The sequence below is a fragment of the Carcharodon carcharias genome, chromosome 16, assembly GCF_017639515.1.
Source record: "Carcharodon carcharias isolate sCarCar2 chromosome 16, sCarCar2.pri, whole genome shotgun sequence".
NCBI classification, from domain to species: Eukaryota; Metazoa; Chordata; class Chondrichthyes; order Lamniformes; family Lamnidae; genus Carcharodon; species Carcharodon carcharias.
The window spans coordinates 55,715,908-55,860,086 of record NC_054482.1 but is presented as its reverse complement, the minus strand read 5'-3'; the positions used below and the strand labels follow the sequence as shown (position 1 = coordinate 55,860,086).

General features: G+C 43.4%; 1 protein-coding gene across 1 annotated transcript; it reads right to left on the bottom strand.

Annotated features, from left to right (window-relative positions):
• Positions 1-49,255: 49,255 nt before the first annotated feature.
• LOC121288946 (leptin receptor-like) lies at positions 49,256-140,120 on the bottom strand. The gene is made up of 15 exons (XM_041207813.1): positions 140,018-140,120; positions 138,403-138,518; positions 132,796-132,903; positions 117,698-117,983; positions 116,725-116,842; positions 116,307-116,503; positions 114,298-114,446; positions 95,358-95,511; positions 92,397-92,479; positions 84,007-84,223; positions 83,623-83,814; positions 74,196-74,297; positions 68,537-68,642; positions 53,030-53,105; positions 49,256-50,782 (listed from the first exon to the last, which is right to left on the bottom strand). Exons 1-15 carry the CDS (start codon positions 140,118-140,120, stop codon positions 49,910-49,912), a joined length of 2,880 nt encoding a protein of 959 aa, XP_041063747.1. The 3' UTR covers positions 49,256-49,909.
• Between the last annotated feature and the right edge of the window lie 4,059 nt (positions 140,121-144,179).

Below are 144,179 nucleotides of genomic sequence, written 5' to 3'. Positions count from 1 at the left end.
TGGGCTTGTTTTCACTGGAGTTTAGAAGAGTGAGGGGTGATTTGATTGATGTATACAAGATCCTGAATGACCTTGACAGGGTGGACATTGAAAGGATGTTTCCTCTTGTGGGTGAGTCCAGAACTAGGGGGCACTATTTTAAAATTAGGGGTTGCCCTTTTAGGACAGAGATGAGGAGAATGTTTTTTCTCTCAGAGGGTTATGCAATTTTGGAATTCTCTGCCTCAGGAGGTGATGGAGGCAGGGTCATTAATTATTTTTGAAGCAGAGGTAGATAGATTCTTGTTAGGCAACTGAATCAAAGGTTATCGGGGTTAGATGGGAATGTGGAAATTGAAACACAAGACGATCAGCCATGATCTTATTGAATGGTGGAGCAGACTCGAATGGCTGAATGGTCTACTCCTGTTCCTATTTCTTATGTTCTTATGTTTTTATCCTCAATGATGGGGAAGCTCAGCACATCAGTACAAAAGATAGGCTGAAGTATTTGCAACAATCTCCACACGGAAGTGCTGAGTGGATGATCCAACTCAGTCTCCTCTGGAGGTTCCTCACATCACAGATACCAGTCTTCAGCCAATCAATTCAGTCCACATGATATTAAGGAATGGCTGAAGGTACTGGATATTGCAAAGGCTACGAGCCCTGACAATATTCCAGCAATAGTGCTGCAGTCTTATGCTCCAGAACTTGCTGTGCCCCTAGCCAAGCTGTTCCAGTACAGCTACAACAATTGTATCTACCCGGCAATGTGGAAAATTGCCCAGATACGTCTTGTATACAAAAAGCAGGACAAATCCAACTCGGCCAATTACTACCCATCAGTCTCCTCTTGATCATCAATAAAGTGATGAAAGGGGTCACCAACAGTGAGATCAAACAGCGCTTGCTTGGCAATAACCTGCTCACTGCTGCTCAATTTGGGTTCCACCAGGATCACTCAGCTTCTGGCCTCATTACAGCTTCAAACATGACCAAAAGAGCTGAACTCCAGTGATGAGGTGAGAGTGACTGCCCTTGACATCCAGCCTGTCCATCAAGGCAGCATTTGACCAAGTATGGCATCAATGAGCCCTTGCAAAACTGGGGTCAATGGGAGTCAGGGGGAAAACACTCCTGTGGTTGGAATCATATATCTAGCACAAAGGAAGTTGATGTGGTTGTTGGAGGTCAATCATCTCAGTTCAAGGACACGACTGCAGGAGTTCCTCAGGATAGTGTCCTAGGCCCAACCACCTTCAGCTACTTCATCAATGACCTTCCTTTCATCATAAGGTCAGAAGTGGGGATGTTTGCTGATGATTGCACAATTGCATCATTCATGACTCCTCAGATACTGAAGCAGTCTATGACCAAATGCAGCAAGACCTGGACAATATCCAGGCTTAGGTGACAAGTGGTAAGTAACATTCACGCCACACAAGTGCCTGGCAATGACCATCTCCAACAACAGAAAATCTAACCGTCACCCCTTGACATTCAATGGCATTACCATCACTGAATCCCCCACTATCAACATCCTGGGGTTTACCATTGACCAGAAACTGAACTGGACTAGCCATATAAATACTGTGACAACAAGAACAGGTCAGAGGCTAGGAAACCTGTGACGAGTAAATCACCCCCTGACTCCACAAAGTCTGGCCACCATCTGCAGGGCATAATTCAAGACTGTGAGGGCACTTGCCTGGATCAGGGCAGCCCCAACAACACTAAAGAAGCTTGGCACAATCCAGAACAAAGCAGCCCGCTTGATTGGCACTGCATCCACAAACATTCACTCTCTCTGCCACGGACACACAGTAGCAGCAGTGTGTACCACCTACAAGATGCACTGCAGAAACTCACCAAGGCTCCTTAGACAGCAGCTACCAAATCCATGACCACTACCATCTAGAAGTACAAGGGCAGCCATTACATGGAAACATCACCACCATGAAGTTCGCCTCCAAGCCACTCACTATCCTGACTCAGAAATATATCGCCATTCCTTCACTGTCGCTGGGTCAAAATCCTGGAACTCCCTCCCTAACAGCACTTTGGGTGTACCTCCACCACATGGACTGCAGCAGTTCAAGAAGGCAGCTCACCAACACCTTCTCAAGGGCAATTAAGGTTGGGCAATAAATGCTGGCTTAGCCGGCGATGCCCACATCCCATGTATGAATTAAGAAAAAAACATCTGCAGTTGCCTCTGTGAACCACGGATCCGCACATTAAAACCTGTCCCATTCCCTCCCGTCCCTGTGAAAATGGCAAAGGCCGAGTTTGTGGGTGGGGCTTCTGGACCCAGGCCTCTGCTGCCAATTTCACAAAGATGGATAGCCTCTCCAAGTACGCAAATGTTCTGGCCTTGGCCTTGTCAGTCTTGAAAATGAAAGGAATTTTTTTGAGTATTAAGTAGAATGGAAAAGTTTAGTACTGAGCATTATTCCTGCCCACAGCAGGAGGTCTTGATAGAAAGAGTTCAATGACAAGTTAAAGACTGATCAGTCACAAAGCAATTCTTTGCATGAAGAGTGATGAAATACCTGGAATGGTCTTCAGCATAGTACAGTAGAGGCAACTACGTTGGCGTCAAACAGGAATTAATAAGCTACTACATTGAGGACGGCAGATTAAGGAATTCTGCAGAAGCATGAGCTAGATGCATTGATTTGGTCTTCTCATGTGGGGTTCTTACCCTTTGATGATTTAAAAAAAAATATGGTGAATATGTGCTGATCTTGTCAAGAGATATTAATACTTCCAAATAGATTGGCTGAAACAGGAAAACACAGTATCTGCACCAAGTATTTCTAGGGCTTGTACAGTACAGTGAGCTACAGTTCAACATTTCTTAGAATTTTCCCCAACAGTTGCACTAGATGAATCATAAATCTCAGAGCAACAGCCCTACTTCACTACCAATGCATACACACAAACCATCTGTGCAAAAGTTCTACTAAAATTACAATTTCATTTCGAAACTATCGGAACATGCTCCACATGGATCATTATAGCCTGCGGAAAAAGTAGACCTTCACCCAACTAATAGTGAAATGGAAGGTCAGTATTGGAACCCATTGCACCACCAATTCTCACAGTATTTTGTATGGTTCCATCTTATTCTAAAGTGATTCAACAGACATTAGACTAAACTGTAGTAACTGTGTATTCTACTGGGTGTTCCTGTTTTATCATTAGACAGACATTTTCATATGGATAAACCTGAACTTAGATTCTGATCTTTAATAAAAGTAGAAGTGATGCTACCATATTAAGTAACACAGATGTCTCCCACACATATACATTTCTGCCATCATGTTCAATTTACCTACTAATTTTTCTTGCTCAAATACAGACACAGGGAAAACCAATTTATACATTCATAAGTAATAAATTCTCAGCAGAGGCCAAGAGTTGTTTTAGAGCAATAACCATAGTACAGATGTGCAGGAGATCAATTTCTTGGTGTACAACTTTTCAGAAAGTCATACCATAATTTTAAAATCAATATCATTTTTTGATTCTAAATTATCTGAATTTTACCAATTTCTTAAAATAGAAGGAAAAGCTACAGAATAAGTTTTCCCCCTGGATTGCAAGTGCACAGCACACCTAAGGATCAATTTCCTGATGTTGTGCTGGGACAGCAGTCCCCTGTAGACAATTTTTGCATAGTGAATAATTAGGCAGTGTAAGCCTGAGCACTGAGGCAATGAACTGCACATTCAGTAGGCCAGGTAATTTAAAGGCAACAATCTGTCACTTTTTCCATGGAAAGAAAGTGACAGCATGAGGGCCCTTTGTACTGAATAGACCATGCACTTGGAACAGATAGACTGGGGCAAGAGGTGGAGTGAAGGAGAATGGCTGATCGCCAAAGCAACAGTCGCACACTGGGGTACAGCTGTTTCCAACATTCACCAGGGACTACACTTCAAAACTACTTGCTTCACTGTAAAGTGCCTGGGGAGATCCTGTGATAATGAAAGGCACCATATAAATGCAAATCATTCTTTTTGTATCTGGATGGTGGCAAAGTTTGGTGCTTGCCAGTTGTGATTTTCCGAATTTTTGAGGTTGTCCCAGGAAACTGAAAGGATGTTGTGAGGAGGAAGGTGTCTTACTTTCAAATAGAACCCTGAAGCTAATGCTCAGGGAAGTAAAGGAGAGTTACAAAATTTAGGTTGGAGAAGAACCCTCCTTAGAAGTCAACTATCTGGGTTGATAAAAAGAGGTTAAAGAATAGGTAAACATTCTGTCTGCAGTTGTTCTTCATAGGTATGCAAATGTTGTATCATCTTTATAAATTTACTCAAATTAGGGCTTGCTAAATGTACCTCTTTTTGTACTGTGGTATGGCACGACAGTAACCATACACTTCAGATCCACCAGTTAAATCCTCATAAGAACTCTGGCCTGCTGTGCAATATCACATGGCAATCATTTTAATCAACAACATGTCTTTCACATGCAGTGGAAGATTTTCAACGACGGTTGGTAGAATCATAAAAGGCTTCACCAATGCTAATTTGTTTGCTACATTTTTTGAGAGACATAATTGGCAGAATTTTCCCTGAATTACACTAAGTGCGGTGGTAGGTGTGAAAAAAGCCATTTTTTCCGCTGGCCGTGACGGTGGATTTTTGCGCCATATTGTCCGTTTACTGGCACCTCATTAATAATGCATACATGGGAAACACGCCAGATCGCTGGTGGGCAGGCTTGGATTTGCCTGCCAAACCATGACCTCAGTGCTTCCTCACTCCATGCAACATGTTTAAAGCGCACCAGTATGCGGCCTACTTTGTGTCTACAGATCAAAGGACTGCTCCAAGTGAAAGATAGCCCAAAAGCAAAGAAGATGGCAATATCCAAATTTAGTGACACCTCTCTGGGGCACCTGATAGACTCAGTGGATGCCCACTGTGAACTCCTCTGCCCCCACTTTGGGCAAAGACCAGCCAGCAAGTGCACCAATCTGACATGGGAGGCAGTGGTGGTGGGTGGTGAGTGCCAACGCCCTTCAAAAGAGGACAACCACCCAGTGCTGCAAAAGGATGAATGATTTCCTCCATTCTGCCAGGGCAAGTCACTCTTCTCATCACTCTCAACTCACACATTCACAAACCACACATCCACAGGGATCTCACTCACTGCAGCTCAAGGGACATTACCACTCATTCTCTCACACTCACTGTCATCTCCCCTGCCCATCGTGTCCTTGGCACCACTAACATTCCACACATGCCAGGCATCCTTCTCATCAGTGAGGCATCTTGCTTACACTCTCTCCATCTGTTTCCATGAAGGATAAGCTAGCCTACAACAGGGAGACGGCCTAGACTGGTGGAGGAATGCCTGACATCAAGGTCCTCACGGACATTAAAAATAGAGCCATCTAGCTGGCTGGCGAGGATGTGAACCGTTCCTGTACAAACAGTGAGGTCGGCGACACTCAACTGAGGATGCTGCACTGCAACATCCATCAGGCACTTATAACATGAGTGATGTCTCCTATTTCACAACCCCCTACTATGCACTAATTATCTCTCTTTTCTCTCACAGGCATATCCGGGAAGCAGCCGAGAGCAGCCACTAGCCAGTTCATTGACACCAGCCCTGAGCACCCCTCAGAAGAGGAATCCACAGACACATCAACGGAAGATGGTCACAGTGCTCACCCACACCAGCCACCAGCACAGGGACACACACCTCGGCGAGATCTAGTTCTAGATTAGTCTTGGGGGTCCAATCTGGTGTGCACACTGCGCTTTCTGATCCACAGCAGGCGGAAGCAGAGAAATCCAAGGGTTCCGGCACTCGGAGGACTGCTGGAGGCCAGGAATCTCCTGAGCCCAAGTCAGATGAGGAGCTTCTGGACTTGGTTCTATCTCAGTTGCTGGAGCTGCAAAGATAAACTCGGGAACATCTGGAAAGTGTGTCCGCTGCACTCCTCAGATTGCAAAGCATGATGGAGGAGTCTGTCTGCCTTCAGCCTGAGGTGTTAGCACCAGCATACCAATGCACCAGGGTCAACACTGCTGGGTTAGCAGTCGCCTTGCAGACCTTGGTCCTCCATGCAGCAGGAGCTGCACTCTATTGCTGAGGCACTTTCTGGCATTCATCAGTGTCAACGCAAGAGGTGGGCAGGGCATCTCAAACTCATGCCAGCTCCCAATTCCTCTCAAGGAGTCAGCCAGGGGCTTTCGGGCGCCCATAGAGAGGAGGATCAGCAGGTGCACAGCTGGGGGTCATCCCCCAAGTGACTCTGAGGGTGTCTGGCCCATCCGATTCCCCTCCTACAGTGAGCCCCGCAGCTCTAGCTTTGCAGGCCAAGGAGGGTGCCACTGCCACACTGCAGTCCCCCGAAAGCAGGACAGGGCCCTCCAGATTTCAGCCCCCCAGAGGATGCCCACCCAAGTTCATCACAGACAGGGCATAGCAGTCAGCAGGCTGCCTCCATCTTCACTGTGGATGTCCAAGGAGCACCAAGACATAGCAGCAGTATTAGGAAGGTTAAGGAGATGTAGTTCCACGGTGTGGGCACAGGTGTTAATCACTTGTACATAATGTTCATGATTGTAAATAAACTTCTAAGAATGTCTCCTTTCCTATGGCTCCTTGTTATGATGTGCATTATTCGTGTCACTCATATGTGGGACCTTGGTTTCTGCATAAGATAAAGGCAGGTGTCTCAGTCCAGGGCCTCTTCTCTGTGCAGTGCGTAACATTCAGACTAAAGTGATGGTCCGGCTTCACACTCACTGGACATGTTAGTGATGCCTGCACCTCGATGATGCTTGTCATTGCTGCCAGAATGTTGTGGGCGGGCATCACAGAGTCATTTTCACCATATGCTCTCAGCACCTTTGAGGTTGGGATGGCACAGCATCTGTGTCTGATGACAGTGTGTTCCGGAAGGGGTCAGGTAATGAAGGCTGACAAAGGAACAGGTGCTCTTAAATTATCAGTGCTGCGTCTCCATGATATGACCCTGTTCACAGAATGCAAGCGAGCTGCCCTCAGCTAGACAGGGATCAGACATTCACAGAGGCAATGTAAAGATCTATGGAATGTCTTCTTTGCATGTCATCATCATCCTCTTGGAATCTTGCCACTATTCAGGCCTCCACTGCATCTCCATGACATGAGCTTGATCATAGAGGGTATGTGCACTGCCATCAGCCAGGCAGGAGTCAAATGTTCACAAATGCAATGTGAGGATGTTGGGACTGTCCTCACTGCATGTTGACATCATCCCCCATGATTTGTGCGGCTATGAGGGCCTCCCAAGTGTGCCTGCCTTGTCTGGCCACTGTGATGGCCTCTTTACCAGCATCCTCACCTTCCAGGGGCTCATCACCATCATCCCTTTCGGTGACTTCCTCATCAGAGGAGGCATGCAGCACTTCCACCTCCTCCTCAACCAGGTCTTCCCCCTCTGTTGCAGCACCAGGTTGTGTAGCGCGTAGCAAGCAATGATGATGCGTGACACCCCTGGGTACTGTACTGCAGTGCTCCACCAGACCTGTCGAGACACTGGAATCTCAATTTCAAGATGCCAGTCATGTGCTATACTGAAGTCTGGGTTGTGGCGTGAGCCTCGTTGTACCATCTCTCTGTCGCAGTCTGAGGCCACGCCCTCTGTGGGTAGCCCTTGTTCCCGAGGAGCCAACCCTGCAGCCTCTGTGGACCCTGGGCCTGAGACCTGCTGTGGACGATACCGGGGTATTGTGCGCAGACCTGCATGATGCATTTGTTGTGGCTGCAAGCCAGCTGAGCATTCAGCAAGTGGAAGCCCTTGTGGTTGACAGTCGACTGCTTGCTGCCATAGAGGTCTAAGTATCACATGAGTGCAGTCAATGGCATCCTGCACCTGTGGAAAACCATAGATTGCCACAAATCCCGGTGCTCTTTCTTCCTAGCTTTCCTGATCCCGGTCTAAATGCACAAAGTTCTGTGCCTTCGCAAAGATGGAGACCTCCTGGATGCACATGTGGTTGGAGGCTTGCAAGACCCGCATAGGTCACCTGTGGAACCCTGGAAGGAGTCACAGGCATAAAAATTGAGCATCGGAATCACTTTCAATGCCACAGGCAGTGGATGCCCACTAAGTCGCCATGGTGCCAAGTCCTGCAGAAGGTGGCATATGTAAGTGACCAGTTCCCTAGACATGCACAGTCTTTGGCAAGACTGATGCACGCTCATCTGCAGGAATGACAAGCACCATCTATAGACCCTGGGCCTAACAAGGTACCTACAAGAAACAGTTCGCTGTGGGTCTTCAGTTTCATCTGGAGGAGGCCCTTGAGGATGGTGCTCCTCCCTCGAGCCAGCCACCTCCATCGCAATCCTCTTCTTTTCTGCTCCCTGTAAGCCATGAGGCATACAGCTGGATCACCAGGCTCCATGCTCCTGATGCTCTTCTCCTGCAGGATCAAAGAGATAGGCGCGAGGGTTAGCATATGTCTCCTAAGGACCTCTCTTGGTTAAGTCTCCTGCTCTGGCTGCGTCTCAAGCCCCTTCACACATGCAGCAGAGTGCTGGCCACCACTTGGATGGACAGTGTGTAGTGTACTTCATGACTGTCCAAAACCCCATCAACCACCACTCCACTCCACCTGATTGGGACAGCTTTGGCCATTGGACTGCGTGCTATGCTCCCAGCTTAGGTGCAGGCATTATCCTAACCTACACTGCAAGGCTGTGCTGTTAGCTTGAATCATGAGGGTTACTGGTCCAAATCTGAATAAGTACATTGCATGGGGCTCTGAGCACCTTCATCAATGACTGTCCCATGGCCACCTTTCGCAACGGGATTCTACAACTTGCCCAGTTGGCCAATTGCTCTGCTCCCCTCTAAAATGCACATTAATTTACAGTCTTTGCCCAAGGGGTGAAAAGCTTTGAAGCGTTTGGTGGCACTTTAAGTTTCTGTGTTGCTTGAGTGGGCAGAAATGCTTCAGAGGCCCAACTCCAAGTATGTCAATGGAGCTGCTGGTGAACGAACTCAGCTGAAGAATGCTCATTTTTGAGAAGCTTTTCCAAATGTGTGGCAGTTTCCCTGACCCTCCCACTCCCATCTCTGACATGTGCTTGCGTACTTCCATCAGTCTGTACTGCCTTGCCCCCCACCTGGCCCCATAGGCATTGGAACCCTTGCCCCAGCACTGCACTGAAAGTCAGCTGGGAAAAAGCGAGTTGCCTGCTCCCCTCTGAATGTGCGGCGCCTCTCCCTTGACGTCCTACAGGCAATCTTCGCGATCGCTGCACAAAGTTGTGTGCACTCACCTCCAAGTTCCCCTCGAAATTCAGTTCACCAGGTGCAGGCCTTTTAAAGGCAGTCGTAAATCACATTGTTCTGAAGTCACGCCAATGTGGGAATTAAATTTGATGTGGAGGGACAATTCTGGTGTGCGGGCACAACAATGAGATGCAAATGCATTAAAAGTAAGTTCCCAACATTGGATGGCAGGAAACAACCCACCATAGATGAGGGGAGCGGCCAATTGTGTCCTGGGTTTACGTCACCTGAAAAATTGATGAGGACCATCTCGTGATATTTTCCGCTCATGCTGCCAAACATGCTCGCCACACATAGGAGCAGAAAATTCCGGCTAATGTCTAATTTCATAACAATAACATCACTACTTGACCAGTTTTTACTATTGCAAGGAAGTACAATCCCATTGCTTGTAAGGGGTGCCTTGGTGCTCATGTAATTTGCCTGCTCTACACATTGGATGGTTTAAAGGGTCACAAAAGAATAATTGGCAGGGTGGGTGGGATAAATGGGCATTTGGAGATGAGGCACTACCTCAGAAAGAAAGGCCACAGTATGCTTACCTGTGTTATAATACATAATTCCCAGCTAGTAAAAGAGCCTTCAACTGGGCGAGGGAATTGCCAGCTCTGGCTGATAAATTGTGTGAAGTAAATATGTTACATGAGAATTGGATTTTCATCTAACTTCTGAAAAATCTGGGAGACCAAGGCAAACTTGTGCTATTATGATAACAAATAGCAGTCATGAGACATGAGTGCAATCATTTTTATTCAATATTTTGTAGCATTCTTATTCCAGTTGATAAACTTTGTATGTGGTGAAGATGCATGCTGGAAATGATAGCTCTCCTGTGAAACTACAATGTCTAGATTGCACTGTAATAACCCATGTCACCTGGTAACAAGGGAGATCATTTACAAATTATAATCCTAAGGCAAATGTAGTGGAACATACAATTGCAAATATCTAGTTTCAGAATTCATGTGTTTAGAGGTATAAGTTTGAGTTTGCGGAATTAAAGTGTCAAATGTAAGATAAGTGGAAAACCTCGGTTTGATAAATTGGTAAACACCCCTAAAACAATTACCATTCAAAGGATAGTCTATGTTTACATAAAGAGGTCAGAGGTGGAAGTGTGAAAACTAAACAATGGTCTATTTTTCCTGAGTTTCTTGGTAGAGATATCTACTACAGTTGTCTTCATATGTAGTTCCCAGACCAATGAAGCTAAAAGTACCTTTGTAAACAAGAGGGTTTCATGGGGAGAACCATCAAGTCTGGAGAGAGGGTTATTAACTCATTAGATCTATGAATTATTCAGGTGGGTCCCTGAATCAAAACTTTTGGTTTTGAAGGTAATAGACAATTGGTTTGCATTTCTGTTTGGAATATCCCAAGTATACTATGTTGCCACGGAGATGGGTTGTGGGGGTTAGGGAGGTTTCCTTTAATACTTTGTGCGTCTTCAATGGTGCTGCCCTCAGGGTCCTCATTCGAAGTGCTCTTGGCACTGGGGTCGGGGTTACAGTTACCTGAGGGCAACAGATGTGCCTAGGAAAGTGGGGACTATTAGCACTTGGAAGCCACATTGAACACAGAACATTGCTGCCAGAATGTTGTGCGCAGGGTTCCGTCATTTGCTCTGTGTGCTCTCAGCACTCCATCTCTTCAGCATATGTGATCAGTGACAGTGTGTTCCTGAAGGGGTCAGGTGCTGAAGGATAAAAAAGGATCAGGTACATTTAAAGTTTCACGGCTGCGTCTCCATGATGACCCTGATCACAGAGCGCAAGCGAGCTGCCCTCAGCCAGACAGGAATCATTCACAGAAACAATGTGAAGATCTATGGAGTGTCCTCACTGCATATCGTCATCATCCTCCTGGAATCTAGCGACTATTAGGGTCTCTGCTGTGTCTCCATGACCTGAGCCTAAGCACTGAGGGTATGTGCGCTGCTATCAGCCACAAAGGAGACAAGTGTTCACAGATGCAATGTGAGGATGTCAGGACAGTCCTCACTGCTCTCATCATCATCCTACATGATTCTTGTGGCTATGAGGGCTTCCCGAGTATGGCTGGCTTGTCTGGCCAGTCCAATGGCCTCATCGCCGGCATCCTCGCCTTCGAGGACCTCATCACCGTCATCACCTTTGACATGCTCCTCATTTGAGGAAATGTGCGCCTCTTGTAACTCCTCCTCAGCCAGTTTTAGCCAGTTCTGCCTCTGTTGTGGCACCAGGTTGTGGAGTGGGCAGCAAGCAATGATGATGCGCGATACCCTTGGTGGACAACGTTGCAGTGCTGCACCAGACCTGCTGAAGCACCAAAACCTCTTTTTTCAAGATGTCAATTGTTTGCTCCACCAACATCTGGATCACAACATGAGCCTCGTTATACCGTCACTCTGCTGCAGCCTGAGGCTGCCGTCAGCCACGTTCTCAGTGGGTAGCCCTTGTCCCCGAGGAGCGAACCCTGCAGCCTCTGTGGACCTGGAAGATGTCAGGGATCACAATTTAGGACAAAGTATACAAGAAGAAACACTGGGTGCTTGTGATAAAGGGACGGCAATAATCATGGGTGACTTTAATCTACATATAAACTGGAAAACTCAGATTGGCAGTAGTAGCCTGGATGACGAGTTCATAGAATGCTTTCAAGATAGTTTCTTAGAGCAGCATGTTACGGAATGAACCAGACAGCAGGTTATATTAGACTTGGTATTGTGTAACGTGACAGGATTAATGAATGACTTCAAAGTGAAGGTACTCCTAGGTAGCAGCAACCACAATATGATTCAATTTTACATCTGGTTTGAAAGGGAAAAGAGTGGGTCTAAGACTAGTATTTTAAACTTAAATAAGGGCAACTATGTGGGGATGAAAGCTGAGCTAGCTGAAGTGAACTGTGATACTAGATGAGAGGATAGATCAACAGAGAAGCAGCAGCAGACATTTAATGGGATATTTCACAATACTCAGAACAAGTACATTCCTACTATAAAGAAAAATTCTAAAGGGAGGACGCAACATCTGTGATTAACTAAATAGGTTAAGGAAAGCATCAAACTTAAGAAAAGAGCATATAACTGTCCAAAGATGAGTGGCAGGTCAGATGACTGGACAGAATATAAAGAGCAGCAGACAATGACTAAAAAGTTAATTAGGAACAAGAAATTAGAGTATGGGAGGAAGCTAGCTAGAAATGTAAAAACAGATAATAAGAGTTTTTACAGATATTTAAAAAAGGAAAAGAGTGAGTGAGTGTCGTTTCTTTAGAGAGTGAGAATGGGGAGTTAATAGTGGGTAATAAGGAAATGGCGGATGAAATGAACAAATATTTTGCTTCTGTCTTCACTATGGAGAATACAAAAAAATTCCAGTAATACCTGTAAATCAGGAGGTGGAAATGAAAGAGGAACTTGGTGAAATTACAATCACTAGGGAAGCGGTACTGAGCAAACTGACTGAGCTGCGGGCTGACAAGCCTCCGGGTCCTGATGGACTTCATCCCAGGGTCTTAAAAGAGGTGGCTAATGAGGTAGTAGCTACGTTAATTTTAATTTTCCAAAATTCGCTAGATTCTGGAAAGGTTCGATCAGACATAAAGCAGCAAATATAACATCTCTATTTAAGAAGGGAGGGAGATAGAAAACAGAAAACCATAGGCCAGTTAGCTTGATATCTGTTGTGGGGAAGGTGTTAGAATTGATCATTAAGGAGGTTATAGCTGGGCACTTAGAGAAACTCAAGGTAGTCAGAAGAGTCAGCATGGCTTTGTGAAAGGGAAATCATATTCAACCAATTTATTGGTGTTCTTTGAAGAAATAACATGCATTATGGATAAAGGGGAGCCTGTAGACATGCTGTATTTGGATTTCCAGAAGGCATTTGACAAGGTGAAACATCAAAGATTATTGCGGAAAATAAAAGCTCATGGTTTAGGGGTAATGTATTAGCATGGATAGAAGATTGATTGGCTGGCAGAAAACAGACAGTATGCATAAATGGGTCTTTTTCTGATTGGCAGGACGTGACGAGTAGCGTCGTGAAGGGGTCTGTGCTGGGGCCTCAACTTTTTACAACTTATCTCAATGACTTAGATGAGGGGAGTGAAGGCATGATAGCTAAATTTGCAGATGACCCAAAGGTAGGTAAGAAAGTATGTTATGAAGAGCACAGAAGGAGGTTGCAGACAGATACGGATAAGTTGAGTGAATTGGAAAAAATATGAAAGATGGAGTATAATGTGGGAAAATCAGAGTTGTTCACTCTGGCAGGGAGAATAAAAAAGCAGAGTGTTACTTACAGTGAGAATGGCCACAGCATTCTGAGCTGCAGAGGGATCTAGGTGTTCTAGTGCATGACTCACAAAAAGGTAGTATGTGGGTACAGCAAGTAATTAAGAAGGTTAATGGAATGTTCTCCTTTATTATGAGAGGATTAAACATAAAAGGATGTTATGCTTCAGTTATACAGGGCATTGGTGAGACATCTTGAATATTGTGTGAAGTTTTGGTCTACTTATTTAAGGAAGCATGTAAATGCATTGGAAGTGATTCAAAGAAGGTTTACTAGATTGATACCTGGAACAAGTGGTTGTCTTATAAGGAAAAGGTTAGACAGACTGGGCTTGTTTCCTCTAGAGTTTGGAAGATGAGGAGTGACTTAATTGAAGTATATTAAATCCTGAACAGCATTGACAAGATGAATGTGGAAGGGATATTTGGATAAAAGCAAAATACTGCGGATGCTGTAAATCTGAAACAAAAACAAAAATTGCTGGAAAAACTCAACAGGTCTTACAGCATCTGTGGAAAGAAAGACAGAGTTAACGTTTCGAGTCTGTATGACTCTTCTTCAGAACTAAAGAGAAGTAAAAATGTGGTGAAATATGTATTGTTTGGGGGGGGGGGGGGGTGCGGTGGGACAGGTGAAGCTGGATTGAAGGCCAGCGATAGGTGGAGGCAAAGGAGAGATTGTGAAAGATGTCATAAACTAAAGGTCGAAGGGATGTTGGTGGTGGTGATACTGGCTAGAGGAGCTAATGGTGACATTAAGAGTAGAAAGCAGGATGAGCAAGTGACAGATGGCCCTAGTGGGGGTGGGGTTGGGGGGAGGGGGTGGTGTTGGAGAAAAGATCGAAATAGGCTAAAACGTGGGGATAAAACAATGACTGGAAATAATTTTTTTTTAAATAATAAAAATAGGTGGGAAAAAATTATAATTAAAAAATTAAATAAATGAAAAAAGGGGATCAAAAAGGGGTGAGGATGGGAGAGAGAGTTCATGGTCTGAAGTTGTTGAACTCAGTGTTAAGTCCGGAAGGCTATAAGGTGTCTAATCAGAAGATGAGGTGCTGTTCCTCCATTTGGATGTTTCCTCTTGCGGGTGAGTGGGTCCAAAACTAGGGTTTGGGGGGGCACTGTTTAAAATTTTAGCACAGAGATGAGGATTTTTTTTTTCTCTCAGACGGTTGTGCGAATTTGGAACTCTTTGCCTCAGAAGATGGTGGAGGCAGTGTCATTGGATATTTTTAAGCTGGAGGTAAATAGATTCTTGTTAGGCAAGGATTATCGGGGTTAGATGGGAATGTGGAACTCAGAACACAAACAGATCAGCTATGACCTGAATGAATGGTGCAGCAGGATCAAGGGGCCAAATGACCTCCTTCTACTTCAATTTTGTATGTTTGCATGTTCATATCTGACACCTGCTGAGGATGTAGGAATCGTGGGGATCGTGTGCAGACCTGTAGGATGCCTTTGTGTTTGTCGCACACCAGATGAACATTCAGCAAGTGGAAGCCCTTACAGTTGATGTAGTTGACTGCCTATTGCCACGCAGGTCTAAGTGCCACTTGAGTGCAGTCGATGGCACCCTGAACCTGTGGAAAGTCAGAGCTCAGTGCAAGTCCCAGCAGTCCTCTGCTTCGTGGCTTTTCTGATCCTGGATGATATGCACAAATTTCACTGCCTTCGCGAAGATGTGTCTATGACCTCCTGGATACACTTGTGGGTGCAGGTTTGTGAGATCCTTCACAGGTCACCTCTGGAGCCCTGGAAGGAGCCACTGGTGTAACAATTGAGCGGCAAAGTCACTTTCATGGCCACTGGCAGTGGATGCCCTCCATGACCCAGTGGCGCCAAATCCTGCAGCAGGTGGCAGGTGTGACCGACTGGTTCCCTACACCTGCAGAGTCTTCAGCAACACTGGTTCTAGCTCATTTGCAGGAATGACAAGCACCATCTATGGACCCTGCATCTAGCAAAGCACCTACAAGCAATGGCTCTTTGTGGATCTTAGCTGTGTGCACAGCAGGCCCTGCCACCCCTTCAGCTTGAGGGAGGTGCTCCTCCTTTTGTGGGCCGGCTGCCTCCACTGCTCTCTTCTTCTCCTTCTTCTTCTCAACTCCCTGTAAGCTATGAGGCATTGCTATAAATCACAAGGCTCCATGATCCTGATGTTCTCCTCCTGCAGGTTCAAAGAGAGAGACGCATGGGTTAGCATATGTATCCTAAGAACCTCTCTTGGTTAAGTCTGAAGGCCCCTTCACAAATGCAGGAGAGTGCTGGCCACCACTTCAATGGCCAGTGTGTAGTGCACTCATTGGTTGTTCAAAACCCCACTCACCTCTGCCCCAATCCACTTGAACGATTGGCAGCTGTTTCAGCCATTGGACTGCATGCTGTGCTCTCAGCTCTGGCACAGGCATTCTCCTAAACTGCACTGCAAGGCTGCGCTGTTAGCTTGAACCATGAGGGATACTGGTCCAAACCTGAATAAAGACATTGCAAAGGGCTCTGAGCACCTCCACCAGTGACTATGCCATGGCCACCTTATACAAGGGGATTCTACAACTTGCCCAGTCAGCCAATTGCTCTGCTTCCTCCTAAAACGCACATTCATTTGCAGCCTGTGCCTGAAGGGTGAAAAGTTCTGGAGTATTTGGTGGCACTTTCATGCTTTTGCATAGCTTGAGTGGACAGAAAAGCTTCAGAGGCCCGACTCCAAGTGTGTCAACAGAGTTGCTGCTTAACGGTCTCAACTGCCGAAGAATGCTCACTTTTGACAAGCTTTTCAAAGTGCATGCCCCTTACCACCCCTCCCCAACTCCACCCCCCACCCCACCCCACAGCATGTGCTCGTGTACTTCCTTCAGTATGTGCTGCCTTCCCCTGCCCCCACCGGCCTCATCCACACTGAAGCCCTTAGCCCTACACCACAATGAAAGCCAGTTGGGAAAAAGCAGCTTGCTTGTGCACCGTCCCCCCCACCCCCGCCCAAATTGCATGGCGCCTCATGTCCTACAGGCAGTGCTTGTGAATGCTGCGCAAGGTTGTGTGCACTCACCTCTGAGTTTCCCTCGTAGTGCAGATCACCAGGTGTAGGCCTTTCAAAGGCAGTAGTGAAGTACACCGTTCTGAAGTCACGCTGACATGGGCGGTAAACTTGACTTTGGGGATGATTCCGGAGAGCAGGGCTGATAATGAGATGCTAAGGTATTGAAGTGAGGTTCCCGTGTGGCAGCGGGAAATATAGCCCGCCATTGCTGGGTGGAGCGGAAGATCACAAACAGGTTACACGACGGCATGAAACTGATTTTTGGCCGTCTCACCATATTGTCCACTCGGATCTGCTACCAACAAGACCGGACGATTCTGCCCTTAGTCTGCTGGAAGTCCAAAGGACTCTCAAAACTGAGTCAAAGCCACATGCAAGTCGCCAGCTTTCAATGGGCGGTTTACTGAAGGCATGAGAGACACCTAATGGTTTCACTAAATTGGGGAAGCAGGAGGAAAGCATGCTGAATTGCATTTAAATTATATACTAATGGGCTATTTAGCATCTCAATGAGCCTCCCACAGCTAACGTGTGCCTTCCTGCCACTGACTTAATCGCCTATAGTTTTCCCACTGTCGGGAGTCAAATTTGTGGCCTCCTGCGCAATTCTCCAAGCCCGCTCACCATCTTGCCCACTCCCACGGGCTTAATAAAATCCAGCCCTATATCTATAAGCAGTGTTTGCTGTGTGTGTAATATATTTAACTTGTGTTAAATAAATGATATACTACTGAATTAATTTTACTCCATCAAAGCTGGAGGAAACGACTGTCACATTTAAGTTGCTGCAGGATTAAGATAAGAACCAGAAACTAACTACGAGCAAAACCACAGGCAATCAACCCTTATAAATTAAACAAAATACAATAAAAAGTATGATTCATTATAGTTATCTAAAGATCGCTTGTGTGGATATAAAATGCAACATTTTTGTTATTTGTGAATTTCTATCGGTTTACTTTTACTTTTTATATAGGTTCTTTACATAACATGAATTAACAACTTTAAAAACAACTAATACCAAATAATTGTCCTTAACTACATGTCAAGTACATGTTTCACTGTCTCAGGCAACACAATTAAAAGTGGTGGTAAGATCATAATAAAAGCCCCCAGTATATCTTGGTACAAAATTTCACAAAGAAACCTAATTATTGCACCAAATTTCCCCATATTAGGATCTAATTGCATTTGAAGTGCAAGACAAGCCTAAAATTAGAGAGGGAACAAAATGGTGCATTAGTGTTAATAGGCAATATCAACCTTTACTCAGAAGTACTTTTTAAAAATTCAATTCCGAGCTTATTCCAGAATAACCTGTAAAAGCAATCTCCAATTCTCTTTAACAATAGGCAATTGCAAAAACAACAGAGTCTGTTGTGCTTACTGTGGTCAGTCACCCACAGCCCTATGAGATAAATAACAGAAATGCCATTTTTAGAAAATTGCTATTTGGGGTCCTATACTGGTCGTGGGATGGTGATGTAATATTCAAATACCAAAGGACAATCACACTGCCAGCTAGTACTGAATACGGAATGTCTAACCAGTGGTCCTTAAAGGAAATTCAGGAAACAACACATGTAAATGTTGTAAATTATTTTTGGGGTGCTTGGAAGCACATGGATTATCTTCTTGGCCCCACAAAAAAATTATGTTCTGTTGACGGCCCTTCTGAGCTTCCATACCCTTTTTTAAGCATGCTCTTTTGGCAAGATGATCAACAGATTTATGTTACGTAAGCATATCAAGAGACATGGACCTAAGGCAGGTATATTAAGTGGAAATGCAGATCAGCCTTGGCCTATTTGAATGGTGAGATAGGCTGGAAGGGCTGAATGGCCTACCTGTTCCTTATGTTCCTTTACGAAGAAGTGTCATATTGAACTCGAAACGTTAACTCTGTTTCTCTCTCCACAGGTGCTGCCAGATCTGCTGAGCTTTGCCAGCACTTTCTGTTTTTATTCTGTTCCTTCCTGATACTTGTTTCAAAGTTTTTCAGAATTTATTTGGAGGACATTTTTGGGCCTTAGATTTTTCATGGATTATATGTTGGCATTTAATAACTACTTTCAATGTAGGGAGTACATTCAGAAAGTTATGAAATTTATTAGATTACTCTCCATAATTTTTAATCTAATATCCTCAATGTTGTTAATGATATTTAAAAGTGTGTTTTGAGTCTATGATTCATTGTTCATTCAATGTTCACAAACATACAATACTGGATATGGACCAGGAGTGGGAAATATGGGTGGAATTTAATCCAGTTCACAGTGGTGGGAAACATGGCGGCCAGATCGACTTAATTGTGGGTCAGGCTGCGCATCAGTCTGCTGGCAAAAACTTCCCATGATTAAGCTGGAGGTGGGAAGGGGAAGAAACTTGCCCACCCACATGAATTAGGCTCATTATCCCTGAGTATTCCAGAATTTATTGTTGGCTCAGGGATTAAATGGGAGTCACACGGCTTCCCCGTGCCTCCCGAAGGCTGCCCAACAAACCCTGTTGTCGGGGAGGTGTCCTTTGTTGTCAGGCACTCAGTGTCCAATTGAGGGAACTGGCATTAGGAAGGGGAGCTGCTGAAAGCTATTCTCCCTTCCATTGCCTTTGACCCCCCTGCACTCTCCCTCCTGCAACACCCTCCCCGTGGCCCAAAACCCACAATCATTCCCAGTGGCGCTGCTGGCAATGGAGAGCTGCTGGCCTCTGATTGGCTGCAGTTCTTAGCAGGCAGTATTTCAGTCTTTGTGGTTCTAAATCCTGGGGAAGGCCCAATTCTGGCCAGTTAAGTGCTTGACACCAATTTAAGTTGGTCGGGTTGCCCCCACAGAAGTGTCATGGGGATCCCACCAGTTCTTTAACCTGTGGGCAAGACCCCTGTCGTCAACATTAAAGTAGCCTCAGTTTATTTGTTCCCTTCCTAACCTAGGGACTATTGAAGTGAATTGTAATGCCTGCCCTGGCTAACATTAGCCAACTCAACAAAGACCAAATATCAAACCTAGGATCTTTTTCATATCTAGGTGAGCCTTATCAAGCAATGCATTTACCAACTACACTACTAAGGAATTGAGGATAGATTTTCATCTTTTCACTAATTTTGGCCAAAAGATAAGCATGAATGCTACTTAGCTCTTATGGCTATCTTTTTACTTAAACTAGCGAATGAAAAAACTGTACCCCAAGATAATAATTTCAAATGAATAGTTGGATTACAGTGGTATGTTGCAATACTAATCTTCTGTGCCATGGCAGGTGCTACAGATTGATCCATTGTGCCTCAAAGTGCTAAACCTGAAGCTAGTGTTGTGTGAACAAAAAATGCTGTTAAAACTCAGCAGGTTAAGCAGCACCTGTGGAGAGAAACAGAGTTAAAGTTTCAGGTCGATGACAGTTCTGATCTCAATTTGTTTTCTAAAGCTACCAGCCAAACTCAGCAACTGCCTGATAATGAAAAATCATTGGCCCAGAAATTCCTTGGAGCATCAACCCTGATAGAATTGTGGCCACTGGTGACTACTGTTGTTGGTTTAACTGAAGTATGTGGGAGGTGACGCCACACCTTCCACTCAGACTTCAATTGTAACTTACGCTTCAAAACACCCAGCACCACGATAATTTCAAACTGAGCCAAAAGTATTCAGCAACTAACCTGCAAGTTGTTGATGATCCCTTTAGAAAGTGCTAGTGGGGAGGGGTTTAGTGGGGCAGGGACATCCTTCCTGCTGCTGTGCATGTTTAAGAGTGGGCATTATCTGGAGTGGTAAGATCCAAATTTTTCAGTGCTGTCATCAAATCAGCTGACTGACACCATATTCTGCCGTCATTGCACATCTCCAGCACACTCTCATAACACCTGCACAACTTCATCAAAATGGCACGAGTACCACAATGGAAGTGAGCAGAAGTGGGTTGGACACCATTTTGGTACTAAAACAGCATCTGTAACATAAAAACTACTAGCACAATGGAGAATAATTTTATGATTGGGAACCCGGATCCTGTTTCTACTTCCGTGGTGAAAACTCAGCCCTTTATCTTAACCACTGGCAGAACCTTGTCAAACAATTTCGCATCCAAATAATGAATACCAATTGCATTTTCCTGAACATATGGGAAATTATATTCAAAAACAACCACACTAACGCAATGTCATCCTCCGTTTTATTAAGTAATATTGACTTTCTTCAACAGTTACCCTTTTATAGCTGTCAACCCGTTTTATTTATCTGCGTATATATAAGGCAGCTGTGCACAATTTTCTGGAGATGCTGGCGTTAAAAAAGTTAAGCTATAATATTCTGAAGCAAGGGATGAACCAAAAGTTGTCGGTAAGAGTACATCTAGATAAGAGCGCATCTTGCGGGCGTGGTTTATAGACCCCCTGACACTAACCACAGTGTAGGACATAGTGCAGAGGAAGAAATAATGGGGGCTTATGAGAAAGGAATGGCGATAATCATGGGTGATTACATTTAGATTGGACAAATCAGATTAGCAAAGGTAGCCTGGATGATGAGTTTAGAGAGTGTTTTTGGGACAGTTTCTTAGAGCAGCATGTTTTAGCACCAACCAGAGAGCAGGCTACACTAGGTCTTGTAATGTGCAATGAGACACAATTAATTAATGACCTCATAGTGAAGGTGCCCTGAAATAGCAGTGATCACAATATGAGTGAATTTCACATTCAGTTTGAGAGATGGAGGAGAGGATTGAAGATAGTATTTTAAACTTAGCTAAGGGCAATTAGGAGAGCATGAAGACAGAGCTAGCAAAACTGACCTGGGAAATTAGATTAAAGGGATAGGTCAGCAGAAATGCAGTGGCAGACATTTAAGGATATATTTCAGGATACTCAGAAAAAATCCATTCCAGCGAGAAAGAAAGACTCTAAGGGAAGGACAGACCATTCTTGGCTAACGAAAGAAGTTAAGGATTGGGTCAAATTGAAAGAAAAAGCGTTTCATTCTGGAAAGATGAGCAGCAGGCCAGAAGATTGGACATAATATCAAGGACAGCAAAGAATGACTAAAAGATTAATAAGGAGGGAGAAAAGAGAGTACAAGAGAAAGCTAGCTAAAAATATAAAAACAGATGGTAAGAGTTTCTACAGCTATTTAAAAAAGACTAAATAAAGTAAGCGTTGGTTCTCTAGAGAATGAGAATGGGGAACTAATAATGGAAAATAAAGATATGGCGGATGAATTGAACAGACATTTTGCACCTGTCTTCACTGTAGAAAATACAAATAACATCCCAGAAATAATTATGAATTGGGGTGAAAGGGAGGGAGGAACTTAAAACAATCATAATCACCAGAGAAAGGATACTCAGAGAATTGTTGGAACTAAAGGCTGACAAATCCCCAGGTTCTGATGGACTTCATCCTAGAGTCTTAGAAGTGGCTGCTGAGATAGTAGGTACATTGGTTTTAATTTTCCAAAATTCCCTAGATTCTGGAAAGGTCCATCAGATTGGAAAATAGCAAATATGCCTCCTCTATTGAAGAAAGGCAGGAGACAGAAAGCAGGAAACTGCAGGCCAGTTAGCTTAAGATTTGCCATAAGGAAATTCCTGGAATCTATTAGGATATAGTGGGGCACTTAGAAAATCTCAATGCAATCAAGCAGAGTCAACATGGCTATGTGAAAAGGAAATCATGTTTGACTAATTTATTGGAGTTCTTTAAGGAAGTAACAAGAAACATGGATAAAAGGGTTCCTGTGGATGTACTGTATTTAGATTTCCAGAAGGCATTTGACAAGGTGTCACATCAAAGGTTATTATTTAAAATAAGAGCTCATAGGGTAAGGGGATAACATATTAGCATAGATAGAGGATTGGTTAGCTAACAGGAAGCAGAGAGTAGGGATAAATGGGTCTTTTTTGGGTTGGCAAGATATGAAGTGTGGAGTGCCACAGGTATCAGTGCTTGGGCCTCAACTAATTACAATTTGGAAGAAGGGACCGAATGTATAGTTGCTACATTTGCTGATGATACAAAGAGAGGTAGGAAAGTAAGTTGTGAAGAGGATATAAGGAGACTGCAAATGGACATGGATAGGTTAAGTGAGTGGGCAAAAATTTGGCAGAGGGAGTATAATGTGGGAAAAAGTAAACTTGTCTACTTTGGCAGAAAGAATAGAAGAGAATAAAAAACAGAAAATAATTTATTATCTAAATGAAGAGAGATTTCAGAGCTCTGGGTTACAGAGGGATCTTGCTGTCATTGTGAATGAATCAGGAAAATTTAATATGTAGGTACAGCAAGTGATTAGGAAGACAAATGGAATACCATCATTTATTGCAAGGGGAATGTAATATAAAAGTAGGGATGTTTTGCTACAGTTATACAGGACATTTGTGAGATCACATCTACAATAGAGTGTATCGTTTCGGGCTCCTTATTTAAGAAAGGATATAAATGTGTTTGAAGCAGATCAGGGAAGGTTCACTCGACTGAAGCCTGGGATGGGGGTGTTATCTTACAGGGAAAGGTTGGACAGGCCGGACCTGTATCCACTGGAATTTAGGAGGTTGAGAGATGGGGCAGGATTCTTAGGTCGGTGTGCGGTTCCAGGATCAGCTGGTCCAGGATCAGCCGGAGAATTGACTGCCGACCACGATTAGCCCCCGGCTGCGAATTTACGCTGGCTGGCCAATTAACGGCTAACCAGCATGAAGCGCGCGCACGCTGAAAGGCTCAGCACTGCCGGGGTGGGGGCAGGAGGAGGGCAAGTGCTGAAGTCTGCGCAGATGCATGCATGAAACCTCCCTGAAGGCAGAGAGCTGCCTCAGGGAGCTGAAGACCTGAACAACCTAAAATGAAGGCCACAGAAACTGGAAAACAAGTGTCCAAGCTTCATAATCAGTCACCTGAAAAGTAGGTAATGAAAATGCTGTCTACAGGAATTTATTTTTATTTTAATTTATCACAGAAACCCCATCTCACCCCTGGATGAAGTTTCCTGAAAAATGCAAAGGCTGCCTGGTTGATTCACCCGCCCACCAACTGTAATGTTGGATGGACAATGAAAAATCTCTGTTAATTGCGCCATTAATGAGCTTAATTTCCCTCTTAATTGTTGGCAGGCGCGCTTCTGAGCTTAGCGCATGCCCGCTGACCGAAATATCGCATGAGTGTGTGATGACGTTGGGATGCTCGCCCGATGTCATCACGCACTATTTTACGCTCGAGCAGGTTGGGCATGTCCCGCCCACTCAACGAAAGATTCTGCCCGTGATCTTATTGAAAGATATAACATCCTGAGGGTGGATGCTGAAAGGATATTTCTCCTTGGGAGAGGAACTCGGGGACACAGTTTAAAAATAAGGGGTCTCCCATTTAAGAAGAAGATGAGAAGCAATTTTTTCTCTCAGAAGGTTGTGAATCTTTGGAACTCTCTTCCCTAGAGCACGGTGGAGGCAGGGTCAATTAATATTTTTAAGGAAGAGGTAGATAGATTCTTGTCTAACAAGGGAGTCAAAAGTTATTGGGTGTAGGTGAAATGTGTAGTTGAGGCCACAATCAGACCAGCCGTGATCTTATTGAATGGCAGAGCAGGCTTGAGATGTTGAATGGCCTACTCCTGCTCCTCATCCTTATCTTAGTATGTTATCTCTTTTATAACAGTGGTAACAATTTTATAGAATATACTTAACATAATCCTTCTAAAAGGAAATCAAATAAAAACAAAGCAACTTCTAGAAAAAGTAATTTAACTCACTTTCACTATCATAAGTTGCACATACATGAAAAATGATTTAAAATCAGTTTTTATTTTAACATTCTGGTCCTATTTCCTCCTTTGATACAATCACAGATTTCCTATTGCATTCAGTGGATAATCATTATGTTATTATGTTCATTCAAAGATTTATTTAGAATTCTATCAAAAGCATTTCCAACTGAAGCCAGTAAGAGTTGCTTTGAGAAGAAATTAAAGATTGGTGATAGCAGCAGGGGAGTTCAAAGAATCACAGAAAACTACAGCATTGAAGGAGGTCATTTGGCCTGTTGTTCATGTGCTGGCTCTTGGAAAGAGCAGTTGTGTTTAGTCCCACACATGGGCTTTTTCTATTACCCTCTAAAATCCCCAACCTAAAGTACCAGTCCAACTCATTTTAAAGTTTACGGAATCAGCTTCCATGGCCTTTCAAATAGAGCAACATGGATTCCGACAGCTCTAAGTAAAAGAAAATCTCCTCCTCTCCCCTCTAATTCTTTCGCTATTTATTTAATTTATTTATTATTGGTTATTGACCCACTCACCAGAGGGAAAATGTTTTCTCTATCTACTTTTAGCAAAATCTCCCATTATCTTGAAAACCTCTTAGATCTTCTCTTAACCCTCTCTGTTCTAAGGAGAACAAATCTAACCTTGGCAATCTCTCCTCATAACTGAAGTCCCTGATAACATCCTAGTAAATCTCCGCTTCATCCTTTGTAAGGCCTTTACATCTTCCCAGAAGTGCAGTGCCCAGAATTGTCCACAATAATCCAATTGAGGCCTAACTGGCATTTTATAAGTCATAGCATGATCTCTTTGCTTTTATATTCTATGCCTCTATTTATAAACCTAAGTAACCATGGGCTGGATTTTGCCTCGTCAGACGGGTGCAGCGGGCAGGCCTGGGAGCGGTCGCAAAACCGACTGCTGCCCGCAATCAGGTCCCGTCCGTGATTTCACACTGGCTGGCCAATTAACGGCCAAACAGCATGAGTTGCAATGCTGAGCTCCGCTGGAGTGGGGGCGGGAGGAAGGCGAGCACAGAAGTTTGCGCATGCGTGGGGGAGCGCACACCAAAAGCTCCTTGAAGGCACAGAGCTGCCTCAGGGAGCTGAAGATTTAGAACAGTACAAATAAAGATTTAAAAAATAAGGTGAACATGTCCCCTAATGTGACTCTGTCACATGAGCAGGGACATGTTATAAATGAGATTTAAACATTTTAATTTTATTATTAATAAGGATGAGGTTTCATAAAAAATCTAAAGATTCTGATTTAATTAATTGATTAAGGGCCTTAATAGGCCTCTTGGTGGTGGACGCGCTGCTGCTTCTTGCGCACGCCCGCTGAACGAAATATAGCTAAGGGTGCGTGTTGACATCAGGACGCTCGCCCGACGTCATTGTGTACTATTTTACTCCCAATCAGGTCGGGCGCGCCTGGCTGACGGAGAAAAATTCTGCCCCATATGTTCTTTTTAAAATCACCTTATCAACCTGCCCTCCCGCCTGTAAAGATTTGTCTATATAGACACCAAGATCGCTCTGCTTATCTACACTTCTTCAAGATTGTACCAATTACAGTATATTTTCTTTACATATTAGTCCTCCCAAAATGCATCATTTCACATCTTCACGTTGAACTCCACCTGCCATGCTTCACATGTTTAGAGTGTGTGGATGGGAGTTTCTGGACTCTCTCATGACAGAGTCAGAGGCAGGAAGGTGGGTAAAATTACTTGGGAAAATATCGGATGTCATGTCTGCTGCCTTCCCACTGCCTTGCCAGCAGTGAGAAAGGTGGCAAATGACCCGCTCACCTGTAGTCCAATTGAAGGCTTCTTCCCAACAATGTTGGCATTTAACTAGCGTCAGTGTCTCTCCGCCAATTTGGGAGACCACCAGATAAACCCTGGTGGCTTCCCAGCAGCTTTCGGGGCGGAAGAGAGCGAGCTCCTTTTTAGGGACTTATTTGGCCCATAAAAGGGTCCCCCAGGTCACAATGGTCACCCATGGCATTGGCATCCTCAGCAACTCCCCCACTGCCCCATCCCCACCTCATCAGGGCCTGTCTGATTGGCCCCGGCGTCCCCAGACTCCACTTACCCAGTTACAAGGTCCAGGTAGGACTACACTGAAAGTCATAGAACAACACCTGCAAAAATTAAAATGCAAGGATAGAGAATTTATTGAACCTCAGTATGCCATACAGAACCAAGAACCATTGTTATTAAGCAGGAAGGCATGTTTACAATTGAAGATTATCTAGAAATTGATGAAATTGCTGACAGGCAGTACAGTGGCACATACAGGAATGAATTTCCAAGATTATTTACAGGCTTGGGAAAACTGAAAACCGAATACTGTGTTACCCTAAGAACTGATGCTAAATTAGTTCACCTCTTCACACCGAGAATGGTCCCTCACTCACTCTTGGACAAAGTCAAGGATGAAATTGAGCACACAATACAGCATAGGGTTCTCTCTCCAGTAACTATATCACCAAAGTGGTGTTCTTGAATGGACATGGTTCCAAAGCCAAAGCCAATTAGAACCTGCATGGGCTTAACTCAACTAAACAAATCAGTAGAATGTGGGACCCACCCAATGGTATCAGTGGATGAGAGTCTTGCCAAATGAGCTAAAAGAATTCTATTCACCAAATTAGATGCAAACAGTGGATTTTGGCAGTTGCCTCTGGACAAGGGGTCCAGACTGCTGACCACCTTTATAATGTCATTCAGTCATTACATCTTTGATAGATTACCATTTGGAATTACACTTTCTCCAGAAATATTCCAGAGAACAAACTCTTAGACCTGAGAAAGCCTGGGAGGAGTAGTATACAATCTGCACGCCATATTCGTACATGGCCCCACAAGTGAAGAGCATGACCGTAGAGTGAGAGCAGTCCTGAAAGTTCTACAGGATGCAGGTTTGATATTGAACGAGAAATGCAAATTTGTAAAGCAGATGATTAAATTACTAGGCACATTGTGCAAGCCTCAGGAATAGCTGTCAGTCCACAGAAAACAAAGGTGATTAGAGAGTTTCCACAACCCAGGAACATAACAGAGCTACAGAGATTCCCAGGAACGATCAACTGATTGGGCAAGCTCCTAACAAATTTTTCAGAAACCAGAGCTATTAAGACAGCTGTTGAGACAAGGTCAACAGCTATGCTGGAATGTGGACCAGAAAAATCTTTGAGGTCAAAAATCTTCTGATTTCTCCTGCACTACGATGCAGAACTGCTGACCATAGTAACAGCAGGTTAATTGCCTATAGGTCTGGATGCAGTTTTATTCCAAGTACAAAGAGATGGCAAATGATTGCTCACAGACACAGAAAAATAATATGCTACAATTGAGAAGGAAGCATTGGCAGCAACACAGGTGTGTGAGAAGTCCTCAGACTACAAGATGGCATTGAGGTTTAAATTTGAAAGTGACTATAAGCCACTTCATGCTGAGATTAATGAGGTATCATTCAATGACTGAGTATGTTTGAGGGAAGAATGAGACGACAGCAGATGCACTATCAAAATACCAGTTGAAGAAACCAAAACAGAGAATCTGAATTTTATTGAGGAGAAGGAAGTGTATACATCAATCATTACCAAACACCTGCTGCAAAGAAGCTGCAGGAGATAAAACAAGTACAATAGAAAGATAACGAATGTGTCCAGATAAATGGTAAACTGTCTGGAAAGATGGCCAGACCATACTCCTAACAACCCAGTTCTATGATAGTACTTCGAACAGAGAAGACACCTCCTAGTTTTTAGTGACAAATTAGTCAGTCCGAGAACACTTCAACTTGGTATTCTTCAAAAAGTTCATCGAGGTTACTTAGGGGTAGCAAAATGTCAAACAAGAGCCTTGCCAGCAGTCTGGTGGCCGGGTGTTACTTGTTCTATTGAAGAACTAATTTTGAATTGCTTTATATGTGCAGTGAATAGCCAAGAGCAAAGAGAACCACTGTCATCCTTCACTTTTCCATCAAGGCTTTGAGAATGCCTAGGAATGGATTTATTTGATTTTAAAGGCAAGGTATTTCTTATTGTCATTAATTACTACTCCAGATGGATTGAAGTGAATAGATTGCACAGCATCATGGCGGAAGCAGCCATTCACTCACTAAAGGGAATCAATGCAACACGTGGCATCCTGGACATTGTAGTGTCCAATAATCGTCCACAATTTGTGAATAAATTATTCCACAACTTTGCAAAGGCATTTGGATTCATTCACCTGACTAGCTCACCTTGGTATCCTCAAGCGGATGGAGAAGCTGAGAGAGGTGTTCAAATCATTAAGACTTGATGACGAAGAATTAATATCAACTTAGCCCTTCTTAATTATCGAAGCTCACTGCTGTAAAATAGTTTCTCTCCAATAGACTTGTTAACGGGAAATCTAAGAACACAACTTCCAGCTCTGCAACAGAAACTAGAACCAAACATCGCCCCGAATGACCATGAGAGAGTTAAAAGGCTTGAGGAGGAACAGCGACACAAATAAGCTCATAACTTCAACTTCAGGCACAGAACTCGAGACTTATCTGTGCTGCCGCCCAGGGAGAGAGTATGGATACAAGGTCAACAGGAAGAAGGCATAATAATAGAAAGAGCTCTACAACTGAGATCTTACAGGATTGAGATGGACCTGGAGAAAGGATAGAAGGAGAAACTGCAGCGCCTTAATATCTTTGGAAAGGAAGCTAATAGAAACTTGGGCTTACTATTCGGATCCGGATGCAGAGAGGAACAAGAAACAAGACAAAGCTGTACAGCCACCCAGGAGAAGGACATTCATATCGAACAAAGAAAAAGGGCAGAATGTCCTCAACCTCAGAAAGAGATCAGAACAAGATCAGGGAGATTGGTCAAGGCACCTCAGAGACTAAGTCAGAGACTGTGGGGGGAGGTGTAGGAGGATGTATATAGTTGGGATAAAGACTTGGGGGGAGATGTAAAGGGTTAACATCAGAAGCACTTGATGCTGATGGAACTGTGATGTAAGGACACATGATTAGGTAACAGAGATCTGGAGGGAAAAGAAGGCCAACCTCATGCAGAGTTCCTAAGCTGTACATAGAGCTATAAATAAATATTAATGGTTTTAACAAACTACATTCTTGAGTAGCTTTGAACATACAACAAAACATCATAAAATGTGGCCTGGATCCTGATGCCCACTGAAGTGGGGTCACAGCCTCACTTTTGCCCCCAAGCAGGACCCTTGCCACCTCAAAAAAAATTCCAGTCCCTAGTTTGATCAAAGAGATGGATTTTTGAAAAAAGGTCAAAGGAGATGAGAGTGGTTGTGAGGCAAAGAAGTTCAGGGACGGAATTCCAAAATGTTGGGCATAAGTTGTTGAAGGCATGGCTGGGCAGGGGAAAGGGAGAGGGGGTATGCACAGGGGCTGGGATCAGAGGAACAGAGATTTAGAGGTTGTAGGTCTGGAGAAGGGGATGAAAGAAAGCATGTTACAAGGCCACAAAAGGCAAAGAGGGGAGTTTTAAATTTGAGATATTTAGAACCAAGAGCCATTGTGAGTCAGTCAATGCAGGGAGGGGTGATGGATGAGCTGAAATACATGGAGAATGAGAGTATTGAAATAGTCAAGTTTGGAGGGGAAAAGACATGGATCAAGGTTTCAGCTGCAAGTGGACTGAGGTAGGGGACAGAGGCGGACAATGATATGGAGATGGATATATGCGATCATCATAAGGGAATGATTATATAGTCAAAAAATCAGCTCGGGATCAAACAGGAGGCCAAATGTTGTCTACTGTCACTTACCTGGTAGTTGGAGAGATAGCGGACCTGCAAGGAATGACCCAAAGCAAAGTAGAATGAATCGGGACCAAGGCTGGAGGCCTACACCACTTACTTTGGAGTTGGAGAGGCGGCGGACATGCAAAGAAACAACCCAAAGTGAGGGAGTATAAATCGGGACCGAAGCTTGAGGTCTACACCACTTACCTAGGAGTCGGGAGGCGGAGAACCAATCAGCCTCTTGCAACCAGCCCGTACTAAGTTTGAAGGGAGAGTGAGAGAAAACAAATAGTGACCTCACAGGAACACCATAAGCTCATTGGTTGGTAAGAAACTGCTATTAGGAACGGTCTTTAAATTGCTGTAAATTAGAAAAGTGCATTTACTTTAAGTGGCTATACTTGGATTTAAGTGAGAAACACCAGGAATAAGGGAAAGTCAGGGCCAGTATAATAAAGTAATGTAAATAAACCAAAGCAAAATAAAGCTAAGACATGACAGGACAGCTTGGTCGCGTAGAATGTATGTCCTGTAATATGTGGGAAAACATGGATGCTACCATTGTCCTAGATGACCATATGTACAGGAAGTGCTGCCAGCTGCAGAATCTAGATCTCCGGGTTTCGGAGCTCGAGTGGTGGCTCTGTCACAGTGGTGCATCTGCGAGTCTGAGAGCCACATGGATAGCATGTTCAGAGAGGTGGTCACATTATTGCTTAGGAGCCTTGAGATAGAAAGGCAATGGGTGACTGTCAGGCAATCCAAGAGAACTAGCCAAGGTAGTGCAGGAGTCCCCTGGGCTCCCACTCACAAATCAGTTTTCCGTTTTGGAAGCTGGTGAGGGTGCTGGAGGAGTGCAGAGTGCAGTCAGAGCCAAGTTTGTGGCACCACAAGCAGCTTGGCTGTACAAGAGGGGAGGGAGAAGAAAGGAAGAGCAATAGTGATAGGGGATTCATTTATTAGGGGAACAGACAGATGATTCTGTTGTTGTAGACGTGACTTCAGGATGATATATTGCCTCTCTGTGCCAGGGTCAAGGATGTCACTGAGCAAATGCAGGGCATTCTTCTGGGGGAGGGTGATCAGCCAAAGGTTGTGGTCCACATTGGTACCAATGACTAAGATAGGAAGGGAGATGTGATCCTGTGGTCAGAATTTAGGGAGCTAGGTATAAAGTTAGCAAGCAGGACCTCAAATGTAGTAATCTCCACATTACTCCCAGTGCTATGTGCCAGCGAGTACAGAAATAGGAGGATAAGACAGATGAACGCGTGGCTGGAAAGATGATGCAGGAGGGAGGGTTTTAGATTCCTGGGACACTAGGACTGGCGCTGGGGGACATGGCACCTGTAAAAGCTGGACGGGTCGCATCTGAACAGAGCTGGGACTGGGTTCTTTGTGGGGCGTTTTGCTGGTGCTGTTGGCAGGGCTTTAAACTAACTTGGCAGGGGTGTGGGAACCAGGAGAGAATATTAGAGAAGAATACCAGGGTACAGAAAATACTGGGAGAGTTGGGTAGCACGAGTACAGAAAATAATAAGTTAATAGTTGAAGTTGGAGTAAGGGAGAAAGTCATGAAGTCTAAATCAGGGTTACTATGCATGAATGTGAATGCACAGTATAAAAAATAAGATTGGAGAGTTACAAGTGCAGATTGCCATGTGGAAATATGATATTGTGGTGATAACAGAGACCTGACTCAGGGAATGGCAGGACTTAGTGTTAAATATTCCCGGGTACAAGATGATCAGAAGAGATAGGAAAGAAAGAAAGGAGGATGGGTGGTGGCATTGGTTAAAGAGAGGATTGCAATGCTGGAGAAAGAGGATGTCCCAGAGGGTTCAAGGACTGGAGCAATTTAACTAGAGCTAAGAAACAAAAAGGGTGCAATTACATTCCTCAGTGTAGTCTATAGACCGCCAACTAGTGGGAAGAATGTAGAAGAAGAAATCTGCAGGGAAATTACAGGGAGATGGAAACATTATAGAGTAGCTATAATTACCCTAATGTAGGCTGGGACTGTGGTAGTGTAAAGGGTGGAGAGGGGCAAGACTTCCTAGATTGTCTTCAGGAGATTTTTTGCAATAGTATGTGTACATTCCAATAAGAAAGGATGCACTGTTGGACCTGGTTCTTGGAAATGAGATGGGCCAATTGGATCAAGCGTCAGTGGGGAAACATTTAGGAGACAGTGATCATTGCATCATAAGGTTTAGAATGACGGTAGAAAAGGACAATGCACTTCAGAGTAAGAATAATTAATTGGGGGAGAACAGACTTCAATGTGGCAGGAACGGAGCTGGGCTAGATAGACTGGAACCAAAGGTTGGTGCGAAAATCTGTAGCTGAACAATCAGCTACCTTCAAAGAAGAAATGGTTCAGGCACAGTCAAGGTATATTCCCTCAAAAGGGAAAGGTAGGGCAAACAAATCCAGAGCACTCCAGATGAAAAAGGAGATAGAAATTAAGATAAAGAAAAAAAAGTGCTTATGACAAGGTGTCAGGGAGAAACCACAATTGAGAACCAAGTGGAATACTGAAGGCTCAGAGGGGAGGTGAAAAAGCAAATTAGAGAAGTAAAGAGGGATTATGAGAAAAGACTGGCAGCCAACACAAAGGCGAATCCCAAAGTCTTCTACTGACACACAAATAGTAAGAGGGTGGTAAAAGGAGGAGTAGGGGTGACTCAAGACCAAAAAAGGGGACTTACACATGGAGGCAGGGAGCATGGCTGAGGTGTTAAATTAATACTTTGCATCGGTCTTTACCAAGGAAGTAAATGTTACAGAGGTCACGGTGACAGAGGAGGAAACTGTCACTAGAGGGGTTCAAAATTGATAAGGAGGAAGTGTTGGATAAATGTCAGCACTGAAAGATGACAAGGCACTGGGGCTGGATGAAATGCATCCAAGGGCTTTGAAGGAAGTAAGAGTGGAAATTGCAGGAATACTGGCCATAATCTTTCAGTCTTCCCTAGACTCAGGGGAGGTGCCAGAGGACTGGAGAATTGCAGACATTACCCTCTTTGTCACAAAAGGTTGTAAGGATAAGCCCAGCAATTACAGACCAGCCAGTTTAACTTCAATGGTGAGGAAACCTCTATAGACAATTATTTGGGATAGAATTACTAATCACATGGAAAAATGTGGATTGATAGGAAGAGTCAGCATGGATTTCTAAAGGGGAAATCATGTTTAACTAACTTGCTGGATTCTTTTGAAGAGGTAACAGAGAGGGTAGATGAGAGTAATGTTGTTGATGTGGTCTACATGGACTTTCAAAAGGCATTCGATACAGCACCACACACAACGGACCTCTGAAAAAAGTTATAGCTCATGGAATAAAAGGAACAGTAGCAACATAGATACAAAATTGGCTGAGTAATAAGAAACAGTGGATAATGGTCAATGGATATTTTTTGGGCTGGAGGAAGGTTTGTAGTGGAGTTCACTTGGGGGCCAGTATAGGGATCCTTTCTTTTCCTGATGTATATTAATGATCTAGATCTTGGTGCGCAGGGGACAATTTCGAAGTTTGCTGATGATACAAAACTTGCTGGCATTGTAAACTGTGAAGAGGATAGTACAGAACTTCAAAAGGGCATAAACAAGTTAGTTGAGTGGGCAGATAGGTGACAGACAAAATTCAGTGTAGAGAAGTGTGAGGTGCTGCATTTTGGTAGAAAGAATATGGAGAAGCAATATAAAGTAAGGGGTCCAATTCTTAAGAGTGTGCAGGAGCAGAGGGACCTGGGTGTACATGTGCATAGATCATTGAAGGTGGCAGGACAGGTGGAGAGAGCAATTAATAAAGCATACAGTATCCTGGGCTTTATTAATAGGGGCATAGAGTACAAGAGCAGGGAGGTTATGACAAGCTTATATAAGACATGAGTTAGACCTCAGCTGGAATATTGTGTACAGTTCTGCGTGCCACAGTATAGGAAGGATGTGAATGCATTGGAGAGAGTGCAGAAGAAGTTTACAAGAATGGTTCCGGGGATGAGAAACTTCAGTTACAAAGATAAATTGGAGCGGTTAGGATCATTCTCCTTGGAGAGGAGAAGGCTATGAGGAGATTTGATAGAGGTGTTCAAACTCATGAGGGGGCTGGATAGAGTAGTTAGGGAGAAAATGTTCTCACTCGTAAAAGATCAAGAATGAGCGGGCACAGATTTAAAGTGATTTGCAAAAGAAGCAAATGTCATGAGAAGCGTGGTGGAGACAGGTTCAGTTGCGGCATTCAAGAGGGCATTAGATGATTAGTTAAATAGAAACAATGTGCAGGGTTACGGGGAAAAGGCAAGAGAATGGCACAAAGTCATAGTGCTCATTTGCTGAGCTGGCGCAGATACGATAAGCTGAATGGCCTCTTTCTGCATTGTAACAACTCTGTGATTCCGTCAAATTCCCTAAACCTGAAAAGATTGAGTGGCAGAGCAGAGTCACAGTGCCTATGGCGTATAGGGTAATCCAGCAGTACATTGCCATGCAATCTTGATGGCAGAAGAGTCCAGGAGTCTGAGAAATAAAACGTGAATAAAAACCCATCAATTAAAAAGAGCATCAGTAAAAAAAAAGCATGTAGGTTGAAGGGATGGGCAATGTACTGGTATCTTTAGCTTGAATTTGTAGAATGAGTTAAATTGTATCCATTGTTTGGGGCAGGGGATCTAAAGCAGTGGAGGGCATGAAATTGGTGAGAAAACGGCAGATTGGCAATGAGTGTTCATGGATAGAATTGCAATGAGCAGAGTATAGTGTATACTTCGTCCCATTTGTTATATGGGAAATGTAAAACAATGATTTAGAAAGGGATGGGGACAGAAGCATAATTTAGTGAGGTGAGGGACACATTTTTTATTCTGCATTGATTCATGCAATTAAGGTCTGGTCCTAGGATTGATTTTCCAAACACAGATAGCATGAAGAAAACTAAAATGTTCCATTCCATTGTGCTGATACATGAAAATGGTCATATTTTAAATCATAGAATCATACAGCACAGAAGAAACCCATTCGTTCCATCATGCCTGTGCTGACTTTTTGAGCTATCCAATTAGTCCCACTCTCCAATTCTTTCCCCTTAGCCCTGGGAATTGCACCTTTTCAAGTAGATATCCAATTCCCTATTGAAAGTTACTATTAAATCTGCATTTACCGCCCTTCTCAAGCAATAACGTTCCAGCTCATAACAACAGGTGGGATTTTCTGCACCCATCCCCCGCCAGGATCTTCAGGTCCCGCTGCAAGTCAATGGACTTCTGGCTGGGGCGTCGCCTCGCCCGCGACGGGTCCTAAAAATCCCAGCCAACATGTGTAAAAAAAAATTCACCTCCTCTCGAGCTTTTTTTACCAATTATCTTAAATCTGTGACTGCTGGCTACTACCCAGTGGAAACAATTTCTCCTTATTTACTCTAATACCATCCTTCATGCCTCCATTAAATCTCACCTTAAACTTCTCTGCTCTAAGGAGAACAAACTCAGTTTCTCGAATCTCTCAATATAATCAAAGTTCCTCATCTCTGGCATCACTTTCATCAATCTCCTTCATAGCACCTCCAAGACCTTGACATCTTTACTAAAGTGTAATGCCCAGAATTTTACTGAGGCTCAGTTAGCAATTTGTAAAGGTTTACCATAACTCCCTTGTTCTTTTTCTCTATGCCTCTATTTATAAATCCAAGGGTCTAGCATGCTTTTTTTGACAGCCTTATCAACTTGTCCTGCCACCAAAGCTTTGTGTATGTGAACCCTCATGTTTCTATATCCCTGCATCCCATTAAAATGTACCATTTAATTTGTCTCTCTTCAAGTTTCCTTTCAAAGTACACCACATCACATTCAACTTGAGGTTTGTTGCAAATCAAAATAAAAATTCAAGAAAAGGGAAAGAAATATAGAAATGAACAATAAAAATAAACTAATTTATACAGCAACTGTAATAGTGTATTATCTCCTGATGCAGGGCAGAGTTCCATTCAATTTAGATGTAAATTAGAAAAATAAGAGTTTAGACAGTATGTTAATTTTTCCATGACAATTTTTGTGTAATTTTTTGGATCAGGAAAGGAAATATGACTCAAAAATAGCTCTGCAAGAGCTGCTGCTACTGCTTGATATCCATTCAGCAAGATGCTGTAAATTTTCATGTGTAATACACAAAAATTTGCATTGGAAAGTACAAATATGTATTTCATACAATTGTGCTTTATTGGGATAATTTTCTGACCTCATACTTCTGGCATTGTGCCTCCCCAACTGAGAGTGTATATATGAAATTTATGTGTGCGCAGCGCATAGTTTTTTAACAAAATGGAACGGTCAAAAAGCACAAAACTAGTAAACTCAGTTCAACTCACCACACTATTTCTTTCATAATTCACTCAACATGTCATTTATTGATTTTATTTCCTAAGGAAAGATATTGGAAGAATTTTTCTTGACCCCTCCTCAATTTTGCATCTAAATTCTGCTTACTTTATTTGGCTTGATAATTCCAGGTCCAAGAACTATCATTTTGCACATATAAGCTGTAATATAAGGCTGTTAGTGATCTTTTCTGAGAGGTATAAGTGCAGTTGTTAGGATGGGTCATATGTAGTCTGTTACCAAGAAGTTATAGTAATTACAAAGGGAGAAGAGTTTCAGAAATCTCCGGATACTGGCTTGGTTTTTACCGTGCTGTGCAGGCACTTAACAAGTGGTGCAGATTGGTGCCACCCAATTTTCAACACTGTTTCTATAAAGGGCAGCCAATCTGCAATGCCATTTTTTATTCCCAGATGGGAAACTGAAAATATATTCCACCAACTCTTTGAGTCTTATGCCCGCTTAAAGTCTACAAAACCAATCCAGAGGTTTTTGTCCATATTCCTAGAATTTAGCATGGAGCTTTCATTAGCACATCCATATCCCCTTCTGAAATCATTCTTACTACTTTTCAGCTCCTCTCCAGGTATCCCTCCAATTGTTGAGAGGTCCTCCAGCAAACACCTTATTTATTCGTGCCAATTCCTCTTCAATTGTATACTTCTTGTTTCCTCTTTACAAGCAATGGGATCATTGGCAGTTATTACATTTTAGGTAATTTATTTAGTTCCTTCCATTTTTTAGAAGGCTTTGATAACAGTAATTTCACCAATTCAACTCCCTTATGTTAGTGAGTGAAATTCATATGCTCACAGAGACATGTAACAATAATGTTTATCAAACATTATAGTGCCAGCTTTCCCATTTTGTAAATTGTTCAAAATAACCGTGCATTCTTTATACATTTAAGATGTGAATTTAATATGCTTCATGCCAGACTGATAAACAGGTTATAAATCCTTTACACAATGTTACATTAATAATAAATTGCAGTTGTGATACAGAATCTTCCAGAACTTTTTTTAGTCTTGCAAATGTTTCAGTGAGGTTTGATATATTCAAGCCTTGAAGTGGCTTAATTTCAAACTTTCCATTTATTTACAGGTTTCTTTTACTTCAGAGGCTAATTGATAGAAATATGAGAACCTAAGAATGCAGGAAAACATCTATTCACCATCCCACCTCCCAACTGTTTACATTAAACTCATTCCATCATCCAGCTCCTTTCATCAAGTTTAGAATTTGATCAAACCACTACATCTTTTTTTTTCTCCCAGAACCTAAATCCTTCAGCTCCCTCCTGAATCAGATATCAATCCAATTCCAATTATGACTGTTTCTACTGAGACAACATTTACTCCGCTAGGTCACAACCTACAAAAACAAAGCCAAGTATTCAATGGTTAAGTTCCATTTTCCTCATTGGCCTTCAAACCACTAGAAAACAAACTTCAATGTGTCCAGAACTCTTCCATTTATCTTATACTGCCCCCAGATTTGTAGTCTTGTTTCCACTGACTTCTATTGACTCACCAAACCCCAGTACATTGACCTTAAAGTCCTCTTCAATTTCAAATAATTCCCAAAGCCTCAGTCGTCCACATCTTCTGTAACCCTGCTGCGATACTGTTATGTGATTTTCAAAAATCTTACACCCTTGCCTAGACCCTCTGCTTTTCTGACTGCTGCATTGCTGTGTTTCCCCCCGGCCCCCTCTCCTCTGCTTTTTCTTGGCAGCAGAGCCTTTAAACATCATGGTTGCAAACTCAGGAATTATCTCGCTAAACCCCTCAGCTTTGTCACTTCTCTCCCAAGCTTCCAATGAGTTCTCAGTATCCCATTGCCTGTGTGCTTGGCCACCCTATGAATTTTCTTATTTTCCTGAAGCTCCTTGCCAACCTTGAGGCATTTTTGCATGGTTGCTGGACTATTTTAGGGCAAATTTTCATCCTCACCACAAGGGAAGTAATCAAACACAGGGTAGTGATGGGGTATTCTACAATAGGCTGCAACAGATTGCTGTAGTGAGAACAAAAAATTACCCCATTTAAATAACCCATTAATATTACTGAGGACTAGATAGTGCGGTTGGTCCATCCATTACATCCTATATTTAAATTAGCCAAAACTATTGTGTTTAAACAACTGTTGAATGGATTGTGTGTGAAATAAGCAAGCATGAGTGACCACTAGTTCCTACCAATACAAACTCAGCCCATTATTCGCCATAAGTTTGCAATCACACTTAAAGGCCATGAGGAATTAATGAAAACTGTGCAATAGAAGTATCATAATGGTAAATTATGGCTATTTTTCTAGAGTTACAGCCAAATCACATTGGTGAAGCCAAGTTCAAACTGACCCTATTTTTGCTGGAGTGAGGGCCTTATCTTGCCATGTGTGATTTACGATTTTTTTTAAGAGTAGACGTAAATGCTCGTAAAAGGTGTTTAAGTGAACTGTCAAACTGTCAAGTTATTTAAATCCCTTTAAACTTTGAAAACAGCCAGTCTGTCTGTGTCTGAGTATTGAAAAGTATTGGTGCTTTTAGTTTTAATAGCTGTTTGTTGACATAACCCTAAGGACTATTATTGTTGTATTATTAATGTTTGATTATTTCCACAACCTCTCATTATCACAGTGGGGGGCTATAAGTTCACAATTTGATTCACAGCTCCAAGAGGTTATTAATGGATTAGCTGGTGTCTTTGCTGTGGGCTAATGAATACAAGTGCTTGTTTTTATAGAAGGTTAAGTACTTGAAGGTACTTAAATGAATTGAACTGGCTTTTATCAGTGAGAGTATTTATAAGCCTATAATAGATACTTAGAACTTTATTTCATCTCAGTGTGGTTCCCAAGGTCTGCACATAGAGGATACCATGTGAGTTGGCATGAAGGTTGTAAGGGAAAAGGGTGGTGGGTGGCAGACATTGGTTGGCATGAATTGGCACTAAGTTTACATAAAAGCTATAAGGGGCCATGGGATGAGTGGGGGTCATGTGTTGGCATGAATTGGCACTAAGTTTGGCATAGGGGTTGCAATGGGCCACTGGAGGTGGGTGGAGATACATCGCTTGGCATGGAAGGTATATGGGGCTACTGGGGGTGGGTGGAGGGGCATAGGTTGGCATGAAAGGCATAGGGGACATTGGGGATGGGTGGATTGATGTGTTGGCATGCATTGGAATGGGCGGTTAATGGGGAGTAGGTGGGAGGTGAGGAGATAGCACCAGAAGGCTTCATATTCAAACACACAACTGGGATGAAGTCCCAGAGCACTGACATAGACCATTTATTCATCCCACCTTGGCTACACCGGTGGTTGCCACCAAACCATTTCTGGAAGCAGCAGGCCCAACCCCAGCATGCAACCAGCACCTCAACCCACTGCCTCCCCCCCCCCCCCCCCACCCCTCACAACCCCCAACCTCACCAGAACGAAGATCCTGAAATTTGGGGCATTTTTCCCCAAGGTGGGTGCAACGAGCCAGGAAATTTCCCGACTCTGCATACCTACCTACAGAGTGAAAATCAGGGCCTTAATATCTTACAGCTGTGAAGCTGAGCCACACGTACCAGGAATGATCCTAGTTTGATCACTTGTCTGCAGTAAGTTAGATAACCCTTTGTGATGGGGTGTTAGTTGCCATCTGCAATTATAGGGGGAGGGGATGAAAGTGAGCCATCCTTGATAACTTTCTAGTAACCCCTTCCAGGAGATAACAGGGAAGACATGTAAAAATGCAATTAATTAGTTAATTTGTACTAATAGTGAAACACTGACTACTATCGTTAAGATTTTCCTTGGAACTCCTGCAGAATTGGAGGACTTTGGAGGAAAATTGGCAGAAATCCTATTTACATGTCTATCTGGGACTTCCATTCAAGTTATGGTGGCAAATCAGAAAAATTCCTGAAGGAATTCCAAACACATGTCTCGTATACCTTTGATCCCAGTGCTATTAATCTGTGTAAGTTTTGGGAATTATGGCAAGACAGGTAATGCTGCTGCTCACTAAAATCACTTTGAGAAGTACACTGGTCAGATACACCCCATTCTGACCACAGTGCAGCATATTCCTGGGGTAAATAAACAAGTGGATATGGGCAAGGTCAACCTGTCAGTGTAAACCACAGAAAACCATAGCCTTTGAATCCCTGTATCAGTGTAGCAAATGGGCTAAACTTCACTTTTATTTAAAGGTGGGGCAAGCTATTGGTGATAGGTTGTGGATAGCAGTTGCTTCTGCAAAATAGGTTCACGCATGTAACCAGATTAAAGGTGAGAGACCTGACTGGGTGTGTTTCAGAGGCACTCCAATGAGTACCACAATGTGAACTCCCATCATTCAATATAATTGACTGATAGCAGGACCTCAAATGATTCAATTTGAGTTTGAAGGGTGTTGGAAACATCTGCTTAATGCGTGGAACATCATTTGCCATAACTAAGAGATACACATGGCTACATCTGGCCAAAATGAGTTTGGCCAAAATCTTCAACTTCCCTCAGTGATGACCCTTTATGGATGCAGAAAGATTGCCCGCAAAGATCAGACCTCTCTTTTGGAATATCAATTCTTTGGATGACAAGAAGACAAATGTTGGAGTTTTCTTTTCCTAAGAGCAGATTTGTGTTTTTTATCCAATAAGAAACAAGTGGAAGGATTTATTTTTGGTGTTTCCATGGTTGCTATACAGTTGAGGAGCCTATGGACAGCCTATTTAGAGAAACATAGAGAAGATGCTGAGGTAGGAGGGAATTTCCAGTTATGGGTAGTAAATTTCAGACTAGCTAGGATTAGAAAATTTTATGGATTATTGCAGCTCTGTAGAACTTTGCTTGATTAATGCAGTGAGCAGATTTCTCCACAATTTTGCCTAAATCGGTGTCAAGTTTGCTTTCCCTCTTTTTTTGCCTACCCCATGAGATTTTCATGGTCTGGTGTTACATAGTAAAGACCGATGTATCGGAGTTTCAGTAAAATAGTGCAGCATACTGTACAGCATGAACCAGGTCAATGGGGAGATTCAGACTCTGCACCATATGGTAATTGCTGAGAACAGTAATCATATGTAATTATAAGAGCTGCTCTATGCAATAAGATGAGGGAGAAAGAACAGTGTCAGGGGCCACCAACAACACTGTGATGTCCTTCTGAGAATGATGACTTTCTTCAGTGACAGTGTACATGATTTGTGCCCAAAACAGTTCTCCTTCATGGATCAGGATTCCTTGGCCTACAACATAAAGGTTCCCTCTAACCCATGTGTCCTCCAGGGCAAAGCTACAAGGTAGACATGGTCAAAAGGGACATGCTGCAGGAAAGGAGAGCGCTGGTCTACTCTGAACTGTCAATGACTACCTTGGAAGATGTGTTAGTCTCACAGCACTACATGTGTCTTTGATAGAGCCTTTCACACGAGGACATGGACTAAGTGAAACCTGAGACAAGGGATAGCAGCTGCTGGAAGAGTTTACCTTGAGGTTAGGTGAAAGATTATGTATTCTTATATATCCTTAGGTTTGGGGGTCTTCCCTAATCCCTGGTCCTGCCAAAGTGCACCAAACTTCTTGATTTGGAATAGTGGGATATGTTCCATTGGTTCAGGAGTGTGCACTCTGTCCTTATTAAACAGGAACTCTGCAGGTGAATATAGATTTTTTTATGTTGCTTGGCTTAGAGATTCCAAAACATAGTGCTGGATTTCCCTGTGTGGCAGACACCCAACTGACCAAAAAAAAAGGAAGAGAAAGTGTCCATTTATTTTTTTGACACCAGACATACTTCAGGCCAATGGTGTTACAAAGGAGATCCTGGTTGAGTCACAGCAAAAGCATTACAATTCTACTTCAAATGTTTAAATCTAAGTCTTCCATTTACACTCAAGCGGGGGTCTCAATGACATTCTTGCCATCTTATACAATTTCGAATTGAAAATGAAAATTCATTAGGATGGAACAGAAAAAGGCTATTAATTCCCTCAATTATTCACCATCCATAAAAGCCTGGCACCAAACTGCCTGTGAGGGTTTTGGAGCGTAGTGAAATGGAGAATGAAAGGAAAGGGTCTATATTAAAACAGAAGTCAGGAAAAAACATTGGTTTGTTCACAAATACATGAATTGTGTTACAGTGCATCACTATTTCACTCTCTTTGGGATCTGCAAGCTAAAAATGATGCATTGTTTCCCTCACCCAAACAACAATTAATATTTAGATGAATACAGTTTACCTGTATATCCATCTAGTGACATATTACATGGATGATTAAAATGCTCACATGGATAATAGAATTCTACTCTATGGGTGGGCGCGTGCCTGAGCCAACTGGGTTTAAAATAGCACAAGAAGCTGTCAGGCGAGTGTCCCGAGCTGCGCTCGTGCAATATTTCACTTGGCAGACGTGTACAAAAGACAAAAGTGCGCCCACTGATAAATAAGAGGGAAATTAAGCCCATTAATGGTGCAATTGGCTCTGATTTTTGGTGCCCTGTCCAGCCTTATAGTTGGCGGACAGGCGAATCGGCCAGGCAGCCTTTGCATTTTTGATCAAACCTCATCCAGGGGCGGATTGAGATTTCCATTATGAAATAAAATAAAATTATCTGTGGACAGCATTTTTATGAGGTATATTTTCAGGTGCTTGATTGTGATGCATGGACGCTTTCTTGCAGCTTTTTAAACCTTTACTTAATCATTTGAAGGTCTGCAGCTCCCTGAGACAGCTTTCTACCTTCAGGGAGCTCGCTCACAGTGCTCACCCGCGGCCATGGTGATGTCATCGCCTGCCCTCTTCCTGCCCACATCCTGGCAGCACTGAGCTTTTCAGCGAGCATTTCACGTTGGCTGGCCGTTAATTGGCCAGCCAGCATGAAATCGTGGTCAGGGACCAATCACGGTTGACGGTCCATTTCCCAACCGCTCCTGGGTCCGCCGATCACATGCAGCTGCCAAAGGTAAAATTCAGGCCCGTGTGCATATACAGGCCAAACAGGTTCAAAAACACAATTATATATACAGAATGATAAAATGGATTACAAATAACTCCAGACACAAATCAAACCTGTTATACACTGTGTATGAGAAAAATTGTTCAAAATTTTATACAAACCAGCACATGCTATAAGTGACATGCTTACATTTCCAATTAATGTACCTGAGTGCATTTTATTTCCGAGGAACCACATGATTGAGTTTCAAAAACTGCAGTTGTGTCTCAAAGAAGACTGGGAATAAACACTTTACCACTTTAATATTCCCTCATTTCTATTCTGAATGCTTCTAAAAACATACACAGCTATAACGTAAGAGTTTGCTTTTATGGTAAATATGTATTTGTTTACAAAATGCAAGTCAATAAAAATACAGAATACAATATTTGAATGGGTAAGTGCTCATTTCTGATATTTCCTGCATCTTTTTTGCCTTTTTAAAACATGTAATGCTGGTTTGGAAAGCAAAGTACTGCAGGTGTTGGAAATCTGAAATAAAAGCAGAAAATACTGGAAATGCTCAACGGGTCAGGACGCAACTGTGAAGAGAAAATGAGAGTTAATGGGTGGAATTGTCCCAGATTTGCACTAAATGCGGTAGCGGGCAGGTAAAACGACATTTTATCTGCTAGCCGCAATCGCAGGTTTTCACATCATATTGTCCCAAACCCGCCACGTATTATGCATTCCCAGGAAACACGGCATTTCCGTGGTGGGCGGACTCTCATTCGCCTGCCATGCCATCACCTCACCGCTTCATCACACCAGGCACCACATTTAAAGTACAGTCACGCTCAGTGCTTCCAGCCTAGGACTGCAGCAAAGAAGACATGGCCCCGAAAGGCAAGAAGACTGCAGCCCTCGAGTGCCTTTTGGATGCCATGGAGGTCCACTGTGAGGTCTTCTATCCCCCCTCTAGCTGCAGGAGGGGTAGCTACATTAGCACTCTGGCTTGGTAGGCGATGGCAGTGGTGATCAGTGCCAATGTTGCACAAAAGACATTGGCCATCCAATGCAGATAGAGGATGAATGATCTCATTTGTGCAGCCAGGGTATGGCAACCATCTCATCACTCTAAACTCACACACTCATGCCCATCACACATTCACTGGCATCTCACTCACTGCCAGCTCAAGGAACATCACCATTCACTCTCTCACACAAACCCTCACTTGGCCATCTGGCTTCATCTCCTCTGGAGAATGCCTCCTCAGCCCTCACCATCTTCAGGCTACTTCCACAGATCAACATGTGCCCCCCCACACACACCCTCAGTACAGCCCTTGCCCTACAGCCTCTTCCCTTGCCTGAGGCCACTTCTCCCTCTTCCCCAAGCAAGACCTTGCCCTATCGCCATTGAAAAGCCACCCACGTATGGCTGATCTGGTAGGTAGACACCTACCTGTAAGCCCCCCTAAAAGTGATGTGGTGCTGTCTGTGAAGCCTGTCACTGATCACTGCGAGTGCTGACTGAAGCAAGATATGTAAACAAACCTTGAAGTCCTGAGCAAAGTGCAGTCCGCCAAGTGCATGCCTTATATATGCTGTCATGAAACACTTCAGCATGGTTTCTCGCTGACGTGGACAGACGATCTGCTGGGGGTGGGGTTGGTGGGATGGGTGGATGAGTCCAGTGGTCTGGCCTTATAATGATATGCTGATATATTACAATGAGGTTCCCAATGTCCAATGGCAGAGAACACAGCCCACCATCGGCAAGCAGAGCAGACGTTCACAAACTGGTTTCATGACATTGTGGAACTGATTTTTGGCCTTCTCATTATGTTGTCCATTCACGCAGCCAAACACGCCCGACATCGGTGGGCACAGAAAATCCCGGCCAATATTTCAAGTCTCTGGCCTTTCATCAGAACAGTTCAGATGTAAGGTCACAGAGTTGAAAAGTTAATCCTCTTTCTCTCCACAGATGCTGCCTGACAAGATGCTGCCCGAGAAGCTAATTAATAGTGGTTTGTATTAAGGGAGGGGAAAGGAACAGAACAGGTACCACTGTTGACAGATATCATTTAACATCTCAAACCAGTAACAGTATTTTCCTATTTGTTAGGAACTCAGGTTGTAGCTTATTTTGGATTGCCAAGGACAATTTGTGTCTTAACCCAATGGGTTACTGATCTCCAGCAGATCACACTCTTGGTCGGTGATTTATTGACAGTTTCCAATAAGGCAGCTGCAGCAGAAATGCTTGTAACTTTAAGTAAAAACTTCAGCTCTCTCAATAGCTATTTATTGATAAACAGAAGAAAATTAATAAGAAACATTGTTTGGAGGGAAAAGCAAGCAAGATGGTGGGGAAAAATGAAAGAAAAATTCCATGGTATATGGTCAGTAGTTGGCAATTCCCTCTGACTGCTCCTGCCCTGCCAATGCAATGTCGCCATAACCACATTGGTGGAAATACCATTTGCACACATAAAGGGGCTAACAGCCACACTTCTAACATTAAGTTGAAGGAAATTCAATGGTCATTATAGTTATGACCTGCACCAGTGCTGTGTAATTGTACCAAGCAAACAATTTAAATTTCTTCTTCATTCATGTAAAAACACAACAACAAGAACTGCATGCACTGTTCTGGGTGAATATGGGCAGAACAAGAATCAATATGTAGCAGCATATATGCGGCATAAGAAAGCACATATTCCTGAACCAAACAGGACTAGAATCTTTCTCCTGTCCTTTATTACCAATTACTGTTACCACAATGGACATAACATTTATTTATTAGGCATGCATTTTCCTAACTCTCTTCTCTCCTGAGGACACAGGCTATTGGTGGATTTCAATTTCACAGCTAACAGCAGATTGTTAGTAGCTTGATTTAAAGGTTACTTGCCATGTCTGGCTAAATGAGAGTATGGAACAGGCTATTTAATTCAAATGGGGATCGCAGTCAAATCTGGTCTGTCTTCCCTGGAATTTCTGCACATGCACCTTCTAATAAAAGTCACCAGATAGCAATCAGGGCATCTTAGCTGATTTTTCCCCGGTCTAGCCCAGAAACACCAAGAATAAGTGTAGTATCCAAACTGTTGAAGATCGGCTAACTCAGCATGGACCAGGAACCAAATATATTACCTTTTGCCTTACATGACGCAAGTTGTTACCTAAACATGCACGTAGGTAGACACTGGGCAAATCCCTCAAGGTATTACATTCACGTTTCAATCAATGCGTCGAAAAATAAATTAATGCTACATGAGCCTTGATTTCAACATAGGATGTAGGAAGGAGAAAACTGAAAGATTAAAAGAAAACTGATGTGCTAAGGCATTTGGTGTGAGTGATGTAAGTTATTTAATGTTAACTTCCATGTGTAAAAAATGAAAACAGATTGAAGACTGCTTACATATGTAAATAGCATGAACTGATATTTTAATACTTATTCTATGAATGAAGAATGCAGGGGGGAACATCAGGAACAACACCAGGCATACCTGAAAATGACCTGGTGAAGCCAAAACACAGGACTACTTGTGTGCCAAACAGCATAAGTAGCAAGTGACAGACAGAGCTAAGTGATCCCACAACCAATGGATCAGAACTAAGCTCTGCAGTCCTGCCACATCCAGTTGTGAATGGTGGTGGACAATTAAACAACTCACAGGAGGAGGAGGCTGCACAAATTTCTCCATCCTCAATGATGGGGGAGCCCAGCACATCATAAGACCATAAGACCATAGGACATAGGAGCAGAAATTAAGCTATTCGGCCCATCGCGTCTGCTCAGCCATTCAATCATGGCTGATAAGTTTCTCAACCCCATTCTCCCGCCTTCTCCCTGTAACCTTTGATCCCCTTACCAATCAAGAACCTATCTATCTCGGTCTTAAATACAGCCTTCTGTGGCAATGAATTCCATAGATTCACCACTCTCTGGCTAAAGAAGTTTCTCCTCATCTCTGTTCTAAAAGGTCTTCCCTTTACTCTGAGGCTGTGCCCTCGGGTCCTAGTCTCTCCTACTAATGGAAACATCTTCCCCATGTCCACATCAGTGCAAAAGATAAGCATTTGCTAAAATCTTCAGCCTGAAGTGCCGAGTTGATGATCCATCTCTGCCTCCTCCGGAGGACCCCAGCATCACGGATGTCAGTCTTCAGCCAATTCAATTCACTCCACGTAATATCAAGACATGGCTGAAAGGCACTGAATACTGCAAAGGTTATGGGCCCTGACAATATTCCGGCAATAGTACTGAAGATTTGTGCTTCAGAATTTCCCACGCCCTTAGCCAAGCGGTCCCGGTACAGCTACAACACTGGCATTTACCTGGCTATGTGGAAAATTGCCCAGGTATGTCCTGTACATAAAAAGCAGGACAAATCCAACCAGGATAATTACCACCCCATCAGTTTACTCTCGATCATCAGTAAAGTAATGGAAGCAGTTATCAACTGTGCTATATAGCAGCACTTGCTTAGCAATAACCTGCTCACTGACACAACAAAAACAGAAATACCTGGAAAAACTCAGCAAGTCTGGCAGCATCGGCGAAGAAGAGCAAAGTTGACATTTCGTGTCCCCAAGATGAGGTGAGAGTGACTGCCCTTGACATCAAGGCCGCATTTGACTGAGCATGGCATCAAGGAGCCCTACCAAAACTGGAGTCAATGGGAATCAGGGGGAAAACTCTCCACTGATTGGAGTCATATCTAGCACAAAGGAAGATGGTTGCGGTTTTGTGGAGGTCAGTCATCTCAGCTCCTGGACATCACTGCAGGTGTTCCTCAACATTGTGTCCTTGGTCTTTAGCTGCTTCATCAATGACTTTCCTTCCATCATAAGATCAGAAGTGGGATGGTGCTGATGATTGCACAATGTTCAGCACCATTTGCAACTCCTCAGATACTGAAGCAGCCCATATCAAAATGCAGCAAGACCAGGATAATATATAGGCTTGGGCTGACAAGTGGCAACATTCACACCACACAATGTCAGACAATGACCATTTCCAACAAAAGAGGATCTAACCATCACCCCTTGATGTTCAATGGCATTACCATCACTGAATCCCCCACTATCAACATCCTGGGGGGATTACCATTGACCAGAAACTGAACTGGACTAGCCATATAAATACTGTGGCTACAACAGCAGATCAGAGGCTATGAATCGTGTGATGAAAAGCTCACCTCCTGGCTCCCCAAAGACTCTCCACCATCTACAAGGCACATGTCAGGAGTGTGATGGAATACTCCCTATTTGCCTGGATGAGTGCAGCTCCAACAACACTCAAGAAGCTTGATACTGTCCAGGACAAACCAGCCCGCTTGATTGGCACCACAGCCACAAACATTCATTCCTTCCATCACCGATACACAGTAGCAGCATGGTGTACCATCTACAAGATGCACTGCAGGAATTCAACAAGGCTCCTTAGACACCACCTTCCAAACCCACGACCACTACCATCTAGAAGGGCAAGGGCAGTAGATAGGTGGGATCACCACCAGCTGGAAGCTCCCCTCCATTTCACTCACCGTCCTGACCTGGAAATATATCACCATTCCTTCACTGTCACTGGGTCAAAATCCTGGAACTCCCTTGCTAACAGCACTGTGGGTTTACCTACATCACATGGGCTGCAGCGGTTCAAGAAGGCAGCTCACCACCACCTTCTCAAGGGCAACTAGGGATGGGCAATAAATGTTGGCCTAGCCAGTGAAACCCACATCCTATGAATGAATTAAAAAAAAATTCTATGAATGAAAAGGTACTGGTCCATGGACAGCGAGCCTCCATATTTGGACCACATGGTTAAGACAAAGAAGATAATCAGGATTTATGTTACTGTATGATAATGTAAATACATAATTCTAAGGGCTGTAATGCACTGATGGAATAACAGCAAGTTTATCATTGCATTAATTTTGGTTAGATTTAACGTTGTTCGAACCATTGAGATAACTAAGGGAAGAAATACTATGATAGCGTCTCGACCACAATCTTTCTTCTCTCTGAATTTATTGATCCTTCTATTACCGTTCCTCTTCTGAACTTTCCTCTAAAGTCCAAAGTTACCACTGATAATGCACTTTTTCCTTCCTGTATCCTATGTTGAAATGAAGACTGATTTAAGCACTTTGCTTTTTAATTAATGCTTTTGAAGCAATGGAACTTACCTTCTGCAAGTCTTGCAGTTTGGCTTTACCGCACCAATATTTACTGAGTCATTTAATTTTCTCTGGCTTTTAATGAATTTGCTGAATTGTGTCTAACCACTCTTTCTAGTTTCACAAATTAAAAAGAATGCAAGTATGAAGTGTTTAACACACATGGGAAGGTCAGTACTTCAGCTACACATACATACTGGGTTTGGAATGGATTTAAAGAGAGTGCACAAAACAAGGTATACAATATAATTCTTACAAAGACAAAAACTTCAGTCAATTGCAGGCAAATCTTTAAGATGGTTAGATGTTATTTGGTCTTCTGTGTCGGTTGTTTTTGAACACTGATATGTTTTTGTATGAAATTGAGGCATATATGATCTGAGAGCCATCTGAGGAGAATGACTTTCATTAAGGCTGAATTTCAGCAATGAATCAAGGTAGGATATTGAATAGGTTTCAGATGGATCTTGAAACTCCACTGACAAACAATTTTCCAGAAATGGCAACTCTTCAGCATTGTGTCCTGTGGTGTCACAGTTTGTTTTGTTCTCAAATGAAATCTGCCCCAAGTAGCAAAAATCCAGTTCTTGGCCATTTCCATTATGGAGGACTTTGTTTTCTTGGTCCTGAGATTCAGAGAAGCCCTCTGAAGTATTAATAGAATGTGACCTGGTTTCATCAGTCTGTGTTAGCTGCAAGAGAGCCTGGTTTTCAAGTTCCCATTGATTGTTACCTTCATTACCTGAATTATCAGTCTCATTACCTGAATACATGCCTTCATCTGAATAGCTGTTCATGCACTTTTGCTTTTTGCAGACAGAATCTATTTTTACACCCATCACAATCTTGGAATATTCAATGTTCGATTGCCTTGTGCTCTGTGCAGAAGTGGTTTCCACATCACCTAATATTTTATCATGTGAATCTTCATTTTCATAAAGTGCGCCAACAGTAGATATATCTGGATGTAGCTCTGAAGCTATTTCATCTACAGGATCCACAGCAATTACACCTTTGTCTTCTTTAAATTGTGTAATCTCTTCTACGATGGCCATAGCAAATATTTCTGGTTCTACAAGGAGTGGGACAACAGGCATCATCCCTTCATGGTGTTTCCCAAAAAAGTTTGCAAAAGTACCAGACTGCAATATGAAAGACAAGATTTGTAAAAGCCTTAGGATTTACAAACTGAAGTTGGACACACAACAGTTATGATTGGTGCTGAGGTCCATATATTTTGTTTTTACAACTGGTTGGCCAATATTCATCAGTATTGTTTTTTTAAACTAATTATGTTCCATTGGGGTAGTATATCTGATATTATCTGTCATATTTTATTAATCTCCCACCATCATGTTCTCACTGATTTGCATCAGAATAATTGAAAAAACTAAAATAAAATTAAAACTATTCCATAATTGAACAGACCAGCTAAAGTATCTGGTTCTAGTACATATGGGAAGGATATTTCATTTACAAATTACATTTATTGGTGATTCTACATTGATGCTGCACCATGTTGGAAAGTGAGCAGAATTCCTATTTCCAATAGCACATTGCCATTGCAAAAGAGGGAATTGCACATTCTGGTGGTGTTTAACTTTATGTAGGTACTGAAAGCTACCATCAGAAATAGCAACTAAACACATACTTCCCTCCTACTGGATCCCCAGTGTATTCAAAAACTGAAACACTGAGGGGGAATGACCACTTGAACACCTCTTTCTCAGTACCATGCCATCCATGGAAAAGCAACTTTAGTGCAGTTATCTCAGCAGCCTGCCACAAAGTACTATTTAGACAAATAAGGCTAGAAATTTGGCTCTGTGATGTCAGGCCTTTCATTGCTACAGATGCAAAATGGCATCTGCTCCATGGCACACAACTCTGGTGCAGGCCACACCAGGTGCCATTTGGTAAGGGCAAAACAAGAAGCATTCTTTACTCACAACAGAAGCAGGCATTAGGCAGTTAATACGTACAAATAAATGCCTGCTTCTGCTTCCTACTGCAACATTGCCTTGCCTTGAGCTAGCCAGCAGTGTTAATTGCATCTGGGAGAAAAAAGGGTTAGTGTTCACCTTGAGAAGTGCTGTTCCTTGTCCTGAGATTTCTGAACTCACTCCTGCCTCTGGTGTTCAGGTGTCCTCCAATCCCCCCTAGCCCCAAACTCCTAACTCACCCTTTGATCTCATGCCAAGGCCCAACCAATAATACTGCAGACTCTGTAATGTTTTGTCCTGAACTCCTAGCTCTGCCACATGATCACACTCCAAGGCTCAGCCATTCTTCCTCAAGGCCCTTACCCAATCACTTATCTGAACAGTAGTGCAAAAACCTGTGGGGGCTCCTATCGCTGCATCTTCTACATGATAATGACATCTGATGCCCAAAATCTCAGGCTCCTCGGACCTCCCTATTTGAGTGCAGGCTGTTAGCACACTGCAAGTGAAGCTGCCAAATTTCTGGAGTTTCAATCTGTATAACTGATTTAAAGAAAAAGGAACAGACTAGTTACCTCTTTCTGGTAGAGCTTTGGAGTTTCAGATGAATTATCTGTGGTTAGTTTTTAATGAATTGGAGAGTCACAATGATGGCTCAAGATCTAGAGGTTAAGTTCTGTGCTATTCTGTAGTCAACTGTTGGATAATGTGAGGGTGACGGGGGAGCAGGCTTGGAAATGCTGATCTAGTGAGGTACTCAGCACCCAGGCCAAAATGGATGCATAGTCTTTTTCCAACAACTCCCTTTCATTTTGATAAGAATCGAACTGCTTGGTGATTGAAAATGAAGCATTTATTTAATTTCTAACATAACTAAAATTCACTTACAGGCTAGTTTCAAGGCCAAATACCCAACACTCACTCAATGGAGAACAGTATGTGGTTTCAACTGATTTTTTTTATCATTTGAAAGAAAGATTACAAGTTACTAGTAGATTTGCTCAAGAATGCAAGAATGTTGCTTCAATTTAAGAGATCTTTATGGGAGAAGATGTTATATTCAATGATAAAAATGTTTACACTATTTATTTGATCCAATTCCCTTTATTATACAATTTCTTTTAATCAATTCCAGTTATATGTTATGCTACATCTAAACTGTCTTAACTCATCAATTAAATTATTCCATCATAATCAACATCAGGTATGCAATAGTGCCTACATAATCAACAAAAAATTATTCTTTCTGTGTAAGCATTTCCTGTTAACAATTATTCTCAGTGCAATAAATGCATATTAATCTCTACACAATCATTCTCAAGTATGCATTAAACTCAATTTAATCAGTCTCAGGTAAGCATTAATTTCTGTAATCAGTTTCAAGTGTTCATTATTTATTATGTTTACATAAAAATTCAAAAAACATAAAAAGTAAAAAAAACCCACCTTTTTAAAGTCAATTCCTTGAGCCCAAGAGCATTTGTTAGGATTAGGGACCTCTTTCCAGACAAGATTTCTTATTCTGAATGCAAAGAATGGTAGCTATTAACTTCATCACACCTCAGATACAAATTCTTAAAACTTTTGATGTAACAATCTAAGCAGAAGTAATGAACGAGAATCTGTCTTTATGTTGCAACTACAACTGATTCAAGTTGTCCAATAAAGGAAGAAGCATACATAGGGCAGGATTTTCTGTTTTTGAAACAAAGTGACGTGGCGGATGGGTTCCACAATACGTTTTCCGCTGGTCGGAATGCTGCGAATTCGTGCCCAATTCCACACTCGGAATTGTTAGCTATGTACAGGCAAGTATTTCTCCAAGTCACATGGTGAGTCATGAACTGATTCATACACCTAACAGGGTCAAAGGTCTGGGTGCCATATTTAAATGCCACCCGAGCACACACATTTCACTCTCTCTAGCCCAGTTGTCTCCAGGAGACCCACAGAGATGGCTGCCAACAAAAAGGTGGCTGCACCCAGTTTCTGCCACAGTGCCCTTCAGGCATTGATAAGAGGAGTACGGCAACACCAAAACGTTGTCTACCCCAGGGGTGGCTCCAAGAAGCACAACAGCCTCACCTCTCTGGCCTGGGAGGCCACACCAAGCCAGGTCAGCCCAACTGGCCACCGCACCCCGAAAGCTATCCAGTGCAGGGAGGGGATGAATGATCTCATCCACTCCACCAGGGTAAGTCAACCTTCAGCGCCCTCCAATCTCACACTCTCATCATGGCATCTTGAACTCAAAGGGCCACACTCTTCAGGGATCTCACACATTAACAAGGAACAAATATCAGCATTGACTGCCTCACAGATACTTTCACACCACCAACCTTTTAATCTACCATGCTGGACAAACTCCTAACCATTCTCATCATATTCCTTTCTTTTGTCTTCATGCAGTCCAAGCTTGCCCACAACAGAAGGGAAAGATCCCAAACTGGAGGAGGGGCGGCCAACATCATACCCTTCACCACATTTGAGAAGGATGCCACGAAGCTGGCTGCGGAGGAGGGGGAGGGGATTTACTTATTCCAGCAACCTAGTACAGATGAGACCTCAGAATTGATCAGATCCTGACATTCACAGTGAGTGACACGAAATTTTGTGTTATGGCTGCTCATGAACTAAATCTATCTTCTCTCCCTTATAAGCACCAGCAGATCTAGGCATGGGGGGAGGGCCAACATAAGCCCCAGCCCCCAGACCACCTCAGAGGAGGGAACTGAGGCAGCATCCAAAGAAGACATGTCGCTGTGCTCGCGCGCACCCTCCACCAGCACAGAGGCATACACCTCGGTGGGTCATAGTTCTAGATTGGGCTTGAGATCACCTTCTGGAGAAAGCCTCACTAACAGGTCTCCACAGCAGTTGGAGGTATTGACATCTCGGGTCGCTGGAATTTGGAGGACTGCTGGAGATCAGGCATCTACTGAGTCCAATTTATATGATGGGCCTCTGCGAGCAGTTGCCAAGACAATGCTGGAGATGCAACGACATTTGGCCGAATGTCAGACAGAGATACAAGAGTCACTCAGCAGACTACAGCGAAGGATGGAAGAGTCTATCTGCATTCTGTCTGATGTCGTGGCTCTGACATGCGAGTGCCTCGAGGTGACCAAGAGAAGGGTGGCAACCGCCATGGGAACCTTAATCCAGCAACTTCTGTCGGATTTGTGCTCAGTCGTGGACTCCATGGCTGCAGACATTGATAATATGCATCAGTGGCTAGGCAAGTGGGGGGGTGCGGAGCACCTTGACCTCCCTTCAGGTGCCCCTTCTCCTTAAAGAGTCAGGGTGGGGCCCTCAGGCACCCACAGGGAGGATGAGCATCAGTCAGACACCCTGGGGACCTCCACACAGGACACTCCAAGGGTATTCAGCCGCTACAAATCCCCTCTGCCTATGAGTCCATCCACTCCAGCTTCTCAAGCCAAGGAGGGTGCATCTGCCCCTGGGCAGGAGACATCAGGCCAGGGCCCTCCGGGCATCGGGCCACCAGAAGATACCTGCCAATATCATCACAGACATCAGGATAGAGCAATCAGCAAGCTGCCTCCATCTCTGCTGCAGGTGTAGGGGCTGCACCCAGGCAGTCGTAGGGTTAGAAAAATTAAGAAATATTGAAATCACTTCTGAGTCATGAGTGTGCAACTACTGTAGATATCTTGCACTTCTGTTAATACATTTGATGTTAATGAGAATGCTTTGGTCAACTGATTACTGCATTATTATTATTGATATATGTGTCCTCTTATTGCGAGGGTGAGCCATCCGTCCACTCAGTGATAGTCTCCCTTTGTGAGATTATCATTCACATGGTCAGCCTCAATGAAGATAGTTTATGGTGATGTCAGGGAGGATGTGTCAAAATCTTTATTGGAAGTGTGTGCTAAAAGCATTTATAACCCTTTTTGTTTGCGACACACCATTGTGTGAGTGCAGCTCCGCAGCCTTGAAGGATTAGCTGCAGTTGTGTCTCCTCTGATAGTGCCAAAGGACAAGATCTGGACAAGGGGATGATATCCCCAACCATGTTCTCATCTCATTGGCCGCTGTAATTTCTAATTAATGTGGCAACGACTGCATCAAATTCTTTGATACAGTGTTCTCACTGTTGTATCGGCTTTCACTTCCCAGAGCGCATGCATACAAATTGCACCACTGACCTTTTTCAGAGATCATGGCCTGGTGAATCATGAGGATTGATGGTGCAAGTCCAAATGCTGAACTTGCTCTCGATTTGACTGGCTGAAATTCACTTTCAATGCAGTGGAATGGCATTAAGGGACAGGAGGAATGTGACCATACACTATTTACTTTTTACATCACTTTACTCCTCCTGGAATCTGGTGGCAATGAAAGTGGCAGGGGCACATCTTCAACATTGTGCTTCCTCAATGTTATTGTCGTGAGGAAGCTGACTCTAATCTCCCTCTTCAGATTCCTGTCCCTTTGCTTCTCATCCTCCTCCATTTCTCCCTCTGGCAAGGGACCACCCCTTTGAAGCACCAGGTTGTGAAAGGCACAACATACGGCCCTATCTGGAGTGTACTGCAGAGCCCAACCTAAGTGGCCTAAACATCAGAAGCACATCTTCAGGATGGCCATAGTCTGTGTGATTATGGATCATATGGAGCATTGCGCTTCGTTGTTAACTCTCCTCCGAGGCACTCTAAAGCTGATGCAAGGGTGTCATGAGCCATCATTTGAGCAGGTACCCCTTATCCCCAAGCAGCCATCCCTGCACTTGGTGAGAGCTTCGAAAATGTGAGACAACTGGGAGTGACTCAGGGTGTATGAGTCATTGAAACGCCCAGGGTACATGACACAAATGTGCATTATGTGTTTCTGATAATCGCACACCAATTGAACATTGATGGAGTGCAACGCCTTCTGGTTGATGAACATCAGGGGCCGATGTTATGGAGCCCTCAAAGCCACATGGGTGCAGTGGGTGCAGTTGATTGCACCCTGCACTCCAGGGAAACCTAAGATAGCTGCCAACCCATTAAATCTAGCAGCCTGGATATCTTCATCAAATGTAAACCTGACATGTGACCTCCTTGATGGCACCATGATCGCCTCGATCTGTCCATTTGCGCCTCAGATGCAAGGCTGCATCAGCAACAAGGCTAGTAGGGCAGAAGCCACTCGAGACCATTATAGTGACTTTTCATTTGCAATTGTGGGCTATTCATTAATCTATCAGGTCACTGATAAAAGGGCAAAACAATAATGAAGCCTAGGCTCAATGCTGCTGCCTTCTTGAGAGTTCTCATTGGATGAAGGAGGAGGAGAAGAAGGGACAGGCACTGCCAAGGGCAGCTTCAGGAGAAGGCTCCATCTGAGTTCCAGGGTCCAGGAGAGCCCCAGCAACAACATGAGAATCAGGAGAATAGACCCATACCTTGGAGGTGACAAGATGCCATCCTTGAGACTTAACACCTCAGTCCCACAGAGGTTAGAGAAGGTTTGAATGACATGCGCCACCTTACTAAACTCAATCTTTCAATCTCAAATCTGGCATACTAATTAAAAATAACATGCTCATTATTAATGATTGGATGCCCTTTGGTCTGTTATGCATGCCAATTGAAGAAAGCACATGAGAGTCTTTCATTGATAATATGGCATATATGCAGCAGCTGCACCTCCTTACTGGTTGCCTGTGTTCCCAACTTTCACATTCCTGTGTGTTAATGTTGAAAGGGAGCACCTGTTATGTGAAGCCAGTGATTCCTGAGTCCCCTGTTACAGTGTAGGAAAAGGCAGTTCCAAAGGCAACCTTCTCATGGAAGTCTTCCTATTTGTTCTGAGCTGACTCAATTTCTATCTTGTGCCTCTAAGAAATTTGAGAGTGCCCCTTGAAAGGGCTCCTTAGTCCAGCAGTGCGCTCCTCCCACATTGCCTCTGTTCCTTCCTTTGCAGATTAGTTTCTAGTTTCGATTTCAAACTGCACCATTACTTTATTTATGCAAGATGGTGGTTCTTCACGTTTATTTTGAGACCGGCTTCGACCCTCCCCTGACAGTGTTTTAGTCTGTCCAATTTACCTGGAATCTCATGATATGCAGCTAGAGCTCCCTCCTGTTATTCCCCAGTCTCCCCCTGTAATACTGGATCCCATTGTTGTTGTGGTCAACATTCCAACTCTCCCCCCCGAACCCATCACTGTTGACATGCCCATTCCCCATTTGGGCCTTACCCCTCTCCATCTAGAGGATGTGTGCATGGTCACCTTCAGAGGAGTACGCCCCTCCTTCGCAAGAGAGCTTTGAATACCCTCCTTATTATGTTTTCCCCAAGTAGAGGCTGGAGATGCTTCCAATAACCATGACCATCCCATCTTCAGCCCAACAAAGTGCTAGACAAGCTCATGGACACCGACTGTGAAAATCCTCTGCACACCAAGCTATGCCTAATCCCAACTGAGCACAAAGGCTCCCTGGAGCAGGATTACATAGTCCTGTAGCATAGCCTGTTGCACCCCACGACTGTTTCCATTCTCTTACTCCTGACTGTGAACTCCAGGGCTGTGTCTACTCTCTCACTCCTACATGTTGTTCTCAGACTAAGCACTCTAACTTTCAGTGAGTTCCCCAGTGCCTTCATGACTGATCACAACACTGTCTTCCTTTCCCGCCCACCCACTTTCATAAGTCACTGTGTAACCCACCCCTCTTATGCCACACAAACACACACTCTCCCTTTCCTATTCTGGAGTCTGCGTACAGCCCCTCCCATTCATACATGTGGAATCCCATCCACCCCATTATGTGCCTGCATTTCAGTTTCCCCTGTCGAGCTCCAGCTTCCTGCCCCTCGATCTCCATCTGCCTGTCATTGCTCCCGCAACCCCCTTCCAATGCCAGCATACCCCTTTTCCACTCTTGGGTCTATCATCGTTCCCCTCTACCAATCCCTGGGCAACACCCCTCTGGGTCACAAAGCAACTAAGGAGGCAAATTATGTTAGCCTTTAATGCAGGGGGAGTACAGGAATAAAAAGGTCTTACTATAATTGTACAGGGCTTTGGTGAGACCACACCTGGATTATTGCATGCAGTTTTAGTCTCCATATTTAAGGAAGAATATACTTGCATTGGAGGCAGCACAGCAAAGGTTCACTAGATTGGTCCCTGGGATTGGTCCCCTGAGAGGGTTGTCCTGATGAGAGGCTGATTAAATTGGGCCTATATTCTCTGGAGTTTAGAAGAATGAGAGGTGATCTCATTGAAACAAAATTCTGAACGGAATCAAACCCACTGACAAGGATGATGAGGTTGTTGTCTGGCAAGGGCTGAACAACAACTCTCAGACACTTCTTTCTACTTCCTCCTGGACCAAGACCCTACTACCAAACATCAAGCAATTGTTTCCAGGATTGTCACTGACCTCATCTCCTCTGGAGATCTTTCCCTAGCTTACCACCTCATACTCCCCCAACTCAAAACAGCTCGCTTCTACCTCCTTTCCAAATTCCACAAACAGTACTGTCCTGGTAGACCCATTTCAGCCTGTTCCCATCATAATGAACTTATTTCTTCCTATCTTGACTCCATTTGTTTTCCCTTGTCCAAACTCTTCCCACTTACATCCATGACTTTCCTGATGCCATATGTCATTTCAACAATTTCCAATTTCCTAGCCTGAACTGCCTCCTCTTTACCATGGACATCCTATCTCTCTACTCCATCCCCCACCAGATCAGCCTGAGAGATCTCTATTTCTTCCTTGAACAGAGGTCTAACCAGTCTCCATCCGCTACCACCCTCCTCCGCCTGACTGAACCTGTTCTCTCACTGAACAATTTCTCCTTTAACTCGTCTCACTTCCTCCAAAAAAAGGTGTTGCTATGAGTACCAGCAGGGTCCTTGTTATGTCTGTCTTTATGTGGGTTATTGGAACATTCCTTGTTCCAGTCCTACTCAGTCCTCCTCCCCATCTCTTTTTCCAGTGCATCGATGACTGAGATCAGTGCTGGTTCCCGTTCTCACCCAGAACTGGAAAACGTAAACAACTTTGCTCCCGATTTCCAACAGTCTCTCACCTTCACATGGTTCATCTCTGATATTTCTCTTCCCTTCCTCAACTTCTCTGTCTCCATTTCTGGGGATGGACTGTCTACTAATATTCATTAAAGCCCACCAACTCCCACAGTAACCTCGACTATATTTCCTCAGAATCAGCCTCCTGTAAGGACCCTATCCCATTCTCCCAGTTTCTCCATCTCCATCGCATCTGTTCTGATGATGCAACCTTCCACAACAACTCTTCTGATATGTCTTTCTTTTCCCCCAACTGAAGATTGCCCCTCCACTCTCAACTGTAATTGACAGGGTCCTCAACTGTGTCTAACCCATTTTCCACATTTCTGCTCTCACCCCTTCCCCTCCCTCCCAGTGATAGGGTCCCTCTTGTCCTCACTTGTGACCCCACCAGTCTTCACATTCAAAGGATTATCCTACACCATTTCCGCCACCTCCAGCATGATGTCACCACCAAACAAATCATCTCCTCCCCTATTGGCATTCCAAAGGGACCATTCCCGTGACACCCTGGTTCATTCCTCAATTACCCCCAACACCTTGCTCCTTCCCGCAGCACCTTCCCATGCAATTGTAGAGGGTATAACACCAGCCCTCCTACGTCCTCTCCTATCACCATCCAAGGCCCCAAACGCTCCTTGCAGGTGAAGCAATGATTTACTTGGACTTCTTTCAGCATTGTATACTGTATTTAATGCTCACAATGCGGTCTCCTCCACATTAGGGAGATCAAACACAGATCGGGTGGCCACTTTGCGGAACACCTCCACTCAGTTTGCAAGCATGAGCCCTAGCTTCCAGTTGCTTTCCACTTTAATTCACCACATTACTCTCTCACTCACATTTCCGTCCTTGGCCTACTGCAGTATTCCAGTGAAGCTCAACAAAAAGTTCGAAGAACAGCATCTCATCTTCTGATGAGGTACTTTACAGCCTTCTGGATTCAATTTTGAGTTCAACAGTTTCAGACCATGAACTCTGTCCCCCATCTTGATTCTTTTTTTTTTGCCAAGTGTCGGCTTGACTCTTGTTTTTCATGTTTTTGCTCTTGGACAGAGCTGGTCATTATTCAGGCATTTATACTCATGATGGACAAATGCTTTGTTTCTTTACTACATGCATAACAACTCCCTTTGCCTTTTTCCCATGACATCTTTAACATTTAATCTCTCCTGCCCTCTACTCTACCACAGACTTTCCAATTTGTTCTTCCTCCCCATCCCACTTTTGATGGCATAGAACCCATCACATTTTACCCTCCTTCAGTTCTGAAGAAAAGTCACATTCGACTTGAAATGTTAACTGTTTTTCTTTCCACAGATGCTGCTAGAAATGCTGAGTATTTCCAGCACTTTCTGTTTTCATTTCAGATTGCTGGCATCCGCAATATTTCACTTTTATTAAGATTCTGAAGGGGCTTCACGGGGTAGACACAGAAGTTGTTTCCACTGGCTGGGGAATCGAGAAAACGGGAGCAAAGTCTCAGGGTAAGGAATCCAACATTTAAGTCTAAGATGAGGAGAAATTTCTTCATTCTAAGGGCTGTGAATCTTTGGAATTCCCTACTCCGGAGGGCTGTAGATGCTCTAACATTGACTATATTTAAGGCTGGAATAGACAGATTGTTGGTCTCTTAGGTAATTAAGGGATATGGCGATTGAGTGGGAAAGTGGAGTTGAAGCCATGAATATACTGAATAGCAGAACAGACTCAATGGTCTACTCCTGCTCCTATCGTGCTGTGTTCACACCTGTAATTTAATGTTCTTTATGGAAAATTCATTGAGTCTACAGTGATGTGTGCTTTATTGGTTAGCTTGTCTTTTGGAAAAATACTGGCTGCTTTCATAAATGTTGGTCCTCTCATTACCATGTTTAAAACATGGTTCAAAAGTATTGTTACATATGAGAGGCTCCAAAATCTAGCAAAAGCCTGAGCTTTAACAATTTGAACACCTTGGGGGAGACGGTGGCATTCTGGTAATGTCTAGTAACTGGACTAGTAACCCAACCAGAGGCCCAGGTTAATACTCTGGAGACATGGGTTCAAATCCCACATGGCAGCTATTAGAAATTCAATTAAATAAATCTGGTCCTGAGTTTCACGTTTGGCGTGCGAAGTCAGTGGACCCAAAAGTAGGTGTAGAATCCCCTCCCAGGCAAGATTGTGATTTCATGCTGGGTGGCCAATTAAGGCCCGCCCAGTGTGAACCACATCTTTTCACTGGTAGAAATGGCCAGGCGGGGGCAGGAGTCTGTCGGGTGCTGGGTCCAATGGCGCCCCAGTGGAAGATTCAAAAGCAGCAGGGGCAGCTCCCTGAAAGCTGCCACGGGGCACAGGGGGAGCTGTCCAGCTTGAGGAAGAAAAATTTGTGTGGAAGAGCAATGACATCTATACCTGCTGGGCATGCCAGGCAGGAGGTCAATTCCGGTGGGCACTCAACCCCCTGGTTCTTGGGTGAGTGCCTGGGATTCTTGTGGAGGAAGTTAGTGCCAGGTGGGACATCTCGATACCCAGGGGTGGCAAGAGGAGGCCACTGCACATCACCAAGAAGGCAAGGGCTGAGGTGGTAGCCCAGGTCAGCGGCCATGATGTTGTGCAGCTCACATAGGTGCAGTGGCATAAAAGGTTCAATGATCTGCTGCGATTGGCAAGGGTCAATACCGAGTTGGCATGGATCTGTATGGAGGAGTGTTAAAAGTTGGCCTTCCCTCCATGGTGCTCAGGGGTGTAAGAGTCTGAGTGCCAACTGTCAGTGACATCATCACTGGCCAAGGCAGTGAGCTCTGGCTGCTTGGCTTGATTGCTTTGCGGGTTGAGGGCCATGACTTGGATGTGCCCTGCGAGGTGTTCCTCAGGTTGGGTTGGCCAGAGTGCAATGGTGCTGCAGGGAGGGAGTGGAATAATCAATGCTCCTCTGTCCTTTCAGGAGAAGAGAAGCCATAACAACATCAAGAGGTCAAGGACAGGCGAAGACCCCCTCAAACATTATGATTCTGACGAGGTATGAGAAGAATGCCCTGGAGACAGAGTGCCAATGCCCAGTTTGGTTCACCGGTTATGGAGAGGCAGGGGTCTCTGATGAGGGTAAGGGTGCAGTGTACAGATGCAAGTGTGTCGGTGTGTGTAAACATTGTTGTGTTGTCTCATATGAAATGGAAACCCCAAACCTTCAGTCCCCATTGTTTATTGAAAGATGATGGCACCATGATGCAAAACTCCACTGTCTCACCAGCCCACCTAGCATTCACAGTGACAGTGTGATGACTGATACTACTGACATGTTGTTTTTCTCCCTTGGAATTGCCATCCAGCAAACGATTGCAGGACCCGGAGGAGCCACCCTTGACACCAGAGGACCAATGTCCATCAGATGTATCTGCGTTACACCCCCTCTCTGCACCAGGCACCAGCACAGATACAAGTACCTCGGTGGTCATCGTCGGCTACAATGTCAGTGGACAGTGGGAAGGGCATGGCCCACTCACATGAGGAGGTGATGGAGGCAGGGTGTGCCCAGGGCACTGGCAGGCGGAGGACTGCTGGAGACCAGGACCATGCTGAGTCCGAGGCAGATGACAATTGTCTATTAGGCGGCTGAAACTTGATGTCCAGCAGGTTGATCTGGCGGAGATTCCTGAGGGTTTCCATGCCATGGTCTCTGTCATGGAGGAGTCCATGCGGAGTATGAGTACTGCATTGACTCTGAGCACCAAGCGCACTGCCTCCTCCATTGAGAAGAGTGGCGACTCTCACGGAAAGACAGCACCAGGAACGGAGTCAGGGGTCTCTGGGGTTGTGCTCAGACTTGCAAGCCCTCACACAGGCACTGACCTCAGGAGGTCACTGCCAGTGTGACAGATGGATGAGGCACCTAGTATATCTGCTAGGTGTCCGTCCATCAATAGCGAGCAGGAAGATCCGGAGAGACCTTACATTGGTGGACGAGCTTCGTGTCATCTCTGCGGGCTGCTCTCAGGACACTCTGGAGGGCGGCAGCAGTTCTTCTGCCCCTCTGCTAGTGACTGTGCCATCTGATGAGGCTTCAATGACTGAGGAATGCCCAGTATGGCGCTGGACGCACCCTCACAGGCAGTGGCGGTGCAGGCTCTGCTGGCCAGAGGATGACCACCAAGGTCAGCAGGGCCAACACAACACCTGAGTCAGTATGCTGCCTCCAATGCCTCTCCCAGCACGGGAGGGGCACCAAAACACAGCACTCGCAAACGTCTGTTTAAATCACCGTGAGCACAAGAGGGACTATTCATGGGTGATCTTCCATTCTGCCATCATTTGTCAAGCTGTTTATTGGTGTGATTGTTAATACCTTATAATTGTTATGTTCATTGTCTGTAATTGCCAAAAGCATATAAATATTGCTTTTGTATTAATGGCCTGAGTATGCTTCACTTGTTTTATAGATGCAGGGCATGGCAATATCTCATGTTGGACTTGAGGGGCTCTAAACTTTATTGCACAGCTCCTGAGCAGACTTTGGGTTCAATGGACCAGGTCATTACAAACATTCAATAAGGAGGCGGCAGCCCTGGCTTGAGGTGAAAGCAGTACCTTGGCAGCCTAGCTGAAGGAGCGTTGGATCAAGGCCTCCCTGGTGTCCCTACCTCCCTGAAGGATATGGAGGTCTGCTTCCACGTCCTCACCGCGTTCTTCCCCTGCGTCCTCTTCTGATCTACCACTGGAGTCATCATCTGTGGCCTGTGGAGCTGCCTTGAAATCCTCATTCTCCAGTGGGGAGCACCCCTCCCCCCCCTTGCCAGATTGTGGAGAGCTCAACATGTAACTACTATAAGAGACACACACTCTGAGGGATATTGCAGTGCTCCCCCTAAACAGCCCAGGCATCTGAATCTCATCTTCAGAAGACCTATGGTCCTCTCTATCACCACCCTTGTGAAGGCATGACTCCTATTATACCTCTGCTCTGCTTCAGTCCTTAGGTGTCGGAGAGACGTCATAAGCCACCTTTTCAATGGATAGCCCTTTTCACCCAGCAGCCATCCATCCAGCTGGGCTGGAGAGATGAACAGCCTTGGCACCTATGAGTGTTAGCGGATGTATGCACCATGGGAGCTGCCAGGGTACCTTGCACAGACTTGCAGAATGTGTGTCTTGTGGTCACAAACCATCTGCATGCCCATGGAGTGGAAGCTCTTCCTGTTGATGAAGGCACCTCTGTTGACGGCTCACCCGCTCGTGCCTTGATGGCCAAATGAGTGCGGTCAATGGCAGGCTGGATGCGGGGGAACGCAGCAATCGCAGCGAAGCCTCTGGCTTGCTCAACCTGGCTGGCCTCGTCCATCCGGTAATGAATAAATGTCATGAACCACCTGAACAGAGAGTCAGTGACCAGCTTGATGCAACTGTGGACAGCTGATTGGGAGACTCCACACAGATCCCCCACTGACCCCTGAAAAGTGCCGGAGGCATAAAGTTTGAGGCCATTGTGACCTTTAGACAGTTGGAGGTGACATATATCACCTGACATATGGAGATTGCTACATCGCTGCCTATACCTTCTGGCAGCAAGATAACAGTGTCTTCTGCGGCCTCTTCAGCCTTGGACTCCCTGCTGGCCCTGTGCCCTCTATGCCTGCGCCTTTCTTCCCACAGGTCGTTCCCTTTGATGCTGCCTGTGGACACATGGCCTCCTCTTCCTTCTGCCCCTCTCTTCCTCCTCAGAGGAGGTCCCAACAGTGGAGTAGACAATCCCCAATACCAGAGGAACAGAAAGCTGTCTGGTTACTGGAAGGGTCCACACGGTATGAATTCTCCAGGGACCATGGAGAGGCCAAAGAGTCCTGAAATGAAGGCTAGCAATGCAAAGGCTGAAGCTAAAAACAGAGGTAAAGCTGTCAAGTTTCATTAGGCAACCAGCAGTAAACTATCTCCTAAACACCTCACTATTCACAATGGCAATGCTCTGGACCCAGTTTATCCGGCCCTTGGATGACAATTTGTTGAAAGCAGACTGCCCACCTAACCATTTTGCCCATGCAATGAGTACGACATTGCATGGGCAATGTAAAATCTAGTGAATAGACTTTTAAATGGCCTTTATTGGCCCTTTACTTGTCAGAAGGTGCAGCTCTGACTCCCATGCTCACGTGCAATATTGAGGTCAGCAGGTATGCGCAATGACGTCAGGACGCACGCCTGGCGTCATTTTGCGCAATTTTATGTGCATTCAGATTGGATACATGCCAGACCCCGGAATGTAAAACTCAGGACCTGGAACTGAAAGTTAATCACAGTAATCGTGACCATGACAACTATTATGATTGTTGCAAAAATCCATCAGGTTCACTAATGTCCTTTCGGGAAGAAAATCTGCCATCCTTGTTTGGTTTGGCCTATATGTGACCCCATACCCACAGCAATGTGGTTGACTCTTAATTTCCCTCTGAAATGGCCTAGCAAGTCACTCAGTTCAAGGACAATTGGGGATGGGCAACAAAAGCTGGCCTTGCCAGCAATGTCCACATCCCATGAAAGAAGTTTTAAAAACTTGTGATGGGTAGGTGAGAAAATGAGACTTAGATGCTACACAAAGAAACAAATACAAGAGCAAAGGATAAGAAAATGCAAACAAAGAGAGTTTGACAATTAGCTATAGCTCGAGAGAAAAACTGAGAAGCTAAGGATAGCACATGATACAAATACTTTAATAGCGGAAATGTTGTTGCAAGTATTAAAAGAATTGTAGGTCTAAAGAATAAACAAAATCACTGTTTCTGCCTCCCTGTTGTAAATGAGAACTTTTCAACAATTAGGATGAAGATCAGAATCTAACATCTATAACATTATGTGGCAAATGTAAATACAAGATATAATCTTGTATAAAAACTCTACTGAAAAAGATTCAATGAAACAATCCACTGCTGAAATTATTACGTGATATTACTTTGTTGAAATCAAAACAATCTGTAAGAGCAGAAACTCTGTCCTAAAAATTGAATGATAGTGTCAGCAGAAAACAAACCATTCAAGGTAAGAATACCTTAACTGGTGTGAAGAATATAAACAGCATTCTGACCTCAATATGAAAAGAGTTTCATTTCAAACAATAAGCTGTTCACCTGTTTAAATGCATTCAATGGTATCCTGAAGGACAGGTGATATGGTGCAGCTGTATATTATTTTGCTCTGATTTTATCACCTATTGGACCAAAGATAAGTGGAAATTGATTTGAAGTTTCATTGATTCTACTGATTGCTGTAGTCTGTGTACGTAAACTGATACCATATCACCACATATGTGTCCTCCTAATTCTACAAATAAGATTATCTTGTTTTTTCTCTCAGTTAATTTTAAATTAAAATCAAAACACAGACCTTTAGAACAGGAAGTGTTCATTACATACAACTAAATGATAGCTTTCTTTGCAATAAGTTTTCAATATTTCAAATTTGTCCTTGTTACATGTTTTGTATATGAGCGGTAACACATTATCTAGTTTTAGGTAATCATTAAAAGCTATTGCAAACATTGAACAATTCAACCTGCAAGTTTTTTTCTGCTTTTCTGTAATCATTGTGGTTCAGATCAAAAGATGAAGCAATGGATATAGAGAACCAAAATCAACTATAATTCTTCTTACAGCAACAAAGTTTATCTTAATTTACTCATGTAGAATTGAAAATGTGGTAGTCAGGTACAAAAAAATAACCAAAAAAGGCTAATGGAATCTTCACCTTTATAATTAGAGGGCTAAAGTATAAAGAGTAGGAAGTTCTGCTGCAGCAGTATAAGGCCCCTGTTACAACACATCGCCAGTACTATGGACAGTTCTGGGCACTGCACATTAGAAAGGATATGTTGGCCCTGAGAGGAGTGCAGATTCACCAGAATATATTCAAGGTGCCAATGGTTTGTTTATGAGGAGACTGCATAAACTAGGCTTGTGTTCTCTGGAATACACTGGGCCGAAGGGCCTGTTTCTGTGCTGTATAACTCTATCTCTATGTCTAAGGGGTGAGTTTATTGAGATTTTGAGAATTTCAAAAAGAATGGATTTGGTCTATAGAAACTTTTTTTGCTGGTGGCAGATTCTAGGGCAAGGGGCATAGCCTTCAAATCAGAGACAGACCTTTCAGGAGAAAAGTTAAGAAACACTTTGTCACGCAAAGGGTGGTATTATTATGGAACACTCTCCCACAAAAAACAATAGGTGCTAACTCAATTAATAATTTTAATTCTGAGATTAATATATGTTTGTCAGCCAAGGGTGTAAAGGGATATGGGGGCAAGGCAGATGGCTGAAGATAGGATACGGATTAGCCATAATTTTCCTAAATGGTGGGACTGACTCAAAGGGATCAATAGTCTACTGCGGTTCCTATGTTCCAAATAATCAGAGAAAACTGCTTTGGTGAAATTACAAACTGTTAATAAATATTTGAGTAGTAATTTTCTACTATTTTCCCATAAATTAGGTTTATTATTTGTGTCAGGACCTGGGCAATATTGGGAAGACCCCACATTTGTTGTGTCCTTGCCCTAAGGTTGTGGTAGGCTTTCTACTTGAAATATTGTATTCCTTGTTGTCATGGTTCTAATAAAACAGTAAAATGTAAATCCTAGTAACTATACTAAAATAGTAACTCCTGTCCGGAACCTCACCATATTTATGCAAAACCTGATTTATTCTTGAGTTGGAATTTTAAAAAAAATTGGCTGCTACAAACCATCAAAAAAATCTCAAAATCCATTTTTCTTTGTGATAGCTGCACCCATTTCAGAACCACAGTCTGAAGAATCAGAAAGTGACAGTTTGAATCACTCTTTAAACCTATATTAGAAAAGCAACAATTTCAGCCTGAATGTAAGTGAATTTGAAGACTTTAACATTTGCATATCTAGGAGTTTTAAAATATACCTGTGCTTAGATATTAGGACGGTTCCAATCAATAAAACTGATGATAAAAATACAAGCGGTAGAATGACGTTCTGCATTCTGTCATTGTTGGCCCTCGCCACCTCTCCTAAAAGAGAAATAAAATTTGGCATGTCATAATATAGTACAAAGAAAATTACATGAGTATCCATTAGCTTCTCAGAGTTGTGAAATACTAAGTGGTGGTTATTAAATAAAATCAATAGAAACTTTCCCCTGATAGTTTGCTGGGTAAGTACAGGCCTCTACAGATAAAAACAAAAAACTGCAGATGCTGGAAATCCAAAACAAAAACAGAAACAGAAATACCTGGAAAAACTCAGCAGGTCTGGCAGAATTGGCGGAGAAGAGCACAGTTGACATTTCGAGTCCTCATTATCCTTCAACAGAAATAAGTAAAAATAGGAATGGGGTGTAAGAAAAGCCCCTTAAACCAGCTTATATTTCACCCCTTTCCTATTTTTACTTAGTTCTGTTGAAGGGTCATGAGGACTCGAAACGTCAACTGTACTCTTCTCCGCCGATGCTGCCAGACCTGCTGAGTTTTTCCAGGTATTTCTGTTTCTGTTTTTGTACAGACCAGAATGGTTCAATTTCCAGCTTGTGCACTGATCACGGAGGTAGCAGTGGGAGTGCTCCAATTGAAATCAACAGCTATAATATAAAGGGAGGTGGGGGAATCAGCTGTTGTCCCTGTTCTTCTTTGCTGTATAGGTGTTTGATGTTGAATAACGTCAAGATCAAGTTCTGCTACGGGTCTCTCAGTCAAAAAGCCTGTTCACTCTTACTGTAGATCTCACAAATGAAGAATGGTTCGTTGGGCGAGTTAACAGAAAGTTCCTGGGATCTATGGAACCCAGCATAAGTCAGTGGCTTCAGGAGAAAAATGGGAAGGTGATCTTTTTGTCAAGTACCCATATCACAATTTGAATGCAATGTACATTATAGAGACATACACTTCAATTTGCATAAGACATTTTTTTTAAATCGGCAGCATGCATTACAAAAATGTACAATACCAACCCATGAGTCATGATGGCGTATACCATTATGGATTTTTCACGTGGAGGAATATAATGCCATAGAATGAATCATATCGCTATAATTACAATGTTACAATGCAGTGATGCACAATCTGGTCCTATTTTATTATCTTCAGGCTTCTGCTGATTTGCACTCCATCTATTATGTACTTTAAAATATCATATAAAATTACACACCAACTCATTCCAATGCTGTAACTTAAAGGTTTTGTGACCTTCTCGGCTAAGGTCCATGCTTATAAGGAAATCTTTAAATCCTGTAACACACTGCTAAATCTTTATTGTCTTCTATAAATGCAAAGCATAGTGAAACCTGGATACATTTTTGGTGAATGTTTCTGTTTGTTAAGATGAAGGATATTGGTGTTGTTACAGGTTTCCAGTGTCAGCATTAAACAATTCCAAGGTCAGGCATTGCTGATGCTATTTCAGAAGTAATTCAAAGGTTGCGAAGCATTTTGGAACATTGTGAGGACATGGGAGGCACTATAAAAATGGATGTTCTTTTTTATATTGGCAGTCAGGATGGCCGAGGTGATGAATGGAAAACTGTTACTTTCTGCAGCATCAAAGTGCTTCATTTCAACTCAACTTGGCCTCTCTTCTCCGATTTCACTACTCTCCTGTCCTTCTTAAATCTCTCATGTTCTATCTAAGTTCACGGCCCCCACAACTATGGCATCTCACTGGTCACTCCACTCCAATGGTCTCAATCTTGAATTGTCCATCCTTTACCACTTTCCTGTATGTCTCAGCACCCTATTCCCTTCCAATCTTTGCTCTCTCAAATCCAAGCAAACAGAGGTCAGCATACCCAGCCACCAGATAGCTATCTATTTGTTTCACAATTAAAATTAATTCATTATCTTTTTTTAATTCACTCATGGGATTCATTTATTGCCCATCCCTAGTTGCGAATGACGATATATTTCCAGGTCAGGGTGGCGAGTGACTTGGAGGAGAACTTCTAGGTGGTGATGTTCCCATCTGCTGCCCTTGTTCTTCTAGATGGTAGTGGTCGTGGGTTTGGGAGGTGATGTCTAAGGAGCCTTGGTGAACTCCTGCAGTACATCTCGTGGATGGCAAATGCTGCAGCTACTGTGCATCAGTGTTGGAGGGAGTGAATGTTTGTGGATGTGGTGCCAATCAAGCGGGCTGGTTTGTCCTGGATGTTGTCAAGCTTTTTGAATGTTGTGGGAGCTGCACTCATCCAGGCAAGTGGGGAGTATCCCATCACACTCCTGACTTGTGCCTTGTAGATGGTGGACAGGTTTTGCGGAGTCAGGTGATGGGTTACTCGTTGCACTATTCCTAGCCTCTGACCTGCTCTTATAGCCACAGTATTTATATGACTAGTCCAGTTCAGTTTCTGGTCAATGGTGACCCCCAGGATGTTGATAGTGGGAGATTCAGTGGTGGTAATGCCTTGAACATCAAGGGGTGATGATTGGATTTGCTTTTGTTGAAAATGGTCATTGCCTGACACTTGTGTGGTGCCAATGTTACTTGCCACTTGTCAGCCCAAGCCTCGATATTGTCCAGGTCTTGCTGCATTGGACGTGCACTGCTTCAGTATCTGAGGAGTCGCGAATGGTGCTGAACATTGTGCAATCATCAGCGAACATCCCCACTTCTGACCTTATGATGGAAGGAAGGTCATTGATAAAGCAGCCGAAGATGGTTGGGCTGAGGACACTACCCTGAGGAATTCCTGCAGTGATGTACAGGACCTGAGATGACTGATCTTCACCAACCACAAACATCTTCCTTCGTGCAAGGTATGACTCCATCCAGCAGAGAGTTTTCCCCCTGATTCACATTGACTCCAGTTTTGCTGGAACTCCTTGATGCCACACTCAGTCAAATGCTGCCTTGATGTCAAGGGCAGTTACTCTCACCTCACCTCGGGAGTTCAGCTCTTCTGTCCATGTTTGGACCAAGGTTGCAATGAGGCCAGGAGCTGAGTGGCCCTGCTGGAACCCAAATTGGGTGTCAGTGAGCAGGTTATTGCTAAGAAGGTGTTGCTTAATAGCACTGTTGATGACCCCTTCCATTACTTTACTGATGATCGAGAGTAGGCTGATGGGGAGGTAATTGGCTAGGTTGGATTTGTCCTGCTTTTTGTGTACAGGACATACCTGGGCAATTTTCTACATAGCCGGGTAGATGCCAGTGTTGTAGCTGTACTGGAACAGCTTGTCTAGGGGCGCGGCAAATTCTGGAGCACAAATCTTCAGTACTATGTGACCTTAACAGGTGCCTGTTTAAGGTGATTAACACCAAAAAAATGAACCTATTACAGTTATATCCATCATTTAGATTGGCCAACTATTGGGAAAAAAGAGATTTAAGAATTAAATCAATATAAAATATTTAACACTCAAAAGAGAGAAAAGGTAGATGGATAGAAAGCCCAAGCTATAGCTATTTGAACCACCTCATGCTAGTTTAGTGAGAAAATGAGAGTTGGAGACTAAATTAACAAATCCCCTGCCTGTTTCTGGCAGGAGTTCTGGTCACTTAAATCAAGTGCAAGTGAGTTATTCCATTCCATTCACAATTTTGTTCCCATTACCATACTGCTTTATTTGGACCCATTAATGAGATAGTTCAAGCAAGCCAGGCATCTGATAATCCCTAGACGTGGACAATAAGTTCCCAATGGCCCAGCAGCCAGCTTCCAAGTGGTAACAGGGAATGTGCAGGCATGACTTTTCCCTCTGATTTACCTCCCAGCACTGGAAACCCAAACCTTTTTCTTTAGCTGACTCCATTTGAGTCTGAAATGATAGTTCAAGTGAAAATATGTAATTGAAATGATTAGATGGTCAGCTTGTGTCAATTCCCACTATGTGGCTTTATAAGTTAAAAAGCTATTCCTCAGCAACACGGCAGAAGCCTTAAACTAAGGTCTATGTTGTTTGCTACGTGTGGATTGCTAATGGATGGTACTTTGTTCAATGGTTCTGAACAAGCCAGCTTTCTAGTATGAAATCACAATATTGATAAACATGATCTCTGCAATACTCCGGCACCTGCTCTTGTTTTGAAAAGAAAAATCAAGCTTTATAATGCATACCTTAATCTTCAACTGTTAAAGTTAATGTTGTCTTACTGGTTTTGAAAATGTTCCAGATTGCTCAGCACAAGCATTTAAACCTTTGCTCTGCTTCACTATATTTGTACAATAATTTGAGCTTTGCTGTAATTAAAGCAATCATGAGTGCCTGGAGCCAGACTATGACTAATACCTCATTTAATATAAAATCAGGCTTTAGATTCACTTTTAAATCCTTCCACTTGTCGCCTCCAGTACCACATATTTATACCCAAGTGCTTCTGGTGCATAGCTTTACCTAATTATGTTACTAAAATACCGGGTTTAATCAATTGGTCCCCACAGAGTGGATAGGCCAGAGAAAAACCATCCTACAAGATGCAAATTAGACACTGCAGAGTGGAAATGGGAGTAGAAAGGGAGAGCCATACTTTGCAGTGTGTAATAAAGTCTATGAGGATGTTAAATTGCTGTTCTTGAAAGAGATTGTTTATAATTAAGAACATCTTTGAGTATTGGGCAATTTTGATTTATGTCCATTGTGTCTTTTGTTTAGCAGGACACTGGCTTCAACAAATTAGCATCCAAAATCCAATTGATCAAATCAAACTTGATCTGTAATGCTAGCCAAGATAAGGTAATAAGAATTGGTATTGGTCTTAAAATTTCAGCTCAAAAATGAAAGATCAAAGAGGAACAAACATTTAGCCGTTAATGGGAAGTACGGGAGTGAAGAAGTTGCATGTGTGTGATGGGGCCGAGTTTGGGGGTAGGGTTAATGAAACATTTTTCTCATGATTTGCTATATCTTACACTTTACCCATCTATTTACTCTGCTGAGGAAAGTTTTGCAGCTACATTTGCATATAAAGTCTCCCAGCCACCAGCCTTATTGAATCCTGGCAATTTTACCTACACGTTACAATTTCCTGTAAAAGACCTTATGGGTCTCACTGTGTGTAGGAATAGCTTAGGTACATTTAAAAGTTGTTTCCTAAAGTGAATGAGCTGATAAACTAAGCAATTGAGAGCTGACAAGCTACCATGTCAAGAGAGAAAGAATCTGAAATGAGAGCATACAAAGGAGTGCACTTTTCCCTCAGGATGTAATTTATGATATTGGATATGTATTAAGTGCTGTAATTGAAATGAAGGTTAGATTAAATGGTTTAACAGTTATGTTTCTATGGCAGTGCAAGCTGAATGAAGATTGTGAGTGAAAGAGATGAGACAAATGCAGAATGGGAAAGGAAGTGTAAGTGAAGTCCCCAGCCCACTCCCTGGGTTTATATTGTGCTTTCCCACCAAATAACTCTGTAGCAGCATCAACTGAAGTCTTAGGTTATGCCTCTTATCTGCCCATTGACTTCTTTTTGAGACTTAGCTAAAATCAAAGAAATCTCTCAGTGTAAATTTCTTTCCCGTCTTCCTGTCGTACAATTTGTGTGAGTACATACGTGTTACACTACCATATTCCCCTTCCCTGCAAGTATCTGTTTCCAGTTAAACACTAGAATACAGGGGTCTTTTTAAATACTACCTTTACTCTTGATCTTCATATAAAAATTGCTTGGCTGTCCTTCCCCTTCAGGAAAAATTGGATATACTGTCAGTTGATACTGTATAGATGGAGAAAAATAGTCTGTAAAAAGAAAGGTAGAGCAATGGTAAACTTGAAGCAGTATTGTTTCAGTGAAATGCAAATATCACAACACTTAATTTGTATGACATATATACAATGACGTTTTTCTCTCTAATGTGATAGATCTGATTTTTAAAAAACTACAATTTTTACAGCTGCAAAAGGTTTTAAAATATTTAAGTATTTGAAGATAATTTCTGAGGTGGTTATACATAACTATCCTCTTTGTTCTGGCTTATGGAGACCCTCATATTGTTCAACACCACCAATAAAAAATGTTAAAAAGAGGGAAAAGTGTCCCAGCCAAAAATGAGTATAGGGACAAGTAAAAGGTCCCAGTTGAAACTGGAACTAGTGCATCATGGGCAGAAAAGGAAGTGTTTTCCTGAAACTAAGACCTGGATTTTCATCACTGGGGCAAGCTGAGTGGGAGTTTTCCTGACTCCCGCCTCAGCAGAAAGTGCCCACAAAGACCGGCAGCAATTTCCAGTCGGTGAGCTGGGGTGGGGCCCGCTCACCAACGCGTAAAATGACGCAGGGTGACGTTGGGCGTGCAGCCTGACGTCACCCCACATCAGTTAGATTCTCAGTTCGGTGGGCATGAAGCTGAGTTGGCTGCACACCCACTGAACTGTCAGCGGCCACTTAAGGTCTTTAAAAAAATAATTTACCTAATTAATGGAACTGCCTTTCCAACCTTATGGTTGGCGGGCAGGCAAAGAGCCCAAGGGCCTTCCGAAAAAGCATGAAACCTCATCCAAGGGCGGGATGAGGTTTCATGGGGGATTTAAAATGTTCAGAAAATTTTTGAAAAGAATTAATGGACATGTCCCAGCTCATGTGACAGTGTCACGTGAGGGGACAGGTCAGGAATATTTTTTTCTGCCTTTAATAACGTTTTCACACTTGAGCCGATCTCCCTGAGGCAGCACTCAGGGAGATATGCTTTCTTTCGTGAGCATGCGCAAAAGGGCGCACTCCCAACTCAGGGAATCCCCTCTCACCTGCACAGGGAGCGCACAGCGCTTCCGGGCTGATGTCATGCTGGGTGGCCTTAATTGGCCTGCCCACGTAAAATGGCGGCATGGCCCCAGCCAGGGGCACCAATCAGGAAGCCGCCTGCCTGCATCCGCTCCCGCACGATGCGTAGATGGGGGGAAAATGCTGCCCAGGGTCTTCATGCAAAATAGGCACAGAGCTAAAGTAGTTAGGAAAAAAAGCTGGATCAATATTCATTTGGGAATGGGACTGAGGGATAAATGGAAAGGTACAGATTGATATGATAGGATGTTGTGTAGAATATGCTGGGTAAATATACTGTCAGCCAATGGATCCCAGTCAATCAAAAATGTGTAATATGAGAAAGAAAGATTTGTATTTATAATATGCATTTCACATCTTCTGAATGACTTATGCTATCCACAGCCAATTGCTGACCTTCCTTTGAAGTATAACAACTTCAAATGGCAAATATGGCAACCAAATTCCACACAGCAAACACACAAAAATCAAATGGAATAAATAGCCAGCTAATTTATTTTAGTTCTGTTGCTTATGGACTAAGTGCCATGAAATATTTTTGAGAGATGAAATTGGCCTTCAATGGTAGATTAGACCAATGGATGATCAAACAGCAATCCATTTTACATTCTGCCCAATATTCTTTTCTATTGACGTCATTTTTCATTACTCTTAAAAAGCAATATCACTCCACTTACATCCACCTGCAGTGGAAAATGGGACCAGAATTTCTGTTGAAAGATGATACCTTCAACAATGAAGCACCTCCTCAGTACTGCATCACACATCAACCAATTACACAAGCACCAATTTGATTGTGACAAACTTACTCAAACACAGGCACAAGTGAGCCATACGTTATACATCCAGGGTTGGATTTTACATGGAGACATATTTCCTGATGGAAAAGGCAATCTTGAGCCTGCCGAATCAGAATCCGGCTACCCTGCAGAGATAACACACTGGACGCAACCTTAATTGATTCAGAGTGGTACTTCAATCCCCATCTGGGATGAAGTCCCACCCAAGAGAACTGCCAGCCAATCTGATTGGCCAGTAACTCTGTAGTCCCAGCAATGCCAGGGTCAAGCAGTAGCCACTAATAGGACTACGAGCTGTCCCCAGGAGGAAGTGTCATGTAGCTTGGACTCCAGGGAAGGCTGGGATTTTGGTTGGGCTGCCTGGCAGACCCCAGTGAGTCGGAGGGGAAAGTTAAGGGGGAAGGGTACAATCTTGAGGGTTGGTGCCCCCAGTGGATACAGAGGGCCACCCTGCCAAAAGGAAGTAACCCCCTTCCTGCGCAACAGCCACCCACGCAGTGAAATCTGCCTTGCCTTCTGCTGCTGCCTGTAAAGTAGCAGCAGAGACGGAATGAGGCCCTTAAGTGGCAATTAATTGACCACTTAAGGACCTCAATAGGTCCAAAGGTGGGTGGATGCCTGATGCTTCCCTGCCTACCATTGTGTGGGATTTAGGTCAGGGACAAGACAATGATCAGGTTTTAAATCGGAAGCACTGTGGGACTGAGAGCCAATGTAGTTAACAAGTACACCTGATGGATTCGTGGGGCAATGTAAGTTACGAGTTGGATAGCAGAGATTTGGATGAGCTGAATTTTATGGAAAGATGGAGAGTTAGCAGCAAGGAGAGCAAGTAAATCTGGATGATAAAGGCATGGATGAAAGTTACAGCAGCTGATGAGCTGATGCAGTGGCAGAGATGGACAATGTTACAGAGGACGAAATAGGCAGGCTTTATTGGTAGAGAGGGTATAGAGTCAGAAACTCAGCTCAGAACTCAATTAGTTAAGATGAGATGGTAGTTTTCAAGGGCAACATTGTTTTTGACAAGGGTGGCGATGGCAGTAACTTAGAAAGAGATGAGACAGTACATGAGGAGAGAGAGCCATTTATGGCAACCGGCAAGGAACAGAAGTTACATGGTCAGCAAATTAGTGGGAATAGGGTCAAGAGAGTAGTCCTTGCAATCAAGATGAGTTTGGAAAAGGTATTAAGGAGATAAGGGAGAAACTCATAGGTTCAGGCTGGGGGATCCTGGAGGTAAGTTTGGCTCTGGTTGTCAAGGAAATGGGTAGGAAGTAGCAAAGGCAGTCAACAGATGGTCTCAATTTTAGTGGGTTCAGATCATAAGAAAACATGAAATAGGAAAATCCCAAATGTGAGAGGAGTTACTCAATTCATTCTTTCTTTTAGCTCTCTTTCTCCTTTCATCTTTCTTGGAAATTTCCCAAGTTTATAATTTCTTCAAGTAATGTCAAATAAATTTGCCTGAGGGGATAGTGATAAAGTTGAAGAAGGCACAGACAATCTGGTGGAATGGGCACAGATGAAATTTAATGCAGAGAAGTGTGATAGGAAGAACGAGATAAAATAAAGGATACAATCTTAAAGCGGGTGCAGCAGCAGAGAGAACTGGAGGTATATGTGCACAAATTGTTGAAGGTGATAGGGCAGGTTAAGAAAGCAATTAATAAAGCATATAGAATTCTGGGCTTTATAAATAGGGGCTTGGAGCACAAAAGCAAATAAGTTATGGTGATCCTTCATGAAACACTGGTTCAGCCTCAGCTGGAGTATTCGTTCTAATCCTGGGCACCACACATTAGGAAGGATGTGAAGACATTTGAGAGGGTGGTAAGTGGCAAGTAACATTCATGTTACACAAGAGGCAGGCAATGACCATCATCAACAATGGAGTGCAACCACTTCCCCTTGGCATTTAACAATGCTACCATCACTGAATCCCCCACCATCAACATACTGCAGACCACCATTAACTAGAAACTTAATTGGACCAGCCTCGTAAATACATTCTAGGTAAAAATTTGGGTATTCTGTGGTGATTGGTTCACCTTCTGACTCCCCAAAGCCAGCCCACCATCCACAAGGCACAAGTCAGGAGTGTGATGGAATACTCTCCACTTGGTTGGATGAGTGCAGCTCCAACAGCACTCAAGAAACTGGTCATCATCCAGGACAAAACAACCCACTTGTTTTGCACCCAATCCACCATCTTAAACATTTACTTCCACCACCACCAGCACACTGTAATTACACTGTGCACCATCCACAAGAAGCATTGCAACAATGTGCCAATGCTTCGTTGACAGCACCTCCCAAATCCACAACCTCTACTGTTTAGAAGAACAATGGCAACATGTGCATGGGAGCACCACCATCTCAAAAGTCCCTTCCAAGTCACACATCATCCTGATTTGGAAACATATTGCCATTCCTTCATCGTCATTGAATCAGAATGCTGGAACTTTCTCCCTAAGAGCATTATGAGTGTACCTACAACACACAAACTGCAGTCGTTCAAGAATGAGGCTCACCAATAGCTTCTCATGGGTAATTATGGATAGGCAATAAATGCTGGCTTTGCCAGCGACTGCCGCATCCCATAATAAATAATAATAAGCCTTATTAAAGTTATAGGTGCAGACGTTTGTTCAAAATGGAAAAAATGCCAACTTATGATTCCTTCCTGTGTTTGTCTATGTTTGTGTTTATATCCATATATTTTCTCCTCCACTTCATTTCTAGATTAGTACAGTGTGCCTGTCAGCCTCTTATGGTTGAACACTGAAGTAGGGTCTAAGTCATTCTCACCACAGACACTGGCCGACCTCTTGTGTGCTTCCAACAATTTTGCTTTTTGTTTTAGGTTTCAACGTTTGCTGTTAGCTGGGGTGGGCAACATGTGTAAAATGAAAACCCCTGGCCCATTAATTTATCTATGTACAAAATGTTCCATGATTTCTCTTGTTCCATCAAAGCCTAGGGGCGGAATCATCCTAGATTTGCACTAAGTGCAATAGCAGGTGGGAGAAATAACTGGGGCAGGCATTTTCACACTGTATCGCCCCAAACCTACTGTATTACTTATGCATTTCCAGGATACATGCTGTTTCCATGGCAGGCGGGTTCTCAATCACCTGCAACGCCATCACCTCACTGCTTCATCACGCCAGGCGCCACATTTAAAGTACAGCCGTACTCAGTGCTTCCAGCTCAGGACTGCAGCAAAGAAGACATGGCCCCGAAAGGCAAGAAAACTGCAGCCCTTGAGTGCCTTTTGGATGCTGTGGAGGCCCACTGTGATCTCCTCTACCCCGGCTCTGGCCGCAGGAGGAGCAGCTACATTACCACTCCAACTTGGCAGGCGGTGGCAGTGGTGATCAGTGCCAATGTTGCACAGAAGAAGTTGGCCATCCAATGCAGAAAGAGGATGAATGATCTCATCCATGCAGCCAGGGCATGGTAGCCATCTCATCACTCTAAACTCACACACTCAAGCCCATCACATATTCACTGGTGTCTCACTCATTGCCAGCTCAAGAAACATCACCACCCATTCTCACACACATACCCTCACATCTCCATCTGCTCTCATCTCTCTGGAGCGCCTCCCCAACCCTCGCATCTTGAGGCCACTTGCACAGATCAACATGTGCCCCCCACACACGCCCTGGGATACCCTTCTTCCCCAGTACAGCTCTCATTTCGCAGTCTGTGGTTTACTGGTTGAAAAACTTGCTTTTCAATGTCTCTACTAGTGATTTTTCCCCTTTTCCTCTTGACAGAGGTTTTCAGAGAAAGCAGGTTACAGAGACATGAGGGATAGCCAGCCAGACATTATAGCAGAATTACTGGAATTATACAAACACCGGAGAGAGAGGTTTCAGGCCTTCCCTCTTTACAGACTAGGAGTTGTTCTGCCTGCACTGTTACCACACAAAACCCTGGTCACTTGGTCAGGAGCCAATTAAAATGTTGTTGTTAGGCAGTTCCCCCTACTCCAGAACCCCTTTCTGGCACCATCCTGTTCTCTTATGGTACCCTATGTTCCAGGATAGCAATATTGTAGGTATTCCTCATCCTGTTCCTTGGAACATGTCTTTCAACTGCAGCCAATGTAGTTTTTTAAAGCCACATTCCAAGAAAAAAAGTTTCTTTGCACAAGCAAGACCTTGCGCTGCAGCCGTTGAAAAGCCACCCACATATGGCTGATCTGATAGGTCAAGACCTACCCTTGCGCCCCGCTAAAGGTGATATTGTGCTGTATGAGAAGCCTGCCACTGATCACTGTGAGTGCTGACCGAAGCAAGGTGGGCCAACAAACCTTGAAGTCCTGAGCGAAGTGCAGCCCGTCAAGATCACACCTTGTACATACCGTTGTGAAACACATTGGTGTGTTTTCCTGCTGATGTGGGCAGATGACCCAGCCGAGGTGGGTGGGGGTGGGGGGTGGAGTGGGTGTCTGCAGGGGTGCGTCCAGTGGGCTGGCCTTATAATGATATGTTGCTGTATTACAATAAGCTTCCTGACATTGATGGCCGGGAACACAGCCCGCCATCGGCGAGCAGAGCGGGCGGTTGCAAACTAGATTCACGACATTGTGAAACCTATTTTTGTCTTTAAATTCCAAAGGAGAGTTTAAGGGACTTTTACAACTTACAAAGGTTTCATAAGTAAGCAAGGAAAGGTTATTAAATTTTATTTGACCCGCAAGTGGAAGCAATAGGAAAACATGAAAGATTTTTATAGTTTGGAAAAGTTGAGTTCAAAGAGATGCTGAGGACAATGGAATCTGAGATGAAAGGGGGAAAGGAAATTTGTGGAAAGATGCTGCGCTGAGTTGTGGTAGCTGCGTGGGGGAGATTTCCTGAGACCAGCTCTGTGCTGAGAGAAGGTGTGAAATCTGAAACAGCCATCCAGTGGGACCAGAACTGTCTTTGTTTCAGAAACCAGTTTGTTTTCTGAACTTTTTTTGGATTTCCACAGCAGAGTGGAAGAATTTGAGGAGTCATATGGCATACCTTTACTAAAGTAACAGCAGTTTTACCTTGGGGTAATATTATTAGATTTTTATAGTTGAAAATCTGTAAGGGAGTTGTTGTCAAGTAATTTCACTGTGTTCTGACCATGTGGGTTTTTTGGGGATGTTTTCTAAGCCTGTTTCAACTGTGTAACTTTAATTTTATGTGCTTAATGTTTTTTTTCATCATGTGAATAAATCTTTATTGTTTTAAAATCCAAAGGTGTTACTGGAGTTCTATGCTTCTGGGATCAGTAGCTTTTCCTCCTCATTTTCAAAATACAAAAAAAAGTTTATGATCAGTAAGACAGGTTTCCCTCTGAGATCTGGTTTGCTCTGCAAATAACTTCAGCTATGGTCATAACACCATCGCACACAATCGGTTTATCTTGACTACATTAAGCATTATCATTCTTTGCTTTCTTTAGCCAAAAACATCTACTACAAAAATTAACCAGGTGGACAGGGAAACAAGCCTAGGATCCTTTTTGCCATGACAGCTTCCTTAGATCCCGCCCACAACTTCCAAAGGTAACTTCAAGGATTTGATAGGTATCAAGACCAACCATAAAGTTGCCTCCCTTGCTTCATTCAGCTCAGGGCAATTAAGTCCATTGTCTGTCATTTTAAGTAGCCCGTCCAACCTCGGTTGGTGGATGGGCAAATTGGCCAGGCGGCCTTTGCATTTTTCAACAAACCTCACCCACGGGTGGGACGAGATATTGATGAAATAAGTATAAATAAATTTCTGTGGACAGCATTTTCATAGGCTAAATTTTCAGGTGACTGATTATGATGCATGGACACATTTTTCAGCTTTTGAAATTTTAATTTTTGCTGTTTCAAGCCTCCAGCTCCCTGAAGCAGCTCTCTGCCTTAAGGAGGCTTTCTGTCAATGCTGGCCCGTGCCTGCATTGCTGGCCCTCTTCCAGCCCCCACCTCAGCAGCGCTGAGCTATCCTGCACGCATTTCATAATGGCAGGGCGTTAATTGGCCAGCCAGCATGAAATCACTGTCGGGAGCCGATTGTGGTCAGCAGTCCGCTTCCCAGCCGATCCCGGCCCGCTGATTGTGCCTGCCCACTGAGCTGAAAATTTAGACCCATCTTCCAGGATAGAGAGGTGTATTTTATGAAATGCCCTCTTTACTTCTTGGTAAACCTTCATTTAACTAGACTTTGATGATGATACTCCCTTTGTAAAGAAGCCTAAACAAAAAAAAAATTTATCAGAGTTGCTAAAGTTCATTTAATAAAAGTTACATGGTTTGTTTGCTTTCTTCTTAAGTAAATCCCAGGAGAAAAATTTGCTTTGAGAAAGAAATGTCATAAGTTCCAGAAATTCATACAAGTTCTTATATTCTTCCAACAAACCCTTTTGTTTTCTGCATTTTTATAAAACGTCAGTTATTATTAAGTAGCCTGGTAACTTTGTCTGCAACACTGCACAAATTCAGTTAAATGGACCCATTATTAGACCTAACAGCTTTTCAAGCAGGGTAGAATAATACATTATCCTTGGGACTATTCTGTTTACATTAACAATGCAAACAAAGACATGGGGGAGAATTTTATTCCCATCGGTCGGGAGCGGGCGTGGGTGGGCGTGGAGCCAATCACCACCAGCGAATGGCTGCGCGCTGCCAATTTATGTGGGCGGGCCCAATTAAGGCCCGCCCAGCATGACACATGCTCAGTAGCGCTACCTGTGCGGGCGGGGGGAGAAGGGGGAGTCGGGGCCTGCGCTCTTTCGCACCTGTGCACAAAAGAGTGCAGAAATCTCCCTGTGGCACAGAGCTGCCTCAGGGAGGTTAAGTTCATTTTGAAAGTTCAAAATGAAGAAAGTTTAAAATCATTTACACATGACCTGTCGTGTGATAGTGTCACATGAGCTGGGTCATGTTTATGAATTTTCATAAAAATTTATAATTAATTAATGAAACCTTCATGAAACCTCATCTCGCCCGTGGATGAGGTTTCATGAAAAATGCGAAGGCTGCCTGGGCTCTTCGCCTGCCCGACAACCTTAAGGTTGGGCGGGCAGCTTTCTCGATAGACTTAATTAGTTCATTAATGGCCTTAACAGGCCTTTGACAGGTCGGCGGGCGCACAGCCGACTTTGCTGCATGTCAGCCAAACGGAAGATCAGAATGACGCCTGCTGACACCAGGATGCACGCCCGACGTCACCGCGCCTCATTTTACACGTTGGTGTGCGGGGCCCGTCCCTGCTTGCCGAACCGAAGATTCCGCCCATGATTCTGTATTAACAACAACTTGCATTTATCTAGCACCTTTAATGTATTAAAACAAATCAAGGTTCATAATCAGACAAAATTTGACACTGAAAATTATTCACTTTTCAATACTGCTTGGAGGAGAAACCATCCTGCCTCACAAACTACATTTTTGGCAGCCATAAAATAGAATAATTTGCAGATTTTTAAAATTACAAAACTAAACCTACCATGAATGTACATTGTTGTGAGGTTTGCAGCAGCTCTCATCCACTTCAGCTTTCCCCCATCGTTATTTGGCAGGCTTTTCCATTCTATCACATAAGATGTCGGTTGGTAATTCAGAGGAAACACGCTCCAAGAAACAATTACACAACTGCTGTTTATCATGGAGGCATGAAGTGATCGAAGGATGTGTACTGCTGTAATCAAGTAATTTTTCAAATTACAAATGATAATGACAAATACAAACTTCTTATTTTTCAATCATTGAAGTTATTAACCATACAATGAAACCCATTCATTACTTTAAGGAACCTAACTTTACATTTGATTCTTATTGTGTCAAGTAAGACATACTATAGTCAGCGTGGACTATAGTGCATTGAACCAACCTTTGCTATGGTCCTTTGGCAAAATTAGTTTATAATTCCTTCTAGAAGAGCCAATAGAATTGAAAGCCATCACTGAGACACTTCTAATTTCATTAGTGCGAAGAAAGCTGTAATTTGTAACGTTTCCAACATATTCCAGCCAGGTAATGTTTTGCGTTGATTCGAATTCCAATTTAAAGCCCTTCACACTGCATAAAGCTTCACCTTTTGTCAGAGGCTGTATTGAAAACAAAAAAGATTCTCATTTTGTTGTCAAAAAGATTTCAAATTAATTTTCTATTCCTACCATTTGAAATTACAATAACAATACTTATTCAATTAGCTAGTACAATACTTAGAAAACTGCCAAGGAGGTTCATTCATGGAAATTAAAGGTTAGACCAAGCAAATGTTTACTTCACAATGCATGGCAGTTTACTCACTTACGACAAACTAAATGTATATTTTTCCAAATTAATACTGTATTTTTTAATTGTATATTTTTCATTGTTTTCTTGATTCTATTCCCTTTTTTGTTAATTATCTTTTTCATGCTTTTATTTCATTTCCATATTGTTCTCTCATGCATCAACTCTGAAATGCATATATGTTGTTTATGTTGCTTTTTATATATTTTTAAAACAGTGTTGTGACATTTCACTCCAAAATGCATTGAAACTCCTACGTCAGGTTCTTTTGTATGGTAAAATCTACATTAAAAGTGTCAACAATTAACTGTAGTACCAGTGACTAAACCAGATCTCATTAACTGTATGCTGTCATGCAATATTAATTTACAGTGCAAGAGCCTGAACTGCAAATTTTACTTCTTGAATCTGTACAATACTGGGGAGGTGATGGTGCAGTGGTATTGTCGCTGGACTAGTAATCCAGAGACCCAGGGTAATGCTTTGGGGATGTGGGTCCTGAATCCTGCCAAGGTGGAATTTGAATTCAATAAAAATTTGGAGTTTGGTGGAATTTGAATTCAATAAAAATCTGGAACTAAAAGTCTAATGATGAGCCTGAAACTATTGTTGACTGTTGTAAAAATCCATCTGGTTCACTAATGTCCTTTAGGGAAGGAAATCTACCTGGTCTGGCCTACATGTAACTCCAGACCTACAGCAATGTGGTTGGCTCTTAAAATGCCCTCTGAGCAATTTGGGATGGGCAAAAATGCTGGCCTAGCCTGCGACGCCCACATCCCAAGATTGGAAAAAAAGGATACTACCAAAAGCTCTCACAATTCCTTCCTCACAGCCAGAACAAACCAGATTTGAAGGGTATGTTTTCTTACTGCAAATTTATTAAAACATTTAGTTAGGTTGCTTTTGAAAACAATATCCCTTATTAATATCCAAGTTTTAATCCCAATTGACAACATTTATTTCTATCAGCTTGCACATTTACCACATTGCTTTAACCTTATGATCAATAATATTGCTGTTGCACTCAACTTAACTATTATTAGATATTAAAATTATACATTGTGTCGAGAGAAGCCCAAATATTTCCATCCATCTCTGTTGTCTCTTTTCAGGCAGAACATCCAAACTACGCTGACTGAAAAGTGCAGTATTCTACATGCTGATCTGACAACTTTCTATAGCTGCTCTTCATAGTCATAGAAAACAGCTAGGTTTAATGAAGCAGTTATAATTAAGAGCTGCGGATTTCAAAATTGCCTATGCTCTTCCATTAATTGTGATCCATTAGTGTTTGGAACAAATTAAAATGTTATAATGAGTTAACCTCAATAAATGGGAGAAATTCAGCTTCCCAATTGCACGAAGGATCATGGAAATGCATCTTTCCCAGCTCCATTTTTGCCAAGATCATTTCATAATCAACCAAACCTGAACGTTAATTCAGTCTAAGGGCAGAATTGGCTGATCCTCTTGGCGGCGGGCATCATGGTGGACATCAGCAGGCAATATGGTGAGAAACCCAATATTGGTTTCACGCCATTGTGAGACCAGTTTGCATCGTCCACTCTGCCCGTCAATGGCGGGCCGCGCTTCCTACCGTTCAACGTTGGGAGCTTAATTTTAATACATTTGCATCTCATTATTCTGCCCTCATGCCAGAGTCACCACCACCACCTCCACCCCCCACCACGTCAAATTTACCTTCCAAGTCAGCGTGACTTCAGAACGGGGTGATTTACAATTGCCTTCAAAAGTCGTGCACCTGGCGAGCTAAACTTCGAAGGGAACTCAGAGCTGAATGCACACAACCTTGTGCAACGCTCGCGAACATCGCCCATAGGACATCAAGGAAGAGGTGCTGCGCATTCATTGGAGGGGCACAGGCAGCACAGGCTGAAGGAAATACACAAGCATACACATGCCGGGGTGGGTGGGTGGTGGGCGAGAGGGCTGAGGGAAGCAGCCATGCACTTGGAAAAGCTTGTCAAAAGTGAGCATTCTTCTGCAGCTGAGACAATTCAGCAGCAGCTCCGTTGACATGCTTGGAGTTGGGCCTCTGAAGCTTTTCTGCCCACTCAAACAATGCAAAAGCATGAATGTTCCATCAAATGTTCCAGAACTTTTCACCCCTTGAGTACAGACTGCAAATTAATGTGTATTTTAGGGAGCAGCAGTACAATTGGCCGTCTAGGTAAGTTGCACGATCCCTTGCAAAAGGTGGGCATGACCCAGTCACTGGTGGAGGCGCTCAGAGCCCCTTGCAATGTTTTTATTAAGGTTTGGACCAGAATCCCTCATGATTCAAGCTAACAGTGCAGCCTTGCAGTGCGGGTTAGGAGAATGCTTGTGCCTGAGCTGAGAGCACAGCATGCAATCAGTGGCCGAAGTTGCCGCCAATCGGTCAAGTGGAGTGGGGCGGGTGGGTGGGGTTTAGGACAGCCATGAAGTGCACTAAACATTAGCCATCCAAGTGGTGGCTAGTCTGTAGTGCACTTACCAGCGCTCTGTTGCACGTGTGAAGGGGCCTTCAGACTTAACCAAGAGAGGTTCTTAGAACACCCATGCTAACCCCCGCATTTCTCCCTTTGATCCTGCAGGAGGAGAACATCAGGATTATGGAGACTGCTGATCTAGCGGTCTGCCTTATGGCTTACAGGGAGCAGAGAAGAAGAAGAAGAGAGTGATGGAGGTGCCTGGGTAACAAAGGAAGGAACACCACCCTCAAGACGAAAGGGCGGCAGGGCCTGCTGTGCACGTAGCTGAAAATCCACAGAGAGCCGTTACCTATAGGCGCCTCACTGGACCCAGGGTCTTTAGATAGCGCCTGTCATTCCTGCAGATGAATGAGAACCATTGAGAAGAATTTTCCCCCTGTTGGGGGGGAAGTACAAAAGCGGGCATGGGCAGGCACGCCTCCAATTGGCGCCCCTAATTGGGGGCGTGCTGTCATTTTACATGGGCAGGCCAACTAAGGCCCGCCCAACATGATGTCCTCCAGGAAGTGTTATGCGCTCCCTGTGCGAACGGGGGTGGGGGGGGGGGGGGGGTTTCCTCAGCTGAGTGTGCGCTCTTTCACACAGGTGCATGATAGAGTGCACTCATCTCCCTGAGGCTAAGTGCTGCCTCAGGAAGATCAGCGCCAAATTTAAAAATGTTAAAAGTGCAAAAACAAAATGTCCCTGACATATCCCCTCATGTGACAGTATCACATGAGTTGGGACATGTCCATCACTTTAAAGCATACATTTATTAAATTTTTTAAAATCCTCATGAAATCTCATCCTGCCTGTGGATGAGGTTTCATGCTTTTGCTGAAGCCCGCCAAGGCTCCCGGCCTGTCTGCCAACCTTAAGGTTGGACGGGCATGTCCATTAATTAGTTTAATGACTTTGTCAATGGCCTCAATTGGCCATTGACAGGTCGGCTGGTGCGCAGCTGATTCAGCTGCGCCCCCGCCGACCTGCAAATGGAAATGACACGGGGTGACATTTGGAGTTCCGCCCAACGTCATCCCCCATCATTTTACGTGTCGGTGAGCAGGCCCCGCCCCCAGCTCGCCGACCTAAAGATCCTGCCCATTGTTGCTGATGACGATGTTGCGCATGAACATATGCCCCCTGCTGCAGGATTTAGTGCCACAGGAACAAGGAGGGCAACCACAGTCAGTGGCTATGAAAATTACCACAGAGCTCAATTTTTACACCAGCAGCTCCTTCCAGGGCTCCACAGGTGATCTATGTGGGATATCGCAAGGGTATCCAGGAGGTCAAGGACGCCATTTTTGCGAAGGCACAGAATTTTCACCCGGGATCAGGAAAGCAGGGAAGCAAGAGCGCTAGTTTTCCACAGATGCAGGATGCCATCGGCTGCACTCACATGGTGCTTATATCGCCATGGCAACAAGCAGTCAACTATGTCAATTGCAAGGGCTTCTACTCGCTGAAGGTTCAGCTGGTGTGCGACCACCACAAGCACATCCTACAGGTCTGCGCCTGATACCCAGGGAAGGTCCATGATCCCTACATCCTCAGCAGGTCTCACATCCCTGACACCTTCCAGGATCAAGAGAGGATGCAGGGTTGGTGCCTCCAGGACAAGGGCTACCCACAGAGGGTGTGGCTGGTGATGCCCATGCGGTGGCCTGGGACTCCAGCAAAGTGAATGTATAATGAGACTCATGCCGCAACGCGGACTTTTGTGGAGCAAACAATAGGCAACTTGAAAATGAGGTTCCAGTGCCTTGACAGGTCTAGTGGAGCACTGCAATACAGACCACCGAGGGTGTCGTGCATCATCGTCGCTTGCTACGTGCTACACAACCTGGCACTACACGGGAGGAGGACCTGGCTGAGGAGGAAATGGAAGAGCTGCACATCTCATCTGGTGAGGGGGATGTCGAAGGGGATGAGGGTGATGAGGTCCTCGAAAGTGAGGATGCCAGCGATGGGGCCATCGCTCTGGCCAGATGAGACAGGTGCGTTCAGGAGGCCCACATAGCCGCAAGGATGTGAAGGATGATGATGAGATGCAATAAGGACAGTCCCGACATCCTCACCTTGCAGCTATGAACATTTGACTCCTGTGTGGCTGATGGCAGCACACATACCCTCAGTGCTCAGGCTCATGTCATGGAGACACAGCAGAGACCCTAATAGTCACTAGATTCCAGGAGGATGATGACAATATGCCGTGAGGGCAATCCATAGATCTTCACATTGCTTCTGTGAACATCCGATTCCTGTCTGGCTGAGGGCAGCTCGCTTGTGCTCTGTGATTAGGGTCATCTCATGACGATGCAGCTGTGAAACTTTAAACTCACCTGAGCCTTTGTCTGCCTTCAGCACCTGACCCCTTCAGGAGCACACCGCCAACAGACACAGATGCTGAGGAGGTGAGGGCCAGCCACACCTCAAAGGTGCTGAGAGCACACAGAGAGAATGACAGTACTCTGACACCTGCCACAGCATTCTGGCAGCAACAATAAGCACCATCGAGGTGCAGGCATCACTAATGTGTCCAGTGAGTGTGAGGCCAGACCATCACTGTGGTCTGAAGGTTACACACTGCACAGGGAAGAGGCCCTGGACTGAGACACCTGACTTTATCTTGTGCAGGAACCAAGGTTTCACATCTGAGTGACGCAAACACTGCTCATCATAACAAGGAGCCATAGGCAAGGAGATATTCTTGACAATTGGGAGTTTATTGACAATAGTGAACATTATGTATAAGTGATTAACACCTGTGCCCAGGCTGTGCAACTATATCTTCTTAACTTTCCTAACTCTGACGCTATGTCTTGGTGCTCCCCGGACATCCACAGCAGAGGTGGAGGCAGCCTGCTGACTGCTACACCCTGTCAGTGATGACTTTGGCATGATTCCTCTGGAAGGTCGAGATCTGGAGGGCCCCAGTCTGTTTTGTGTGTCCTGCTGTGGGCCAGCTGCACCCTCCTCGGCCTGTGGAGCTGGAGATGATGGGGTCACAGGAAGAGGAGATTTGAATCAGTCGGATTCACCTTGGGTATTGTGCTGCTGGTCCTCCTCTGTATGGATGCCTGACAGCCCTTGGCTGACTCCGTGAGGAGAAGGGGCAGCTGAAGTGAGGTTGGGCTGCCCTGCTCCCCTCTCTGGAGGCCAACTATTGCATCAGTGATGGAGTTCCGCCCATGCAGCAGTGCAGAACCAATGTCCTGGACCAAGGCATTCATGGTGGGCGTCTCTTTCCAATTTTGGCCTCAGCATGTCGGCATGCTGGCACCATGACCTTGGTTTGAAGGCAGATGGACTCCTCCATCATCCCTTGAAATCTGAAGATTGCAGTGGAAATCCCTTCCTGATGTTCCCTTCATTGTCTCTGCAGCTCCAGCAACTGATTGAAGACCGTGACCAGAGGCTCGTCATCTGACTCGGATTCAGCAGATTCCTTGCCTCCAGCAGTCCTCCGGCTGATGGTGACCTTGGATGTCTCTGTCTCCGCCTGCTGTGGAACAGATAGTGTGCTGTGCTCACCAGATTGTGCTCCCAAGGCTGCTCTACAACTAGATCCCACTGAGGTGTGTGTCGCTGCGCTGGTGGAGGGTGTGGGTGAGCGCTGTGATGGGTCATCAATGGTGCTGCCCTCAGGGTCCTCATCCGAGGTGCTCTCAGCACTGGTGTCGGGCTCTAGGTTGCCTAAGGGTGACATGGCAGAGGTGCCTAGGAGAGAAAATGGAGATTATTAGTGCCTGGCAGCTGCATTACACACAGATCAGTGGACTCAGAGTAGTGTTGACAGAGGGATGATATGGTACACGATCCTCATGTGGATGCTTGCCGCCGACCTCATCGTCGCCACAGGAATGAGGATCTTGATGTCCGACACTCTAGCCCCAGTCTAGGACCTCTCTCGGCAATTGTGCTGTGTCTTGTCCTGCATAAAGACAGATGGAAAGAGTGTGAGCAAGGCGCATGCCAGGCCAAATGAAAAGGATGCCAGGCATGCATATGTGCTGAGTGGAGACACAGACAGACTGAAGTGGCAATCTCCAGAGGAGATGAGGCTAGATGGAGATATGAGGGTGTGTGTGTGAGAGTGAATGGTGATGTCCCTTGAGTCAGCAGTGAGTGAGATACCAGTGAAGGTGTAATGGCCTTGTGAGTGGGTGAGTTGAGATTGATGAGATGGTTGACTTACCCTGGCGGTACGGATAAGATCATTCATCCTTTTTCTGTACTGGATGGCCGACCTCTTGTGTGCAATGTTGGCACTAACCACCTCTACCACCGCCTCCCAAGCTGGGGTGGTGAGACTGATGGACCTTCTGAGGCCACAGCAGGCGTAGCGGACATCACAGCAGGCTTCCACAGCATTCAGAGGCATCCCAGGAATGCATCACTGAACCGGGGGGCTGCACTCTTCCTGGCTTTTGGGGTCATGTCTTCACTGTACAGTCCTGGGCTGCAAGCATTGAGAATTGTGCATGCGGCTGCTGTTTAAATATGGTGCCTGGCATGAGGAAGAGACAAGGTAACGGCATGGTGGGCAAATCGGAGGCCAGCCATCTGCGAGACGGCATGTTTCCTGTGACTGCATCATTTATGAGGCAGGTAGGAGACGATATGGCGTGAAAACCCGCCATTGCAACCAGCAGGTAAAACATCTTTTTTCACATCCGTTACTGTACTTAGTTCAAATCTGGGACATTTCCACCCTCACTGTGCAATTCTGTTAAAGACTTCTCAGCTGAGCAAAGATTCTGCCCTTTTATATATTTCTTCTCACAACATGACAAACGCATTTTCTGGGTTTCACAAAGATAGGCGCTAGGCATTTCCTTAAGGGTTCTCCTGGTCGGCTATCATGACTTCAGCAGAAGATTGATGGAAGCACTGGATAGACACTTAAAATAGGTTCTCTATAATCTTCCAAAAGTATGGTGGCAGATTGGGAGAACTCCCGAAGAAAATTGCCAATAAAAATGTGTAACCACACTAATAGTTTTTTTTAACGTAGTACATAGGAAAAAATGTAAAACACAAGTAAACTTCAGTGCAGAAAGTTTGCTTGTTAAAAAGAATGGGAGCAGAAAGCACAACTTACAGGTGAGCTTCAATCTATTTTAACGTATGGAGTCCCTAATGGAGTTTTTCCATTTTCTTACCTGTTCCTTTCTGTCTCTCTAAGCCAAGGGAGTGGATAAGTTAGGTTCTGTTCCAGGCTTCCTCCAAGGCTACACTAAGGCAAGAACTAAGCAGAGGTCAAAATTACCCATTGGTGACTCTTGCCTTGTTTTTCTACCTTCCCTCCCTAAGTATTGAAATTCCTGAAGTTTACTTGGTGACTCTGAAGAACGGTGTGATTGAGATAAGTTACTTAGTGAAATTGGTTAAATTGAATTATCATGCTACCTGGCCATGACACTGCTGGTTAAGACCTCACCTTAATTCAATACCACGCCCGGCATCAGCTACTTTGTTGATCACTGACATTTTTCCTTACCTTCCATACTAGTGTGACGTGTGTCTCCTTTGTCAAAGGATCACTGTCAATTAATCTCCAAAAATCAGGTCCTGTTGTAGGTACTAAAGGAGTAAATATCAAAATAGTATTTTGATTTTAATGTGTTCAAGAGTGATAAATAATTCTCAAAATAGGGTGATGTCAAATCTGGAAATATATTAGTCTAGTAATAATGAAGGATAGATATGGAAAATAAAATAAAAATAGAAATATTGACTAATCAGCCTCTAAAGAGAAAGATAGATTAACATTTTAAGCAAACTATTGTTGCAATGCTGCATTCTCAGGATGTTGTTCAGTTAAACAGACATTATGACAACAAGCAAAAAATTCTCAGTAGATCTGTAATTCTCTAGTGTACTACCAGCATACATCACAGACACTAACCACCCATTCTACAGGGTAGTCATGCCAGAATATGAAGGGCAATTTTTAAAAAAGTAATCTATTTTTGTGCTAAAGCAATAAACGACAGTGCTGCAAAGTGAAACTCTTTTCTATTTTATGGCACTCAGTTACCATAGCATGCACTCCTGTGTAAGAGACATTATATATTAAGTACAGGGTAAAGATTCCTAGCCCCAGGAATAGACCATGACACAAAATGGTTCCCTATTTCAGCAATAAATCACAATTACATTTAAAGGAGCCATAAGATGTTTAGCATAAAGAACAGAAAAAAAACATTGTGATCTTTTGCGTTTTCTTTGAAGTTATGACAGAGAGAACAATGCCTGTCGTTGACAATGGGTACAATTAATGTGCACAGGCTTTCATACAATGAATAATTTCTAAATGATAGGATGACAGATTTTCAGGTGTCTATTTTGTCCTCAAGAATAACAGCAGTCACATTGCAAATTTTTACTGAGTGTTCAAGAACTGAAAATACTTATATTTACATATTTACAGTTATTTGCCAACTTTTATTCCGTCACGGAATTATAATTTTAATTATGAACCGAAATTGGGGTAGGCACCCCCTCATAACTCATTGGGTAATATGCCAAAGGATGTTGTCGTGTTGCAATACAAGCCAGCAAACCAGCAAGGGGGAGTTCGCACTGGGGGTGGGGTTGAGAGGGATGTGGCAGTGGTAGTGGTGAGGGAAGACAGTGGCATAGTGGTATTGTCACTGGTAATCCAGAGACCTAGGGTAATGTTCTGGTGACCCAGGTTTGAATCTCACCCAAGCAGATGGTGGGATTTTGATTCAAAAGATTTAAAGTCTAATGATGACCATGGGCAGAATTTTATGTTCCATAGGTGGGTGCACACCCGTCTGATCAGGCATTAAGTAACGCGCAGTGACGTCGGGCGAGCATCCCGATGTCATCGCACACTTGCACGATATTTTGGGTGGCGGGTGTGTGCGAGTGTTGGCAGCATGCCCACCGACAATTAAGAGGCCTATTAGGGCCAGTAAACTAGCAATTAAGATAGACTTTTTGCTGCCCGTCCAACGTTTTCAGCCAGGCAGCCTTTGCATTTTTGGTAAAACCTCATCCACGGGTAGGATGAGGCTTCTGACATTAATTTTAAAAAAATGTTTTGACATAATTTTTATTATGTTTATGTTCATGTGACTGAGTTCTATGTGGGGACATTTTTTTCCCGATTTTCAAACGCTTTATTTTTGATTTTAAAATTCTTCAGCTACCTGAGGCAGCTCTGTGCCTTCAGGGAGCTTTCAGTGCACACCCCCCCGCACCTACGCAGACTTCAGCGCTTGCCCTCCTCCCACCCCCAACCTGGCAATGCTGAGCTTCTCAGCACGGGATTCACACTAGCTGGCCATTAATTAGCCAGCCAGCATGAAATCGCGGTGGGGGGATCGATCACGAGTGGTGGGCCATTTCCCAGCCGCTCCCAGGCCACCCGATGAACCAAAAATCCTGCCCCATGAAACGATTGTCACAAAAACCCGTCTGGTTCATTAATGCCCTTTAAGAAAGGGAATCTGCCATCTTTACCCAGTCTGGCCTGCATGTGACTCCAGACCCACAGCAATGTGGTTGAATTTTAAATGCCCAAGCCCACCATGTGGACTGCAGTACCTCAAGAAGGCAGCTCACCACCACCTTCTCAAGAGCAACTAGGGATGGGCAATAAATGCCCACCTCTCATGAACAGATATAAAAATAAAGTCCCAGCCTCTATGGCTGATCTATCCTGTTAGCTCATCCTAGTTAAGTTAACCATGGGTTAGACAATTTATCTAAGCTAGGGTGGAAAGAATTAGCCAGGGTTCCTACTACTGTTCCAGGGACCCCTATTGGAAAGTGTGTGTGAAAATTGAGCAAGGCCAAGATATCCACCTTGATTAGGCATTCTGTGAACACTTGAATGTTTCAGCTCTGACATGAAGGATGAACATGGGTCAAGACAGTCTAGGGTTGACAGAACTTGTGTGATTGTACCCAAAGATGTGCCACTACCTTCAGCAGAGAATGGGAAAACATAGAGGAAGGAGGAAACTAAAATGTAGCTAATGATCTGCATGTTACTTCTTTTACGTGCTAATTTGTAAAAATAAAAGTTGAAAAGTATATATTTTTAAAAAAGTTTTGGTGCATTATCACAACCTGAAGATGTTCATCAACAATTCATATAATTATAAGAAAATTTTAGTATCACTGAAAAGAGACATTTTGCTGAAGCTTTCCATTTGTCACTCGTCAGGACAAATGCAAGAATGCAAAATTTCAAACTATCACAACAATTTATACAACAGGAGAAAAGAGTGCTGATTGGTTGGGAAGCTGACCCTGATTAGCCAAAGTGTTGCCATGGAGAAAGCAATGGAGAACTATAAAATCTGGCATTCTTGCGTTTGTCCTTATGAGCGCATATTGAAAAGCTTTGGCAACAAGTCTCCCTTTTCAGTAATATTCAAGAATTTTAGTAGCTGCTTCCATGATGATTATGCTAAGAGTTTACCCTGGATATCAGCAAGATTTGTGCTCACTAAACTGCTCCATTCACTCTGGTATCCAGGTCCTTCAAACCTTGAACAACGTACCCGAACCATGTACGTAATACAAGGATCTGCTACTTCAGTAAGGACTGATGTTTTATTGACAGCGAATAAAGTCTGCAAAGTAAAACAGTAATGCTGATCAGTGTACAAACAAGATGAGAGGAAATATATTTCATCTTTTGGTTCTAATATGTGATGAATGATGAAAAAGGTTCATACTGTTAGGGGATAAAGCAACGTTAGAAAAAAATAACATTCTCCACTTTCAAGATTTTTAAAAATATAAAGCACGGACTCATAAGTTTTGCCTAGAAGACATTTCAATGAGTAAGTGATCTGCTTTAAGTAGTGCTGAGTCTTGGTAGCTGAGTTAACTGACCTCAGCTGGTGGTACCATGGAGATGCTGGAAGTGAACTCAGCATCCCTGAGGTAATAATGGGGTGGTGATGGGCAAGAGAAAGGAAAATCAGATATAATTCCTTCTCCTAATCACTTTTGAAGGATCCCTAATGGAAAATCTGTAGGGTATGTGTGTAACATTCGGAGAAAAAACCCATCAAACTTGATTGTGATGGCCCCCATTGTAAAATAGCTCTGCCCACACTATTCAGGCTTCCAGAGGATGAACAGCCACATAAAACTGTTGGCGCTGTTAATACCTCTGACATTTCATTCAAAATCACCCAATGCATAAAAGTAACAGGTAGGAATCCATTTAGAGTTCTTACAAAAGTGAATGTTCTGGAGGTAAGATTTCATTTAATCATTTAATCCCCAAAACACTTTTTCTTTTAAGATTTAAATTAAAACAAGATTTTATCTTACTTTGCACACAGAACACAAGCATTTTTCATACTTTATCAATGCACAATGATCAGCACAATTTGGAAATACAACAACTTTTGAAATGTAATTGTAAGAATATATGGAATATGAAAATCAAATACCCCCATTAAACCTGCTCTTGCAATAATTTGATCAATCCATCAATATATAGTTTGAATACACTTTATCTAACTCTTTAATTCAATTTCCAAAGCAAGGAACCACATTAAAGAAGGGGAGGTGATAACAGGTCTTTAGGATGTTAAGATCTGTGTATCTTCCCCAATTTACAAAAATAATGCTTAAAACTCCAGAGCATGAATTCAAACTTACTCCTTCAACTGGAATAGAAAATCACACAAATGCCACGCACTGTGAAAAAAGAAAATCACCATTTAACGTCTTGTGGCTCAGTTGGTAGCACTGCGGCCTCTGACCCAGAAGGCCCTTAGTTCAAGTCCCACTTCATGACTGGTTGACCACAGAAGGAGTGTTCATGAAATGGTTCAACAGGCTGTGATTCAGTCTGCAATCCTTTAAGCACTTCGCTGCATTTTCCAAGGGGAGGAAAAAGCGTGAAGATACGTAAAACAAATAAACAATTGTATGTAGAGTATATTAACAATGATGAGTTGAATTTAATCCAGTTTTTGGAGTTTGGATGGTGAATGTATATTTCTGTCCTGACAGTTTATATCTTGGTTTCGAACTTCCAACTGCTTAATGTTGACCTTTCCTTCACCTAAATATTACTTGAGGTATCAACCTGTTAAACCATTTCCTGACATTCCTAATATCACCAGCCACATTCCCCCACACCAATTTGCCACATTAGCCAATGAAAAATACAAATAGTGGCTTCGATCCTTCCCCCCATCCACTCAGATGCAACTCAAAATACAGTTGTGATGAACTGGTCAAAAGCATTATTGGTGGATCCTTCCACCAACCAGGCACCCCTTAATGTGAGCACCCATTTCTGTCTCCCTTCCACTGCCTCCCATCTAAACACCCATGTCTTCTGGTACCTTCCCCTTTCTTCTTCCTATGCTTGTCAGGATGGATCTTCCACCCTGATGCTACCCACAAAATCCTTATTTCTGCACCAGAGAAACTTAAGAAAAGGGAAGCAATTCAAAATAACAGGAAAAGAAGGAAAGAGAAGAGACAAGAGAAAGGAAACAAGTGCCAAAGGATAAAAGGCACACAATCAGAAAAGTCAAAGTGGATAAAATTGGCCTTGGGCTTTGGAGTTCAATGGGTGCTAGCAAAATGCAGACCATCTTACACTTCACCTGACTTCCATTGAAGTTAATAGAAAAGGAAATTGAACAGGGTGTAAAGGAGGCTGCTGATTCACTACACTCATTGTGCGCTGCTGCTCAAGGTGAATTTCATCCTCGGAGAGAGAATTTGCAACAGAGACAGTAAGAGATATAACATTTTCTCTGATTTACCATTGGCAACATCATGAGAAATCCTCTCATTAAATCATAAATATAGTCTTCAATAAGGACCTCAACAAGCATCAAACCAAATGCATTGCCCAATTTGTTGCTGTTGACCAAGACCCTTGCACCTAAAAATAAATTATCCAAGAAATTATGGCACTACACAGCTTCCTAAGCCTTCAGACAGGAATCACATGCTCATTAGGAGCAATTCATCAGTGCCCACATATTAGTACATGCCAAAAAACAAAATTTGTATGCAGTACTCACACCTGAAACAAGCATTAGTTTCTTTTCATTTGCATAAAGAAGGGTTCAACAACTGTTGAAAGTGCCAGTGCAAGATTAGTTTGCCTGAGGTAGCTCAGAAGTAGCAGGTCTACATGCAGCCTAAAGAGGAGCCCTCAGAGGTCCGAGAAGGATCTGCTATCAACAAGGGATATTTTAAAAATATTATTACCTGACCATGGACCTCCTGACCCCACATTCAAAGAAAGACAAGCTACTACCAGCCATCACTACCTCTCCCTCAACTGCTGCCAAGAATTGACACATCTAAATTTCAAGGCATTCTAGTAATGTTTTAAGTTTAATATTTTAAGGTTAGAGATGCCACTACTATATATTATGGAACAATGTGTGGGTGGGAACAACTACAATGGAAGTAGTCATATCTCAAAATATCAGATGAAAATAAACCACTCAAGCATTGCTATTGGAGTTTGTAACATCATCTGAGCCCTTCAATGAGATTATTTTGTTGTAATCACTCCCACTCACCCAATTTTCTTCCTATGACTGACAGCAAGATATCCAGCATTCTCTATACATCATCCAGCAAGGAAATTACAGCAACGTTTTTTAAAAAGTTAAAAGTTGACAACATGAAACTTATCCGGAACTTCATCAAGTCATTGTGATTCTAGATATAGACCGGAGACAAGAATTCTCAAGGTTGTTATGAAGGTTAAATTTACCTTGGTGTTGAGAGTGGGGTTCAGGAGCTTCAACTTCTGACAGATCTCAGAGCTTTTGTGCATACACAGGCCAGCAGCACCTTTTATGTTCATTGGGCGCAGTGAGCCTGTATATAAGAAAAATGGCACAAAACCCAAGTCAGGTGACTGGGAGTGAAGCGCCATTGAAGAGCCTCAGGCAGGGGACAGGGAGAGGGGACAGGGCGAGGTCCCAAAAGAAGAGTCCCGGAGAGGAGTCAGGGATAGGAAAAAGGTCCTAGTTCAATTAAAAATAGGGGAGCAGCGAAACAGGTTCCAAACAGGAAAAGGGTTGCGGAGTGCAGACTTCAACTGAAGAAGGCAGCCAAAGCTGGCTCTCTGCTGCAGGCCACTGGGGCAAAGGTACCCCTTTGGATCAATAGTGTTCTGCTGGGCACTGCCAAAGATCCGAAGTTGTGCTTGTGAGTTGGTGCTTGGGTGCACACCCAAGAATCCAAGGGAACGGAATCTTGGGAGACAAGATGGAAACTCTGTGAGGTGGGCGGTCACTGATGCCATCCAAGCTGGAGCGAATTTTGGGGAGAATTTGCAGTTTAGATCTTTGAAAGTGAAGACTGGAATCCCTCATGAGAGAGGCAAGGTTTCAACAAGATTGGTTGACTCACAGTCTGGGATTTTCCATGCCCGCCAGCGTCAGGCGTGTTCGGTGGCGTGAGTGGGCAGTATGATGTGATCAGTTTCACGATGGCGTGAAACCAGTTCACAATTGTCCGCTCTTTCCCACCATCGGACGTCGGGAGCCTCATTGTAATACATCTGCATATCATTATTAGACCAGCTGCCGGAATTGTCCCACCCACTGGATCATCTGTCCATGTCAGCGGGAAAGCACGCCGATGTGTTTCACAGCAGTACATAAAAGGCAGGCTGCATTTTGAGGGGAACTCGGAGGTGAGTGCACAGCAACGTTGTTCAATGTTTGCCAGGGTCGCCTGTTGGACTTCAAGCTTGAGGGGCGCTGAGGGGTTTGGGGTGGTAAGGACAGCCCTGCCTTTGAAGCAACTTGTGGGGTGGGGTGAGGGGGAGAAAGGGCTGGCTTGCAGTTGAGGCAGCTTGTGGGGAGCAGGGAGAGGGCAAGTGCTGCCCTGCCTTTGAATATAGCAGACAAGGGGTGGGGGGGTAGGGTGGGCGAGGGAAGCGGTCATGCATTAGGGAAACCTATATAAGGTCACCATTCCTCTGCAGCTGAGACAGTTCAGGCACAGCCACATTGATATGATTGGAGTTGGGCTTCTAACTTCATCCCCACCACCCACCCCCACCACCCCCCACCGCCCCCCGGCACAGACTGCAAATTCATGAGCATTTTAATGGACTGCAGAACAGTTGGATGACTGCACACATTGTGCAATCGCCTCACTAAAGCTGGACATGGAGCAGTCACTGGTGGAGGCGCTCACAGCCTCTTACAATGTTAGCATCTCGGTTTGGACCAGTCTCCCCCATGGTTCAAGCTAACGGTGCAGCCTTGCAGTGCGAGTTAGGAGAATGCTTGTGCCTGCATCTGAGCACAGCATGCAGTCCAGTGGGCTAAACTGCAGCCAGTCGATTGGGTGGAGTGGGGTGGAGGTGGGTGGGGATTTGGGCAGCCATGCAGCTCACTAATCTCTGGCCATCCAAGTGGCATCCAGCACTCTCCAGGAAGTGTTCAGGGGGCTTCACGCTTAACCAGGACAGGTTCTTAGTACACCCATTCTAACTACATGTCTCTCTCTTTCATCCCGCAGGATGAAATCCATCAGAACCATGGAGCCTGATGAACTAGCTGTACGCCTAATGGCCTATAGAGAGCGAAGATGACGGAGGGATGAGCGACTGCGGCTCCTGGTTGGGCAGAAGCAGGAGCAGCAACCTCAGGAAGAAAGGGCGGCTGGGGCTCCCACTGTAGCCGAAGAGCTACAGTGAGCTGTCGCTTGTCAGCACCTAGCAACATCCAGGGTCTATTGACACCTCCTGTTATTCCTGCAGATGATAGAGAACCAGTGTCATCGAAGACTGCGCATATCTAGGGACCTAGTCACTCACATCTGCCATTAACGGAAGGAATTGGCGCCACAGGGACATGGAGCGCACCCACTGCCAGTGGCTATGAAAGTGATCATGGCACTCAATTTCTATACCAGTGGCTCCTTCCAGGCCTCCACAGGTGACCTCTGTGGGATCTCACAAGCCACCACCCACAATTGCATCCATGAGGTCACAGATGCCATCTTCACGAGGGTATACAATTTTGTGTATTTCGCCCGGGACCAGGACAGCCAGGATGAGAGAGCCATTGGATTGGCACAGATCTCAGTTTCCCACAGGTGCAGGATGCGGATCGACTGCACTCCCGTAGCACTCAGGATTCAATCGTTACACTTGGTCAACTATATCAACCGCAAAGGCTTCCACTCACTGAACGTGCAGCTGCTATGCAACCACCAGAAACACATCCTGCAGGTGTGCACACGGTTTCCAGGAAGTGTGCACAACGCCTACATCCTGAGTAGGTTTCAGATTCCTGAAGTCTCCAGGGTCCACAGAAGCTACAGGGATGGCTCCTCGGGGAGAAGACCTACTCACAGAGGCCATTGGTGATGGCACCCATGCGGCAGCCTCAGGCTGCAGCAGAGGAACAGTATAATGAGGCTCATGCTGCAGCTCACAATTTGGTGGAGCAGACCATTGGGATACTGAAGATGAGGGGGAGAATTTTCACGTCAGCATGCGGAGGCAGGCCTGACAAGCCGGCTCGTAAAATGATGCGCAGTGATGTCGGGTGAGCGTCCTGACGCCACCGTGCATCATTCGGATCTGTCGTTTGGCGGGCGCACGCCAGAGGCAGCTCCGCGCCCGCTAAACTGTCTAAGGCCTGTTAAGGCCACTAAAAAACCAATTAACATAATTATCAATGCTGCCCGTCCAACCTTAAGGTTGGTGGGCAGGCAAAGAGCCCAAGCAGCCTTTGCATTTTTCAGGAAACCTCATCCAAGGTTAATTATTAATTAAATAAATAAATTTTTCACATTTCATAAATATGCCCAGCTCATGTGACACTGTCACATGAGGGGACATGTCTAAATAGTTTTTATGTTTCTTTATTCAAAAATTTCAATATGTGCTTAATCCCCCTGAGGCAGCTCCGTGCCTCAGGGAGATTTCTGTGCTCTTTCGCGTGCATTCTCCCTCTTCCCTCTGCCCACACAGGTAGCACTGAGCGCTACCAGCCATGTGTCACGCTGGGCAGGCGTTAATTAGCCTGCCCATGTAAATTGGCGTCGTGGAGCCGATCATGGGCAGCGATCAGCTCCACGCCTGCCCGTGCCCTCTCCTGACTGACCCGCCCAATAGGGAGAAAATTCGCCTGAGGTTCCAGTGCCTGGACCGGTCTGGTGGAGCCCTGCAATACAGTCCGCAGAGGGTGTCACACATCATCATTGCCTGCTGCATCTTTTACAACCTGGCACTGCAAAGGGGAGAGGAGCTGGTTGAGGAGGAGATGAAGGAGCTGTAAATCTCCTTCAATGAGGAGGATGCCAACTTGGATGAGGGTGAGGAGGTTCTTGAAGGTGATGATGACAGGAATGAGGCCCTGGCACTGGCCAGGTGAAGCAGGCTTGTTCGGGAAGCCCTCATAGCTGCTAACTATTTGGAGGATGATGATGACATGCAGTGAAGTGATCTCATAGATTCTCACATTGAATCTGTGAAAATTTGACTCCAGTCTGGCTTATGGCACATACCCTCTGTGAGAATGCTCCTGTCATGGAGGCCCTAATAGTCACTCGATTGCAGGAGGATGATGACGACATGCAGTGAGGACACTCCATTCTCACCTCTGAGAATGTCTGATTCCTGTGTGGCCGAGGGCAGCTCACTTGCTCTCTGTGATCAGGGTCATATCATAGAGATGCAGCCATGAAACTTTAGAGGCATCTGATCCTTAGTCAGCCTTCAGCACCTGACCCCTTCAGGAGCACAGCGTCACTGGTCACAGATGCTGGAGATATGGGGGCCAGCCCTACACAAAGGTGCTGAGAGCACACAAAGAGAATCAGAGAAATCTGAGGTGCCTGCCCACGACATTCTGGCAGCAATGGCCAGCAACGCCAAGGTGCTGGCATCATGATTATGTTCAGGGAGTTTAAGGCCTGACCACTTTGGTCTGAAGGCTGCCTTTATCTCGTGCAGAAAGGTTTCACATCTGAGTGACACAAACACTGCTCATCAGAACAAGGAGCCATAGGCAAGGAGACATTCTTGGGAGTCTATTGGCAACAGTGAACATTATGTACAAGTGATTAGCCCTGTGCCCAGGCTGTGCACCTAATTCTTCTTAACTTTCCTAGCCCTGCCATTATGTCTTGGTGCTCCCCGGACATCCACTGTGGAGGTGGAGGCAGCCTGCTGACTGCTACACCCTGTCTGTGATGACCTTGGCGGGCGTCCACTGAAGGACAGAGGTGTGGAGGACCCTGACCTGCTTTTGGGGGCCTGCTATGTGGCAGTGGCACATTTCTTGGCCTGTGGAGCTGGAGCTGCTGAGGTCACAGGAAGAGGGGATTCCAATGGGCCAGACACTCCCGGAGTCACCTGGATGGATGGCCCTGGATGGTGCACCTGCTGGTCCTCCTCCCTATGTATGTCCAAAGACTCCAGATTGATGCCATGAGGAGACAGGGTAGCTGGAGTGAGATCGAGCTGCCCAGAACCCCTCTTGCATACACACTGTTGGATGCCAACTATGGCATCAGTGATGGAGTTCAGCCCATGCTGCAGTGCAGGGGCGATGTCCTGGACCAAGCTCCATGGCGGCCGCCATCCTACTAGGGTTAACCTCGTTGTGTTGGCATGCTGGTGCTATCACCTCAGAGTGAAGGCAGACAGATTCCTCTGTCGTGCCTTGCAATCTGAGGAGTATAGCAGACATCCCTTCCTGATGTTCCCAAGCTTGCCTTTGCAGCTCCAGCAACTGTGACATGACCGAGTCCAGAGGCTCGTCATCTGACTCGGACTCAGCAAATTTCTGGCCTCCAGCAGTCCTCCAAGCGCACCAGGGAAGAGTCCTGCCGCTGCCAGCTGTGGTTCAGACAGTGTGATATGCTCATCAGATTGTGATCCCCCATCTATTCTAAAGCTAGGTCCCACCGAGGTGTCTGTCTCTGCACTGGTGGAGGGTGAGGGTGAGCGCTGTGACAGGACTTCAAGGAGGGTGTCTCCAGATTCCTCTTCAGAGGTTTCTTCAGGGCTTGATTGGAGGCCCTGGGTCATGGGCTCTGTTGACTGTTTCCCATTTGTGCCTGCAGAAGTAAGGGGAGATAATTAGTGCATGGCCATAGCCTGTGAAACAGGACACATCACTCGTGGCATGGTTGTCTGATGTATGTTGCACTGCTGCATTCTCACTTGGTAGAGCACCACCAACCTTACTGTCAGTACAGGACTGGTCCAGATCCTCATTGGCTGCTGGATGACTCTGTTTTCAAAGTCCTTGAGGATCTTGATTTCAGGCATTCCGCCATTGATCTGCAACTTCTCCCTATTGTTGCGTGCCAGCTTGTCCTGCATGAATAGAAATGGAGAAAGTGTAATCAGGATGCCTGCCAGGCCAGATGATAAGTATGCCTGGCATGTGTCGGTGGTAAGTGGTCCCATGGATGGGATGAGGACAATAAAGTTGTGTGAGAGAATCAGCAGTGAGTGAGGATCCTGTGGATGTGTGATGGATTTGTGAGTGTGTGAGTTGAAAGTGATGAGAAAAGAGACTTACCCTGGTGGAACAGAGATCATTCATCCTCTTGCAGCACCGGGTAGCTGTCATCTTTTGAAGGAAATTGACACTAACCACAGCTCTACCGCATTCCAAGCCTGGTTGGTCACGCCACTGCCGTCCTGCAGCCAGGGGCTCCACGACATACAAAAGGTACTCTAGTGATGTGTTGCTGAACCTGGGGGCTGCAATCTTTTTGCCTTTCAGGGCCATGTCTTCCTTGCAGCAGTCATGGTGTGGAGGCACTGAGGTGTGCGCGTGCGGCTGGACTTTAAATATAGCGCCCGGTGTGATGGAATGGGGAGGTCCACCAAATGACAGCCCACTAGCTATGGAAACGGTAAGTTTCACAGGAATACATAAATAATGTGGTGGGTTTGGGTTGATATGGCGTGAAAACCCACCATTGCAGCTGGTGGGTAAAACATTGTTTTACCCGTCCCTACTGCACTTGGTGCAAATCTGGAATGAATCTGCCCAGTGTTACTGGGTGGGCTGTTGAGAAATCTGCAGACTCTGTCTTGGTTGCATCTGCATTTATTGTGTAGTATGATATATTTGACCATAGTTTGCCTGTTAATTCACATGAATCTCATGCTTACCTTGAACTTTAGAGTATAAAATAGATATTGTAAATTGTTTTATCTTTCTGACCCTGTATAGTAAAGTTTATTTTTGTTTGTTCACAATCTTGTGGCTTTATTCACTGAGCAAGTGTCTGGAATCTCAAACCTTGACTACTTTAAACAAAACCTCCCTAACTGGATCTTACTAACAACTTGGGGGTCTAGTCTATGATTATAACAAGGTTTACAAGGCTAATGGAACAAACGCAAATCCAGTATTTTGACCCTTTGCAAAAAAAAAAATCCAAATCAGTAAGGTGTACGACATGGAAAGGAACTTGGAGGTGGTGGTGTTCTGGTAATTTTTTTAATTATTCTTTCATAGGATGGGGGCATCACTGGCAAAACCAGCATTTATTGTCCATCCCTAATTGCCCTTGAGAAGGTGATGGTGACCGGTGACCTATCATTATATGTGGTGTAGGTATACTGTTGCAAATATCTAGTTTGTGGTTCAATTGCTTTGGAATATAACTTTTAGTTTCAGGAATATACCTTTTTAGATTGTAGGTTAAAAAATCATGTTCGAAGAGAGAAAGCTATAAAACAGCAGATGGGTTTACTTAGTTAAAGAGTTAGAGACATGGTGTCAGCAATCCCTGCAAGAAGTGCAGTCCAGAGAGATGTTTTTGTTTTGGGAGTTAGATCTAAATTAGTTTAAAAGTATTTAGTAACATCTAAAACCCATTTTCATCAGATCAAAGAAGAAATTGCAAATGAGGGATAATTAATCTAAAGGTCAGTTTGAGCACAGCTCAGAGCAGGCTACATCGCTATTGAGATAAAAACAAAAAACTGCGGATGCTGGAAATCCAAAACAAAAACAGAATTACCTGGAAAAACTCAGCAGGTCTGGCAGCATCGGTGGAGAAGATGCTTGCTTGTCCCTACAACCACACCCCCCCCGCAACTTCTCTCCCCCCACCCAACCCACCTACCCACCCACCACCCGCACCCCCCCCCACCCACACACACACACACACACACACACACATACCTTAAGCCAGCTTATATTTCACCCCTTTCCTATTTCTACTTAGTTCTGTCGAAGGGTCATGAGGACTCGAAACGTCAACTCTTTTCTTCTCCGCTGATCCTGCCAGACCTGCTGAGTTTTTCCAGGTAATTCTGTTTTTGTTTTACATCGCTATTGAGATGGATAGAGCTTAGGAAGGTTCTCTGGTTTCAATTTATCTGGGTGTCTGCTGAGAGAATTAGTTGCAGCTTGGAACTGGTGTATGCAGTTTTCAACTCACTGAGAGAAGATAGCCAAAGTAAATAACAGTTAAATAGGCCTACAATGTAAGCAGAGTAAAATACTAACTGTATCATTTACAGAGTGGATTAATCTCAATTTGAATTTTGTGAAGGATAGAAGCTGGAAGATTGCCTAGTTTGAAACTAGTGGGAGAATCTAGAGGGATCGCTGTCCAATCTCGTGGCAAAGAAAGCAACCAGCAGGTTAGCTTGGGAAGTATTGGAAAGTAACCAGAACAAGGGACTGTATCCACAGTCAGGGGGTCGTAATTGAAAGTTTTGCCTCTGAGAATAGCTGGAGCTGAGGAAAATTCTCCAGAAAACTGTGGCATACTTATGGGTGTTCCTACAGAATTAAATAACTTTAATATTGATGTGTTTTATAAGAGAATTCTTTGGGGGGGAAGTAAGAAGTAAACCTGAATGCATACAACTCCTATTAAGTTAATAGTGCTTGTTTTCTTTAATTTGTTCTTTGAGCTTTGAGTAGTCAAGACTTGAGTTATTCACTGCTGAATTCCCAGCCTCTGAGCTGCTCTTGTAGCCACAGTATTAACATGGCTGTTCCAGTTCAGTTTCTGGTCAATGGTAATGTCCAGGATGTTGATAGTGGAGGATTCAGTGATGGTAATGACAATGAATATCAAGGGAAGGTGGTTAGATTCTCTAATATTGGAGATTGTCATTGCATGGTACTTTTGACTGAACGTTACTGGCCACTTATCAGCTAAGCCTAAACAGTGTCCAGGTGTGACTGCATATGGGCACTTACTGCTTAATTGGCTGGGATTTTTCAGCCCTGCCCACTGCTAGACCTCCCAGTCAAACTGAAAGTCAATGGACTTTCCGATGAGGCCAGAGAGTCCCCAGCCTGTATCTGTAGAGTCATGAATGGTACTGAATATTGTGCACTCATCAGTGAACATCCCCACTTCTGACCATGTGATGAAGGAAAGGTCATTGATGAAGCAGCTGAAAGTGTTTGAGCCTGGGACACTACCCTGAAGAACTTCTGCAGCAATGTCTTGGGACTGAGATGATTGACCTCCAACAACTACAACCATCTTCCTTTGTGCTAGCATGACTCCAACCAGCAGAGATTTTTTCCCCTGATTCCCAATGACTCCAGTTTTGCTAGAGCTCCTTGATGCCACTCTCGGTCAAATGCAGCCTTGATGTCAAGGGCAGTGACTCTCACCTCACCTCGGGAGTTCAGCTCTTTTGTCCATATTTGGACTAAGGCTGTAACGAGGTCAGGGGCTGAGTGGCCCTGGTGAAACCCAAGCTGAGTGTCAGTGAGCTGGTTATTGCTTTGTAAGTGCCGCCTAATAGGGCTGTCAATTACCCTTCCATCACTTTGCTGATGATCGAGATTACACTGATGGGTGGTAATTGGCCTGGTTAGAGTTGTCCAACTTTTTGTGGACAGGAAATACCTGGGCTAGTTTCCACATTGTTAGATAGATGCCAGTGTTGTATCTGTACTAGAACTAGGAGTGCAGCTAGTTCTAGAGCAAAAATCTTCAGTACTACTGCCAGAATGTTGTCATGGCCCATAGCCTTTGCACTATCCAGCCATTGCACTATCTATTCCTTCATATCATGTGGAGTGAATTGAATTGGCTGAAGAATGGCATCTATGTTACTGGGGACCTCTGGAGGGGGCTGAGATGGATCATCCACTCAGCACTTTTGGCTGAAGGCTATTGCAAATGATTCAGCCTTATCTTTGCACTGATGTGATAAACTACCCCATCATCCCGGGGTTATTTGTGAAGCAAGTAGTCATGTGTTGTAACTTCACCAGGTTGACACCTCATTTTTAGGTATGTCTGGTGCTGCTAGTGGCATGCCCTCCTCTACTCTTCATTGAACCAGAGTTGATATCCCAGCTTAATTGCAATGGTAGAGTGAGGGATATGCTGGGCCATGAGATTACACGTTGTGGTTGAATACAATTCTGCTACTGCTAATCACCCACAGCACCTCATGGATGCTCAATTTTGAGTAGCTCAATCTGTTCTGACTCTATCTCATTTAGCATGGTGGTAGTGCCACACAACACGATGGAGGGTATCCTCAATCTGAAGTCAGGGCTTTGTCTTCAGAAGCATAGTGCAGCGATCACTCCTACCAACACTGTCATGGACAGATGCCTCTGTGACAGGCAGATTGATGAGGATGAGGTCAAGGAGGTTTTCTCCCCTCGTTGCTTCCATCAGCACCTGCTGCAGGCTGAGTAGCAGCTCTCTCCTTCATGACTCAGCCAGCTCGGTCAGTAGGGTACTTGTCAAAATCTAGTTCATAATCCATATGTTTTAGAATATAATTTATAGCTTTAGGAATTAAAGCATTAACTGTAGATAATTGAGGGCATCTAACTGAGAAACTGATAAGCAACTCTGAAGTAAATGGAATTCAAACAAGTTTGGAGTTAATAACAGTTAAAAACTAACCTGTGTTTTTCTTACAAGGTCAGAGCTGATCGTAAAAAAGAACTTGAGCAATGAATGATCCATCAATAATCATGTTATGCAACCAGGGAGTCTGGAGAAAGGGTTGTAAAACCCTGTTAGCAATATAAATTATTCATATGGGTTACAGGATCAAATAGTTGTGTTGAAGGTAAAATGATTGCTTTGTATTTTTGTTTGAACCATCCCAATGCATACCACATTGCCAAAGAGATAGTGATTCAGGATGGAGCCTTGATTAGAATTTCTTTTGTTTGATTTATGTGTGTGTGTTTGCTGGCAGAAGCAAACAGATCAATTTGGGAACAGACAGAAGCATTTGCAAATTTGGTATTGTGTAGATTGCAACACACTGAGTGGGGACAGCCAAATAAAATAAATGTTAGCCAGTTAGGCCAGTACATCAAGCAGAGAAAGCACAAACATCATTGTTTACCATGTGGAATGCAGGTGGGGCCCCAGTTTGGATTTTGTGAGGGAGAAACAGCCAGGAAATTTGCCTAGTTTGAAGCTAGAGGATGAAATCTATAGTGGTGCTCACAGGGCATTTTAGCAGAAAGCAGCCAGTCAGCTTGGAACAAGCAAGGAGAAAACATCTGTCAGGAGCTAAGAATCAGCAGTGAAACCAACAGCGTACAGAAGCTGTGGGACATAGAAGACCATTAGGAACCAGATGTTCTTGGTGTTTAAATCCATAATCAAGAAGGCAGTGGAGCCAACACTGGAACTGAAGAGTCCACAATCGTGAGCTCTGTAAAGAAAATTGGAGGATTGCTTAGTTGGAAGCTAATGGAAGGATCCTCATGAAATTTGTACCTTGAAGAATAGCTGGAATACTAAGGTGACTGAAAGTCAATTCCTTATGGCTGTGGCAAAGCTTTGGCTTGGTCCCAGAAAGAGGGAATGAACCTTCAGGATTTTGTAAGATACGGGAATGTTTTGGAGGCAAGTAAAAGTAGAACTGAGTTCATGGCATACATAATTATAAATTATGGTGTTAAGTTAATCGTGCCTACTTTGTTTAATTCTTCTTATATACAATGAGGTTTGCTGTTTGTTTAAAACCATGAAATATTATGGCATAATTTTGTTGGTTAATTGCTGGGTATTCAGGTTTCTTCTTCCAATGTTAATGGTCCTTAACAGGATCATAATATACTAACAAGCCACTCTTGCTAATGGACATTCAAGACCCCACCCAGAGTACATTTTGTGCCCTTGCCACCATCAGTAATTGTTCCAATTGGTGTTCAATATGGAGGAGCACTGATTCATTAGCTGAAGGGGATTGATGGGAGCAGTGGGAGGTATAGATGGTAATCAGCAAGAGGCTCCCTTATCCATGTTTGACCTGATGCCATAAGACTTCATGAGGCTCTGAGTAAATATTAGTTCCCAGGGCAACTCCTTCCTGACTGTATACCACTGTGCTACCACCTCTGATGGGTCCGTCCTGCCGGTGGGACAGGACATACCCAGAAATGGTGATGGTGATGTCTGAAGCATTGGCTGAATAGTCTCATTCTGTGAGTATGACTATGCCAGGCTGTTGGTATAAGTCCCCAAATGTTAACAAGGAGGATCTTGGTGGGAGGGCTTTCATGGCTGGAAGGTGAGGTTAAAGTAATTTGCTGATGTCATGAAAATATAATGATTTTTATAATCTTATTGTAATTTATTATAAAGGTAGGTTAATAGTAGGATTTGGATTAGTTTCTCTATGTGAGGCTGTGTGCTAAATTGCCCAAATTCCAGAGGGGAGGTGGGGTTTAATTGAATTGCAGACAGCTAGTCTGGAGCTTTTGAGTTATCAAAAGAGAAGCTAGGTTTGATGCTAAATACATAAACATGGCTGAGGTTTCAGAATTTGAAATGTGAAGAACGTTTGGATTTTTAGATAAACCAGAGTCATGAATTTCAAAGAGATGGTAAGGTGTTACACCTAGACAACAGAGGCTAAACCGAACATTGTGTTTATTTTTCCCAAAAATTACTGATAATATGAGTACTATGGAAGATTTATATATGGAGAAAGTAAATTTGCAGAAACATATTGGGAGAAACATGTATAAAGGAAGTGAGATTATGTATAAGGGGAAGGCATTCTAAAATCTAACTAGAGTGAAAAGCCTCCAGCCTCTATGTATCAAGCTGCTGTCTACAGGAACCGAAGCTAAGAGAATTCACTTTGAATATCCCTGTCCAGGATACTGTGTGCTTTGCCTGGGTCTGTTGAAACGTATGTTGTTTTACTGTTGCCTTAACAGAGGTATAACTGGGAGCTAGATTAATTAGGAGATTTAGGAGTTATTATAGTAGTAATTTGTGTGCCTATGTTTGTTCTTAAAATCTTTTCTTCTATTAGTAAATGTTTAATTTAGTTTTATAAAAAATCCTCTAAGATTCGGTAGTCTTGTTACTATTGTTTTCAAGGCGCACATCGCGAAATAAAAATAAAAATTGCAAAACAGTTGTTGCAGCTGTTTCAAGTTTCCCTCTGGGATTTGAGCAGCTTAGCATTTACCATTCACTGTGCCATAACACTGAGCTACCACAATCTATCCTGTACACAGTATATATTACAGTTACAAAATGATGGACGGTATGGATATAATGTTCAGTGATAGAAATGTTCTGTCCTGAATGATGCTGAGCCTGTTTGGTTGTTGCTATAACTGCATTCATTCAGCTGACATAACAATTCCATTGTATTTGTCTTGAACTTTTTAGGTGGAGAAGCAGCTTTGAGGGGTCTGGAGGTAAATTACAGGAGATCATCATCTGCTCTATTCTTAGTATGGTCCTGGTCTTTTCAGTCAGTAATGGCCTCCAGGGTGTGGATGTTGGGATTCTGCGATTATGTAACTATTGAAGATCAAGGGGAGCAGGTTGAGTCTTTACTTGTTGGTGTAATGTGGTGTGAATATTTCCTACCTCTTGTCAGCCCGCGCCTAGGTGTTATTAATTTCCTGCTGTAGACTGGCATGGGCTATTTTATGCATGGGACAATTGATAAATTGTTAGTAACAGCCTTATTCCTTATTTTATGATGGAGGATGGCCATCGATGAAGGATAGGGAGATGTTTAGGGCAAAGGCAATGTCCTGAGAAACATCTGCAGCAATATCCTGTGTCGGCAATGACTAGCCTCCAACAATCATGCCCAATTTCCTTTGCTAGGGCACTGACACTGGCATCCTTGATGGCGGGGCCTTGGAAAGAGGCCAAATAAGATTGTTCACTTAGCACTTTGGGCTGCAAACTCTGGCAAACATTTGATCCTTTTCTATTTTTGAGGATGAGGATGTCCCGTGCAGCCCCTCATTTCTGTTCACTGCCTGATTGTAACAATTCTTGACTTTATGTGGTCGGGTTATATAGCTTTTTCTTTGATCGCCTAGTTGTGGGACGACTTAGTCAATCGCAATATTACTCTTGGGGTTTGGTACACTGATAGCCTAATGTCCTAGCATTACTAGAATGAAGGTATGCCTGGTGATGTTCTTGGCGCACTGTTCTGCATTCTGCACTTATCTAGGGCTGGTCTCCTAGCTTTATGGTGATGGAGGGGTGTGGTATAGGAAAGGCCATGATGTTGCTGACTGTGGTATACAATTTTGCTATTGCTGATCATCCACACCACCTCATGGATGCCCAGTTTTAGGCTGTTAAGTTTATCCTTAGTCTATCCTACTATCCCGCTAAACACAGCAGTAGTGCCACAGTACAGAATGGAAGGGGTGCTCACAGTGAAGACAAGGCTGTAATTTTCACCTAACTCACCCGGCTGAAAACAGACACAATCTTATTGACTGCCCTGTTTTACATACTGCCCAACTTCAGTGGAAAGTAAAAATGGGTGCTTGATTTAACTAGTTTTCCATTGGCTAGATTAAAATTACCAGCTTTGTCCTCTCCTTGACTGTACAGGAAGTACCAGAAGGTTGCTGATGCAGGCAACTACTCCAGGATGAATGAGGACAGAAGGGATAGGGGAAATCAATATTTTCTCATGGTGAACAGAATTTTAATTAGATTTAACAGCTTTGAAACCATTTCCTGTAATACACGTTATTATTTGAGCTATACAGCAGAAAATAATTATTTGTATTTATAACTAAGGTTTACAAGATGTTCTAATACAATAATGGAATTAAAATTGAAATTAGATCTATCAGTAGCACAGGCAATTCCATTACCAACAGGTTCAATTTCACAAACATAAAATAACAAGGGTTAAGGCCTTTGTACCCTTGTGGCAATAAATAACAACACACATTTTTTTCCATACTCTTATTAACTTGCGAATTTTGTCAGTATGAGGTATATAGCTAGCGTGCGATATTACTAACATCAATGTTCAAATCAGAAGGCTACAGGTGGATAAGAAACAGTATATTTGAAGCTTGCACTGAACATAGTTGGCAAATTGTAGAAGGCCAAATAATGATGCTGATCAATCTGCTGTTTATTTATAGCATTTTATGTTTTTATTTCTAATTTGCAATTTACTTCCATTGTTATTTGAAGAGTGTTAGTGCTAGGAATTGAACCATCATCATTTCAAGTACCCAACGTCATCATCAAGCTTCCAAGTTATACAGCATGGATAAAAGCTATACCATGCCCTAATATGGGCATCATTTCCTTACTTGATTAGTATGATCTTTTTATTCAATTCACATGGCATTTTTATAGTAAACACACAAAATTTCAAGCTATTTATTTGGGCCGCATTTGGACCAATGTTGAAGAGATTAAAACCCAATATTTAAACATCTGTACTACAACTTTGACAGTCAATGGCACCAATTGTCTCACTTGACAAATATTTTTCAGACCTCTTGCAAGAGCTGTGTGCATATGGAACAAATATACTTACTCCGCAGTTTTCTTTTCCAAGTTGTATAAAATAAAAATATGAGTCCACCTTTGCACTATACCTAATTTATTCAAATTTGAAAAAATGAGCAACCCTATAGTGCAGTATTGCTATGCCAAGATGACATGCCAAATTGAAGAAAGGTAAGCATTGTTTGCCCACACTTGGGTTCACAATTTATTTCTTCAAGTTGGAACTAGTTAATTTTTTCCAAAGGCAGAGGTAGAATGAACAGAGAGCGAGTAGCCTAAAACACTCTTCCATGCTTCCTGGTTAAAAAGATAGAATTTGGCTGGGAGCAGGTCATCAATCAGCAGTCACTATCCACAAAAAGCACTAAATTCCTCAGTCCAATGCACATGCCACTCTGAAACTGGTTGTTAGAACGATGGTACATAAATGACTGTTCTTCCAAGCTTCCCTCCCCCACCTGACATTTCCCAATGGTAATGTGGCTAAGATTGTGAAATCTGATGGTGTATGCATAAGGGGAATAGGGTGGTGGAGGAGATTTTCAACATGAGCCTTCAACTTAGAACTTCCTGGTACTGGCAGATACCTTAACATGCTGTACAGTTTAATGCAGACTTTGCAAAATTTTAGTAGGTCGGCCTACCTTCCAGTCACTCTCCATTCCATCCTCTGAGTACTGAATTTCAAACAGAAATTTGAACGGCGGTAGATGTGGCTTGTCCCAGCTTATATTTAGACAACCTTCATTTAGGGTGATTTCTACATCAACTTTGGATGGTGCCCAAGGTTTCACTTTCAATATGAAAAGGAAAAAGTAATACCAATGACATCGTAGCACTTTCAAAATCTGGAGTTTGCATTAGATAAATTATTAGTCAGTCTATAAAACCCATTTGGAGAAACGTATCTGGCATCTGTCTCTGTTGATAGTTTGCAGATGGCCTCATGGTGAATGTTTGGCTGAGCTCCAAGACTCTCAAATGGATTAGCTCCGCAGGACCTCTGTTTTGACAGGTGAAAGTGGTGTGTTTGCTACAGTTAATTTACATCTTTATGAGGCTATAATACGTTACTATAAAAGCAAAATATGGTGAGTACTGGAAATTTGAAACAGAATGTGTTGGGAAAACTCAGGTTTGGCAGCATCTGTGGAGAAAGAAACAGAGTTAACATTTTGAGTTAAATATGATTCTCCTTCACAACTGAAGAACTTGTTCTCTTGCTCAAATGTCTGTCCTCAGCCTGCTGCGATGTTGCAGTGAAGATCAATGCAAGCTGGAGGAATAACACCTCATCTTCCAGTTAGGCACTTTATAAACTTCTGGACTCAACATTGAGTTCAATATCTTCAGACTATGAACTCTGTACTCCATTTTGATTTGTTTATTTTTTACCAAGAGCCATTCTATATCTTGTTTTCGTGTTTTTGCTTTCAGACAGAGCTGTCCATTATTTTGCCATTAACACTTACTCTGGACCAATGTCTTGTTTCTTTACTACAACGATTACCACTTCCTTTGCCTTTTGTTCCATGATATCTTTGTTATTTAATCTCCCCTGCTCTTTATCCTATCCCAGATCTTTCTTTTTGCTATGTCTCCTTGACCCCCTTTCAACAGTTTAAAACGCATCACATTTCTACCTCCCTTCAGTTCCAAAGAGCCATAGTCAACTCAAAATGTTAACTCTGTTTATTTCTCCACAGATACTGCCAGGCCTGCTGCATTTTTTCAGCACTCTGTTTTTAATTTATATAAGTTATCCTTTAATTGTTCTGTATTGTCAATATCTGTATTTTTATTTGGACAAAACTAAGAATTGTGAAGAGAGGGAAAGCTCCTATTAATGACATTATGAATGGCCCTGTCTGATTGACCCATTTACATGGTTGTAAGAACAGTCATTTTTTTCCAAAGCAACTTTCTGTAAGTGTTTTTCTTCCCTCTCAGCATTTCAACACTTGCCATTATTATTATACGGTTTATGGATTTGAATACATAGCGCCTTCTGGGTGAGCGGGCATGGATGTGACTAGGGGCATGAAGGCATGGAGGGCATGGAAAGGCCATGTGGGGCATGGAGGGAGCATGAGGAGTGAGTTGGGGGTGAGGGCGTGTGAGGGGTGAGAGCCAAACAGCTTTTAAAACAATTGGGATGAAGTTCCAGAGAACTAAAGTGGGACTTCTAACCACCTCCCTTTTGTACTCGCCTACCCACATCACTGCCTCCGATCTGCTTTGGGGATCAACGGAGTCTAAAATTTCCCAACTTGAGCTACTCAACTCAAACAAAAATCTGGCCCAGTAAGTTGCATGCAGTTCTCCATCTTCATGATATCCCTAGACTGGAAGGTATGAAGGTTAGTGGGTGGAACAGTTCTATACAAGAAAATGGCTGCTCGTATGGTGTCACAAATCTCCATAAAATAAAGCAAAGTTTAAATGAAAGGAATCAGTAAATGCAAAGGTATTAATGGATTGATTCAGAGGAATACATTTCCTCATGAAACCTCTTGCAATAATGGACTATCTAAGTTGAAGCTTACTTCATTTTGAGAATAGAAAATTAATTTTGGTTAAATTCAAGAGCAGAATTATAAAAAAAATCATTTACATTCTAAGATCAAATACAGGCCAATATAGCTTAACTCACCTACATCCATGGGAATTACACAGGTTGGTGGAGATTTAAATGTTGCTTCTTGGTGGTGGAATTCTAACCACATGACATGGCCAAAAGTCAGATTGATGGGCTTTATATGACACTCAAATTCATTCATCTGCATTGGGCATTCTTTAATATCAGCGTTTTGATTTTCATCTTGCAGGCTCTCACACCAAGACCCTTTCCTTTTCAAGAAAAAGGTAGCAAGGACAATTTATACATTGGCTTATTCAAATCAAATAATATAGGAAAAATGTTGAACAAGTATTCAGGTCTGCTTGACTCAGTTCAGATACTGTGCAACATCTTTACAAAATGTGCAATCAGAAATTATTCCTACAGTGCCACACCCCCCCGCCACCACCCCCCCCCCCAAAAAAAAAAGGTTAAAATATATTATACTTACATGTAATACTTTAGCTGGTAGTTGCTAACTGTTTCTGTTTTCCATGCTCTTGGGAGCCACCTACAGATCATTGTTTCCATTGCACCATCAGTCTCGCATGAGATGTTACTTTTCATATCTAATTACAAATATCAAAATTATAAGAAATTTAGCAAAAGCACTTTTATAAACAAGATATGGGAAGCTAATGTATACCATCTCAAAATGATAAAATCAGTTTAAGTAATATATATGTATAAAGAATCTATAATCTGAAAAACATTTCTAAACACATTCATTAAATCATTAAATACACATTTTTGAATATCCCCCAAAATATTATAATTTTAATGTATAAAGAAAATGTAGACCAGAAGATTTAACAGAAATATATTCTAAGTACCAAAAAATAGATTTCAAATATTTTAAATATTGTGTTTATTCAATGTGTAAACCTATTCAGAAAATAAGGTTCAATAAAATAATTACTTATTTGAAATATTCTAGTAATACTTAATGTATAATTTCACCAGATGCCAAGAGCTTCCTGTAAATTCCTGCAAGTATTACAGGTACAATAAATGTTATTATTTTCAGATTAAGCATACCATAGCAGTGATATGAAATGAGCATGCACCCTTACAATTGATAAATGTCTAACTTGGAATTAAACAGTATCCTAATATAATGCTCTTTCAGAGGGAGAGAAGCTGACTCAAATAGTTACGAAAGAATTTTCTGGAGGAGTCTTCATACTTAAACATAAACACTTCCCTGCTTTCCTGAAAGAGCATTCTATCTGGGAGACCAATTCCTAAACAATGAGGCTATTTAATATTGGTGGAACTGCAACTCAGCACCTTTGGGCAGGTAAAATTGGCAAAAATTGATAATATGGATAAAATGTCATGAATTGCTTAAAAATAGTTTGTGGCAGATGGATTTTTTTTTCAAACTGTCAGAAAACATGCTGCTTATTTCCCAAAAGTCTTACCAATTACGGTTATTTCAGCATAGCGAAAGTTACATATACTCCTTTCTTCGTTTTGAAGGCAACACTGTAGCATGTCGGTTTGTCCATTTGATGTTACGTTGAGGAGAGTAACACTGATTTCATGATCATTGATTAAGGTATATTGATGTTCTGGAATTTTTTCATTCATGTTTAACCACCAGGCGACATTGTTAGTGGTCAGGGTCTTATTATAAAAAACACACCGCACTGTAACATCCGAGCCAACAGTGGTCAGCACTTGAGGAGGGTAATATGTAATTTCTGTCAAAGAACATTTTCATGTTAAAGAAAGAATTTTTTTTAGTATTGGCATATTTACACATTTATTATATAACACTTGACTATTATTATTTTTTTAAGTATATTTTCCCTTTCTCCTGGCTGGGTTTTGCCTGCGCCACACATCTTCAACCTAGAGACCATGATTGACTCTCAGATTTCCATCCAAGCTGTTCTGAAAGTGCTCATGTTGTTCAGTTAGCCCTACCCATTCAACTTTCTCCTCACTGGTGGAAGGAAAGACACAGTGGAGTTAGGGAATGTAAAATGCTAACGTTATGGGCAGGATTTTACCGTCAGCAAGCGGGAGCAGGGCCCACTCGCCGACGTGTAAAATTATGTGGGATGACGTCGGGCGGAACTCCTGACGTCACTCCGCCCCATTTAAATTTTCAGGAAGGCGGGGGCTCAGCAAAATCAACTGTGCGCCCTGCGGCCTGTCAATGGCCAATTGAGGCCATTGACAGATCAATTAAAGTACTTAGTGGATCTGCCCATCCAATCTTAAGGTTGGCGGGCAGGCCAGGAGCCCTGGCGGCAACTAGAAAAAACATGAAACCTCATCCACCGGTGGGATGAGGTTTCATGTAGAGTTTTAAAATTTTTAATAAACTTGTTATGGAAATGATGAACCTGTCCCAACTCATGTGACATTGTCACATGAGGGGACATGTAAGGGCATTTTTTTTTCTATTTTTAATATTGCTGACAGTAGAGGCTATCTCCCTGAGGCTGTACTTAGCCTCAGGGAGATGAGTGCGCTCTTGCGTGCGCATGCGCGAAAGAGCGCATTCTCGATTTTAGGGATTCCCCCTGCCTGCACAGGGAGCGCATAGCGCTTCCATGCTGGCATCACCCTGGACGGGCCTTAATTGGCTCGCCCCCGTAAAATAGCACCGCATCTCTGATCGGGGGCACCAATCAGAAGCGCGTCTGCACGCGCCCGCCCATCAACTCCCTCACCCCGACAGGGGGAAAATTCTGCCCTATCGGTGTAAAAAAGGAACTTTATAAATATTTTGTATCAACAGCATCAAATCAGTCTAATGTATTTCAATAAAACCACAAAGCAATCTTAGCAATTATAATTACTTCAATATAGAAAATGAATACACATAGTTCTTTCTTCATTTAGGCTGCACAAATATAAGCACATGTGGCAATTCTGACCAAACAAATCACTAACACATGAATTGAATATTATGCAGCAGCAATCATTTGTTCAGATTAGCAACAGTGAAATGGTAATTATATAAGAATGTCCCAGTGTTTCTTGAAGTAAGCCATTCATTTCAGTTAAAAGCAATGATGTTGCAAACAGGCAAAGATCACAGGAAATCTCTCCCCATCCATATAGTCACAGTCTTACTCATAATCGAGAAGTTTGACTATCTGGGAGACAGAAGGTAAACCAGATGCTCATATTGTTTGGATGCAAAACATTTTGGAGAAGAGCAGCAGCATTACTGTGCACCAGGACCTGATGGCATTTAATGCCAACATAAAGATGGGTGAGGTGATGGAAAGAAATTCCAGTTTTTATGAATGTTACCAAAAAGAGAAAATACTCCAAACATTGAGAGAAAATGAGACTTGCGCTTATAGAGCACCTACACACCATCCTCAGGATATTCCAAAGTGCTTTAGACCAATTAATTACATTTGAAATGTAACCACTGCTGTAATGTAGGAAAGGCAGCAGACAATTTATGTACCGATAGAAATCAATTAATGACCAAATTGTCTGTTTTTGATTTTGGTTAATGGATAAATGCTGGCCAGGACAGTTTTAGAACTCACTTGGTCTTCTTGAATAGTGCTATGGAATCATTTTCATTCACTCAAGATGTTAGACCTCACCTCAGTTTAACACCTTATATGAAGGTCAACACCTACCAGATCTCAATTTAATGTCTCATCTAAAATAACACCTCTTGACAGTGCACCTTCCCTCAGTACTAAACTGAGGTGCCGGCCTAGATTGTGCTCAAGTCTCTGGGATTTGTAGCCTTGAACTTGTGATTCAGAGGTGTGAATGCTGCCACTGGGCCAAGGTTGATATTAGTTAGAGTATTATTCACAGTTGAAATTGGAAATTTGCACAGAAGATTTTTATATTTTTATCATAAATTTACTTTCATTTTGCTGTATTCTGAAAATATTATTCATTAATTGATATGCAATACCAAGGAAGATCATACTACATAACCTATATGTGCTATGCATGTGGGGCAGTAACTTACTGGAATAATGCATTCCGTGAGCCACATCTTAACTTACACCAGGTGAAGCATGATCTTGCTGATGCAAACTTATGCCAGAATGTCCAACAAAACTAATTTGCATATGCTGCAGGAAGCACAGAAGCATTTCAGGTACCCCAGAAAGGATCCTTTGGTTCAGGAGTAGAAGTGATCAGAACATATAGCATTTCTTGGAGTGCGGCTTAGGAGTGGCAGGTAAGTGGCAGCATGCTTGTATGTCTGCAATCTGTTTGGCTGCAATCATTTCAAAACTACTTCAAAATGTCTCTCCATTTCCATTTCTGTTTGTAATTGTTTTAAATCATTTTAAAAAAAGGATTCCAGCGTCACAACATCCCCATTTTCACAGACGCACCGCACGATCGTTCAAAAATGGGAGTCACAAACCTAGTGGAAGGAAGACCTGTGGGCCCCCTGCATCAAAGTGAGATGAGCACCACCTTGATGACACCATGGCTGGGGAACCAGCACTGGACAGAAAATCAAATGAACTGACCAGGGCTCAAGTAAAGTAACAACTGCATGTGCTTGTTAACAGAATAAATCCAAAGAAACAAAACACTGCACATCTATTTTTCTTTACAGATGCTGCTTGACTTGCTAAACATTTCCACCATTTTTTATTGTCATTTCATGGTCTTTAAAATGACAGATTTATTTATTAGTAATGTTAAATTGATCTCTCAGCAACAGCTGTCCAAGAGGTGTTAAAGCTTCCAGGGCTGCCTCCTGCCATGATGTACTGACTGAGACAGGTGGCAGGAATTTTAAATGAGGTATAGTCAGCTGATTTTAGCAGATCAGAGACTATAAAGGCCATATGTATCTGTTTACTCAGGAAGACACCCAGCAGCAAATATGTTGACAAACTCCTTCAATCTCTGTCGGTCAGGGAGTCAGGCTTTTAACAGCGGAATGCCATAAAATGAGTCATGCAGCAGCAGGCTGCAAGGGGACATAATTGCTCCATGACACATATATATGCCTGCAAAGCTCCCTCAGAAAGTAATAATTAAGTACCAGAATCCCTACACAGGCTGGCACCTGCTCTCCTTGTACACCAGGTCAATGAAGCAGCAATGTAACAGAACTGAGGCACACTGTTGTGATGACTCTATGGAGCAGACTGGTTTCATCAAGAAACAGTTAGACTTTATTACAAAGACATTTTTAGTGCTTTCAGGCTTGATCAGATCTCTCATTGGAAAAGACCGACCCACGAATTGCCTGTGCTAAGAGCTCACTCGTCGAAGTCCCCACAGTACATCACATGACCCATGATTGGCAGGAGGGAGTGACTATACTTCTTTCATTATTATTACAGGCAGATGCCCTTTACCTGAATAGATTCTCCCATGTGTTCTTAATTTAATAGTTGTCCACTCCACGTTTATTGGCTGTCTTAAGGCATTAAGGTACCTGAAAGTGTATGCTCCTGCCACTATAAGAGGCTGTCTTCACAGCAGTCACATTATATGAGGAGTAAATATCAGGAGCAGCAGCTTCAGCCTTTGCTGTACCCATTACTTCTATCATGCTTCTTTGCTGTTTTGCAGACTGCACCAACTTTGTCCGGCATTGCCTAACCACATGACCCTTCTTATGACAGTAATGGCACTCTGCCTCTTTGAATTTACATGTATCTGCTCCGTGGTCTCCTCCAATAGCAATTTTGTCTTGAAATCGATGATGAAGCTTTTCTGTTAGACTTCTTAATGTTTCTCACAGTGGCCATTGAATGGCCCTTTAATGCTGCAGGTCTGGCTTCCATCCCAAGCTCGGTGGCAGGTTCCCACCCAACATGAAATACGGCACCATTATCCATTGTTGCAAAGCCCACGAGTCTCTTGCAGCACTTTCCATGGTGAGGGAGATTTCTAGGGCACATTTAAAATTGATATCAACCTCAGCAAGCAATCAGCGCTGAATGGTGCGTCCTTGACTCCGCATACCAATTGGTCCCACAATACATCGTTTAAAACGTCTCTGAAGTTGCAGTATTCTGTTAACTGCTTGACCATAAGACATAGCAGCAAAAGTAGGCCATTCGGTCCATCAAGTCTGCTCCACCATTCAATGAGATTATGGCTGATCTGATAATCCTCAACTCCACTTTCCTGCCTTTTCCCCATAACCCTTGATTCCCTTAATGATTAAAAATCTGTCTATCTCAGCCTTGAATATACTTAACGACCCAGCCTCTACAGCCCTCTGCAGTAAAGATTCCACAAATTAACTACCCTCTGAGAGAAGAAATTCCTCCTTATCCCTAATTTAAACAGGCACCCCCCTTACTCTGAAATATTGCCTTCTGGTCCTGGACTCTCCCACAAGGGGAAACAACCTCTCAGCATCCACCCTCTCAAGCCCCGTAAGAATCTTATATGTTTCAATAAGGTCGCCTCTCATTCTTCTAAACTCCAATGAGTACAGGCCCAACCTACTCAATCTCTCCTCATAAAAAAATCCCTCCATATCTGGGATCAACCTAGTAAACCTTCTCTGGACTGCCTCCAATGACAATATATCTTTACTTAGATAAGGGGACCAAAATTGTTCACAGGTGTGTTGAACTAGTGCTTTGTATGGTGTTAGCAAGACTTCCCCATTTTTATACTCCATTCCCTTTAAAATAAAGGCCGACATTCCAGTTGCTTTCCCTGTTGAACCTGTATGTCAGCTTTTTGGGATTCATGTATAAGGACTCCCAAATCCTTTTGCGCTATAGCCTTCTGCAGTCTTTCTCCATTTAAATAATATTCAGCTCCCCTATTCTTCCTGCCAAGGTGCATAACCTCACATTTTCCCACATTATATTACATCTGCCAAGTTTTTGCCCACTTACTTAGTCTGTCTATATCCCTCAGGGAGCCAATCCCTGCTGTCATTTTAGGTGGGCGGGCCAATTAAGGCCTGCCCAGCATGACATCCACCAGGAAGCGCTATGCGCTCCCTCTGCGGGTGGGGGGAGATGCCCCAAATGCGAGAGTACGCTCTTTCACGCATGCGCACGAAAGAGCGCACATCTCCCTGAGGCAAAGTGCTGTCTCAGGGAGATCGCTGAAAGATTTTCAAACTTTAAAAATAGAAAAATAAAAAAATCATTAACATGTCCCCCTCATGTGACAATATCACACGAGATGGGACATGTTAATAAATTGCACAAAAACTTTAATAAACCACCGATGGATGAGGTTTCATGTTTTTTCAGAAGCCCGCTTTGGCTCCTGGCCTACCCACCAACCTTAAGGTTGGACGGGCAGGTCCTTTAATTATTTTAATTATCCTGCCAATGGCCTCAATTAGCCTTTGACAGGTCGTTGGACAGACAGCTGATTGCGCTGTGCCCCTGCCTTCCTGAAGATTTAAATGAGGCGGGATGACATCGGAGGAAACCCCCAACCTCATCCAGCGTCATTTTCGCGTCAGCAAGCAGGCCCCGCCCTTTCTCACCGATGGAAAAATTCAGCCCCTTGTGTCATCCTCATCATTTGCCTTCCCACCTATTTCTGCGTCATCCACAAGCTTGACGACAGTATATTCATTTCCCTCATCTAAATCATTAATATATATTGTAAATAATTGAGGCCCCAGCACAGATTCCTGTGACACTCCACTAGTTACAAGTTGCCATCCTGAAAATGCCCCCCTTATCCCAACCCTCTGTCATCCAATAGTTAGCCAATCCTCTATCCATGCTAATATACTACTCCAACACCATGGGCTCTTATCTTTTGTGTAGCCTTATGTGTGGTACTTTATGAAACACCTTTTGGAAATCCAAATATATTACATCTACTAGTTTCTCTTCTATTTTGCTTGTTACCTCCTCAAAGAATTCTAATAAATTTGTCAGGCATGATTTCCCCTTCATGAAGCCATGCTGACTCTGCTTGATTAAATTATGTACTTCTAAATGCTCTGCTATTACATCCTTTATAATAGACTCCAATATTTTCCCAATGACGGATGTTAAGCTAACTGGCCTAGAGTTACCTGTTTTTTTTGTCTCCCTCCCTTTACATCGGGTGTTACACTGGCCTTTCTCCAATCTTCTGGGACTTTTCCAGAGTCTAAGGACTCTTGGGAGATTATTACCAGTGCATCCACTATCTCTGTAGCTACTTCCTTTAATATCCGAGGATGCAACCTTTCAGCTCCAGGGGACTTATCAGCCTTTAGCCCTATTAGTTTCAATGGTACTTTTTCTCTGGTGACAGTTGTTGTATTTATTTCCTCCTACCTTTTGCCCTTTGATTACTTTGTATTTTTGGAATGCTATTAGCATCTTCTACCGTGAAGACTGAAGCAAAGTATTTATTCAACTCCTTTGTCATTTCCTGGTTCCCCATTATTATTTCTCCAGCCTCAGTCTCTCTGGGGCCTATGTTCACCTTGGCCTCTCTCTTCCTTGTTATATATTTAAAGAAGCTCTTACTGTCCCTTTTTATATTACTTGCTAGTTTACCCTCAAAGTTTATCCCTCTTTATTATATTTTTAAAAATCTTTTGTTGGTTTTTAAAACTTTCCCAATCCTCTGACTTACCACTAATCTTCTCTACATTGTATGTTTTTTCTTTCAATTTGATACTGTTCTTAACTTCCTTGGTTAACCATGGTTGGTTTATCCCTTCCTTGAATCCTTCTTCCTCACTGGGATATATTCTTGATGAGAGTCACTAACTATTTTCTTAAATATCTGCCATTGTTCATCAACCCTCTTTTCTGCTAAACTGCTTTGCCAGTCCACTCGAGCCAACTCTGCCCTCATTCCCATTGTAATTACCCTTATTTAAGTTTAGTACAGTTGTTTTCAACCCAAGATTCTCACTCTCAAACTGAATGCTAAATTCTACCATATTATGGTCACTGTTCCCTAGGGATCCTTTATTCTGAGATCATTTATTAAACCTGCCTCATGACACAATATCAGATCCAAAATAGCCTGATCCCTGGTTGGATTCACATATTCTTCTAGGAAACTGTCCCGAATACACTCTACAAATCTTGCTCATGTCTACCTCTGCCAATTTGATTTTCCCAATCTACATGAAGATTAAAGTCACCCATGATTAATGTACTGCCTTTTTTACATGCTCTCATTATCTCCTGATTTATTCTCTGTCTGACAGCATAGCTACTATCAGGGTGCCTACAGACTACTCCCACCAGTGTCTCCTTCCCCTTGTTATTTTTTACCTCCACCCATATGGATTCTACATCTTCCAATCCAAGATCCTTTCTAGCTATCGTACTTATTCCATCTCATACTAACAAAGCTATTGCAACACCCTTTCCTTCCTGCCTGTCCTTTTGAAAAGTCACATACCCTTGAATATTTAGTTCTTCGCTTTGATCTCCTTGTAACCACATCTCCATAATGGCTATAAGATCATACTCTTTAACCTCTATTTGTGCTATTAATTCATGTATTTTGTTCTGAATATTACGTGCATTTAAGGAAAGGGCCATTAATTATGCCTTTTACCATTTTTTCCTCCTTTGACCCTATTTGCTGCTGTTTTTTCATGTTTGTACACTCTGTCCCTTCCTTTCACACTCTGGGTATCATTACCTAAATAGCTGCCCTGCAAGGCTGCCATATCAACAAAGAACAAAGAACAAAGAAAAGTACAGCACAGGAACAGGCCCTTCAGCCCTCCAAGCCTGCACCGATCATATTGACCGTCAACTAAAACATTTTTCACTTCCAGGGTCCGTATCCCTCTATTCTAATCCTATTCATGTATTTGTCAAGCTGCTCTTAAACACCACTACCGTACTTGCTTCCACCACCTCCTCTGGCAGCGAATTCCAGACACTCACCACCCTCTGTGTAAAAAACTTGCCCCGCACATCTCCTCTATAGTTTTTTCCTCTCACCTTAAATCTATGTCCCCTAGTAATTGACTCTTCCACCCTGGGAAAAAGCTTCTGACTATCTACTCTGTCCATGCCACTCATAATTTTGTAAACTTCTATCAAGTCGCCCCTCAATCTCCGTCGCTCTAGTGAGAACAATCTGAGTTTCTCCAACCTTTCTTCATAGCTACTAACCTCCAGACCAGGCAGCATCCTGGTAAACCTCCTCTGCACCCTCTCCAATGCCTCCATATGCTTCTGGCAATGTGGCGACCAGAATTGCACATAATATTCCAAGTGTGGCGTAACCAAGGTTCTATACAGCTGCAGCATGTCTTCCCAGCTTTTATACTCAATACCCCTGCCAATGAAGGCAAGCATGCCATATGCCTTCCTGACTACCTTTTCCACCTGTGTTGCCACTTTCAGTGACCTGTGGACCTGTACACCCAGATCCCTCTGCCCATCGATGCACTTAAGGTTCTGCCATTTACTGTATAATTCCTGCCAGTATTACACCTTCCAAAATGCATTACCTCGCATTTGTCCGGAATAAACTCCATCTGCCATTTTTCCGCCCAAGTCTCCATCTGATCTATATCCCGTTGTATCCTTTGACAAACCTCTTCACTATCTGCAACTCCTCCAACCTTAGTGTCGTCTGCAAACTTACTAATTAGCCCAGTTACATTTTCCTCCAAATCATTTATGTATACTACAAACAGCAAAGGTCCCAGCACTGATCCCTGTGGAACTCCACTAGTCACAGCTCTCCATTCAGAAAAGCACCCTTCCACTGCTACCCTCTGTCTTCTATGACCAAGCCAATTCTGTATCCATCCTGCCAGCTCACCTCAGATCCCATGCGACTTTACCTTCTGTACCAGTCTGCCATGAGGGACCTTGTCAAAGGCCTTACTGAAATCCATATATATAATATCTACTGCCCTTCCATCATCAATCATCTTTGTCATTTCCTCGAAAAACTCGATCAAGTTAGTGAGACATGACCTCCCATTCACAAAACCATGCTGCCTCTCACTAATACAGCCATTTGCCTCCAAATGGTAGTAAATCCTGTCACAAAGAATATCCTTTTGCTTTGTAAGCCTACGTATCCCCTTTTTAGAAAGCCCCCTCGTCCCCACCCTATTCAGTTTAAAGCCCTTGCTACAGCCCTAATTATTTGATTCACCAGGACAGTGGTCCCAGCATGGTTCAAGTGAAGCCCATCCCACCAAAACAGCTCCCTTCTACCCCAGTACTGGTGCCAGTGCCCCATGAGTTGAAACCCATTCCTCCCACACCAATCTCTGAGCCACACAATTAACTCCTTGACTTTACTTACCCTATGCCAGTTTGCCCATGGCTCAGGTGGCAATCCTGAGATTATTACCTTAGAGGTTCTGTTTTCTAATTTACCTCCTAACTGTTCAAATTCTTTCAGCAGAACTTCCTTTCTCGTCCTATCAATGTCGTTGATACGAACATGGACGACAACTGGATCCCTCCCCTCCCACTCCAAGTTCCTCTCCAACCCTGAGGAGATGTCCTTAAACCTGGCACCGGGCAGGCAACACAGCCTTCGGGACTCATGCTCACAGCTGCAGAGAACAGGATCCCCCTAATTATACTGTCCCCTACCACTACTACACTCCCATTTTCTCCCCCAACTTGAATGGCTCCCTGTACCACGGTGGCCTGGTCAGTTCGCTCATCCTCCCTGTAGTCCCCACTCTCATCCACACAACTTGCAGGAACCTTGTAACTGTTGGGACAGTTGCAGGGGTCAAGCCTCCTCAAACGCTACCTGCTGGGTCCCCACACCTGCTTCACCTGCAGTCACACTCTCCTGTCCCTGATCACAGACCAAATTAGAATGACCTAATCTGAGGGGTGTGACTGCCTCCTGGAGCAAAGTGTCCAGCTAGCTTTCCCCCTCCCTGTTGTGGCACAATGTCTGCAGCTCAGACTCCAGCTCCTTAATTCAGATCCAAAGTTCCTCAAGTTGCAAACACTTGGTACAGATGTGTTCGCTCTGGATCACCTTGGTGTCCAGCAGAAGCCACATGCTGCAGCAGCAACACATCACCCGTCCTGCCATTGCTATTGTATTTTATTCAATTTACTAATTAATTACTCTAGTATCCCCACTCTTTACACTTTATTATAATAATTTTTTTATACACACCAGTATCGATCTTATACTTAACAAGCTATCTTTAAGTAAAAGAGAAAGAAAGATGATAGATCTAAACAAAAACTAAAGAACTTACTTTTACTTTAAAGACTAGAAATACTCACCAATCCTAATCACCAAACAGCTGCTCTCTGTGCTCTTTTCCCTCTCACACTCTTTCACTGTCTCACACTTGTCTCACTCTCTCGCTGTTAAAAGTCACTCTCTTCTCACTTTCTCACTGTTAAAGGTCACGCTCCTCTAACACTGTCTTGGTGTAAATGACCACGCTGTTTTTCTAACAGTCCCTCGCTATAAACGACCACATTGTTTCTACATAGGTTGCAATGGACTCTCCTGGGGCCCGAGCTCTTGAATTGAATTTTTAAGTGCTGCATTAGCACAGATGGTTTCAGCTGGAAGTGTGTTTTCACTAGGTCCACTAATTCGCTATATGACTTGGAACTGGGCGTGCTCGGGGCAGTCAGGTTATGAAAAAAGTTATATGCTTTACTGCCGCCTGCGCTTAAGAAGATCACTTTCCACTTTTCTTCAGCGGTTATTTCATTTGTTACAAAGTACAATCCACGGTGCTCAACATACTGACTCCAATCTTTAGTAGTAGCATCATATGGGTCAATTCTTCCAGACAATGGCATGACTGGTGAGTAGATTTTTAAAATTCGATTTACTCACAGTAACAGAGCGAGGTGCAGAGTCGAAGTTGATTTTACCCTCATTGCCAAATGTGATGATTCTACGGAGCAGACTGGTTTAGTCAAGAAGCAGTTAAACTTTATTACAGAGGCATTTTCAATGCTTACGCGCCACCAGATCTCTCATCAGAAAAGCCCACCCCATGGATTGCCTGTGCTAAGAGCTTACTGGTCGAAGCCCCCACAGTACATCATATGACCCGTGATTGGCAGGACGAAGTGACTACACATCCAGTTACCACAACTATGTAGAGGAGTGTGGTCCTTGCCATCTGCGCTTTCCATTTTTCCACTGTTCTTGTGCACCGTTGGTAACTAAAGCTTGTTAGTGTTTTCTTACTGTTTGCTGCATAATTACTCCATTTGTATTGCTTGTTGAATTAAAGTTTAATTGCAAATCTTTTTACTGCTTTTGTTCCTTATACTATATCACCTGTCCATAGTCCTTGAGTTTGCAGCCCCCAGGCAACAGTACACAACAACATCATTGAGAATTGCTCATCACCAAAATCCACTGGGTGTCCACTGGAATGTGGTGGGGGGAAGCGGAGTTGTATTTTGAAGGTGGTGGCTAATCATTAACTGAACCCTGTTTTAATCCAGTGTCATGACTCCCCCTCTGGTCAGTTCACTGTTGTTTCTCGCAATGCTACATTTCAGGGTCCTGCCATGCTTCCCACAGTCCCCAGATAGTGCCCAGCTCTTTGCCAACAAATTGACAAACTATACTTTATTCATGTAATACATTTATCCACTAGGGTCTGTCCCGTGTTCCTTCTTCCGCTCACTCATGACTAACACTGTGCATCCTGCCTTCACCCATTTCATAATAGGAGAGATGTTGAGGATCAAGGATTGTTGGAACAGAATGTGACCTCATTGAAAGTAAGACAAATGGTGAACTGCATAACAGTGAGTATGAGGTGAGTATGGGATCAACATTTACAACTTCACTTAAGTCACATAACAGGAGTCAAATGTCACCCCCTTCTGATTTTTGCTCTCACCCTGAACTCCTGGACCAGGACCATCCATCACAGAACATCAGATTACATTTGTTTTTGATTCTCTGGGAGTTAAATTCAATTTTGGAGGGACATAATATATCCATTAGTGGATTAAACACCCATTATACTTCCTGCCTGATTTTCCTTCCCATCTGAGGTGCATTACAGGTGACCAATCGCCTACCTGAAGTTGAATTCTCTCCTTGTTGGTTACAACACCATGCAATTACACTTTCCTGCCAGTGATGGTGCTGCATAGCTTCAGTTCTCTCAGCAACTTAGCCTGTAGCTTCAGAGAAACCACGAGCTACAAACCGCATTGCAATAAAAGATTTGTAAAATCGCTTTGCAAAAAATCCTCAATGTACTGCTTTAAAAAGGAGATTGAATTATAAGTGTGTAGCCTGGCTCAATTATCCTTTGGCCTCCAACCCCCTTTTGTTGGAAGATGACAGGTCATTTTCACTCTTCATGGTCAAACACGATCAGACTTGGCCCTCCGAACAAAGTATGTAAAGGCTCATACATGAAGGGTGGACTATTCAGGTGACATGCATTAGCATCTTTGGGAAAGGAGAAGAGAAGAGAATATATTAAAACGCTTCTTTACTAGGTAAACAGAATTAGCTGTTAATCACCGGAACATTTGGAAAAAACATGTTTGGCAAGCCCCTTTCATCATTTACCTACAAGCATGAGACATGGCATGAATCAAAGCAAAATACACGGTCCACAAAATTAGGCTCCATATTTTTAGTGCTACAGGTGTCGCTTTGGACCTAAAAAGGTGGCCTTGCCATGCACACATACTTCTGTTGGCCGAGTGCCATTTTGGGTAGATGCTAGAAGCCTGTGCCGGAAGTTTGCAGATTAGCCAGATCATGACGTCAAGTCAGCAGGTAATGCTGATTTGACTCTGGTAGTGCCATATTTGACTTCAACACTCCAGCTAATGCACTGTCTGAACTATGCACAGAACTATGAACATGTGTTCAGCAGCAGGAGATACCCCCTTCTCCTGCTGTGCTATTTAAAAGGATCATCAATTATTCTCAGTTTAGTTGATTATTGATTTCTACAGGCTGCTGCACTCAGCTTGTAGAAATGGTTGGTGGTTTACACATTCAACTAAAGTTAGTGAAGTCGGCAGGGAATGGTGTGTGGAGACCTTGGGTCTCACTTCAAGGCTTCGGCTCACACCACTTGTTCCCAGTGACTGGTTCTAGTAGTTTGTATCTCCCTTGGCCTGCAGCATGACAGAAAGAATAAACAAAGGGAATAAACAGAGGAGGATAAGCTGCTCAGAGGAGGGAAGGGGGAAGAAGGGCTCTCAGAAGGAGGCCATAACTACACAGCCTCTTAAGGGAGCAATTTTCCTAAGAAACCTCAGGGAGGATTGGTGCATTAGACACTTCCATTCAATAAGGAGGTACTCAATGAAGTCTGCCACCTGTTGCAGCCTCAGAGCAGGACAAGGTCAGCACTGCCAGTGAATGTGAAGATGATCCTGTGAATGTGAAGGTGTGAAGGTGAATAACTTAGGAACACAGGAACATAGTAATAGAAGTTGGCCACTTAGCTTCTTGCATCTGTTCCAGCATTCAATACATCATGATTGATCTGCAACTTAACTCCATTTAACCAGTCTTTGTGCCAAGTTCCTTAATACTTTTTGTTAACAGATTTAAACTTAACAATTGATCTAGCATCAATTGCCCTTTGCAGAAGAGTTCTAAACTTGTGATTCTTTGCTTGAAGAAGTGTTTGCTAATTATAATCCTGAGAGGCCTCACTCTAATTTTTACATTATACCCCCAGTAATAGACTGGCCAATCAAATGAAATAGATTCTCCCTATCCACCTATCTGAGGTAGATTCTCCCTATCCACCTATCCCAAATAGATTCTTCCTATCCGCCTATCTCAAATAGATTCTCCATATCTCCTTATCTGAAATAGATTCTCCCTATCTGCCTATTCCAAATAGATTCTCCATATCTCCCTTATCTGAAATAGATTCTCCCTATCCACCTTTCTGAGATAGATTTTTCCTATCCACCTATTCCAAATAGATTCTCCCTATCCACCTATCTGAGATAGATTCTTCCTACCCACCTATCCCAAATATATTCTCCCTATCCACCTACCTGCTCCTCCTAATACTTTGAAAGTTTTGATCAAAACACTCCTTAACATTCTAAATTCCAAGTAATACAATCCTAGTTTGTTTAACCTCTCCTTGTAACAACACTAGGGCAGAATTTTCTGCTCCAGAGATCAAGTATGGTGGTGGGGCAGGAAAGTCAGTGGGGTTCCTGCTGTATGGAAGGCTGGGTTGCCGTGCCAGATCACTTGCTTTTCTCAAAATTATGTATGCATAAATAAGCAGCACATCATCAGTCATTACCCGATCCTTAATTATAAACTCAAGTAATTTCCTGACAAAAGATGTTAGACGAAATGATTGATGATTCCCTGGTTCCCTGCTCTCACCTTTCTTAAATAGTGGTGCAACATGCACAATTACCCAATAGGAATGATTCCCAAATTGAGGAAACTTTGGAAGATTCTAGTTATAACATCAACAATGTTCTCACCTACTTCCTCTAAAATCCTGGGATGGAAATTATCTGGTCCTGGGAGTTAATCGCTCCTTAGTGTCATTAATTTTCTCATTACTGTTATTTTGTTTACATTAATTTTCTTGAGACCGTGGCCATGATTCAATAATATTTTTCTTGGGATGTCTGGTATGCTTTATCATAAATACTTGCACAAAGTAATTAGGCAGCGTGTCCACCATGTTCTTACTTTTGCTGACAACATCACAGTTATCAGTTTTCAAGGGTCGATATTGCTTCTGACCGAACTCTTTTTCCTAAAGAAATTGGAAAATATTTGTGTTTTCATACTTTTCATACTCCCTTGTGTAGTTCGATCTTCTTTGTCACCCTTTGATGCTTTCCCATTTGCCAGGATCTGTGCCCTTTTATGCACTTTTACATGCTTTTCGTTTAGTTTTATTTTGTCTTTTACCTCTTTAGTTGCTCATGACTACCTATTTTGCAAAGTAGAACTTTGACCTTCAGGGATATAAACTAATTTTGTATCTTATTAAATTTATTCTTGAACACTTCCCCCATTTTATCAATTAACAGATTTACCCATTTTACTGTGGACAGTCTGGTCCCATTGAAGTCAGCCTTACCCAAATCTAGAACCTTAGTAGCTGTTTCACATTTCTCCCTTTCAAGAACTATGTTGAACTCAATCATGTTATGATCGCTTATTATTTTTTAATTTTATGATTATTTGATAAATGTTCACACACTGTTAGGTTGTTAACTAAATTTAGTTCATTACTCATTACTAAATCTAACATGGCACGCTCCTTTGGAGATTCTTCATGTTGGGTTCCTTCCAGGCTACAGCAGAGAACATCTCTAACATCCCACAGTTCACCATCCACTTTTGTTTAAGTGACACACTATGCAATGATAGGGGAATAAATTGCCTTCTCTTCTTCAAAAGAGAAGTAGAGGGAGCATGCACTTGGCTTTGTCGGAATAGCAGGCTCCCCCATCGTGGAGGGTGCCACTGACTACACACATGTTGCTTTGTGGGTGTGACATCTAAATCAGTGATGCACTGCAACTACAAAGGCTCCGCTCCCTCAATGTGCAGCTGGTGTGGGACCATGTTTAGCCCATCAAGCATTTAAATGCCCCTTATCCTGGCAGCAATCATGATATCCCTATTCTGTGCCAGTCTGATGTACCATCAGCATTTTACTGGGAAACAAGGATTATCTGCTGACCATATGGCTCATGCAGAACCATAGACAGGTAGGATGCATGTATAAAACAGAGACTTACTGCCAGACCAACTGTCATTGAGCAGGTCATTAAAGAAAGTGGCCACAGGCTTGGAAAAACTTGTCAAAAGTGAGCATCCTTCCGCAGCTGAGACTATTCAGCAGCAGCTCCATTGACATGTTTGGAGTCGGGCCTCTGAAGCTTTTCTGCCCACTCAAACAATGCAAAAGCATGAATGTGCCACCATACACTGAAGAGATGGGGTGCCAGCCCCATCTCAAAGGTGCTGAAAGCACCCAGAGAGAATGATGGAACTCTGTGTCACCTGTCCACAACTTTCTGGCAGCAACATCGAGGTGCAGGCATCACTGATGTGTCCAGTAAGTGTGAAGCTCGGCCAAAACTTTGCTCTGATGGTTATACACTGCACAGGGAAGAGGTCATGGACTGAGATATCTGCCTTTATCTTGCGCAGAAAGGTTTCACATCTGAGTGATACAAACACTGCTCATCATTACAAGGAGCCATAGGCGAGGAGAAATTCTTGGGAGTTAATTTACAATAGATTAGCGCCTGTGTCCACGGGGTGCAACTACATCTTCTTAACCTTGCTAACCCTGCCGCTACGTCTTGGTGCTCCCCAACATCCACAGCAGAGATGGAGGCAGCCTGTTGACTACTACGCCCTGTCAGTGATGACCTTGGCAGACATTCTCTGGAGGGCTGAGACCTGAATAGCCCCAGCCTGCATTGGGTATCTTGCTGTGCGCCAGCTGCACCCTCCTCGGCCTGTGGAGTTGGAGATAATAGGGGTCACAGGAAGAAGGGATTTGGAGCGGACGGACATTCCCAGAGTCACCTGGGTGGATGGCCCCAGGGTGTCGAGCTACTGGTTCTCCTCCCTATGGGTGCCTGACAGCCCCTGAACTCAAGAACTCAAGAATTAGGAGCAGGAGTAGGCCGTTCAACCCCTTGGACCTGCTCTGCCATTCAATATGATCATGGCTGATTTGATTGAGGTCTCAACTCCACTTTCCTGCCCATCCGCCATAACCTCTGACTTCCTTGTTGATCAAAAATCTGTCTAACTCAACATTGAATAAATTCAAAGACCCAGCCTCCATTGCTCTCTGTGAAGAGAACTCCACAGGCTAATATATCTCTGAAAGAAAGATTCTCCTTATCTCAGTCTTAAACGTCGGACACCTAATTTTTAAATTGGTCCCCTAGTTCTAGACTCCCTCACAAGGGGAAACATTCTCTCAGCATGCACCATCTCAAGTTCTCTCAGGATCTTATATGTTTCAATAAGGTCGCTTCTCATTTTTTAAAACTCCAATGGGTATAGGCTCAACCTGCTCAACTTTTCCTCATAAGACAACTCTTTCATTCTGGGAATCAGATGATTGAGCCTTCTCTGAACTGCCTCTAATGCATTTATATTCTTTCCTAAGTAAGGAGTTAAGTGGTTAAGATGCAGTCTAACTAAGGCCCTGGACAGCTGGAGCAATACTTCTCTACTTTTATACTCAATTCCCCTTGCAAAAAGCACCAATATTCCATTTTCCTTCCTAATCACTTGCTGTAGCTGCATACCAACTGGTGAGTTTTCTGCGACCTTGGCCAGAATGGAATTTCTTATAGCTGACGTTGTCATTATGGCCTGAACAATGTTACAGCACCAGGTCTGGAACAAGTAAATTAACAGTTGTTCTTGTAATCTCATTTTTTAAGAAGTTGCAGCACCAGCCTGGAAACCCATTGATTTCAGTGTGCTAGGGGCACAGCATCAACACAAGATGTATATATATATATAGTAGTTTTGCTATCCCTGCTTATGTATGTTCTCCCTTTTCAGGCTCTCTGCTGTCTGCTATAGACCACACAGCCATTTTGTTAGAAGGAGGTGTGCTTTTGCATGGGGAAGGAGGGGAAACTGGTTCTCAACTTTGAAGTTGAGCCCAGCATGCTTGGAACAACGTTATGCTGCTGAGTTGCCTTAACAACGAATTTTCCGTTGCACACCTGACTTAGTTCTTTTGCAGTTTTTGCTTTAGAACTAAGTTAATTTCCACGTAACATGTGGGTACCAATGCAGTGAAATTAAGCTTATTGTCACTTCTGGTGAAATCAGTTAAATGTAGTTGTCACACCTGTCTGAAATCTGTGCTCAATAAAATGCTGAAAATGAAATAGAACAGCCTTCCACAAATGCCTCCTTTACATAGTCAACAATTACAAAGTGCTGCTAGTCCTCCGAAATGCAGTGACTATATTATTGTAAGTGCAATGTTTGAGATGTGATGAAGTGCTACATTTAAGTTCTTTTTTAATTAAGCTGGGAGCTGAGCTCAATGGTAGCACTCATGCCTCTGCGTCAGAAGGCTGGGGTTCAAGTACCACTCCAGAGACTTGAGCACAAAAATTAAGGCTGTCACTCCAGCGTAGCACTGAGGGGATACTGCACTGTCAGATGTAGTGTCTTTCCAATACGATGTTAAACTGACACCCCGTCTACCCTTTCAGATAGACATAAAAGATCCCATGGCATTACTTTGAAGAAAACCAGGGGAGTTATCCCCATTGTCTTGGCTTCAATCAACATCACATTGCTGTTTGTGGGAGCTTGATGTGTGCAAGCTGACTTCTGCATTTCCTACGTTGCAACAAAGACTACATTTTTAAAAAAAACTTTATTGTCTGTAGAACACTTTGATATCCTGAGTCATTAAAAGGCGTTTTAGGAAGCTTTTTTTCATTCTTTTGATCTAAGCTGTAATTTTCCTTCTGCATTTGGGTCCCCTGGTTGCAGGTTTTGTAATTATGTCAAGTAATTTATTTAAGTTAATCTTATCCATACTATCTTTATCTACCCGCTATTGCCAGCTTTATCTTTGGAGAAGATGCTTTTATCCAATAATTTAGACCTAGAGCTGTGGATCTATTTGCTTCAGATTTCACTTTGTATACGTCAAAAAAAAATCTAATTCACAAATACTAACCTGTGACAAGGCTGTTTGCACTAAAGTGATTTGGTTGTAAATGATTAGCATTAAAAATAAGCAAATGAACAAATAAGAATCTACTCCTAAAATGAGTGGAAGTTTATGCTCTGTCAGACAATGGGACAAATCAACAGAAGGCACCTTTCTCCATGGGAAAACAAGCCAATCTGACCAAATGAGCCAGTCACAGAGATCATCAGCCCCAGATCACATGGAGGGAATTCCTTGTTTAAAATAAGTTGGGTAACAATGAAAACTGTTCACTTTGCAAATGAATGCTAACGCCCTTTCTTGTAGGTGGCCAAAAAGTTCTGACTGGCAGAGGTAAACCGTGGAATTGGAGAAAACAGCGAATGCACAGAATGCAACAACCTCACTCATATTAACTTTGTAATAAAGCTAATGGACCCAACACACAAGAGGACCCTGACCATTATATTTCTGCTTATCCAGGTGAGACCTGCAACAGGCAGAAAAACCTTGCATCCAATTACACTTAACCACTAGAGCAAATGAAAGATGTTATAACAGGTCAGCAGTTGCTGTGTTTAGTGAGTTGTTTTAGACGACATTAGATGTTTTTTACAATACCGTGTGTTAAATTATTTGTAAATAACTAGACGTAGCCTTGTCAGCAAATATAAACCTTGTGACCTGAGATCCCTAACAAATTCTATTTCACCATGGTAACGGTAAGTTGAGTGAGGTTTTCGCAAGACTAATTGGCTTTAGAACAGGAGGGTGGAAATCAGTGTTGCAGAATCAATCATGCTTTGTGATGTATTCTGTTATAGCAGAATTGAAACTGGTTGCAATAGAAACTGGCTGACTTCTTGAGGAGAAAGGTCAGCTGGAGTGAGATCGAGCTGACCCACACCCCTCTCACGTTAACACTGTTGGAGGTCAACTAAGGCGTCAGTGATGGAGTTCAGCCCACGCAGGATCAATGCTCTAGACCAAGATCTCCATGGCAGCAACTAACCTGCCATTGTTGACCTTGGTGCCTCAGCACGTCGGCACTATCACCTCGGACTGAAGATGGACAGACTCCTCCATCGGCCCTTGGAATCTGAGGAGTGCACCAGACATCTCTTCCTGATGTTCTTGTGATTGTCTTTGCAGCTGCAAAAACTGAGTGAGGACTGGGTCCAAAGCCTCATCATCTGACTCGGATTCAGTAGATTCCTTGCCTCCAGCAGTCCTCCACTGAGGGTGACCTCAGATGTCCCTGCCTCTGCCTACTGTGGAACAGATTGTATGCTGTGCTGACCAGATTGTGACTACTCGATGTCTAGGTCCCACTGAGGTGTGTGTGTGTCACTGCATTGGTGGAGGGTGTAGGAGAGCACCATGATGGGTCTTCAACTGTGCTGCCCTCAGGGTCCTCATCCGAGGTACTGGAGTCAGGGTCAAGGTTGCCTGAGGGCAATGTGGCAGATGTGCCTAGGAGAGAAAGTGAAGATTATTAATGCTTGGGAGCGGTGTTACACATAGAGGAGCATTGACAGAGGGATGATGTGGTGCAGGATCATCACATGGATGCTTACTGCGACTCACCGTCACCGGTGGAACATTCCATATCAGTTCCAACGTGCGACTCTCGAACAGAGTGAGGACCTTGATGTCCGACACTCCACACAGGTCCTCTCCCGTTGATTGTGCGCGATCTTGCCCTGCAAAAAGACAGATGGAGATGGTGTGAGCAAGGCGCATGCCAGGCCAAATGAGAAAGATACCAGGCATGCATGCGGCTGTGTGGAGACATGGGTGGGATGAGGAGGTGATCTCCAGAGGAGATGAGGCCAGATGGAGATTTGAGGGTGTGTGTGAGAGAGTGAAATGTGATGTCCCTTGAGCTGGCAATGAGTGAGATACCATTGAATGTGTGGTGGCCTTGTGAGTGGGTGAGTTGAGGGTGATGAGATAGTTGACTTACCCTGGTGGTACGGATAAGATCATTCATCCTTTTTCTGCACTGGATGGTGGCCTGTTGTGTGCAGCATTGATGCTGACCACCTCTGCCAACACCTCCAGAGTGGTGAGACTAATGGGCTTCCTGCACCAGAGCGGGGTAGAAGGCATTGTGGCAGGCCACCATGGCATCCAAAAGGCGTTCAATGGATGTATCACTAAATCAAGGGGCTGCACCCTTCTTGGCTTTTGGGGCCATGTCTTCACTGGATCAGTCCTGGGCTGCAAGCATTTTGAACTGTGCACGCAGCTGCAGTTTAAGTATGGCACCCGGGATGAGGAAGTGGTGAAGCAATGGCATGGTGGCCAAAGTGGAGGCCACCCATCAGTGAGATGGCTTGTTTCCTGTGAGTGCATAATTTATGAAGTGAGAAGGGGACAATGCGGCGTGAAAACCCGCCACTGCAGCCAATGGGTAAAACGTCATTTTTCATGCCCGCTACCGCACTTAGTGCAATTCCGGGATGACTGTGCCCTATGTGTCCTGCACTACCTTGCTACCATGAGGGCACAACCATTACCAACAGCTACACGGTGAGAAGCTGAAGGGGTGGAGGAAGAGGAAAATGAGGAGGAAGCAGAGGAAGAAGAGAAAAGGAGGTGGAAACTAACACATCCCCTCTCTGTTCCAGCTGTTTGTAATCGGCACATCCGATTGCAATGCCAGTGAACATAATTTTAATTCCCGATTCAACAAATGTCCCACATCTTTCCATCCATCTGTAAGAGACCTTCACATAGTCACCATCGCCACAATGCTGACAAAAAAACCCCACCAGGAAATAAACATTCCAAACCAACTCCATCAAACCAACGATCCAATACTGCATTCCCTTAGTGCCTATTATCTATATACTTTTGCCTTCCTTCGTGCTCCTTTGCAGTCTTATCCCCATGGCTGCAGGCATGGTTGGTGGAATACTTTTGGTGGGGAGATTGCAGATAGCCTTGCAGGGCGATCTTAGGTAGCTCAGTCCCTAGAAGCCATGACTTTAGACATTACCACCTCAGCATGAGCAGCAGCAGTTTAGGCTTGCTGAGTGCAACAGCAAATGCACTACTGGAGTGACAGTGGTGGGAAAATGAATGGTGTTACACTGAGAGAGGGCAGCAGGTTCATGCTCCATGGAACCATTACCACACCTCCAAGTCAGCACCTCAGCAATCTCCTGGAGCACAGTTTACTGAACTACTGCAATACCCTGCAAGCCCCTTTCAATACTGGTGTTTTCAGCCATGATGGTAGCAGTCTGAACACACATAGCAGCAAGCTGAGCTTGTGCAACTTCAGTCTGAGCTTCCATTGCTGCATTCAAGACATTGCGTGATTTCTGCTTATACTACATTGGAAGCTGAGATGTTAACCACTTGAAATTGCATCATGGTTTGGTCCACAAGTATGACAACAGAATTGGTTACCACTTCAATGCCAGAAAGAATGGGCTCCAAGCTCTGCGCAAAGCCAGTTCAAGGTTGATGCTGGACTCCTCCATGCTCCAGACAGTGAACACAGGCTTTTTGACAGGCCTGCCAATGTATCAATGTTTTGGCACAGCCGATGGTAAACGCTGAGTTGTTCAAATCCCAAAGGGGATCTTGAAACAACTGCCACAACTTGTTTTGCAATTTGTATGAATTTTGAGATGTGTGCCTTGAATTCATTAGTAATAAGACCATCAAGTATAATAGGTTTTTACAAAACTAGATTAAACATTTACTAATAATAAAAATGACTTTTAAGCACATACATATGTCTACAAATCACTACTATGATAACTTCTAAATCCCCTACTTAATCTGACTCCCAGCTACACTTTTGTTAAGGCAACAGTAAGACACATAGGGTAGAATTGTCCCCCTGTCGGAGGGGTTGTGCGGGGATGGGCATGGACCTGATCGGTGCCCCCAGTTGGGTCCGCACCACTATTTTACATGGGCGGGCCAATTAGGGCCCACCTAGTGTAACGCGCACCCGGAAGTGCTGTGCGAAAGAGTGCAGAAATCTCCCTGAGGCACAGAAGTGCCTCAGAGAGATTAGGTTTAAGCTTTACCAGTTAAATAAAGTGTTGAAAAAATTTTTATGACATGTCCCCTCATGTGAAACTGCCACATGAGCTGGGACATGTGCATTAATTTCAATAAAAATTTTTGAGAAAATTTAAAATTGTTCATGAAGCCTCATCCCGCCCATGGATGAAGTTCCATGACAATTGCAAAGGCTGCCTTAAGGTTGGACAGGCAGCTCTGTAAATTATTTTAATTGTTAGTTAAATGGCCTTAATAGGTCTTTGGCAGTTTGGCGGGTGCGCAGCCAAGTTGGCTGAGTGCTTGCCGAACTGAAAATCTAAATGCGACGCAGTGACGTTGGGACATACACCTGACGTCACCCCGCATCGTTTTACACCTCGGCAAGCGGGTCCTGCTCACATTCGCCAAGCCGAAGATTTTAAAAGACTCAGGCAAGGTGACACACAATACCCTGAACCAGTCAAATTCAAAGTGAGTTTTCCTAACTTCAGTTCTTTGAAAATGGCAGCTTGAGGCATAGATGCTGAAGACGTTTCACACTTGTTAGATCACAAAAATGCCTACCCTTACACACAGCCTCCACTCCTTTATACATATCCTCCCCCCTGGTTGCAAACTCCCATTGTTTCACTATGTCTTTGGACTTTATCTTTCTGATAATAAAAGGCTCTCATAGTAAGAAGCTTTACCAATAATCTTTGGGAAAAAGAAGTACACTGTTTCTGAACTCTACCAGACTAGGTATAATATGTCACTCCCTCTCTTTGAATTCAAGCTAGTCTGGTTTATTTCGAAATGCAAATGTTCCCCTGACACCTATGTTTACCTACTTCACATTTCAAACTTAGTTCATCACCTAAAACATCAGAGCCTTCAGTCCAGCTGCTTTTAATCCAATTAAGTCTCACACAGAGACACACATGGACACAGATACCACTATCTTACAATAACATTATGAGGATTATGATATCTTCCTGACCATCAAGCATTTTTGCGAGCATGCTAATCAGCCTCTGTCTGTGCACTGCTCTATTGAAATCCTCACCTACACCCTCTGCAACAGAACCCAAGTGCCCCTTAGTTCTAGATGCCCCATGAATGCAAACACTCTCCCAGTATCTACCCTGTCAAGCCCCCTCAGAATCTTATTTGTTTCAATAAGGCCACGTCTCATTCTCCTAACTCCGAGTAAAAGCCCAAGCCACTTAACCTTTCCTCTTAAAACCACTCATTTTTCCAAGAATCAACCGAGTGAACCTTCTCTGAACTGTCTCCAATGCAAATATATCCCTCGTTAAATATGGAGATCAAAACTGTACGCAGTGCTCAAGGTGTGGTCTCATCAGTGCCCTAAACAGTCGTAGCAAGACTCCCTTACTTTTGTACTCCATCTCCCTTGCAGTAAAGGTCAACATTCCATTTGCCTTCCTAATTACTTGCTGTACCTGCATGCTAACCTTTTGTGATTCATGTATCTGAATACTCAGATCTCTCTGAACCACACTGTTCTGCAGTCCCTCTCTTTCTATATAAATAATATCCTGCTTTTATCTTCTTCTCATCAAAGCAGACAAACTCACATTTTCCCAAATTATATTCCATCTGCCAAATTTTGCACTTGAACTTATCCTATCCATAGCCCTTTGCAGATGCAGATGTTTCCTTCCTACAACTTGCTTTCCTACCTATCTTTGTATTGTCAGCAAATTTGACTACAATATCTTCTGTTCCTTCGTCCAAATCATTAATATAGACATTTAATTAGAAGACTTTATAGCTTTTTTGTATTCAGGGCGTTGCTGGCTAAGCCAGCATTTATTGCCCATCTGTAATTGCCCTTGAGAAGGTGGTGGTGAGCTGCCTTCTTGAACCGCTGCAGTCCCTGTGATGTAGGTACACCCACAGTGCTGATAGGGAGAGAGTTCCAGGATTTTGACCCAGTGACAATGAAGGAACGGTGATATATTTCCAAGTCAGGATGGTGAGTGACTTGGAGGGGAACTTCCAGGTGGTGGTGTTCCCATTCTTCTGCTTCCCTTATCCTTCTAGATAGGATAGTGTCAAGCTTCTTGAGTGTTGTCAGAGCTACATTCATCCAGGCAAGTGGATGACCCTAAGCTAACAAATATGATTCTTAACCGTCTTTGAAAAGGCACTAAAGGCACAGCTATGTCTTTAAGTTGGTTTGTGCTGTAGCCGCAACATATTGCATTGTGAAAAGGAGGACGTAATTTTGCTCCTGTGATCCTCTACATACTACATTTCAATTCTCAGAAGTTAAGCATTTACCTTGAGAGAAGGAAAGCAAGAAGTTAAAAAACTCTGATGACTGCTCTCTCAGTCCCTGGTGGCCAGTTCAAAGCAGCAACAGCAGAGGTCTGATAACAAATGACCTCCATATCCTATCAGTCAGGGTTGATGTATGCCATAGTAAATCCAAAAAAAAGGGAATTAGTCTTTTCCCTTTCTGTGCTTACTGACCTTGAGATACAGTTCAATAGGCAACAACAACCCTCCAAAATCTTAACCCAATGGGTTGAGTTTTGTGAAACTTAGCAATGCATGTAAGGTGGCTGTTCAATAATGAGGATATTATAAGCCTCTTTCTCTCCTTATTTGATGGCTACTTACAGTTTGAGGCAAAGGTCACTGATTAGTGATCAGTGGGGATCATTATTTCTAGTCCCTTATGGATAATGTTATTGCAAACATCACATGTAAGAAAAGGAAGCAAATTAACATTACTTTTAGCTTGACCATAAAAACTGCCATGTCCTGCAATGAGCTGGAAAAATTGCTTGTTTTTCAGTCTTTCAAAATTAAACTTGCTGAGCTGTGGTAAAGCGGTGAAACTAAATAAAGAATATCAGAAAGAAACAAAGGTAGTGCGGGTGAAGAAGAGGCTTTGGTATTTGGATAGGTCTTGGAGACTGTCCAACCCAGATCAGATGAGGCTTACTGTTGTAAGCAAATTCTGCAAACATATGTATCTGGAAAGTTGACCACACATGATGGAAATTTACTGAGGGTAAGCTAAAGAAAGGACAACTTGTTGGGCGGGTTCAAACTTTATGGTAAAAACAAAGAGCTCAGAATGCATTTGGGTATTGTGATTTTTAAGGGGAGATTTTCAGGACAGTATGGCCTGTCAATATGGCAACTCTAGTTCATGCCTTGAAAAGTGGATATAAATGTTAAACACATCAGAGAACTTTACTGCACTCACAAGAGACCAGCATTGAAGTGTTGTAGTGGCAGAACCAGTATGTCAGAAGGAGAACAGGTGCAATCAACAAGAGCTGGCCACATCAGGTTGCCAGGAAGATATAATAATT

Excerpts from the sequence above, each read along its gene's own strand:
- LOC121288946 (XM_041207813.1), bottom strand. The coding sequence starts at position 140,120 with ATGGAAGCTCAGACTGAAGTTGCACAAGCTCAGCTTGCTGCTATGTGT. Across the intron at positions 92,480-95,357 it reads AAATCTTGCTGATATCCAGG|TACCTACAACAGGACCTGAT; the intron begins GTAAACTCTTAG and ends TTACTCCTTTAG. Across the intron at positions 84,224-92,396 it reads ACGTCACACTAGTATGGAAG|CCTCTGACAAAAGGTGAAGC; the intron begins GTAAGGAAAAAT and ends TTTTCAATACAG.